Source organism: Lithobates pipiens, unplaced genomic scaffold (genome assembly GCF_037356315.1).
Source record: "Lithobates pipiens isolate NorthernLeopardFrog02 unplaced genomic scaffold, aLitPip1_a1.2 Scaffold_28, whole genome shotgun sequence".
NCBI classification, from domain to species: Eukaryota; Metazoa; Chordata; class Amphibia; order Anura; family Ranidae; genus Lithobates; species Lithobates pipiens.
Genome location: NW_027507789.1, coordinates 33,683,711 through 33,789,533, shown reverse-complemented (window position 1 = coordinate 33,789,533; position 105,823 = coordinate 33,683,711). Strand labels below are relative to the sequence as shown.

The 105,823-nt window shown below is 44.4% G+C and overlaps 1 protein-coding gene across 1 annotated transcript; it reads right to left on the bottom strand.

Annotated features, from left to right (window-relative positions):
* Nucleotides 1–2,816: 2,816 nt before the first annotated feature.
* LOC143935298 (bactericidal permeability-increasing protein-like) lies at nt 2,817–70,339 on the bottom strand. The gene is made up of 15 exons (XM_077459051.1): nt 70,125–70,339; nt 64,804–64,915; nt 60,703–60,834; nt 58,555–58,710; nt 56,716–56,779; nt 46,695–46,758; nt 43,892–43,983; nt 42,044–42,220; nt 30,842–30,901; nt 28,589–28,756; nt 24,786–24,853; nt 18,245–18,287; nt 13,677–13,740; nt 12,087–12,163; nt 2,817–4,046 (listed from the first exon to the last, which is right to left on the bottom strand). Exons 1-15 carry the CDS (start codon nt 70,237–70,239, stop codon nt 3,975–3,977), a joined length of 1,464 nt encoding a protein of 487 aa, XP_077315177.1. The 5' UTR covers nt 70,240–70,339; the 3' UTR covers nt 2,817–3,974.
* Nucleotides 70,340–105,823: the final 35,484 nt, after the last annotated feature.

Here is a 105,823-nt window from a genome sequence, read left to right as displayed (position 1 = left end):
CCTGTAATTCTTAGAAATAACTCACTTAAATCCATCCAAACAAGAGTCTAATACCCGATTATGATAAAACTTGAAATATGAAATTATAATAGAATATATATTATACAAATAATGATAATAAAAATTATTCAATAATGTAATCAAATCAAAAACACTGAAATTTGCTCAGTTGCAGAATTGTCGCTGTCATTACTTTTAGTGTTTGATGACGAATTTCCCCACAAATTACTATCGCTCAATTCTGCGAGTGATTCTAATTTATTATCGCTGTTTTCTAGCTGGTCTATAACCACTTTTGATGTAAACTGACATTTTTTGGTTGCTATGGACAATCTCCAGTTTCCTGGCATGAAGAACAGTATTTATAATATAAAACTGCATGCTGGACACTGGACAGACCTCTAGGGACAAAAGGGATATGTAATTATTTAATACAGTACTGTAATCTGTAAGATTACAGTATACTGTGTTTTTTACTTTTTGAATTTGGCGCCGAACTCCATCCCCGTGCGTCGCAACGCTCGCAGGGAACGAAGCTCGGCACTGTCACAGACAGAGCGAGACACTGCGGCTTGCAGGTCACAGTGCGGGGAGACATCGCTGGATCCAGGGGACAGTGTAAGTAACCCCCTCCACCCAGTCTGGCTCGGGGGTTACCGCTTATGGTAATGAAATCTTACCCTGAGCCAGACTCGGGAATACCGCCAGGGAGGCTACAGACGTGGTTGGATGGGTTTGGTGTGGAGGAACTGGAATGGCCCTGACCTCAACCCTACTGAACACATTTGGGATGAACTGGTGAGCCAGGTCTTCATGCAACATCAGTACCTGACCTCATGAACAATCTTTATGGCTGAATAGGCATACACCCTGAGATCTTGTGGAAAGATGTCCCAAAAGAGTGGCGTCAGATAGGTGTGATGTTCTGGTGTTAACCAACATTGGGGAGTATAGTGTAAATGAATATACATTTTGTTTTTGCTAACTAGTCTTGAGGTCCTTCACTTTAGTTAGCCTTAGGGCAGCTAAATCAGAAATCAAGCTAGTCTCATCTGACTAATGAAATGTGTTCCATTTTGATGCAGCTGATGTACCCATAATATGGAGAAAAAAGCTCTTGTAGTTCTGAAAAGTAAGCTACTGTCATTTTAAAGTGGCATTAAAGCGGGAGTCCGCCGTTTTTTTCTTTTTTTTTTTTTAAAAGCCAGCAGCTACAAATACTGCAGCTGCTGACTTTTAAAATGACACTTACCCGCCCAGCGCGCCCGCGATGTCGGCACCCGAAGCCGATCTCTCATTCGTCTCTCGGGTGCTGCCGCCGCCATCTTGGGTATGGGAATCAGGAAGTGGAGCCTTGCGGTTCCCTACTGCGCATGCGCGAGTCGCGCTGCACAATAAGGATGGTCCCCGCTGTCTCTGGGATCCGTGTGCTTCCCAGGAGACAGCGGGGGACCTTCGGAAAGGGGCGTAGATTCTGCAGAATCTACGCCGGAAGTGGGTGCAGATACCTGTACTGTACAGGTACCTGCACCCCCCTCCCCCCTGAAAGGTGCAAATTGTGGCGCCGGAGGGGAGGAGGGTTCCAATGAGCGGAAGTTCCACTTTAGGGTGGAGCTCCGCTTTAAAGAGGAAGTAACTTTTACTTCCTCTTTCATTCCCTGCAAAGGCAAAAGCATAATGGACTACTATGCATCGCATAGTAGTCCATTATGTGTCACTTACCTGACACAGAAGCCAGCGAAGTCACAGCTGTCCCCTGTAGTTCGGCGCATCCATCTTCTCGGTGGGGTCTCGCAGCTCCGCCGCTGTCATTCGGCGAAGCCGCAATGACGTCACTCCCGCACATGCGCACGGGAGCCGAGACGCGCGGCATCTTCGTCATGCCACGCTCAGTGCGCCTGCGCGCCGCTGTCTACAGCGCATGCGCCGTAGACAGCGGTGCCCGTCTTCGGGCAAATATCTCCTAAACCATATAGGTTTGGGAGATATTTCTTGGACCTACAGGTAAGCCTTAATCTAGGCTTACCTGTAGGTCAAAGTGGTTTGTAAGGGTTTACAACCACTTTAAACTGTATCCGTATTCTCCAAAAATAATCCATGTACATCTACTGCTTAATGGCCTTATAAACTTCAATTCATGAAATTGTTGCATACTGTGAAACGTCCTCCACGAGCTAACACACCTCTCCTTTTTGTTTCACAATGCTCTATGCACACTTGAAATTCCATAGTCCATAGCTCCTAGTCCCTCCTAGGAGTGAGCAAGAGTGGCTACATTCCTACATACAGCCTGAGCATTGAGAATGAATGTAGCCACCCTTCCTAACAATAGGAACTAGAAAAATACGTTTGGAGGAGACCACACCAGTGGGGCTTTGAAATCACGCTACTTCACAGCAATTTCAAAGCTGTAGATCAGTGCGATTAGGAACGCTGATTTCACTGTGACTTGCAACTTTGTTTAACAGAGGTCAATGCAAGTTGCAATGAAATCACAAATTTGTGTGGGCAATGGGGTGCGACTTTGAACTGTTAAATCACATGACAAATCGCACTGGTGTAAACCAGGGCTTAGAAGGCACATTTTTGAGTTAGAAGTTCTTTTTAAAACCAAATTTTAGGTCTCTTAACTTGGCTGACAATAGCAGATATTAGTAATAAATGTTACACTGTGGCCAGCATGTCCTTATGTTTCGTATACTAAAGGGGAAGGATATTTATCTGGGACGCGCTGAGATCCAACCTGTACACATCATAACCACCAGGCACTTCAGTGGTATCTTTTAAATTGATTTTAATGACACAAAACAAGAAAAGACATTTATTATTTGTTTTATTAAAAGACATTCAGGTTTCTCATGTATTTTTGTGATTTATGACTTTATTTTTGTGAACAAAATTTTAACGTAAGAATAGGAGATTTAGGTTGGAAAACTGCATTAGCCCACTCCCATACACCTCACTGTTTATAACTGAGGCTTTATATTACAGTTAGAGAACAATGGTGTTCGGAGAGAATAAGGAGGGTGTGAGGTTGGTATTTGTATAATTGGTTGCTCTGGGTTTTGCCACTAAAGGGGAGACTTAAGAAAAAAAAATCTGCTTAATAAAAGTCAATATAAGCTGTTACTGCAATGTAGCAAACACTGCAACTGTGGCTGAAGGTGCACTTGTTTGCCCTTGATTGGTATTAAGTACAGTATAATCCACAGTTGTCAAAACCTTAACACTTCATAGGCACTACACTGGGAATGTACTTCCAGAAGCCAGTGCTGTATAACTTCCCTTTTGTTTCTTTTATCAACATGACTGGTACCTCTTGGAATTTTTTTTTTTTTTTTTTTTTTTTACATAAGGCTTTCTGTATGTGAGAAATAGCATGGCGCCTGCAGAGGTGTTTTGGAAATGGGCATTTCACACTGCCTTTCTCAACTTTTTTTTTACCCCGGAGGAACTCCTAAAAGAACTTTCTGTTCTTGGAGAACCCTTACTAAAACCAAATCAACGGCCGTCATTGAGAAAAATGCCCCTTTATATGGTTGTCAGTAAGAAAAATGCTCCTTATCGTGGTTGTTAGATTTCCACCATTACAGACAGCTAAAAAGATACTTGGCGTCATGCTAACTTTGCCAAACTGGTGTTTTGTCCTGGAACTATGCAGGCACCATGAAATGGGAGGTCAATCAGCCAAAGCTCAAGGAACCCTTGGCACCCTCAGGAGGAACCCTGGTTGAGAATGGCCAAACTTGCATGACGAGCCAGGGTTCTCAAACCACCCAGAAAACTATTTAGGGTTATTGGGTGCAGTACAGCAATGCCTGGAAGATAATGTGAAGTTATTGGTGCTCCCTGTATACCTCTCAAGATTTAATATTTTTTGACCAGAGTGTAGCTTTACGTCCTGCTACAAGATTGACTTTTAGGTAATCACAGATTCACTTGGATGCAATGCAATCCTGATGCATCCTTCTCTATCAGTATAATTCAGCAATCCAGTTGTTCTCTATTTGTCCATAGTGAACATCAGCTCCGAAGAGAAGGAAATTCTGAAAATAAAATAAAAATATCATTGAGATGCAACACCAAAATGTATAATCTGTTCTTCTGTAATGTGAATGTATTAGAGCCCCTCACATTGGGCTGTTCAGCTGCAGTGTGTCCCTCGCGGAGCTTTAGTGCACCGGGGAAGGAAAGGTGTAGCATCTAGACCTTCTGCAGGTAGCGGCTGGACTGGGCTGAATGCTGTACAGAGTAGTGCCAGCACTTAGGGCCCTGCCCATTCAGGGATGAGTTTCCTGGAATGCAGGTACAGCATTCAGCCCTGTCCAGACACAGTCTGCCATAGACTTTGACATGCCGCCTGCAGTAGGGCTGGACGCTGCAAATGTGGGCACATGAAAGTGCTGGGAGTTAAATAGCCCCATGTGCAGGAGGCCTAATAATGATTTACTATTATATGTTCATGAAGTACAACATTTTTAAAATGGCAGAGAAACAAAAATTGTGAAAATTCTGAAGGATATAAAACTACACATTTCTGCATACCACATGAAATTTGCAAAATTAGATTATCTGGCTGCTGAAAACAGAGACAGGGAGTATGAGAGAGTACTTATTAAAGTATACCTGTACTGATAAAATACCCAGGATTCCACTGCTTAAACAAGCATGGGATTCCTGAAAAAACAGAAGCTACTCGGTTTGGTGCTGTATCTGTCCCCCACTGGCTCTTGTGCAATCAAACACCGCTGATCGATCAGCTCTCGATCTTCAGGTTGAAGAGAGCCGGGGATTGTCAGTTACCGGCTCTCTGCTCTGCCCCTCCAGTGCTCACTGGAGCGCTGGTCTTTGCGGGGATTGGGAGCGGCTGACTCAGGCTCTCGGCGGCTTGCTTAGAATATGAGCCAGCTGCCGGTTCAGGCATCTGAATAGATCCCAACCATATGGTCAAGATATTTTCAGAGCCTGGACTGACTCTGTGATGTCAGCCAACAGTGGTTTTTAGCCCGTTGTCAGCTGAAACCAGGTCACAGAAGTGCGGGACAAACCATAGAAGTTCAGCCAAAAAAAGCTTTGGCTATACTTCTCCTTTAAAGGGGTTGTAAACCCTCGTGTTTTTTCACCTTAATGCATCCTATCACTGCCCCCCCCAGCCCCCTATTTTACTTACCTGAGACCAGGCACGAACTGACAACTCATGGGGCCTCCAGGTAATAGGAGTTTATGAGGCCCCCAGGCAATCAGAGATTATGGGGCCGCACAGTAGACACAAACACACACACACACACACAGTATACAATCACACAGTATACACAGACATGTTTCTATTGGCTGAGAAGGTACCGGAGAGGTGGGGCAGATATAACCTCAGGATTTTTAGACGAAAAGCATGTCGGTAAGGGACATTTCAGAGACAGATGTAAAAGAAAAAAAACACAAATTTTTACATACTGTCACTGGTTTTACTGAGGCTGGCAACCCTGATGGGGCCCCCTAGTGGCATGGGGCCCTCGGGCAGTGCCCGAGTGGCCCAATGCTCAGTCCACCCCTACCTGAGACCCTTCATCTCCTTGGCAGGGATGCATCGACCCTCTCTCCAGGGGATCTCAGCTCTTGATTGGATAGATTGATAGCAGTGCAGCCATTGACTCCTGCTGCTGTCAATAAAATCCAATGACGTGGGCACCGGGGGGGCGGAGCCGAGTTCGGCATTCATGTCTGTGGACGGGAGAGCACTTCTTTTAGGGGGTTATCTGATGCGGGGAGGAGCTGCGAGAGCCGCCGGGGGACCCCAGAAGAAGATGTTCGGGGCCACTCTGTGCAAAACAAGCTGCACAGTGGAGGTAAGTATGATTGTAAAGGATATGTTTGTTATTTAAAAAAAAAAAAAAAAAAAAAAAAAAGGTTAAAGTGATTGTTATTTAAAAAAAAAAAAAAAAAAACAATCACTTTAACCTTTTTTTTTTTTTTTTTTTTTTTTTTAAGATAAAGCCTCCCTATTTCTTAGTACAGGTTTCCTCTGAACCTGAGTTCCAAGCAAAGAGATAAAGACACAGATGAAATGCAAAAAAAGGGAGCTGCTTTGTCTGCCAAAGGATTTGCATCTCTGTCAATCCGGTCCTGAGCTTTATACAGTTCTTCCATGTAGCATAGTCCTGCCCGGCAGGGCAGGGAGCCTTATTTTTGTCTGCTGCAGTTAAAGTATATACAGTTGTGCTCAAAAGTTTGCATACCTTGGCAGAAATTGTGAAATATTTGCAAAAATATTGAAAATATGACTGATCATGCTAAAAAACTGTCTTTTATTTAAGGATAGCAATCACATGAAGCCATTTAATTATCACATAGTTTTTGGATTCTTTTTAAATCATAATGATAATAGAAATAACCCAAATGGCCCTGATAAAAAGTTTACATACCCTGGAATGTTAGGCCTTGGTACAGACACAGGAGGTGGCACACACAGGTTAAAATGGCAATTAAAGGTTAATTTCCCACATTTGGGGCTTTTTAAATCACAATTAGTGTCCATGTATAAATAGTCAGTTTGTTAGCTCTCACATGGATGCACAAAGCAGGCTAGACACTGAGCCATGAGGAGGTAGAAAAGAACAGTCAAAAGACCTGCATAACAAGGTATATCGCGGGCGCACTGGGCGGGTAAGTGTCATTATTTTAAAAGTCAGCCGCTGCAGTATTTGTAGCTGCTGGCTTTAAAAAAAAAAAAAAATGGCGGACTCCCACTTTAAAGTAGTTGTAAACCCTTACAGACCACTTTTTGCTACAGGTAAGCCTATAATAAGGCTTACCTGTAGCTACCCAAGATATCTCCTAAACCTGCACAGTTTAGGAGATATCCCCTGAATATGCATGTGCCGACGTCATTGGCATATGCGCACTGACAGAAACTGAGGGAATGGCACTTGTGAGTGTGCTGTTACTGCGTGTATGCGCGGGAGTGACATCATTGCGGCTCCGGCCAATCACAGCACCGGAGCCGCGATACCTGGAAGTAACCCCCGGGAGTGACTTCACCGCTCGGTGCTGTGTAGGGCTTAATCTCAGGTGAGTATTACATAATGAGCTAGTATGCTATGCATACTAGCTCATTAGGTCTTTGTCTTGCAGGTGTTGGTTTTTTTTTTTTGTTTTGTTTACAACCATTTTAATACCATAAATAATAACATGATAGTAGTTTTTTTACTCCGGGAGTATATAATGAGTTTGGAAATTCTAGAGAAATGTTTAAATATTGCAACAATATAACTAAACCCATTACCCAAAACCCAAATGTACTGGAGATTTTATTTGACTAAAATATGACTAAAACAATTCAGATGACTAAATACGACTCACACTATTGTTACATGCGGTTTACAACAGGGGTCCGATTCATCACAGTTTCAGGTCTGATTTCAGCTCAAATTTTTGGGCTGAAGTCGGACCTGAAATGGACCAAAAGACACAGGACTCCTGTGCAGACCTCAGACCTTAATATCATGCCTTATGAATCTGCTTTTCTCTTCTTGTATTCAATCTTTCCAAAACCAAGCTTATAATATTTCCTCCCCCTCGTGCCCCTTCCCTGACTTCTCTGTCAAGATCAATCAACTATCAGTCCGTCCCCACATGCCAGGGTGCTAGGGGTAACCCTGGAGTCTGAACTGTCCTTTCAGGCCCATATCTAATCCCTGTCCAAATCATGCCGCCTCAACCTCCACAACATCTCCAGAATACGCCCCTTTTTCACTAATGACACCACAAAGCTTCTAATTCACTCCCTGGTCATCTCTCGCTTCAACTAATGCAACTCCCTCCTCGTTGGATCACCTTTACGTAGGCCATCTCCCCTTCAGTCCATAATCAATGCTACTGCCAGACTCATCCACCTTACCAGCCATTCAGTGCCCTCTCTGCCAATCCCTCCATTGGCTGACACTCACCCAACAAACAATAATTTACAAAGCCATCCACAACTCTGCCCACAGCTACATCACAAACCTAGACTCAAAATATCAATCAAACCGCTCTCTTTGGTCCTCCACAGACCTCCTACTTTCTAGCTCCCTTGTCACCTCCTCCCATGCTCACCTCCAGGACTTCATTTAAGCTTCTCCCATCATTTGGAACTCCCTACCCTAATCTGTCTATCTCCTAATCTATCCATCTGTAGATGATCCCTGAAACCCTTCTCTTTAACCACCTTCAGACCGGACCATTTTGCTGGTAAATGACCAGAGGTCCTTTTACAATTTGGCACTGCGCTGCTTTAACTGGTAATTGCGCGGTCATGCAATGTTGTACCCAAACAAAATTTGCGTCCTTTTCTTCCCACAAATAGCGCTTTCTTTTGATGGTATTTGATTGCCTCTGCGATTTTTATTTTTTGCGATATAAACGTAAAAAGACCGCAAATTTTGAAAAAAAATGATATTTTCTACTTTTTGTTATTAGAAAAATCCAATAAACTCAATTTTAGTCATACATTTAGGCCAAAATGTATTCAGCCACATGTCTTTGGTAAAAAAAAAGTCAATAACTGTATATTTATTGGTTTGCGCAAAAGTTGTCACATCTACAAACTAAGGTACGTTTTCTGGAATTTACGCAGCTTTTAGTTTACGACTGCCTATCTCATTTCTTGAGGTGCTAAAATGGCAGGGCAGTACAAAACCCCCCCAAATGACCCCATTTTGGAAAGTAGACACCCTAAGGAAATTGATAAGTGGCAATGTTGAGCCCATTGAATATTTTATTTTTTTGCCTCAAGCGATTGAATAATGACAAAAAATAATTTTTTTTTTTTTTTTACACAAAGTTGTCACTAAATGATATATTGCTCACACATGCTATGGGCATATGTGAAATGACACCCCAAAATAAATTCTGCTGCTTCTCCTGAGTACGGGGATACCACATATGTGGGACTTTTTGGGAGCCTAGCCGCGTACGGGGCCCCGAAAACCAAGCACCGCCTTCAGGCTTTCTAAGGGCGTAAATTTTTGATTTCACTTCTCACTACCTATTACAGTTTTGAAGGCCATAAAATGCCAAGATGGCACAAAACCCCCACAAATGACCCCATTTTAGAAAGTAGACACCCCAAGCTATTTGCTGAGAGGCATTTTGAGTCCATGGAATATTTTATATTTTGCCACAAGTTGCGGGAAAATTACAAACTTTAATTTTTTTTTATTTTTTTTTCACAAAGTTGTCACTAAATGATATATTGCTCACACATGCTATGGGCATATGTGAAATGACACCCCAAAATAAATTCTGCTGCTTCTCCTGAGTACGGGGATACCACATATGTGGGACTTTTTGGGAGCCTAGCCACGTACGGGGCCCCGAAAACCAAGAACCGCCTTCAGGTTTTCTAAGGGCGTAAATATTTGACTTCACTCCTCACTACCTATTACAGTTTTGAAGGCCATAAAATGCCAAGATGGCACAAAACCCCCACAAATGACCCCATTTTAGAAAGTAGACACCCCAAGCTATTTGCTGAGAGGCATGTTGAGTCCATGGAATATTTTATATTTTGCCACAAGTTGCGGGAAAATTACAAACTTTTTTTTTTTTTTTTCACAAAGTTGTCACTAAATGATATATTGCTCATGCATGCCATGGGCATATGTGAAATGACACCCCAAAATAAATTCTGCTGCTTCTTCTGAGTACGGGGATACCACATATGTGGGACTTTTTGGGAGCCTAGCCGCGTACGGGGCCCCGAAAACCAAGCACCGCCTTCAGGCTTTCTAAGGGCGTTACAGTTTTGAAGGCCATAAAATGCCAAGATGGCACAAACCCCCCCCAAATGACCCCATTTTGGAAAGTAGACACCCCTAAATTTAGGGGTACACTAGTGAGACTAGGTAATAAATGGCTGGTGCCCTGAAACTATAAAAAAAATAACTAACCAACCAGCGTCACCTGTAACAGTTATATGGTGATCACTGGTGAAAGGGTTAACTAGGGGGCAATCAGGGGGCTTTATGCGGTAGTATATGGGGGTCCCTGGCGCTATAAAAAGCTGCGGCGAACCTAAATGCCTACCTGCCTAACTAGCGTCACCTGTGACACTAATACAGTGATCAGAAAAACGATCGCTTATTAGGCTGGGTTCACACTGGAGCGATGTGGGAACGCCACGAATGCGCGGCGGGTTCCCGCATCACATGCCTCCCGGCGGCAGTTCACACTGCCCTATGCGAACTGCTGGGAGTGTCAGTGAAATGTTAATGACACCCCCAGATCAGTTCGCATATCGCAGTGCGATCTGCAAACTCGGATCGCATGGTGTGAACACCCATGCGATCCGATTCTGCGGCGGACCAAAAAAAGGGTCCCGTGCGAGTTTGCGGCGGGTGCGACACGAATTCAGCCATACTATCTGTATGGCTGAACTCGAATCGCACAGAGATCGGATGTGATTTGCACTGCAGTGCGGTGCGAATCACATCCGTTCTCATAAACCGCTGCAATGTGAACCCAGCCTTAGTGACACTGGCGACGGGGGTGATCACGGGGTTAAACCTTTATTGGGGGGGTTAGGGGGGTACCTTAGAACTAAAGGGGGCTAACCCTAACTGCCCTAACAGTTATTACAGTCACAAATGACACCCGCCGGGTGATCAGGGGGTTAAACCTTTATTAGGTAATAAATGGCGGGTGCCCTGAAACTATAAAAAAATAACTAACCAACCAGCGTCACCTGTAACAGTTATATGGTGATCACTGGTGAAAGGGTTAACTAGGGGGCAATCAGGGGGCTTTATGCGGTAGTATATGGGGGTCCCTGGCGCTATAAAAAGCTGCGGCGAACCTAAATACCTACCTGCCTAACTAGCGTCACCTGTGACACTAATACAGCGATCAGAAAAATGATCGCTTATTAGGCTGGGTTCACACTGGAGCGATGCGGGAACGCCATGAATCCGCGGCGGGTTCCCGCATCACATGCCTCCCGGCGGCAGTTCACACTGCCCTATGCGAACTGCTGGGAGTGTCAGTGAAATGTTAATGACACCCCCAGATCAGTTCGCATATCGCAGTGCGATCTGCAAACTCGGATCGCATGGTGTGAACACCCATGCGATCCGATTCTGCTGCGGGCCAAAAAAAGGGTCCCGTGCGAATGTGAACCCAGCCTTAGTGACACTGGCGAGGGGGGGTGATCACGGGGTTAAACCTTTATTGGGGGGGTTAGGGGGGCACATTAGAACTAAAGGGGGCTAACCCTAACTGCCCTAACAGTTATTACAGTCACAAATGACACCAATGCAATAAAAATAAAAAAATAAAAATGCAATTGGTGTCACTGTGACTGGGGGGGGGGCAGGGGTAATTGGGGGGTGATCGGGGGGTAAAGGGGGGGTGTGAGTGTGCCTGGCATGTTCTACTGTGTAGTGTAGTGCTTGTGCAACTCACCGATGCCCTCTCCTCGGTGCCGGAACGAAAAATACCGACACGGAGGAGAGAATACATCACTTCCTCTCCTGTGTTTACATTACAGGAGAGGAAGTGATGTCACGGGACATTTTCATTCGTCGGGAGCGATCGCGAGGGGGTGGCCATGAATGAATGGCCGTCCCCTCGTCCGGGATCGCTCCCGAACGAATACCGACCGCCGCAGGCACCGGGCGGGGGCCCGATCGGGCCCCCGACCCGCGGGCAGGCAAGGACGTACATGTAAGCCCTTATGCCTGCCCGTGCCATTCTGTCGACGTACATCGTCGTGCGGCGGTCAGCAAGTGGTTAAAGAAACTTATCCTGCTTCTAACTAATACACTGTGTTTTTATGTTCACCATCAGCCCATCCCCTACAGTTATTACCTTTTTGTATCACTTGACCCTCCCTTCTAGATTGTAAGCTCTAACGAGCAGGGTCCTCTGATTCCTCATGTACCCAATTCTGTTGTAACTGTACCACCTGCCTTAACTTTGTAAAGCACTGCACAAACTGTTGGCACCATCCTGTATAATAATAATAGTTGTATACTGTACCCTGGGAGGAAAAAGGGCGTTAACAGAAGTGTCTCTATACAATTCTTAGAAAAGGGATATTAAATGGTACAAACCTCTCGTGGCTCTATGACAACATCTGTGAGCTGAATATGGTCCAGCAGTGGCAGGGGGTAACCCTTGTGCAGGATGTCTGTATAAGTTGGAGATAGAGAGTCATTATTCTGTGTTACTGACTGTATATCCCTCGCTGGTTGTTCCCATACAAGCCAAATAATACATACAGTATGTATTTCTGTTACATGGGCTAAATGAACAAGTTTTCTAAAACGCAGCATAGGAATACATTCTTCAAAAATATCACACTATCCTAAAATAAGGGGATATCAATAATTACGTGCCATAGCTGTACAGTTCATCTTTTATATAACATTAGCTTACCTCTACAGCCCAGCAGATATTGTGCTAATGTAGGGTAACTTTTTTTTGCATCTGTTATAACATTTCTAGGGCTGTTACTGATTAAAATTTTCATGTTCGATTAATCGATTTTGTATTTTTTTTAAAATCGATTAATCGACTAATTTCGGTTAATTATAACGCACATACAGATCCAACTACTTTTAACTGCACCCCTTGCATTGAAACTCTGCATTAGTCAGTGGTAAATGTGGTATACACTATATACAATCACCCGACACTAGTTAGTTTCCACAATCCATGACGTAACTTCACAGTTCACACAAATACGTTTTAAATTCAAACTGTGGCACTGAGGTAATTTATTTTATTTTTTTTCCACAGTAGCGTGACAATCCCTCCACCTCCAGTTTAATCATTCTCACCTTATGGCATGGACCTCTGTGCAAACAGGTGGTCATGCAAGCGGGTATCAAAAGAGTTAACACAGACCATCTCAGCAAGGATGCCAGGTCATGGGTAGAAAGAAAAAGTGCTCACCGCTTAAGTATAAGATTTAAATTTTGTGTTCAAACACAAACTACTCACATAAAGATGATAAAAACACAGCATGTAAAGCCGACAATCGTGTTAGTTCCGTAGGGCAGCAGCAGGTGACGTCATGCGTAGCGCCTCCCCTGTACGCGTTACAATCAGAACTTTGACGACGCCGGACTCCTCCCCCCTTCCCTTCATTAGCAGGCGGAGGCACATGGGGAAAGGGGGATGTCCGTGAAGTCACCGGATCTCAGACGCAACTCCCTGAAGACCCGGAAGCCGGCGGAGAGATTGAGTACCGATCAAAAGAATTTAATTGATTAATCGACTAATTATTCTTTACTTTCCACAGCCCTAAAAATTTCAGTATATTTGGGAAGAGTTCTTGCTGGTTGTGCCAATGACAAGGTGACGACTTACTATGCTAGTTAGTGACTCATAGTGGAAACTTAAATTCAAATTCTGTATAGAAGAAGATAAGAGTGCCGAATGGTTATAACATGGACTCGGCCCACAAACAATGGTACTTTCAGGCCAACTCCGCTTTGAATAAAAGAAGATTTGAAAGCTTGGAATCAGAAAAGAAGAAGAAAAGCTTCTACATTTCCAAGAAAATTAAACAGCCTAGAGAAAGCCGATGATTCCAGACAATGATGCTTCTAATCCGAAGACACCCAAGTCTGTTATATATATATATATATATATACACATATATGTAAAATTCAGAGCGGTCTGTTCAGTCTACATACCATTAACCTGGGGAAGCAGTATGTGCGACATATAATAGTTTACAGCAGCATTTAATATCATCACCTGCAATAAAGAAAAAAGGAGGAATTGATATCAGTGTGGCCTTTTTACATTTACAGTTTGTCATATCTGCATAGTTATTGTTTACTGCTATGACTACGGCAATAGTGTGTCCCTAATGTGTGCAGTGAACATGGGTCCCAACCAGGAGGAGGATATGTGTATTTGATTCAGGAAGTGCTCCTTGCCACAATGCCATCCTGTAAGCTGCAGCTACGCCTGCCACTGGGAGCTGCAAAGGGGCAGGTGCAGTACAGTCAAGTACACTTAATTGTCAAAAGTATTGGGACACCCGCCTTTACACGCATGTGAACTTTGTTGGCATCCCAGTCTTGGTCCGTAAGGTTCAATATTAAGTTGGCGCACCCTTTGCAGCTTTAACAGCTTCAACTCTTCTGGGAAGGCTGTCCGCAAGGTTTAGGAGTGTGTCTATGGGAATGTTTGACTGTTTATCCAGAATCCAGAGAAGCGCTTTTGTGAGGTCAGGCACTGATGTTGGACAAGAAAGCCTGGCTCGCAGTCTCCGCTCTACTTCATCCCAAAGGGGTTCTATCGGGTTGAGGTCAAGACTCTGTGCAGGCCAGTTAAGTTCCTCCACCCCCGTTTTTCAAGGGTTGGTCTTGGCCCCTAATTTCCAGTGAAAAGAACTCAGCGTCAGCATACCAAGACATTTTGGGCAATTTCATGCTCCCAACTTTGTGGGAACAGTTTGGGGATGGCCCCTTCCTGTTCCAACATGACTGCACACCAGTACACAAAGCAAGGTCCATAAAGACATGAATGAGTGAGTTTGGGGTGGATGAACTTGACTGGCCTGCACAGAGTCCTGACCTCAACCTGATAGAACACTTTAGGAATGAATTAGAGCGCAGACTGCGAGCCAGGCCTTCTCACCCTGACCACACAAATGCGCTTCTGGAAGAATGGTCAAACATTCCCATAGACACACTCCTACACCTTGTAGACAACCTTTCCAGAAGAGTTGAAGCTGTTATAGCTGCAACGGGTGGGCCAACTCAATAATAAACCCTACTGAGTAAGACTGGGGTGCCATTAAAGTTCATGTGCATGCAAAAGCAGACATCCCAACACTTTTGACAATCATGTTGTAAAGCGCTGAGCAAACTGTTGGCGCTATATAAAACCTGTATAATAATAATATAGTGCAGGGATATGCAATTAGCGGACCTCCAACTGTTGCAAAACTACAAGTCCCATCATGCTTTGGCCTCTGGGCGTCATGCTTGTGGCTGTCAGAGTCTTGCTATGCCTCATGGGACTTGTAGTTCTGCAACAGCTGGAGGTCCGCTAATTGCATATCCCTGGTATAGTGTATAATAAGTACGTATGCATGTTTTGACTGACCTCACATCTGAACTATTTCCCTAACAGTCCAAAAACATACAAATGTTTTCAATAAAAAGTATTTATAAAATTGGTTATAACCAAGTAATAGTCTAAAGATCTGTGGATGATGCTTGACTGAAGTGGAACTGATTGCATGTACCCCTTCACCTTAACAATTACATTCAATCAGCACCTCTTTTCAAATCCTAGACAGAAATACTTACAAGTCCAACGTTATCGGATGCAAAGCATCTAGTTTGGGCCCACATGAAAATTCAGTTTCCAATTAGATCAGGGGTCTCCAAACTTTATAAACAAAGGGCCGGCTTACTGTCCTTCATGCTTTAGAGGGGCCAGTGTGAGTAGAAAATGTTGCGGTATCATGGGGTCTGTTATCACTAATCTCTCCTATATAAGGGAACAGGTACCATAGGTATGTTCGATACAAACCTCGCTCAGTGGGTGGCCCTGTTGGCCGCCTCCTGCCAATCTTTGGTTGAAACATCAAGGAACCGGATACTATACGAATACTATAGGCAGAGCTGGAGATTTGTCCACGCTATGTAGCATCAATGAAGGAATCTTGCACCTTTATATGCTTTAGACCAGGGATCTGCAATTAGCAGACCTCCAGCTGTTGCAGAACTACAAATCCCATGAGGCATAGCAAGACTAGACTGCCACAAGCATGACACCCAGAGGCAAAGGCATGATGGGACTTAGTTTTGCAACAGCTGGAGGTCCACTAATTGCAGATCCCTGCTTTAGACTGACTACTGTAATTACGTAAACAAAGGGATAATGGCGCTATTCCCAAAAATAATAATAATACATGCGCTGTGTGCAAACAAAAAATGTATCCTACCCACACCTCTAGATAAAAGGTGTGTGTAAAAAATTCTCTATAAATAAAGTGCTAGCGCATAGTAGTAATGAATATGAATAAATAAATATGAAAATGAATATGTAAAAATTAAAAAGTGTAAAAAGGCAAATAAAGTAAAAAAAAAAAAATGCAGAAAAAAAAACGTACCAGTGGTGTACAAATGACAATAAATATAACAAATTAATACTTTATAAATTAATGCGTGTGTATCTTCCTAAAGCATTCCTAAATGCACTTAGATAAAGTGCATAGAAACTACTGTAAACTTATATACATAAATATAATTATAAAATGCAAAAAAATATAAAAAATATGAATAAAAACTGTCAAGTTAATAAAGTGTCCAAAAAATGTGAATCTCCAGATAGTGATAATTAAAGAAGAAAATGAAAATAAAAATCTTTAAACCACAGTCCACAGGTGAAAAAGATGTGTAAAAACAGCCAGGGGAAAAAAAAACAAAAAGGTGACTTTTCAGTGCTCCCCTCCTTCTTCGACTCCCCCCTCTTGCATATGCACTCACCAGAGCGCCTCAACCCAGATTGGGTAACAGGCAGGGCCGAACTTACCATTGGGCTTGACTGGGCTCAAGCCCATGGGCCCCACCCAATTGGGGGCCCCACGGGCCCCGCCAAGATACATAGCCGTGTCTACTCGGCTTGGCTCCGCTCACAGTCATGCCCAGTCCCACCCTATGATGGACATAACACAGGGACTGGGCGTGACTATGAGCTGAGCCGAGTACACTCAGATACTCTCAGCTCCACTCGGGACTGCCAGAGGACCGATTTTTAAACTTCAAGACTGCAATGCCAAGGCTGCAAATGACACTGACAAGGCTGCAAATGACACTGACAAGGCTGCAAATGACACTGACAAGGCTGCAATGACACTGACAAGGCTGCAATGACACTGACAAGGCTGCAATGACACTGACAAGGCTGCAATGACACTGACAAGGCTGCAATGACACTGGACAAGGCTGCAATGACACTGGACAAGGCTGCAAATGACACTGGACAAGGCTGCAAATGACACTGGACAAGGCTGCAAATGACACTGGACAAGGCTGCAAATGACACTGGACAAGGCTGCAAATGACACTGGACAAGGCTGCAAATGACACTGGACAAGGCTGCAAATGACACTGGGCAAGGCTGAAGATGGATGGGCAAGGCTGAAGATGGATGGGCAAGGCTGAAGATGGATGGGCAAGGCTGAAGATGGATGAGCAAGGCTGCAGATGGACATTGATAAGGCTGCATTGATGGGCATTTAAATGTATTTTTTTTTCCTTAAATTTCCCTCCTAAACTTGGGGCGCATGTTATACGCTGATAAATACGGTAATGTATAGACGGTAGGGCCCAAAATTGACTCAAGCCCAGGGGCCCCCACTGCCCTAAGTCCTGCCCTGGTAACAGGCGTATACAATCTTTATTCCGTAGCTGGTATCCCCTCGATCTGTATATCTATAGGGTCAGGCGTTTATAAGACCTTCAATGGCTATTTCTCTCCACAAAAAAGCGTCAGCAGCAAGTGATCCTTCCACACATTGAAATGTCAGCAGCTGGCAATCCACTAAAAGCTGGAGATTCGCATTTTTTGGACACTTTGTTAACTTTGGACAGTATTTATTCATATTTTTAATATTTTTTGCACTTTATAATTATATTTATGTATAGAAGTTTACAGTATTTTCTACGCACTTTATCTAAACTTTGTGAATTATGTTTTGCACTTTAGGAAGATACACACGCATTAATTTATAGAGTATTATATTTTTATATTTATTGTCATTTGTACACCACTGGTACAGTGCATGTATTATTTTTGGGAACAGCGCCATTATCCCTTTGTTTATGTAAGTACAGTAGTCAGTCTAAAGCATATAAAGGTGCAAGATTCCTTCATTGATGCTACATAACGCGGACAAATCTCCAGCTCTACCTATAGTTTTCGTATAGTATCCGCTTCCTTGATGTTTCAACCTAAGATTGGCAGGCAGGAGGTGGCCAACAGGGCCACCCACTGAGCGAGGTTTGTATCGAACATACCTATGGTACCTGTTCCCTTATATAGGAGAGATTAGTGATAACAGACCCCATGATACACACAGTGCATATATTATTATTTTTGGGAACAGCGCCATTATCCCTTTGTTTACGTATTATACTTCTAGCTTCACTTTGGTGGGGTTCTATAGGGAGGCTGCAGTGCACTCTCCTAAGCGCAGATATTTTTGAGTATTTGATTTTGCCTTCCCAATACTTACGGAAAAAGGACCCACATCAGAGTGTTTAAGGTCCATTTGTATCCTATAAACAACATAAAGACATAAAAGTCAAACACAGAATTTGCTGGTAGCTGCCATCTCTGCTGTCAACCGAAGTTAGATGGGTTCTGTTATGTGAAGCGTATATATGTCCAACACATCTAGACCCCTTTCACACTGGGGAGTTTTTCGGGCATTTTTCAGGCGCTTCAGCGTTAAAAAAAGCACCTGTAAAGCGCTTGAAAGAAGCTGCAACTGCAAACCCAATGTAAAAGCCCGAGTGCTTTCACACTGAGATCCCTTTCACACTGGGGCGTTTTTCAGACGCTTTAGCGTTAAAAAAAAGCGCCTGAAAGAAGCCACAACTGCCATCCCAATGTAAAAGCCCGAGTGCTTTCACACTGAGGCGCTGTGCTGGCAGGGCATCAAAAAAAGTCCTGCAAGCAGCTTCTTTGCAGCGCTTTTGGAGCGGTGAATACAACACTCCTAAAGCGCTCCTTCCCATTGAAATCAATGGGAAGGGCCTGAAAAACGCATGAAAAGCGCCTGAAAAAATGCTTTTGGCAGCAGCGTTTTTTGTGGGCACTTTTAACCCTTTATTTGGCCACTAGCAGGGGTTAAAAGTGCCCCAATAGCGCTCGAAAAACGCTGGTAAAGCGCTGCTAGTTTAAGTGGGCGCTGACATTGTGAAAGGGCTCTTAAAGCACTTGGGCTTTCACATTGGGATTGCAGATGAGGCTTCTTTCAAGCGCTTCACAGGCGCTTTTTTTTTTTTTTTTTTACTTCAAAATGCGGCTTTATTGAGCATAAAAGACAAGTTAATAACAGCATCGCCTGGCGCAACAGGCGCCACAAACACAAAAAAGTGCATTTCACATACAAGGGTTGAAAACATTTGGGCAGTTGCAAGATTAATACATGAGACACGGGGCAATGAGGTAACTGTACAATAAAAGTTGGCATGAAGGAGAGAGATATCGACCCCACGGGAGATCCGCTGACGCAGCAAGAGAGGAGCACCTAGTCCTCGACACTACAAGTGGCTGGGTCTTCCAGCCACCCATCCCAAATTTTATTAAATTTATAGGGGCACCCTCTATGAGAGTATAGCAGTTTCTTATGGGGGAGAGTAGCATTAATCGCTCTTATCCATTGTTGTAGAGTAGGGGGGTTGCCCCTTAACCATGTTCTGGCTATCTGCAGTCTGGCCTGAAATAAGGTTTCTTGTAGAAAGATGTTAAGGTATTTATCGCTTTCAGATAGAGAGAGGAGCCCCAGAAGGCATTGTCTAGGGCATAACGACAGCGGGGAGCCCATGCGATCATGAAGGAACTGGACAACTTGTGCCCAGTATCCCTGTATGATCGGGCATGCCCAAATTAGGTGGTAGAAGGAGGCGTCTGAAGAAGTACAGCGGGGACAACGGGGATCATAATCAGGCCTGTACTTGGCTATACGATGGGGCGTGAGGTAGGACCTGTGTAGGACATATAGGTGGGTGAGGCGGTCCGAGAGCCTAGGCGACACCATTTTGTGGTTCGCCAAAGCCTCGTCCCAATCCTCGGTCGACACTGCTCCAAGATCACCCTCCCACCGAGAACGGACCTGAGAGGCAACAGTCAAGGCAGTGGGAGTCAGCAGATAAGTATACAACCGTGAAATCAACTGTGCGTGCTCCAGACCCAATACTGTATCAACCAAAACCGGAGTTCCAAGTCTCGGAACGTGATTGGCGAACTGGGTGTGGAGCGCGTGTCTGAGCTGGAGATAACGGAATAACATATAATTGGGGAGATCAAATTCGTCTTTAAGGGCCTGGAACAATTTAACCATCCCATTGGACACCACCTGATGGAGATAGATGACCCCCCTGCTTGCCCACAGCCCAGAATCCGGGATGAGGGCAAGTTCTGACATATCAGGATTATCCCATAGGGGAGTGTGAGAGTGGAGGGATGGGGCCTGGCTCAACTGTGTGGCAAGGTGCCAGACCTTGCGGTGGTGCGAAAGCATAGAGTGCCCGTGTCCTGAAGTGAGGGGGTGGGGGGGGGCCACAAAATAAAAGTTGAAAAGGGTGGGTCAGCGGGCCAGGTACCTGTGAACATACCAGGGCGGTGTATCGGGGCCTGTCAGTGTGATGAAAGTGAAAAAAGTGGGAGAGCTGTGATGCAAGGTAATAAAGGAACAGGTCCGGAAGGGCAGTCCCGCCAGAGTCTGGGGGGCATTTCAAAACCCGCCATGGCAGTTTGTGTCGGGACGAGCCCCAGACGAACGTGTTGAGGATCGATTCTAGGGATTTAAATATACGGGGAGGGATGCGTAGTGGTGCCTGCCAGAAAACGTATAAAAGCTTGGGGAGGAGTATCATCTTAACTAAATTTATTCGGCCCATCACCCCCAGGGGAAGACGGGACCACACCTGCGTTTTGGATTTTAGAGTATCAAATAGGGGCTCAACATTAAGGACGAGGAAATCTGAGAGGGACCTGGAGACGTGCACTCCAAGATATTTGATGGTGCTTGTCCTAGCAAGCGGGAAGGCCGCCTGCTCGGCGGTGGGAGGCCCCAGGTCAAGTGGCAAAATTTGGGATTTGGTCCAATTGATCTGGAGCCCAGAAAAGGCTCCAAAGGCCGTGATGGTTCGCAATGCAGCCTGCAATGAGGGGCCAGCGTCCGCTAAATAAAGGAGCATATCGTCCGCGTATAGGCTGACCACCTCATGCAGGCCGCCACAGCGAAGCCCACGGATGTCAGGGTGAGACCTGAGGGCCGTGGCCAGGGGCTCCACCGCCAGAGCATATAGGAGCGGTGAGATGGGGCAGCCCTGACGAGTCCCCCTGGAGAGCGAGAAGGGAGGGGAGATCCTGCCGTTTACCAGAATACGTGCCATGGGAGCATAATAAAGCAGTTGGAGCCATTTAACAAAATTGGGACCTATACCAAATCTGCGCAAGCATTCCCACAGATAACCCCACTCGACAGTATCAAACGCCTTGGCGGCGTCCAGGCTGACAACCACCCTTGAACCAATTTCAGAGTGTTGGGCTTGTATATTCATGTGAAGCCTCCGAAGATTAAATGCTGTGTTTCTCTGGGGCATGAACCCGGTCTGATCAGGGTGTATCAAGGAGTTAATGACTTTGTTCAGGCGTAGGGCAAGAATTTTGGCCAGGATCTTGACATCTAGTTGGAGCAGGGAAATGGGTCGGTAAGACTCAGGAAGTAGCGGGTCCTTGCCTGGTTTGGGGATAAGGACTATTAGGGCCTCTCCCATGGACTTAGGAAGGGTGGCGGAGTCGAATATATGTGAATATAGTTTAGTCAATTGGGGGATCAGAGTCTCGCCGAACTGGGCATAGAACTCCAGGGGTAGGCCGTCAGACCCCGGGGCCTTAGAGGTGGGAAGCGATGACATGGCCTCTGCCACACAGTCGGATGTGATGGGCGCTTCAAGTTGTAATCTCTGCTCAGGCGTGAGGGTCGGGAAGGGAACAGTGTTGAGGAACGCTTCGAGCTCAACCTGGGTATACTGAGCAGTGGAGGAGTACAGGCCCGAATAAAAGGATCCAAACTCCTCCGCCACCAAGTCGGGATCAGTAATAATTCTCCCACCAGTGTCCCTAAGGGACACCACTACCGGGGGCCTATGGTCCAGGTGGGCCATATATGCGAGTAATTTGCCAGCGCGCTCCCCGAATTCAAACAGGCGCTGTTTAGCGTAGAAGATGCCCTTCCTGGCCTTTTCATGATGGAGTTGGTCTGTGACCCTAGTTTGTAGCTTCAGCAGGGAGGCATTAGCCTCCGACGGGTCAGCCCGAAAGGCCCGCTCAAGTGCATGCAGACTGTCCTCCGCTTGCTCAAGAAGGCGCTTGGAGGAAGCCTTGTGTCTGGAGATGCGTGAGGAGAGGATCATACGAGCATGCACCTTAAAGGCCTCCCAGACGGAGCCGTACGAGGCGGAGCCCTCGTTGGTGTGGAAAAACGTGTCCCATTCACGCTGGACTGAGTTCAGGTCCGGCAGAACGGATAGCCAGAAAGGATTAAGTTTCCAGCCACGGGGTCCAGGGGGACCCGGCAGACGCAGCCGGACCCAGTAAGGGGAGTGATCAGAGAGCACCCGGGCCCCAAACCCCGCGTCAAGGAGGTGGGGAAGGAGGGGGGGCGAGATAAGAATCAGGTCTATACGGGACATGGCCGAACGGGATGGAGTAAAGCAGGAGTAGTGTGCTAGTGAAGGATGTCTGTGTCTCCATGTGTCCGTAAGGGCGAATTCCCCCAGGAACCTCCCAAACCTAGTAACAGCCTGGGACGGAGGTGACGAGGCCAGCGGGCTCAGTCTATCAAGCAGGGGGTTTATAACCATATTGAAATCACCTGCCCAAACAGCGGGCACCTGGGGGTGCTGGGCCATAAATGTAACACCCTGCTGCAACGCAGCAAAAGTGAATGGTGGGGGAATGTAAAAAGCAAGGATAAGGAGTTCCAAGCCACCGATAGTGGCATGGAGAAATAGAAAGCGGCCCTGAGGGTCCGATTGCAAGCTATGTAGCTGAAACTGAGCTGTTTTTGCAATCAGAACCGCCACACCCCTGGAATTCGAGGTGTGGGGGGCCTGATAGAGCCAGCCCACCCAGGGTTTCTTGAGGCATAACTGTGTCTGGCCTACCAGGTGAGTTTCCACCAGGATCGTAACCTCCGCCCGCTGTGACTTAACATGTGACAGAACCGCAGCCCGCTTAGCCCGATCACCCAAGCCCCTCACATTCCATGTCAAGATCTTAAGGGAGGCCATGTGACATGCAATAAGTGTATAGTCCCGCAAATTTTCCCGCCTCCAATAGCAGTTGTAAACACATTAATAGTCCCAAAAAGAAATGCATAGTGGATAATATTGCATAAGTCCCCTTGCAGTAGAAATAAAAATACTGTAAAATGCACATAACATAAAAAAGGTAACCAAAGTACTGCTTTAGCGCTGGACCGACTAAGCAGGTTCAACTCTCCTGCCACCTCCGGAGGCGGAGGGGTGGAGGCCGGCCAGGGAAACATAGGCTTGTGAGCAGCTGTAACGAGCTGCAGAAATAACAATGTCACTGAGTAAGCCACGGTGGGGGGGCGAACAAACTGCAGAGCGCACATCAGTTGCTGAGGAAGTTCAAAATCAGTACCCAAACAGGACGGGTCAGCAAGGGCCGCCCGAGACTAAGTGGCATAGATACGGGCGTGTGATGCAGGATGTGGGCACGCCGTGCCAGGGTCCGGGGATGGCGTGTTACCCGCAGGGGGGACCAGGGAGAGAAGGGGAGATGGCATGGGGGGGGGCCCCGATAAAGACTCACATGTCCAGAGTTGCGCTTTGTCCGTGGGCCGGGTGCGTGGCGTCCATCACGGGATCCGGACCTTAAGGATCTGGGCGGCCGGCTTCTCCACGGCGCTCCAGCCAAGCAAAAACGGCCTGTGGATCCTCAAAGAAGTGTGACCTGCCATCTCTGGTCACTCGGAGGCGAGCAGGGAAGAGCATCGCGTAGGGCAAGTGGAGTACACGTAGCTGGCGCTTCGCCTCAGCAAACTTGGCTCTCTTCTTCTGTACCTCCGAGGAGAAGTCCGGGTACACTGCGACAGTGACGTTGTCAAACGGTATATTGCCTCGCTCCCGCGTGAGTCTAAGGATGGTGTCGCGGTCGCGAAAATTGAGGAACTTGGCGATGAGGGTTCTCGGCGGGGCCCCCGCCGGGGGCGGCTTTGCAGCAAGGCGATGGGCGCGTTCCACCACGAAGGTCGTGGAGAACGCCTCGCGGCCATAGGTGGTGACCAGCAAGTTCTCCAAGAACGTGGGGGGGTCAGCTCCTTCGCTACGCTCAGGTAGACCCACAAACCGGAGGTTACACCTCCGGAGACGGTTCTCCATATCGTCTTGCTTGGAGAGGATGGAGGTCAGCTGGAATTGCATCTGTTCAGTAACAACTTGAAGGGGATGCAGGCCGTCCTCCACGTGGCCGACCCGGCGCTCGGCCTCTGTTACCCGCTCCCGGAGTCTGTGGATATCCTGCCGGATTAAGGATATGTCCACCTTCACCTCTTCAATCCTGGAGGTGAGGGTCGATTGGCAGAGTGCTATGGCCTCGAGCACGCGGGCAGTGTCGTTGGCGGGCTGTGTGCTGCACTCGGAGGGCTGAGCGGCGCCATCTTCCTCGGCAGGGTCGCGGTCCTCCCGACGGAATTTGTCGAGCTTGGAAGCCGTACCGGAGCGTTTAGGGGGAGACATCTCAAGCGGGGGAGTCCCAGGGGCCGGCAGCGCGAGGATTTCCGAAAGAAAAGGCCCAAAGGATCAGTATAAGGATATGTCTCGAGCGGAGCTCCTACACCGCACGTCCTATTCCATGTAGCTCCAGACCACGCCCAGGCGCTTTTTTTTTAACGCTAAAGCGCTTGAAAAATGCCTGAAAAACGCCCCAGTGTGAAAGGGGTCTTATAACAAAAAAAGTAAATATTGGTTTTTGAAAAAGCAGATTTCATAGAATTAAAATTTGCTTGTGCTTACCTACTCAGTTCCAGATTACCCACAATCCTTCCTGAACTTATAGCTACCTTCACTAGAGCGCTGGTTGTCTGCAGGGACGAGGACAAGAAAAGATATGTACAACTTACATATTATATTGTTTCACGCATTATATCACCTACATTTTAAAAAAAGATGACCACTGGATTTTTTATTTTTTTCTGGATAACACTTTATTATTTAATACATCAGCTCGAGCTGAGCTAACAGATGATATAGTACTCTGCGCACACAGGAACACTAGGGAGGAACTAAAGCATTATGGACCCCGATATCAAAATCCCCTCCATATGGCAATAGCAGAAGCCCTGGAAAGTTGTAGGATACATCCATGGTCTGTTCAAGCAGACACAACAGATGGGGCTGTGCTTATTGACCATGATTCTTGCTTCTTTCTACATCAGTGAGTGAAGTGTGTTCAGTTTCCTTCTGTGAAAAGATGTCTGGATGCATAATTAAACACTTCAAAAATTCACCAGAGCACGTTTGCATTCACACTGAGCAAACATAGGAAAGTAATAAAAGCTGAGTAAGCATGTCTATAAATTTAAGGGTCACTCCACTAAAAATATATATATTTTTTTATGGATGGAGCCTTGTGTGCTGAGTTGGCTTCTTTAATGTTATGGATACTACAAAAGCAACATTATCCTACCGTAATTCCACCATGGAGTTTGACGTTTTGTCAACTGCCTTTGCATGTACCAGATACACCGTAATATGACATAAATATTCCCCCCTGCCCTTGCCCTCCTTCCTGGCTCTTCCATCAATATCTGTAATACAACTATCAGTCCCTCCCCTCATGCTAAGGCACTAGTTGTAATCACAGACTTTGACTTGTCCTTTCAACCCCAAATCCAGTCACTTTCCAAAGCTTGTAGACTTCACCTCCGAAACATCTCCAAAATGGATGGAGCCTTGTGTGCCGAGTTGGCCCCTGGCTTCTTTAATGCGATGGATACTACAAAAGCAACATTATCCTACCATAATTCCACCATGGAGTTTGACATTTTGCCAACTGCCTTTGCATGCACCAGCTACACCGTAATATGACAAATATTCCCCCCTGCCCTTGCTCTCCTTCCTGGCTCTTCCATCAATATCTGTAATACAACTATCAGTCCCTCCCCTCATGCTAAGGCACTAGTTGTAATCAGTGCTGGGACAAGGTCATCCAGTGCCCAGGGCAAAGATGCCAAACTGCACCCCCCTTTCCCTTAGGGTTAGGGTCAGGGTGCCCCCCTACCCCTGCAATAAACCATTGCGCCAAGGGCAGCCGTCCCTCCTGCCCACCCCTTGTCCCGGCCCTGGTTGTAATCACAGACTTTGACTTTGTCCTTTCAACCCCAAATCCAGTCAATTTCCAAAGCTTTTAGACTTTGCCTCCGGAACATCTCCAACATACGCCTCTTTTTACGACTCTTCACCCCTCACAGTTTTACCTATTGTACCACTTGCCCTCTCTATTAGATTATAAGCCGTCAGGAGCAGGGCTATCCTAAGCCTCTTATATTGAATTGTATTGTAACTGTACTGTCTACCTTTATTAAGTAAAGTGCTATGAACTGTTGGTATTATATAAATCATGTATAATATTAAAAAAATCCACAGAACTCCCCTAAACTTCTAGACTGACTGATCTTTACAAGCAAAACAAACACCTTCCCTCAAGGTGGGGGTTTCCGGCAATGGAGGACCTTAGGTCTTCGACAACCTGAAGCCAGGCAAGACTTTGCAGCCTGCTGAGGATTGGGGAAGCCCAAAAAGCACACTGGAAAAACAAAAAGGCTCACCAGCTTTGTGGATTACCTTAAAAACTCTTTTTACTGAAGTAGTGAAACAGTGTGGTGTGTACTCAAACACATGATATCAAGCTCATCAATATCCACAGTGACATGCACACTCTAGTCCACTGTGCCAATACCAGCTTGGGGGAGGGCTCTTCCAATGGCTGGCGTGTTTTTAGGGCAGGTAACCTCTTCTTCCCTATACTGAGATTGGTGCATTGGACCAGAATGTGGGGGTCACTGTCAATATTGATGAGCTTTATATGATGTGCTATTTGTGAATACACATCTTTTTCATTTCTTCACTAAAAAGAGTTTTTAAGGTAATGCACAAGGCTGGTGCACCCCATTTTGTTTTTCCAGTGTACTCCCTGATCTATACCCAGTTAGATCCCCACCCCCCCACCATCACCACCCTGCTGCTTGCAGCTAAGACCCCTTTCACACTGGGGCGTTTTTCAGGCGCTTTAGCGTAAAAAAAAAAAAAAAAAAAAGCACCCGTGTGCTTTCACACTGAGATCCCTTTCACACTGGGGCATTTTTCAGGCGCTTTAGCTTAAAAAAAAAAAAAAAAAGGGCCTGTAAAGTGCCTGAAAGAAGCCGCATCTGCAATCCCAATGTAAAAGCCAGAGTGCTTTCACACTGAGGCGCTGCGCTGGCAGGGCGTCAAAGTCCTGCAAGCAGCTTCTTTGCATCGTTTTTGGAGCGGTGAATACACCGCTCCTAAAGCGCCCCCTTCCCATTGAAATCAATGGGAAGCGCCTGAAAAGCGGCTGCAAAGCGGTTTTGGCATCAGCACTTTGTGGGCGCTTTTCACCCTTTATTTGGCCACTAGCAGGGGTTAAAAGCGCCCCACTAGCGCTTGAAAAACGCTAGTTTAAGATGCGCTTTACAAGCTTTTTGCGGGCGCTGGCAGTGTGAAAGGGCTCTTAAAGCACTTGGGCTTTCACGTTGGGTTTGCAGATGAGGCTTCTTTCAAGCGCTTCACAGGCACTTTTTTTTAACGCTAAAGCGCCTGAAAAACGCCCCAGTGTGAAAAGGGTCTAACTGTACCCGATATCCAAAAAATGCTAATCCCCTCGTTTTTTGCTTGTTCTCTCTTCTTTCTATCCTCCTCTTTGCACTTACCTCCCACTCCTTCATCTATCTCCTCTAACCTTCCTAGTCTCCACCATATTGCTCTCTTGTATGCAAAATGAAAAAACTCATACTCAACCCATTTGATTGCAAAAACACACACACACACACGTGCAAACACTTAGTGCAATACCACCATACAACTTTAATACTAAAAGACAATTGCATACTTACAAACATAAGCAACAGGTGAATGACATAAAATCTCCAGCTGTAGGCAAAGTCATCTAGCTATGTAGTGCACGGTTGGAAGGCTGACATGTTTTGGGGGACATACTCCCTTCTTCAGAGCTAAAACAGATGTATGGTGGTAATGCACTAGGCATTTGCACCCTTGAGTGTGTTTTTGCAGTTGCTTGAAGATCTGAGAAACACTGCATCGGATGGAGCATTATATTTGAATACCATTAGGAGTACTTCTACTTGAGTGCGTTTTTGAGACTTTGGTGCAGTGATCAATCCACTTAATAACTTTTGTGTGAATTGAACAGATGACCAGTTTTTTTATATCTCTTTGGAATATGCGGGCCATTTTCATTTCTGGATTTCACAATCATCCATTTGTTTTACATTATAGAAAGCCTAGAGGGTTGGCTTATAGAATTGTAAGGAGTCAGATACAACGGGACAATATACTGTATATCTTGTACATTAAAAAACCTACCTCTTTTGGCTTCATAATGGCCATGGTTGGAGTTGGATCATAAACCGTGCTAATTATAACTTGCAACTAGAAACTATACTAATAATATTAACTACTAATAGTAACCCAAAACTACATCTAATCAGTTCCTGGTGGACCTAACCTCTATTTATGAAACATTCTAAAATCTATTGAGATATAAAAGTGTAACTTACCACATTTAATAGGAAAGCTGGAGCCAGAGTGGCATTGGGTAGGATCACATAAGCTTGAATGTCCATTTTTGGGGAAATAGTCAAATTTCCTGGTTTGATGTCTAGAAATGGAGCTGAGGTAGATGAGACCTTGAGTTTCATAAGCATATCTGGGTACATCTTGGATAACTGTAACAAAACCAGACAAGAACATTGGATGGTGGTACAAATCAGTGTTGGCATCACACTAGTCACGCATAAAGGACACCAGCATTTTCACAATGCAGATGTTATTTAGCTGTCAGAAGAGAAATAAAGGAAAATACTATTTGTTTCTTTAGTATTTTAATAGTGGACTGCATTGACTGAAGTGGACAGTTAAGAGCAGTGGTACTTTCAGATGATGATGGTGTGCCAGCAGATGCCCGATTAGAGCCAGGGCCAGATTTAGACCTTGGAGGGCTCAGGGCACTTCAGATTCAGGGGTCCCTCATACACAGCGTTGGTTTACATTCTCAACGACAGTCACTCAATTTCAAAATGCATGATAAAACATTATTCTAAGGTCAATTGTGCATACACACACGTGGTCATTGCCTACTTTCCTCAGGAGTGCTGTATGTGCAGTTCGTTTCCAAAATTTGTTATTAAAAATTATACAATATACCAGTCCAGAGTAAAACCTTTTACAGAGGATGGCAGGAAATGTATTTCTTCCCAAGATACATGAAAAAAGGATATTTTTTTTATTATTATATAGTTATATTATTACTATTTTTTTAAATTATTTTATATAATTGTTTATATTTTTTTATATTGTTTTATATTATTTACATATCAAGAGAAGCTCCTTCTCTCAGGGAGCCCAGGGAAGTTGCCCCTTTTGCCCCCTTATAAATTAGGCTGATTAGATACTGATACTGATTAGAGCCTCAAATAATATTAACCAGTTCCCGACCGACGTACGACGATGTACGTCGGCAGAATGGCACGGCCAGAGAAACGGGCGTACAGGTACGTCCAGTTGAAATTGCCACCCTGCCATCGTGTGCGCTGGCGAGTTCGGTCGCGGGTCCTGTGGACTCGATCACTGCGGGCTTACCCACGATCGTCTCACGGGGAGGCTGAATGGGGAGATTCTGATGTAAACAGCATCTCCCCATTCTGCCTAGCAAGAAGTGACACTGATCTCTGCTCCCTGTGATTGCAGAGATCAGTGTTCACTAGCACACAGCCCAGCCCCCCATAGTTAGTAACACGCCCCTAGGACACACTTAACCCCTACACTGCCACCCCCTGGTTAACCCCTTCACTGCCAGTGTCATTTACACAGGAATCGGTGCATTTGTATAGCACCGATTGCTGTATAAATGACAATGGTTCCAAAAATGTGTCAAAAATGTCCGATGTGTCCGCCATAATGTCACAGTCACAATAAAAATCGCTGATCACCACCATTACTAATAAAAATTATTAATAAAAATATCATAACACTATCCCCTATTTTGTAGACGCTATAAATTTTGCACAAACCAATCAATAATCGCTTTTTACCAAAAATATGTAGAATACATATCAGCCTAAACTGAGGAAAAAAAATGTTTTTTTATATATTTTTGGGGGATATTTATTATAGCAAAAAGTAAAAAATAACGTGTTTTTTTTTCAAAATTGTCTCTCTTTTTTTTGTTTATAGCGCAAAAAATAAAAACCGCAGAGGTGATCAAATACCACCAAAAGAAAGCTATTTTTGTGGGAAAAAAAAAAAAGGACGTCAATTTTGTTTTGGGAGCCACGTCGCTAGACCACGTAATTGTCAGTTAAACCGACACAGTGCCGAAAAAGTGGTCTGGTCTTAAACCAGCAAAATGGTCCGGTCTGAAAGTGGTTAAAGCCCAACTCCAGTCAGTAACTCCTTAGACTTTCCTTCCCACTCCATGCAATACAAAAATAAAATAAAAATTAAAAACTCTTTTTTCTGCTTTATTGTTCTTTGAGCCCTGGACGATGTAGTAACGTGGGTTTGACCAGGGTGGCCTTGGCTCACAGGAAGAAGGGTGAATAATTATGGGCATCTGTCAACCCAGTAGAACAGCAGTAGTAAAGATATGAGAGTCTTTGGGGGGCAGCGCAGAAGAATTGCAGTGAAGACGGTTTCATTTTATTTTTTTAGGACACATTGGGCATTTTATTTTTAATTTAGGTTCAAGCAGGATAAAGGGCCATATGTTGCATGGCTTCTGGTACTAAATAGAAGCACAGTTTGTTTCTTACCTGAGGTATTAGCGCGCCAAATGAAGAGGTGTTTAACCGAATGCTAAAGTCTTTAGGAATCTAAAAATGAACATAATTACATTTATTTGTATGCAATAGCAGCAAGCATATTTTATTGAATGCGTTACATGATATTCCACATAAAGTGTATATTACAACTCAATCTCTGTGATTTGATGTTTCATTATATTTGATATAATGTTGTCGGGACCCTTTCTCAGAATAAATAAAAAATAAAAAAAAGTGTATATTACATTTTTAGGATGTAAAGAACGCTTTATATACCATCTTTCCTCGGTGGCCAGGAGTACAGAGTTTGCCACATGAAAATCAAGAAAAGTTCAGCAAATCCTCAACAATAGTAGCCAAATCCAACAAGGACCCCTTTTTCGAGTAATTACCTGAATCCTTCCTCTCAGGGCAGTTACAACAGTAATTGTGTGTACACACGATCGGAATTATGGTCGGCAAAGGGTCTGATGGTTTTCGAGCTGTCTTGCCTACACATGGTCATACCAATTTCCGACCGCCAAGAATGCGGTGACGTACAACACATATGACGGGACTAGAAAAAGGAAGTTCATTAGCCAGTAGCCAATAGCTTCCGTCTCGTAGTTGAATCTGAGCATGCGCAAGTTTTTTCTTGTCGGAATTGCATACACATGATCGGAATTTCCGATAGAAAGTTTTTCCGTCGGGAAAATTGAGAACATGCTCTATAATTTTTGCTGGTGGGAATTCGGCCAGCTAAATTCCGATGGAGCATTCACACGGTCGCATTTTACGAAATGGCCGAAATTCCAATCGTGTGTACGCGGCATAAAAGATGGTAGCTGGATACTATAGGTTTTTTGCACCTTAAACTTCACCTTTTCAGAAAAAAATTACCCAACACCATACACCCCCCTCACCCCTCCGGCAGGTGGCACTCTCCACTGTTGTTGGAGAGGAAGTTAGAAGGAACTAGGTTCCTCTCTGTTTTCCTGGGTCACTGGGGAAGCAATTCCATTGGATGCTGCCACGCTATGTGACTCAAGCAGCCATCATGGATCAACCAGAGACTATTTAAGGCCCTGGCATTCAGAGAACACTTCTCTGTTTGGACGAGGTGGAGATTGTGATGTCACTGCCCATCCTCTCCACCTTGTTTAATCAGAGAATGATTTGCATTCACTGAGAAAATCACAAGATGTTCTCCAAATGGTGACCAGAAGCAGATGGAGTAATGTGCATATCATAGTAGAAGCTCGGGTTAGTATAGCCATTTAAAACTTTAGAGGCTGTTTAAGTAGCCCAATGTAAGTATGCAAAATAGATTATCCCTGAAGTTCAGCTTTAAATGTGGAGGCTGCATTAGTTTACTTTTTCTCAGGCTAACTATATTGTTGCGAGTACAGAAATACATTGGGTGAAATAAGTATTGAACACGTCACCATTTTTTTTTTAAGTAAACATATTTCTAAAGGTGCTATTGATATGAAATTTTCACCACATGTCAGTAACAACCCATGTAATCCATACATACAAAGAAACTAGTCGCATGCGTTGCTCAGGTGTGATTTTGGCCCATTCTTGAATGTTGAAGGTTCCGTAGGCCTCTTCTATGAAATCTGATCTTTTGTTCTTTCCATAAATTTTCGTTGGGATTCAAGTCAGGCGATTGTCTAGGCCATTCTAGCAGCTTTATTTTCTTTTTTTGAAACCAATTGAGAGTTTCCTTGGCTTTGTGTTTGTGATCATTGTCTTGCTGAAATGTCCACCTTCATTTTATCTTCATCATCCTGGTAGATGGCAGCCGATTTTTGTTAAGAATGTCTTGGTACATTTTTTCCACTCATCCTTCCTTAAATGATATGAAGTTTGTCAGTACCATATGCTGAAAAACGGGGTGTTTTTGGGGTGATGTTCGGTGCCATTTGACCTCCAAATGTGGTGTGTATTATGCATCCAATTTTGGTCTTGTATGTCCAGACTATATTCCCCCAGTATTTCACAGGCTTGTTTAAATTTTGTGCAGCCTACTTTAACCACTTTCAGACCGGACCATTTTGCTGGTAAATGACCAGAGGTCTTTTTACACTTTGGCACTGCGCTGCTTTAACTGGTAATTGCGCGGTCATGCAATGTTGTACCCAAACAAAATTTGCGTCCTTTTCTTCCCACAAATAGAGCTTTCTTTTGATGGTATTTGATTGCCTCTGCGATTTTTATTTTTTGCGATATAAACGTAAAAAGACCGCAAATTTTGAAAAAAAATGATATTTTCTACTTTTTGTTATTAGAAAAATCCAATAAACTCAATTTTAGTCATACATTTAGGCCAAAATGTATTCAGCCACATGTCTTTGGTAAAAAAAAAGTCAATAATTGTATATTTATTGGTTTGCGCAAAAGTTGTCACATCTACAAACTAAGGTACGTTTTCTGGAATTTACGCAGCTTTTAGTTTACGACTGCCTATCTCATTTCTTGAGGTGCTAAAATGGCAGGGCAGTACAAAACCCCCCCAAATGACCCCATTTTGGAAAGTAGACCCCCTAAGGAAATTGATAAGAGGCATGTTGAGCCCATTGAATATTTTATTTTTTTGCCTCAAGCGATTGAATAATGACAAAAAAAAATTTTTTTTTTTTTTTTACACAAAGTTGTCACTAAATGATATATTGCTCACACATGCTATGGGCGTATGTGAAATGACACCCCAAAATAAATTCTGCTGCTTCTCCTGAGTATGGGGATACCACATATGTGGGACTTTTTGGGAGCCTAGCCGCGTACGGGGCCCCGAAAACCAAGCACCGCCTTCAGGCTTTCTAAGGGCGTAAATTTTTGAGTTCACTTCTCACTACCTATTACAGTTTTGAAGGCCATAAAATGCCAAGATGGCACAAAACCCCCACAAATGACCCCATTTTAGAAAGTAGACACCCCAAGCTATTTGCTGAGAGGCATGTTGAGTTCATGGAATATTTTATATTTTGCCACAAGTTGCGGGAAAATTACAAACTTTTTTTTTTTTTTTTCCACAAAGTTGTCACTAAATGATATATTGCTCACGCATGCCATGGGCATATGTGAAATGACACCCCAAAATAAATTCTGCTGCTTCTCCTGAGTACGGGGATACCACATATGTGGGACTTTTTGGGAGCCTAGCCGCGTACGGGGCCCCGAAAACCAAGCACCGCCTTCAGGCTTTCTAAGGGCGTTACAGTTTTGAAGGCCATAAAATGCCAAGATGGCACAAACCCCCCCCAAATGACCCCATTTTGGAAAGTAGACACCCCTAAATGTAGGGGTACACTAGTGAGACTAGGTAATAAATGGCGGGTGCCCTGAAACTATAAAAAAATAACTAACCAACCAGCGTCACCTGTAACAGTTATATGGTGATCACTGGTGAAAGGGTTAACTAGGGGGCAATTAGGGGGCTTTATGCGGTAGTATATGGGGGTCCCTGGCGCTATAAAAAGCTGCAGCGAACCTAAATACCTACCTGCCTAACTAGCGTCACCTGTGACACTAATACAGCGATCAGAAAAACGATCGCTTATTAGGCTGGGTTCACACTGGAGCGATGCGGGAACGCCACGAATGCGCAGCGGGTTCCCGCATCGCATGCCTCCCGGCGGCAGTTCACACTGCCCTATGCGAACTGCTGGGAGTGTCAGTGAAATGTTACTGACACCCCCAGATCAGTTCGCATATCGCAGTGCGATCTGCAAACTCGGATCGCATGGTGTGAACACCCATGCGATCCGATTCTGCTGCGGGCCAAAAAAAGGGTCCCGTGCGAATTTGCGGCGGGTGCGGCGGGTGCGGCGAATGGCTGAACTCGAATCGCACAGAGATCGGATGTGATTTGCACTGCAGTGCGGTGCGAATCACATCCGTTCTCATAAACCGCTGCAATGTGAACCCAGCCTTAGTGACACTGGCGACGGGGGGTGATCACGGGGTTAAACCTTTATTGGGGGGGTTAGGGGGGTACCTTAGAACTAAAGGGGGCTAACCCTAACTGCCCTAACAGTTATTAGTCACAAATGACACCCGCCGGGTGATCAGGGGGTTAAACCTTTATTAGGTAATAAATGGCGGGTGCCCTGAAACTATAAAAAAATAACTAACCAACCAGCGTCACCTGTAACAGTTATATGGTGATCACTGGTGAAAGGGTTAACTAGGGGGAAATCAGGGGGCTTTATGCGGTAGTATATGGGGGTCCCTGGCGCTATAAAAAGCTGCGGCGAACCTAAATACCTACCTGCCTAACTAGCGTCACCTGTGACACTAATACAGCGATCAGAAAAATGATCGCTTATTAGGCTGGGTTCACACTGGAGCGATGCGGGAACGCCATGAATCCGCGGCGGGTTCCCGCATCACATGCCTCCCGGCGGCAGTTCACACTGCCCTATGCGAACTGCTGGGAGTGTCAGTGAAATGTTAATGACACCCCCAGATCAGTTCGCATATCGCAGTGCGATCTGCAAACTCGGATCGCATGGTGTGAACACCCATGCGATCCGATTCTGCTGCGGGCCAAAAAAAGGGTCCCGTGCGAATTTGCGGCGGGTGCGGCGGGTGTGGCGGGTGCGGCGAATGGCTGAACTCGAATCGCACAGAGATCGGATGTGATTTGCACTGCAGTGCGGTGCGAATCACATTCGTTCTCATAAACCGCTGCAATGTGAACCCAACCTTAGTGACACTGGCGACGGGGGGTGATCACGGGGTTAAACCTTTATTGGGGGGGTTAGGGGGGTACATTAGAACTAAAGGGGGCTAACTCTAACTGCCCTAACAGTTATTACAGTCACAAATGACACCATGCGATCCGATTCTGCTGCGGGCCAAAAAAAGGGTCCCGTGCGAATTTGCGGCGGGTGCGGCGGGTGTGGCGGGTGCGGCGAATGGCTGAACTCGAATCGCACAGAGATCGGATGTGATTTGCACTGCAGTGCGGTGCGAATCACATTCGTTCTCATAAACCGCTGCAATGTGAACCCAGCCTTAGTGACACTGGCGACGGGGGGTGATCACGGGGTTAAACCTTTATTGGGGGGGTTAGGGGGGTACATTAGAACTAAAGGGGGCTAACTCTAACTGCCCTAACAGTTATTACAGTCACAAATGACACCAATGCAAAAAAAAAATAAAAATGACATTGGTGTCACTGTGACTGGGGGGCAGGGGTAATTGGGGGGGTGATCGGGGGGTAAAGGGGGGGTGTGAGTGTGCCTGGCATGTTCTACTGTGTGTGTAGAGTGTTGGAACGAAAAATACCGACACGGAGGAGAGAATACATCACTTCCTCTCCTGTGTTTACATTACAGGAGAGGAAGTGATGTCACCGGGGATTTCTATTCGTCGGGAGCGATCGCGAGGGGGTGGCCATGAATGAATGGCCGCCCCCTCGTCCCGGATCGCTCCCGGACGAAAACCGACCGCCGCAGGCACCGGGCGGGGGCCCGATCGGGCCCCCGACCCGCGGGAGGCAAGGGACGTACATGTATGTCCTTATGCCTGCCCGTGCCATTCTACCGACGTACATCGGCGTGCGGCGGTCGGCAACTGGTTAAAGGAGCTTCATCTTTTCTTCAGCAATGAAGTCTTGTGCGGGGAGCGTGCATACAGGCCATAGCGGTTGAGTGCATTACATATTGATTTCTTTGAAATAATTGTACCTGCTAATTCCAGTTCTTTCTGAAGCACTCCACAAGTGGTCCATGGCTCTTGGACAACTCTTATGATAAATCTTTTCACTCCTCTGTCAGAAATCTTGCGAGGAGCACCTGGTTGTGGCCGGTTTATAGTAAAATGATGTTCATTACACTTCCGGAATATGACCCCAACAGTGCTCACTGGAACATTCAGAAGTTTAGAAATCCTATTGTAACCAATGGTATCAGTAGCTTTTGCAACAATAAGGTTGCAAGGGTCTTGAGAGAGCTCTTTGCTTTTACCCATCATGAGATGTTTCTTGTGTGACACCTTGGTAATGAGACATCTTTTTATAGGCCATCAGCTGAGACTGAACCAACTGATATTTATTTGCACTGACAAGGGGCAGGATTGCTCTATAATTACTGATAGATTTCAGCTGGTGTCTTGGCTTTCCATGTTTTTTTTTTTCCTTTTTTTTTCCTTTTTTTAACCTCCCTTTCTTGATGTGTTCAATACTTTTTCCCTGTGTCATTCCATTTTATTACACATAACTTAATTTCTGAAGATATTTGTTTTGGTTCGTTGTATGGATTGCATGGGTTGTTACTGACGTGGGGGAAAATTTCATGTCAATAGCACAGTTAGAAATATATTTACCTAGAAAAATAGTGACAATTAGGGATGAGCCGAACACCCCCGGTTCGGTTCGCATCAGAACTTTCGAACGGACCCCAAATTCGTACGAACTTTAGAACCCCATTGAAGTCTATGGGACTCGAACGTTCGAAATTAAAAGTGCTAATTTTAATGGCTAATATGCAAGATACTGTCCTAAAAAGGGTTTGGGGACCTGGCTCCTGCCCCAGGGGACATGGGTCAATGCCTAAATTGTTTTTAAAAATGGCCGTTTTGGCGGGAGCACTGATTTTAATGATGATTAAAGTGAAAAAAAAGTGAAATATTCCTTTAAATATGGTGCCTGGGGGGTGTCTGTAGTATGCCTGTGAAGTGCCATGTGTTTCCCGTGTTTAGAACAGTCCTTGCACAAAATGACATTAAACGGAAATAACATCATTTAAAACTGCTTGCGGTTTTAATGTTATATCCGGTTCCTGCAATATGGTTGAAAATCATTGAGAACAATGGCATGGGTAGCCCTCCCTGCCCATTACCAGCCCCTTTGGGTCTTGTATGCATATTAAGGGGAACCCCGTACCCATATTAAAAAAAGGAAATGCGTGTGGCCCCCAGGCCCTATATACTCAGAACAGCAGTATACAGGCGGTGCAAACAAGACAGGGACTGTGTAGGTTTGTTGTGTTAAGTAGAATCTGTTTGTAATTTTCAACTGGTACATTTTTAAAGTGTAGCTCCAGTTAAAAAAACTATTTTTAAGCATTTTGGAAAACATAGGGAAGGGTTATCACCCCTGTATAATTTGTTTTGTTGTACATCTTTTTTCATCTCACTTGCTGTTGTCTCCTTCCGTTTGCAAGTAGGAGATGTTTGTAAGTTGGATGTTTGAAAGTAGGGGCCTGCCCTATATGCTCTGCAGAAATGGCGGAACAAGGTGTTGGTTTTGCCACAATATTGTAAGCCCTCAAAGTGACTCTTGGTGGGCGCTGGAGCGCCCTGCTGTGAACGATTATATCAAGAATTGTAATTACATGCCATTGTTGAACAGTGGTAGAAAAATTGACCTTTGGTGGTTGTGGTGCTGGTGCCACAACACTATAAGTCCTCACAGTTACTGTGGGTGGGCACAGGAACGGGCCTTCCTGTGAAATATTATATCAAGAATTGTAATTACATGTCCCTGTTAAACAGGGGCAGAAAAATTGGGCCTTAGGCACTGGTGCTGGTGCCACGACACTGCAACCTCTCCCATATACTCTAGTTTTATTGCAGGAATTAGCCCTGCTGCAAAGCATTGCATCAAAAATTGTACTTAAACGCCCCTGTTAAACAGGGGCAGAAAAATTGGGCTGATGGCATCACCCAGAACCAGAAATGTTCTTCCAACATATCAGCGGAGGAGGAAGAGGATAGATAATCAACATAACAGGACAGTCACTCAGCATCAGCATAGGCAGTCTTGAAGGGATGTGATATTTTAAAAAAAAATATTCGGTTACATCAGCTTCAGGTGCTTGGTAGCTGTGGGTGATCCAAGACTGATTCATCTTGATGAAGGTCAGTCGATCAACTGATTCGGTGGACAGGCGCACCCTGTGATCGGTAACAAAGCCACCAGCAGCACTGAAGGTGCGTTCCGAAAGAACGCTGGATGCAGGACAGGCCAGTAGCTCAATTGCATACTGTGCAAGCTCTGGCCAGTGATTCATCCTCAAGACCCAGTAAGCCAGAGGATTTTCGGTGGGAAAGGTGTCCAAGTCTGACCTTGCCTCTAGGTATTCCTGCACCATGTAAATCAGACGCTGGCGATGGTTGCTGGAACCGATCATACCTTGGGGCTGCGGGCTAAAAAATTGTCTGAAAGCATCAGACGGCCACCTTCTCCACCACTCCTTCTGACCGATGCCTCAGCAACACGTTGTCCAGGACCAGGAGTTTGTAACCTCCCAGTCTCTGGGAACGCGTTGCATAGACCATTCTGCAAGGCCTCCCAGAGATGTCTCATCCTCTGCTCCCTCTGCGATGGCAAGATAAGGTCGGCAACCTTACCCTTGTACCATGGATCAAGGAGAGTGGCCAGCCAGTAATGGTCCCTCTCCTTGATCCGAAGAATACGAGGATCCTTCCGCAGGCTTTGCAGGATCAGGGAGGCAATGCAGCGTAGGTTAGCTGAGGCATTCGGTCCGGAGTCCTCTGGGTCACTAAGGACAACATGATCCGCAGCTACCTCCTCCCAGCCACGTACAAGTCCACGTGTTTCTTGGGACTGTAAATCATCCCTACAAGACTGCTGCTGCTGATTCTGAGTGCCAGCCTCCACCTCCATTCTGACACAATCATCCTCCTCCTCCTCCTCTTCCTCCTCCTCTTCCTGTGTGATGGGTGGCACAGCAGGAACACTGTCTGAATAAAGGGGGCCTTGAGAGGCAAGGAAGTCCTCCTCTTCCTGCCTCTGTTCTGCCTCAAGTGCCCTGTCCATTATTGCACGCAGCGTATGCTCCAAGAGGTGGACAAGAGGTACAGTGTCACTGATGCATGCACTGTCACTGCTCACCATCCTTGTGGCCTCCTCAAACAGTGACAGGACAGTGCATGCATCCCTGATCATGCCCCACTGGCGTGGTGAGAAAAAACTGAGCTCCCCTGACCCTGTCCTGGTGCCGCAGTCGCACAGGTACTCATTGATGGCCCTCTGCTGCGTGTGCAGCCGCTGCAGCATGGCCAACGTTGAGTTCCACCTGGTGGGCATGTCACATATAAGGCGGTTCTTGGGCAGGTTCAACTCCTTTTGGAGCTCAGCCAGCCGAGCACAGGCATTAAATGATCGGCGGAAATGCACACAGACTTTCCTGGCCTGCTTCAGGACATCCTGTAAGCCGGGGTATCTGCCCAAGAACCGCTGCACCACCAGGTTAAGGACGTGAGCTACACAGGGCACATGGGTCAGTTGTCTCTGTCAGAGGGTGGAGAGGAGGTTGGTGCAATTGTCGCAAACCACCATTCCTGGCTTAAGCTGGTGTGGCGTCAACCACCTCTCGGCCTGCCCCTGCAGAGCTGACAAAACATCCGCTCCAGTGTGGCTCCTGTCCCCCAAACAAACCAGCGCAAGCACGGCATGGCATCGTTTTGCCTGCGTACTTGCGTAGCCCCTGGAACGCCTACAGAGCACCGCTGGTTCTGAGGACAGAGCACTGGAAGAGGCCATGGAGGAAGAAGAAGAGGAGGGGGTGGAGGAGAGAGGTGTGTCACAACCAATAGTAGCATTTTGGAGGTGTGGTGGCGGAACAACCTCCAACACTACTGTACCTTGTCCTGCATCCTTCCCAGCTGCCAGAAGAGTGACCCAATGGGCCGTGAAAGACAGGTAACGTCCCTGTCCATGCCTGCTGGACCATGAGTCAGCGGTAATATGCACCTTACCTCTGACCGCCCTGTCCAGCGAGGCAAGGACATTGCCTTCCACATGCCGGTAGAGAGCCGGAATCGCCTTCCGTGAGAAAAAGTGGCGTTTGGGGACCTGCCACTGAGGAACCGCACATTGTACAAACTCACGGAAGGGGGCCGAGTCTAATAACTGAAAAGGCAGCAGTTGAAGTGCTAGCAATTTAGCCAAGCTAGCATTCAACCGCTGGGCATGTGGATGGCTGGGAGTGAACTTCTTTTGCCGGTCCAGCAGCTGGGGCAGGGACATTTGCCTGCTATAATCGGACATGGGTGTACTGCTAGCAGAGTGCCCGGAAGCACTTGGCTGTGACACACCTAATTCTACACCTTCATTCCTCTCAGAGCAGGTTTCAGAGAGGACTGAAGGTCTAGTGGGGTTGGAGATGCCAGCTGATGAGGAGCAAGGAGAGGTCCGCTTTGTTGTAGACACCCTACTAAAATACAACCCTTATGCCGCGTACACACGGTCGGAATTTCCGACAGAAAAAGTCAGACTGGAGCTTTTCATTGTATATTAAGACCGTGTGTATGCCCCATCGGACTTTTTATGTCGCAAAGAGAACATTTTCTATATTTTTCCCGACGGAACAAATTCCCATTGGGAAAAGCGCTCGTCTGTACGCTGTTCCGGCGTACCAAAAATTACGCATGCTCTGAAGCCAGTACGAGACAGAAGCTATTGGCTACTGGCTATTGAACTTCCTTTTTTCGTCATACATGTTGTATTTCACCGCGTTCTTGACGGTCAGAATTTGGTGTGATCGTGTGTGCGCAAGATGGCTTCAGTGGAATTCCGTCGGAAAAACCTTCAAAGTTTATTCCGATGGGAAAACCGGTTGTGTGTACAGGGTTGTAATGGAAATTTGTAGGTTCTGTATATAATTGTATTCTATTTTATATGTATTGCACAATGCCCTCACTGTGCACACAATTGAAAACATTATTAGTGCCTAATGTTTTCAGTACATGTTTTGCATTCTTTCGAGTCTTGATTAGAATTAGCCTGCCTATGTAACGCCCCTTGTTACCATAAACGTACAATTGTAATTTTAATGTGATACCTACATAATCTTGTGTATAAAAACCTTCAAATGCATCATAATAAAGGAGAACAGTTATTTGGAAAGATGCTGAGTATCTTTTGTGTCTGTTCCCTACTGTAGTAGTTATTAATTTGGAACCACTAATCAATATGAGGATAGGAGTTGCCTATCTATAAAATATCAATTTCAGGGCATAAGACCCATTAGAAGGGAATGTGAAAAGTCCAAGGACCTGAGTGCCATTGCTCCATTCCACAAGTCATTCTTTAGCCAGTGCCAGAGCTGGACCTTACCAGGACACCAAACCCAGTAACAGTCTTACCGCTCCCCAGAGCACCCTGTACGTTACAGAAACCACCACTCCTCATATACGGTATACTATCCAGAACACCTAGTTTAGTATTCAGCATACCATGTCATCAGTGACATTAAAGACGAGTTTCCCAGCTGAATGGTAGACAAAGCCAGCGGTGTTAAACAAGTAATCGGAGACTCCGAAGTAAATCATGAGGTTGTGGTCAGCTGGTAAGGATAGCGTTGGCGGTGAGAAAGGAGGAGGAGTCCGATGGGACAATTCAAAAAATTCTCCCTGTGGAAAACACAATAAATGAATATCGTTACAGAGTCGTGTTGTGTACAGTACATTTATGAATGCAGATACTGTGCTAACGTGACTACTTTGTGAGTTACAGAAGTTGTCAGAGGGTTGTATGGAATAGAGGAAATGGGCACCTAAACATAAATGCAGCCCACCAGAGAAAATGCCCCTACTGTCCCTCAAACTTCTCTGCCCAGTTCTAAAACTATCTGCGTGGCATAAGATGCACCTGGGCCAACGATACTGCATGTTTACTTGCAGCGTGGTTGCTTAAGGTGGAATTTCTTACAAAAGGTGACGTACCACTCATTCTCTCCCTCTACCCAATTGCAGGTTTTGTGGGATGGGGAGGGATTCAGTGAGTACCATTTTTTTTTTTGCCAGTATCCGCTCAGACTTCCTCATTCTCTGCCTAGGTAAGGATAACGTCACGTATCCCACCCACAGCCTCCTTAGATACATCACAGGTCCCAGGAGGCAGCAGAACCAGTCTCCGTGCACCGCGCAATCTTGCGTGTGAGCAGTGGGAAGCCTGCTTTGGTTAATCAGGAACATATAGCTGGCTCCCAAATCCAAAATGGCAACACTGGGTATCCACACTATTAAGAAGGATCAGCTGTGGTAAGACAGTGCTGGAATCTATGGATTGAATCCAAGTACCTGATTTTTAAAAGTCAGCAGCCGAAGTACTTATTTAAACACCAAAAAAATGTTACCTAATTCCGAGCCATGCTCTGTGCAAAAAAATGCAAGCATGAAAGTAGCAGTCTGGGTTGGTGGTCAAAAAACGAAAAAAAAACGAACAGATAACGGAATCCTATAAAAAGCTCTGGCACTTCCTGGTAATGTCCAAGCTTGCCCCTCCCATCCTGCCGTACCTACATCCCTGTTGGCCAGTAAGGCAGCCCAATAAAGGGCGGGACAAACAAGCTTTTGACATTACCAGAAAGTGTGGGAGCTTTTGCCAAATGAGAATGGGTGGGATATTCTGGTCTGGCAGAGGCATCAACCTCTTTATTTTAACTTGACAAAGTAATTTCAAGCACCAAAAATATGGTGCCAGTGCTGATAATAGGGCAAATTGGGACATTTTTCATCTCAGCCAATCATACTAATTGACTGTGTATTTGAAGTGTGATTTAAGCCCCGTACACACAATCTGAAAATTGTATGAAAAATGCCGCATTTGGATCGATCGTACGATAATCAGATTGTTCGTACAGAGCTTTCGAGAGCCAATCAGGACGGTTCATCCAATATTCTATCGCACATGCACGGAATTTTTTTTCATATGATGCCAGATCGTACAATTTTAGTTTTAATTAGTACAGCTATCGTTCAAAAATGCAATACAAATGCATTACAACACATGACGGCACTTCTGAATTTTTTTTTCTGTCATGCAGGAATTTTCGTGACTTTACTAAACTCAGATTTGACGTGAGATTAGCATGCAAAAAAAAAAAAAAGGGCGATCATTCATCCGATAATCGGATCGTGTGTACGAAGCATTACTCATATGTCAAGAAGGAATCATTTTTTTTAGAATCCGTTTTTCCATTGAAGCAATTAAAACCGTTTCCCTTACATTTTAGTAAATGTGGTTTTATAACGGAGGGCAGTGAAATAATTAACTAGCACAAGAAATAATAACAGACTCACCTTCAGTGCAACATCCACAGTTGCTGCAGTCACAGGTGGAGGACCGGTGAGAGAATAATCAATGGCAGCTACTTTGTCAATCTTTGCTGTCACTGAGAGAGAAAAAACATGATATAAAGAATGTTATTTGTCCAGATTGGTATTCCTTGATCACTACTAACACGTCTATGCAAAACTGTCCCTTTTCTGCCATAAGGGATCAGATTCCATACTTCCTAATAGGCACACTATTCAAACAGATGGGTTGGAATGCTGTCGAGTTCTTGGGCATGTAGCGCCCTATAGTGCTAAATTTGTGTAAATAGGTTTGTTAGTGTAGGTAAATTGTTAGCATGGCTTACAGCCAGGCTGGGTTGATTCTGGGTCGGGGTGAATGACTCAGGGAAGCTGGATGACTCACCCGGCAGCACCTCTGGTACCTCTCCCTACTTTCTGGAACCTTAGAGAAGATTCCAAAAGAATGGGTGTGAGGTTAAATCGGACCTTCAGTAATTTTTTTCAACTTTCCATATATTAAATCTTCTGCCCTTGCTGTTTTAACTTTGGAGAGTAAAAATGTTTTTTTCTTCCAGTAAATACCTTATACAGCCCACTTCTTGTTTCTTGTCTAGTAAAAAGCCTATGCTTATGCCATCATGCACAGCTCTCTCTCTCTCTCTCTCTTGTGAGAGTTTGCCAGGAAGGGGGGGGGAGGCCAGGAGAGTGGAGAAGGGATGAGTCATAGGAGAGCCAATCGGAGCTGCAGGGCTGAAGAGCTGGAGGTGTGCTTCAGATCAACACAGTTAAAATGGCTGCAGCCAGACTCAGTGGAGGGAGATTTCTGCAGCATATTTGGCAAGTACAGAATCGCAGTACATATATATATAAAAATAATATGCAAAGTGCTTGGAAGGAAGGCAAAGATGTTTTTATTACAAATTATGTGAGCAGACTGCAGTTCCTCTTTAAGTGGAGCTGCCTAGAGTATTAAAGAGGGCCAAAGCCAATCCCCAGCAAGAGGGCTGGCAGGGGGTGGGCGCCTCAAATACCCTGGGTCATGCCAGCAAGAGGGGGGGAGTGAGTGTCAGGTGGAAGATTGGAGATAGAGTGCTAAGGAGACTGTCAGAGGCCTTTGAGGGAGCCCCCTAGTCTCGGGGAGAGGGAGGGTGACCTTAGGCCTGGGGCTTGGGTACTGGAGGGACCCTCTACAATACACAGAGGACATCCATCCTGGAGACACAGGATCAAGGAAAGGACAGCAGGAGCAGGTCGGCACTTTTGGGAGATCTCTTGAGTGGCAGCTTGGGAGGACTGAGATACAGCCTGGGAGGATTAAGTGACAGTCTAGGATGTCTGGGAACGTCAGTCTGGGATGACTGTGGAAAAATAGCCAGGAGGGCTAAAGAAAGGGGGTGCTGTAGCCAGGTGGGCTGCCAGAGCCTGAAGAGGTGGTGCTGGGACCAGTGACCACGGGAGGAAGTTGGTGATTTGTGCTAGTGGTGTCACTCCAACCTTTTAAAGTTTAGGGGCCCACAGTCCCTGCCTGTAATGGGCCTTTGCTATTGACTTTTTAAGGGTGACATCACTGAGGATCTGCAATCAAGTGAGTGCCGGCGGAAAAGGCGTGTATATACATTATATTACCAAAAGTATTGGGATGCCTGCCTTTAAACGCATGTGAAATTTAATGACATCCCAGTCTTAGTCCATAGGGTTCATTATTGAGTTGGCCCACCCTTTGCAGCTTTCAACTCTTCTGGGAAGACTTTCCATAAGGTTTAGGTATGTGTCTATGGGAATGTTTCACCATTCTTCCAGAAGTGGATTTGTGAGATCAGGCCCTGAAGTTGGACGAGAAGGCCTGACTTGCAGTCTCCACTCCCAATGGCATCCCAAAGGGGTACTGTTGGGTTGAGGAGCAGACCAGTCAAGTTCCTCCACCCCAAACTCGCTCATCCATGTCTTTATGGACCTTGCTTTGTGCACTGGTGCGCAGTCATGTTGGAACGCGAAGGGGCCATCTCCAAACCATTCCCATAAAGTTGGGAGCATGAAATTGTCTAAAAGGTCTTGGTATGCTGACGCCTTAAGAATTTCCTTCACTGGAACTAAGGGGGCAAGCCCAACCCCTGAAAGTGAACCCCACATCATAATTGCCCCCTGTCCACCAAATGATTTGGACCATTGCACAAAGCAAGGTCCATAAAGACATGGATAAGCAAGTTCAGGGTGGAGGAACTTAACTGGCCAGCACCTCAACCCGATAGAACATCTTTGGGGTGAATTATAATGGAGACTGCGAGCCAGGCCTTCTTGTCCATATCAGTGCCTGACCTCATAAATGCGCTTCTGGAAGAATGGCCAAATATTCCCACACTCCTAAACCTTGTGGACAGCCTTCCCAGAAGAGTTGAAGCTGTTATAGCTGCAAAGGGTGGGCCAACTCAATATGGAACCCTATGGACCAAGACTGGGATGCCATTAAACTTCATGTGCATGTAAAGGCAGGCATCATAATACTTTTGGTAATATAGGGTATACGGTAAGTAGTATTGTGCATACACCCTGCAACGAGAAAGATCCACAGAGAAAGCCAACTTAGGAACCACAAAAAGGAGTTGGAGGTTGACTGCACCCCTCTGATTCAGTTTACTTTGGGGGAACCAGAGGGAAATAGATAATGAAGTAGTAATTTGGTTTTAGGAGAGTTATTAGTGAGATGAGGGCCAAGCCATGGGGTTAAGTAGGCTGACTCGAGTGATTCCTAATTGACCCTTGAAATTTAACATAAGCCAATGGAATTTTTTATTTTTTTGCTGCTGACCTGGAAGGGTTTGAAGAAGTGGTTCCAGTTTAGTGACAATGGCATTCTGAACCAATGGACAGATCTGTGGGGAAGAAAATGCACAGTTAACCAAGAAATTACACAATTTAAATGCTGATATGGTATATGGTGACCTATGTACTGTATGCATGTACGTGCAAAGACTGGATAAGGGTATGATTATCATTAAAGTGATATTAAACCCAAAACTAAAAATGGAATAGATTTCCACTTACAGATCATGAGAAGTGGCGGCTGCATTCGTTTTTTTTTTTTTTTGGCTTTTTCACTTCTGTTTTCACCTGGTGATCTGGCCAGTAACATACCTTGTATTTTAGAGTGCATCCACTCTGGATGGAGCACTGCGTTCATTCAGAATGGTGAGACCACCTTGTAGCCTTATGAGTTTATGTGAAATCTCCATTAATACCTGTACAATATTGTAATTAGAAATATATTTCCATTAGATTTATATATATATGTAAAGTATTGAGTGTTGTATTGAGTGTTACTGTAATTGGTTCAACTTCAAAGCTTGGCCTTTTGTTTTCCCTGATAACATCTCACCTGGGAAGTAAACAACAGCTTTCGTTGACTCATCCAATCAGGCTGTTCCCAATATACATTGACTAGGTACAGTGACCAATTAGGGAGAATGTATTAGCCACACTACAGAAAGTAGGGGGGGGGGGATATAATGCTTTGTGAGCAAGCCAAGACACACTGGTGTGGGAGCACACGGCAGTCACCATGGGCTGACCTGAAGTTAACAGGTAACCTAACTCTGAACTTGCACCTTATATTGTATTGTAAATACGATTCTGTGAGTAATTTGTAAATATCATGTAAGCCAGGGGACCTACACTGTATATTGTGATGTACATACTGTCTGGTGTGTAATTTGTATATATTATGTAACCCTATAAATGAATGTGTATTGCTGATTGAACTATCTCTTTTGTACAAGATCTCTCAGATCTAGATATGTATATGTCCATACTACTACAATGATTGAGGGGTATGTACATAATCATAAATACTAGTCAACAAATGGCGACCGACGAAGGGACAGGAAAAATTGGTGGTCTCTTTCAGCAATATCTCAAGGGGTTGCAATATCTACAAAAGGCACACTATGAAAGGGTTTTTCATCTGAATGCTAAAAAGTAACATTGGGTGATCTAGGTGCTCAATATAGAAATGGGCTATAAAAAAATAGCTGTGTTGTACAGTGTGTAATCATTAGGAAGCCTACTGTTAGTATACTAAGGAACACATCATTTATGCTAAAAGCTAAATATATTATAGAATTTGTACATGAAGAGTCCAGATACATTAGAAGGAGATGAAAAGAGCTGTTGCCCAATGTTTATATGCATGAAGATTCAGTCTATTTAAAAAAAAAAAAAAAAGGTTTGAAAGATGATTCCTGCAGTGGATGAAGTGCATGTAACAGGAATTGAGAGTACAGCACAAAAGATGGATAGGGAGGACAGACAGTCTTTAGAAAATGTGCTACTTGTAGCTAACAATATTGGCAAACTATTGCCAGGAGTGCACATAACATTTCATGCAGATAATGTCTTGCAACGATGTAAATTGCTGGGAGTTGCCAACTCCAGAGATCAGGTTAAAGTTTTACTATTAACAGTTAAATTAGACACATGGTCTTCCTTACCAGACCATGTTAAAGAAGGAAGAGCAGATTACAATGAAACTGTAGATGAACTGCTAAAAATATTATATCCCTTTGACCTAGGCTTAATAGCAGCGTTTAGAACAAAACAGGAAAATAATGAGAATCCACTTCTTTATGCAAACAGGCTATGGTCAGCTTACTATGTAGGCAAACGGAGAAATGTAAACAGAGAGGACCCAGAGTACAAAACCCTCCTAATATCTAATGCCCATCCAAAATTTAAAAGTCAATGTGGATTTTTTATAAATCCTCTTAAAGATTCATATCAAAGTATCATGGATTGTATGCACAATTATTTTCATGTAGCCAGAAGGTCTAATTCTGTGAAATCAAAGATTTATCACCAGCCTACAAACAAAAATACCTATTTAGCAAGCCACACTACAGGAGAATTGGCCACCTTTTCAAACAGAAAGAGACATCATTACAATTACAATGCCTCCAAAGATAAGATCTATAGGCATGGCTCCACAGTTACTAGTCAAAGGCAAATAGCCTCATGCTCCCCTTTGAATGTAAATACCATGGAAAGCGATCTCAGATTACAGCACAGGAGATCAGTTCTGAAAGAACTTAAGTTAATAACCACAATTACGTCTCTTGAAAATGAGATTAAGCTACTGAAGGCACATATTCATAATTGGGAAAATACCAATAAAATAATGGAAACATCACAACATGTTCTTAAGGAAAAATATGAAGCATGCCATGCAGATGTGGTACAGTGTAATAAAGAACTAAAAGAAATAAAACAATCTTTTGATCAAATTGTTAAGACCCCACAGAAAACCGTCTATTCCATTCAAACAGAAAATACAGGAGGGAGGCCCAATCTATCTATATTATCTGCTAGGACTTCCCCTTACGGGGAACAAAACTTAAATATAAGCAATGTAGAAACAGTGAAAGAAGTACCAGATCTAATGTGTCATTCAGATGTCTATGATCTGAGTAATTTATTTTCACCAGATCCAAGTGCGGATGTCAGTGAACATATAACAATGTAAATATGTAAATGTAACAATGTGGTAGTGTTTGCTTTCTTTGTGCCAACGAAAGGGAAAAGGGTAATAACTTTTGTATAAGTTATATTTTCCAGGTGCAGGGAGCTCATGAAAAAGTATTTACATGTTAAGCAGGTGTATCAATATAGATGTATATACATAAATACATACACCTAAGGTAATGTATATTAGGCTAGGTATTCAAACATGGTTATTTGTAATATAGGTGTTTATCTTCCCCAAAGGATCAGAAGACTGCCATAAATATTCAAAGGTATAGGGTACAAGTGTTGCTTAGTACAGAATCTTACTCTTGCTTCAGTTTATTTTTATTTTTTGTTCTTGGTTGTTGTTTTTTTTTTTTTTTTTCTCTCTCTCCCGTTTGCAGAAACACATAACAATTAATTTGCAATTACCAAGGTGCTATCCAGGATGTATGGGATGCAATCGAAATGAATGTGTATGTTTGAGTGATGGAATGCATGGGTATGAACTGTCCATGTGTAAACAAAGATATTTTTCTTTTTTGTACTTAACATTGCTTTATGGCCATAAATAAGTGTGATCACACTAATGCGCATGCGTTGTACTGTTTATAATTTTTTTTTTTCATTGGAAAGGAGCTCAATACTGGTACCAGTTTAAATTTATAATTTTTTTTTACAAGTTTAAATGTACTTGCGAATAAATAACCTGTGCAAAAATATGAAATTTCAATCCCTATAACTATGAGGAACTGTAGGGATGTTGTGTAGATCTTGGTTTTCTCCTTTCCTGTGGTTTAGAGTGAAGGTTCTTTCACTCTGACACTCGGAAACTACCACGATACATTACTTTGCACCTTGTGGCATCTTATGGATTCAGTAGGTCTTGTGTTTTGTTTTGTTTTTCCTTCCAAATTAACTCATGTGATGCTAATATGTGTGAAGGTTATAGATCTACATGTTGTCGTTTAGAATTTAAGTATTTACAAACCCTCCCAGTTTTTCCATAATTTTTGGTCTGTCCGAGTATAGATATGGGGGTGGGTCCTGGACATTATTGACTGTACTTACGGTTAATGGACCCATTACCTTGGCTGGAAGTCTGTTCCAAGCATCCACTACTATTGTAGACCATTATGAACCTCTCAGAGAGGTACAGTGAGGTGTTATTAATGATTTTTAAGTTTTGTATTTTAGGGTAATTGCCCAAACAAGGATGGATGATCGGACGCAGATGGGGCAAAGTATTGTGAAACACAGATGAGGACCTTAAAACAATTTTATGTTGGTTTTAAGGAGAAGCCTTGAATGGAATTAATTACAGTCAGGCCTTACTAAATTCTAACTTCTTTAGGGCGGTCTGTTTCAATAAACAGAGGTCCTGCTCTCTCTAATACAAATTTTTGTGGCCTGCTTGACTTGCAAGTTGTTTTGCACTAAGAGTCAATTAATATGTTAATCACCACCGAGAGAGGGTGTTGCGCAATGTTTGAAAGCAGATTCAATCATTTTGTTTAACACAATTACAGATTCAAGGCTCTTTAACAAATTAAAGGTTGAGGCAGCATTCAATCTGAATAGTTTTTTTTCTTTATTGTTTTTTTTTCTCCTTCAACTTTTTCTCTTAAAGAAAACTATTTTTTTTTTCTTTACTGCCTATATCACCTTATTTTAATTTTTTTGGTGATTCTTCAGTTTGGCTTGCCTATGGTGAAATAAAAAAAAAAAAAGAGGGGAGTATGGGGAACATTATATGGAGAACATTTAAAGCAATTACAAATGTTGATATAGAATATTAAAAGCTTCACTTTAGCATTTTGGGGATGGGTCGAGTATCCAACAGTTTTTGTTTTTCTCTTATGACATTGGATAATTGTTTTATATAATTTTAGGTCATTGTAGCTATTATCATGACAATAGTAACATAAGGCTTTAGCAACAGCCATGTGACTATTTTCTGTGTATATGTGACATACAATCCTCTCTACAGTTCTAATGTTGGGCAGTCATCAGATGTGGTCATTGATATATATTTTTCTTTTTCATTTCTTTCTTTTTGTGCCATAATAAGTTCAAAGAGCATTGCGTCAATATCATATAGATATACTGGGACTGGTGAGACTCATAGTGATTGGCAAATAGCAGGGAGTATAGTACATTTGTACTTAAGAGTATTTTATTTAGATTTTTCCAGAAGCCACTAGTGACTGGTGACATCACACCTATCTGTATTCTGAAATCCAGTCATGTTTGTCTGCGTAGGCGACACTGCCTAATCTGCAATGAGAACTCTTAAAGTGATGACCTCTTCCGTAGCCTGCTAAAGGCAGGGCTCGTGCAGTAGCTACACATGGTAGCCAAGGACGGTGCCCAAGGTTTGGGACCAGCACTGAACATAGCTTCAGTAACAGGAGTTAGTGGTGAGTTGCGATGGCAACAAGAACCCCCTGCACACTTGAAGGGTCATACACAGACACACAGTGGTATACGGCAGAAGTTACTTGCAGGCATATGACCATGGAGGAAGAAAGATGGGGGGTGGAAATCAGACACCTGGCTGAAGGGCGTAACCAAATTGTTACACGTCATTGAGAAAGGGGTCTTATTAATATGTCGCAGTATATCTATGGTAATTCTAATAAAAGGTCCTAACTGCTCAGACTTACCAGACAAGCATTAATTTGAATGCATGTGTCTCAAATGTACTTGTGGTGTTCTTTCTCTACCTCTGTCCACATTAACAAAGTATAATCTTAGCCGGGAAAGCTGATCCAAAGGCCATTACTGTACGCGGTATCCAACGGGAATCACCATGGAAGGCTGTCCCAGAAGCAAGGGCAACATGACCAGATTGACATTATTGACTTTCGCACTAACATTATTGGACGGTTGAGAACAAGGATCCTCATGTTTTTTTTTTTTATCCCTCTTGTTTTTTTTATTGTATTTTGTATCCTATGATTTTTATTATGGACTTATTACATTCAGAACAAGTGAGGACTACCGATACTGGGATCCAGAAATGTGAACTGTAGAGATGGGGATTTTAAAAGTTTTTTTTTTCTTCTCAAAGAGTTTTATTTCATTTCAGAGGGCAAAGCCAAACGTTCAAAATATTAAAGAAGATTGCACATAAACCATTATTCTATGTGTGGCCGAGTCTCATATTCTCAACTGGCCACAAGGGGCCATCTGTAGCCTTATGAGTTTATGTGAAATCTCCATTAATACCTGTACAATATTGTAATTAGAAATATATTTCCATTAGATTTATATATATATGTAAAGTATTGAGTGTTGTATTGAGTGTTACTGTAATTGGTTCAACTTCAAAGCTTGGCCTTTTGTTTTCCCTGATAACATCTCACCTGGGAAGTAAACAACAGCTTTCGTTGACTCATCCAATCAGGCTGTTCCCAATATACATTGACTAGGTACAGTGACCAATTAGGGAGAATGTATTAGCCACACTACAGAAAGTAGGGGGGGGGGGATATAATGCTTTGTGAGCAAGCCAAGACACACTGGTGTGGGAGCACACGGCAGTCACCATGGGCTGACCTGAAGTTAACAGGTAACCTAACTCTGAACTTGCACCTTATATTGTATTGTAAATACGATTCTGTGAGTAATTTGTAAATATCATGTAAGCCAGGGGACCTACACTGTATATTGTGATGTACATACTGTCTGGTGTGTAATTTGTATATATTATGTAACCCTATAAATGAATGTGTATTGCTGATTGAACTATCTCTTTTGTACAAGATCTCTCAGATCTAGATATGTATATGTCCATACTACTACAATGATTGAGGGGTATGTACATAATCATAAATACTAGTCAACAACCTGCTCACCATCCTGAAATAACTCTCCTGTGTGCCCTCAGTAGCAGGAGAGGAGGGAAAACAGCAGCACTGTGGGCGAAAGGGGCACACATGGGTCCCAGACAGCAGGGGAGAGGGGGTACAGATACTAGAACCGATCCCCCTGCAGTAGGGTTGCCACCTGTCCTGGATTTACCCGGACAGTTGGGGTTTGGAATCATGCATCCGGGTTTCAGACTGCCTGATAGGGTTGCCACCTGTCCGTGATTCACCCATATAGTTTGGGTTTTGAATCATGTGTCCGGGTTTCAGTCCACCTGAAACCCGGACACAATATTCAGACAGGAATGTAGCTCAGAACAGTGCCTGATAGCAGGGTGAGGGGGCACTATGCACGCCGCATTACTATTCTCTTTTGTGCGCCCAAAGGTGGCCTAGGTCTTTTACAATCCTATAGAGTATGCTATAGTGTTTGGGTTTGGCTTGAAGAAAAAGTGCCAACCCTATTGCCTGAAACCCGGACACATGATTCAGACTGGACTATGGCTTCCCAGCAGGGTTGCTGGCTGCAGTTGTCTAAGCCGAGAGTGTCGTGTCTGTTACATTCTCTTTCACGCTGCCCAAAGCCAACACTAACAATCCCCCCAAAAGCACACACACAGATGGGAGAGCAGATAGGGCTTGATCTTGGTCACCAATGTCAGCAATAAGGCTCTCCTGCTCGGCAGGTGCCCAGCCGGGCCCCTTTTTGAACTGATGGGGCCCGGGCCCAGTACAGGAGGGCTGGCTGTACTGCCTTATCAGTGGCCCTGAGCTACAATATAATAAATGTTTACTTTTGGATATAAATACAACATTGATGGAGTTTTATTAAATCTGTTCAATAAGTGCAAAAAATTAACTGTTGATTCGGCCAGAATTTTGTTTTTTTGCGCTTTATGCCTCTACTGATTTTTATCAGTTAGCTCTTATTGTTCTCAGCTCTCTGTGGACTACAGAACACCTCACCCTAGGGGCAGATTTTAACCTTGGGGGTATAGGCCACTTTCGGTTCAGTGAGCCCCTCATACACAAGAATTTAAACACACAGCAAATGACCAAATTAGATGAAATCACTAATGTATCTTATTTAAATGCATGCCAACAAAACTCCAAATCGATTTTAAGGTAAGACAGATTACACAGCGCATAGCTATGCTGCCATGTACTCTTTAGTTTTTATAGATAGCAATAGCTGACTCAACAATTTACACGTAATTTCCTCAGTAATCAACTTTTCTCACTAACAAATCGTTACCCATGGAGTTGGTGTAGACTACCTTCCCTAAGGGGTTAAGTGCTCTAAGCGCTTCGCTTGAGCCACCACAATTTGTTAAAAATGAATACATTATATTTAGTCCAGACTAAAATCTTTTACTGATGATTGAAGGCAAAATATTGGTTCCTACGATAAATGAAAAAAAAAGAAAAAAATTTTTTTCCTTATATTTCTGTATGGGAATCCCTTCTGGCAGTGTGCCTGGGGCAATTGTCCAATTAGACACCTTATAAATTTGACACGGCCTCCTGCTTATGTCCTGGAGGAGAGAAATGCGGTGGTGTTCTATAGTCCCGTCTTAGGGTGACAACACTGCTCCTCCATGGACGCAGTATGATGAGTGAGTGGTGTCACCTTAGGAAAGAAAGTGTGTTACTGTCAGATCACCAGGTGAAAAAAAAGGGAAAAATAACCTAGAAAAAGAAAACTAATGTGCAGCCACCACATCTGAGAGTTGGTAACCTGCATTTTGTTCTTTGGGTTGAGATACCTGTGACAGACCTAACAGGGACAGGGACTTTTGGAGGGGACTGCAGGGTAGACTCTTGCCTACTGAGGGCCCTGGCATTTGAAGGGGCTCTATACTTTGAGAGGTGTGTGCCTGGGGGCCCTGTGGCGTAGTGTTACTTTGGATTCAAGTCCATGTCTCCCCGAAACACACAGACTCTGATAACTGGAGGACCCTGACACAGATTTGGGGCCTTTATGCTCAATCCCGCATTGACTGTGGGCTCCTTGAGGGTAAGGATCAATGAGAGTGTGCAATGTACAGGGATAGGGACAATTGTAGACACTCACTCAGGTTGAACTGGATGGACTGGTGTCTATTCAACCTTACTATGACTGCTTTAACCCCTCCTAGATGTTAATATAATCAACTCAAAACAACCTGATGCTGGGGTCTCCTGCTATAATCTTCTTATTAAGGTGTTGTGTGTTTGTTTTTAAGTGTGTGTCTCCCATTATGCGCCTCCTAGGTGTGAATTCCCATTGCTAATTGAGTTGAGTCACCTATTGTTTCTGTCTGTTGGATAATCCTCTCGGAGGTTTCTACATGATAGTATTAGTCTTGTGTCCTCATTAACCATTGTGTGATGTTTTGGGTAATATCTATTTTTCATGTGGTGACCACCCTACTTTTGAAGTGTATAAAAACCTTTATTTCAGTTCAATAAACTGTCATTCCTTTAGTTTTACCTCAACATCTTATCTGTGTACGATGCTTGGGTTAAAAGGGCTGGTATTGGCTCTCAGTCTGCTGGAAGGGTTTGGAGGGCAGGAGGCACTGTTTGGCAGAAGCACCCAAGCGGGCTGCTAAACGGTCCATCAAAATACCCTTTACGCTCACTTTCACTGGCTATAATCAAAACATGGGCGATATGTGCCCCTTTGTTTTGGTTGTGGTCCCTTTAAGGGGATGACAGGTAGCAGGATGAAGCACTCAGGATGCCTCACCTATGCAGGGTGAGGGGGTTATGGGGTGATCCGTTAATAGGGGAAAAATTTATGGCATTTACCCCAGGTCCTTTCAGAATATGGAGCCTGGAATTCAGAAGCTCCGAGACCTCTTGGGTGGGAAAGAGCTTCCAACCATGACTACGGGTACTGTGGTCCTCTCCTTTGGAGAGGGCTGAAAGGGCCAGAAATCACTCAGCAGGTGTCTATGAGGTATAGTGTTGAGATAGCGCTGTAGGCTGCTGATCAGCTGAGATCTTGCTGGGCTATTGTGACCTTTCCAGACCTCTGGGACAGGTGGGGACTTTAAAACCCTGTTGAGGGACAAGTGTTACTGGTGAGCTCTAGTTTTGTTTTTGTATACCAGAATCTCTGGGGCATTTTATGTTGTTTATGCTGACAAGAAGCTATTTTGTTTTGTCTGTTTTTGAAAATAAAGACAGTTCCCCGATATCACAATAGACAGTAAATATAAGTATATAACCTTTTTTTGGTGTTCAGGAAAAAAAAGTAAATTTTGAAATGATTTTTGCTTTTCATTTTTGTTAGATAAATAATACCAATTACATATGAATATTTTATTAATACTACTGCTGCCAGCAGATGGTACATTGCCTTACATTTATGCTTAGTCGCTTTGCTCCTATGCTGTGAACAGCCTAGTGTAAGGCTGTAGTTAGACAGAGACTAAATATAAACACATTCATAGTAACCTGAATATTCATAGTTACCTTACTCTCTATAGACTCTCTTAATGCTTTTTCAACATTGTGTTTGAAAAGATCGACCAGCCAGCTGCAATAGAGAAAACAGAAAAGTACGTTATGCCTGTTCACTTTCTCCCACTTACCAGTAAAGGATTTCAACAAGCTTTAAAGTGTGTGTCAAGGGAAAGATTAAAAAAAAAAAAAAAATCACATCCAGTACATCCTTGCAATAAATGCACATATTCTTCATGTTTTGTCTGTTTAAAAACACTGCTAGAAAAATGCACATTGATCCTTTTAGAAATCCAGTGAGCGCCTAACTGTGATGGCCCATTAGGGGCGTCGCCAGGGGCGTAACTATAGGGGGTGCAGCAGTTGCGACTGCAACCGGGCCCTGTGATGCAGGGGGCCCATGCAGCCCCCTCTACATATGGCTGCTCTTTAGTTGTACATTCCCCGCATGACCTGTGTCCTCAGCCAGCTCCTCAGAGTACCCCTCTCCTGCTCCATGCATTGCCGCTCAGTCCGATGTCTGTTCTCCCCAGCCAGAGTCCGGCCCACATTGCACTGCATACTTCTCCCTGGTAAACAAACTTTAAGCACACAGATGCAGTGCAGCCCTATGAGAGCCGGCTCCCCGGAGGACACAGCAGGCTTGTCTGCCAGCCCCCCCTCCTCCTCCATCATACACAGATGATGAAAGGTCTTTCTGGGAGATATGCTGATCGCCCGTCCAGCACACTGGATGGAGCCCAGGCCAACATAGATGAGTGCGCGGCCTACAGCTTGGTCATGGTGAGTGAGAGGACCCCATCCCCCACACACCATTACATACCCCTCCATCTCTCCCTGGGGACAGGGACCCCCACCTCCCCTGGGGACAGGGACCCTTTCTCACCTGGGGGCAGTAACTTCATATGCCCTGAAGAAAAGGACCTCATCTCTTCTTGGGACAGGGACCCCATCCTGCCTAGGGACAGTCCCCCAATGGGGCACCTAAAAATAAAAAAAAATAATAAAAAAATACTGATACCAGTAGGAGGGAAGGGCCCTGGCTGGGGTTCAGGGGGGCCCTTCGTGGTTTCTTGCATCGGGGCCCGGAAGGTTCTAGTTACGCCACTGGGCGTCGCCCCCCTAATCCATGCGCTGGGCCCCTGATCTACATGCAGGGCGCCGGACATATTGATTTCAAAAGGGGTTTTTATTTTTGTTGAAGCACATGATTAGAGCCTGAGGCTCTAATTGGCTTCAAAAGGGGGTGGGCCCGGGGCGCAGAGCACTGTGCCCTGAGCCCACCAAGTTGTGTGACATTAGCGAACTATCATTCGCTAATGTCTACCTGCTTCTCCTTCCGGCCAATCAAGAAGCAGGTCCTGTGACATAATTGGCCAGTCTTAGGACTCCCAGCCAATTGGGTCTCAGGACCCGTTTCCTGTTTGGCTGGGAGGATAAGCAATAGCCCCAGCTCTGCCCTTGCCAAGCTGGCGCGAGGAGCAGAACAAGCCTCCTAAAGTAAGGCTATTGTTCACTGCCGTCTGTCACCCATGGGTGGGGAGGGGCACTGATTGCCACCATCCATCACCATCCATGGGGGGTAAAGGTTTGTTTACCGCCCCCCCCCCCCCCCCCCCCCCTCCAAAAAAAATATTGAGCACCAGCTTCCACTGCCTCCTAATTTCCTGTATGAGGCGACAATGCAGCCACTGCTTAATAAACTTCCAAGCTGTGCTTTCATCCCTGTATGAGTATTTTCTGGCTGGACTACAGAATGCTACATATCTCTCTCTTCTTCTCCATTTTAAATAAACCCATACACCTTTCTGTGCATATCAATAATTATAATAAATATAATGAACCACTTACCCAAACTTCCCTGATACATGGACATTGACATTCGAGATATGGCAGCTGCAATCAGAGGAAGCTATCGTTGGTCTGCCCGCTCCATCACTGCCCAGCTTTAGTCCTACAGATATACTGAGTCCTTCCACCTTCACATCAAATCCACCGTTAAATGATCTAAACAAGGAATCAAATATCTAGTAAAAGTACCCAATCGGATCAGTTAAAAAAAAAAACATGAGCATGGGTCAATTTTTTTTTTTTTCATTTACATTTCAGCCTCTCAAAAAGACATACAGTATATTGCCAAAAGTATTGGGACACCTGCCTTTACATGCACATGAACTTTAATGGCATCCCAGTCTGTAGGGTTCAATGTTGAGTTGGATCACCCTTTGCAGCTGTAACAGCTTCAACTCTTCTGGGAAAGCTGTCTACAAGGTTTAGGAGTTTGTCTATGGCAATGTCCTAAACCTTGTGGACGGCCTTCCCAGAAGAGTTGAAGCTGTTATAGCTGCAAATGGTGGGCCAACTCAATATTGAATCCAATGGACTAAGACTGGGATGCCATTAAAGTTCATGTGCATGTAAATGAAGGCATCAGAATACTTTTGGTAGTATAGTATATATGGGAACTAAAAGCACCAAAGGACAGAGGCTCACAATGACAAGCAGCTAGGTTTTTCAGAAGAGGTCATGAATGGCAGCCTATGACCGCTTTACCTTCAGTACAATGTTTATTAGTATTGGCATTTTATATTGTAGTCCTGTAATTCTTAGGAATAACTCACTTAAATATGTCCAAACCAGAGTCTAGCAGACATCCCGGGTATAATAAAATGTAAAAAACAAAATCATAAATGTAAAATATAATAAATAACTATACATAATTATACTAGATAATAATATAATAATAATAAAAATTATTCAATAATGTAATCAAATCAAAAACACTGAAATTTGCTCAGTTGCAGAATTGTCACTGTCATTACTTTTCAGTATTTGATGACGGATCTCCCAGCAAATTGCTATCGCTCAATTCTGCAAGTGATTCTAATTAATTATCGCTGTTTTCTAGCTGGTCTAAAACCACTTTTGATGCAAAGGGACAGTTTTGGTTGCTATGGACAATCTTCAGTTTCCAGGCAGAAAGAACAGTTTTTATAAATAAAACTACATGCAGGACACTGGGCAGAACACTAGGGACAAAGGGGATGTGAAATAATTACATACAGCAATGTAATCTGTAAGATTACATTATACTGTATGTAATGTGTGTGTTTCACTTTTTGAATTTGGCGCCGTTCTCCGTCCCCATGCGTTGCAACGCTTGCAGGGAATGGAGCTCAACTCCGTGATACATCGAGCCGCTCACACATCGCTGGATCCAGGGGATAAGGTAAGCACACTCTTCCTGGATCCTGCGATGTGATCCCGAGTCTGGCTCGGGGTTAAACGCTTTTGGTTCTGAAATTCCACCCCGAGCCAGATTTGGAAATACCGCTAGGGAGGTTAACTCTGCCCTCAGCTACATCATTAACCTAGTCTCAAAATACCAACCAAATCGTTCTCTCCGCTCCTCCCAAGAACTCCTGCTTTCTAACTCCCTTGTACCCTCCTCCCATGCTCACCTCCAGGACTTCTCCAGAGCCTCTCCCATCCTCTGGAACTCCCTGCCCCAATCTTTCCGACTATCTCCTTCTCTATTCACTTCTAGGCAATCCCTGAAAACCTCTCTCTTTAGAGAAGCCTATCCTGCCTCCACATAACTGTACTTTTATTTTCTACATAAGCTCATCCCCCACAATTATCACCTTTTGTATCACTTGACCCTCCCTCCTAGATTGTAAGCTCTAACGACCAGGACCCACTGATTCCCTCTATATTGAATTGTATTGTAACTGTACTGTCTATCCTCATTTTGTAAAGTGTTGCGTAAACGATTGGTGCTATATAAATCCTGTATAATAATAATGATAATATAGTGACAACAGCCTGCAATCAGATGACATAGACAATAGCATATACAGTAGCTGTGATTGTCAGTGTTTTACAGGCAGTGGTCAACTAAGGGCAATTATGTAATTAACAATGGGCAGTTTTTATTGCCTAATAATGCCCCAGTATTTTTCCAAAATAACCAGGAACAATTCCTGTAAGATGTCTTACACGCCAATCTTTGTCTTGAATTTCCACTTCCCAGTAATCTCAATGAAGGCTCCAGAAATTGACAACTTCAAACCAACGTTAGGCACAGGACTGATCTGTGAGCTGGGTAACTGGAAGTTACGGATTGCCAAACTAGACAAGAATAAGACGCCATGTTAATAATAAATGACCGATTATGCCTGTTCATGTAATAAGCACACAAGGAATACAATACAACAAATATAATATATTGTGCTGAAGAAGGCATACTTTAAAGTCAACCCATCATGGCCTAAAAATGCAAAAATACTGCTGAAGTGCAAACACCTTGTATTACCCGAAGGAACTTGTGTTAGTTCATTTCTGTGTCCCTAAGATGTTTTGATATAGATAGATAGAAAAAGTATTTTTTAACCACTTCAGCTCCGGTAGGTTTACTCCCCTTCATGACCAGGCAATTTTGTGCGATACGACACTACGTTACTTTACAGTTGCGTGGTCGTGCAACGCTGTACAAATTAAAATTGATGTCCTCTCCCTCCATAGAGCTTTCTTTTGTTGGTATTCGATCACCTCTGCGTTTTTTATTTTGAAACCAATATTTTTTTAACTTATGCTATAAAATATATCCAATATAAAAAAAAAATTCTTCATCTATTTAGGCCAATATGTATTCTGCTACATGTTTTTGGTTAAAAAAAAAACAAAAAAAACCGAACAATAAGCTTATATTGCACAAAAGTTAGTGTCTACTGGCGGCGATTAGCCATCTTTAGTGGGACTGCGACATTGCGGCGGACATATCGGACACCTAACTGACACTTTTGACATTTTTGGGGACCAGTGACATTATAATAGTGATCAGTGCTAAATATTATGCACTGTAACTGTACTAATGACACTGGCAGGGAAGGGGGTAAACATTAGGGGTGATCAAAGGGTTACGTGTGCCCCAAGGAGTGCTTTCCAACTGTGGGGGGAATGCTGTGACTGGAGGAAAACAGCGGTCCATGTTTCTGCTTTCTTTCTCACAGAATGGTGGTCTGCCTTGTTTACATTGGCAGACCGCCGTCCTGCCACTACTGTGAACGATTGCGGCCGCCGGACCCACTGATTGGCTCCCACTGTGTTCAATCACAGTGGAAGTGGGTCACCAGCTGCACTGGCATAAAATCACGCAGGAAAGAAGGGTTATTATGGTACATGGAAAAAATAGAGGAGGGATCACTACGGTACATGAAAGGCAGGAAGGAAGGATCACTATGGCACATGGAAGACAGGAAGGATCATTGACACCTGGAAGGCAGGAATAATCACTATGGCACATAGAAGGCAGGAGGAATCACTATGACGCCTGGAAGGCAGGATGGATCACTATTGTACATGGGAGGCAGGAAGGAAGGATCACTATAACACATGGAAGGCAGGAAGGATCACTGTGGCACCTGTAAGGCAGGATGGATCACTATCGCACATGGAAGACAGGAAGGATCACTTTGGGACATGGAAGGCAGGAAGATTATGGCACATGGAAGGAAGAAAGAGGGTAGAGTTCACTCAAACAAGGACTGTCTTCTTCAGAGGCTCAGGGAGACATTAGGATAGGAGCACTGGCTGCTTTGAAATCTTTGGCCCACACTCCCTTCCCGGGCACAGACTGACTGCATGTGGGAGTTGCGGGTGTCCACAAGGGGACATGGGGTGGAGGTGGGACAGACCTAGCCCACCTCCTCCTCCTCCTCCTCCTCCCTCCTTGTACGGGATGCACAGCGGGCGGGGGGGTTGGGCTGCTGACCGCTACAGCATGTCACGGCTGTGCTGCGTGCACCAGACAGGGGGATTGGTGGAGTCCAGTGCCGAAACGTGGTCCAGCAATGGGCTCCAGTGTGGATTCGTGGGACACTGAGATTTACTTGAAATCCTAGGACTGTCCCAGCAAATCCGGGATGGTTGGGAGGTAAGCTTACAACTCTTGGTCTGTGGAAAAAATACCCTTCCTAGCAAATTCATATATGTGTGTTATGTTCTGGCAGGTGCGCTATGGTCCTGTTAATTTTTAATGACAGCCCAAATGCACCAGCACTATGCACGAGAACTTAATCGCACCACAATGCATAGTAACTTACTGTCATGTGTTGTACAACGATTAACAATAAAGGTGCCCACACTTCTTTTGGGCAATTGTTATGCATAAGGCAGTCCATTGGAATGAAAAGGCTGCCTTAACCACTTGACCTCCAGAAGGTTTTACCCCATTCACAACCGGGGCATTTTTTGCTATTTGTTACTGCGCTACTTTAACTGGCAGTTGTTCGGTTGTGCTGCACTGTACACAAATGAAATTTATATAATTTTTTTCAAATAAATAGAGATTTCTTTTGGTGCCATTTGATCACCAGTGAAAAAAGACCAACGATTTTGAAAACAAAAAAACAAAACCCTTCTTCTACTGTTATAAAACATATCCAATGACAAGAAAACTAAAATAGAAATAACAATACATGTATATTAATTTGCTTGTGTTATAGCATCTACAAACTATGGTGTATATATACTGGAATTTACACACCTATAGATACTATACTGGTAATGGCATTTTGACGGGCAATTTGGCACCAAATGACACTGACTCTGAGGGACACTCACTGACCTACTGGCACTGATGATGTCGCTAGTGACACTAATACAGTGATCAGTGATAATATTGTACACGGACCTGAAAGTTGTAATAATGACGGGTTGGGAAGGGGGTAACATTAAGGGACAATCAAGAGATTAAATGTGTGCCTAGCAATGTGTAATGTGTGCCTAGCAATGTGTAATGTGTGCTGCTTTTACTTACAGATCTGGCTGTTTTTCCTCCTGGCTTTTCAGAGAGAAGAAACTGCCAGATCGCTGTTCTGTGTATACAGAGTTATATGTGTTTGTAAACAGAGAACTCTGTGCTGTGATTGGACACAGCTGAGCAGCAGGTTTCAGCAGAAATCATTGGTTAAAACCCACTGACAAACTCGTGCCGTGTTCAATCACAGCACAGGTCAGCAGGGGGCGCATGCGGCCCAAACCCTGAAGAAAGCTGGCAACATACATGTGCGTTGCTGTTCCTGCACCTGCTGCCTGCACAAAATATATTTACTGTGAGTGGGTTGGGTAAGTGGTTAAACACATGGCACCTAAATATAAAAAAAACATGCATGCACTGCCACACCTGCATCAGTGGGAACGGAGCCTTACAGAAAGTTAAAAAGAGAATTGGTGTCTGTTGTTACTTATCTGAAAGGCAGAAATTGCTTAAGGAACCCCTAGCAACCACTGGAGGAACCCTAAAGGCTCGTACACATGATCGGATTGTTGGCCAACAGAGCATCAGACTTTTGTGCGAAGGGCGTGTGCCGTGAACTTGTCTTGCATATTAATGGCACACAATTGTCAGCCAACAAATACGAACGTAGTGAAGTACTACTTGTAATTTCAGGTCTTGAGCGCCACCTTTTGGGCACCTTCTGCTAATGTCGTGTTTGGTGAGCATTGATTCCGACCATGCGTGTTTGTACTTTGGACTTTTGTGTGACGGACTTGTGTACAGACGATATGAAAATCTGACAACAGACCGGTGTCCGCCGAAAATTTGCTACCATCCAACATTTGTTGGCCGAAAGTTGGACAGCAATTGTCTGAAGGAGCGTACTTACGATCGGATTTTAGCACAACAGTCTATCAACACACAATTCCCTGCCAACAATCCGGTCGTGTGTACAAGGCTTAAGACCCTGATTGAGAAAGGCTGGTGTACAGTTTAGACCAGGGATATGCAATTAGCGGACCTCCAGCTGTTGCAGAACTACAACTCCCATGAGGCATTGCAAGACTGACAGCCACAGGCATGTCACCCAGAGGCATGATGGGATTTGTAGTTTTGCAACAGCTGGAGGTCCGCTAATTGCATATCCCTGGTTTAGACAATCCCCTGCAATCTCCTTGCTTTTGCTTAGAACTGCAGTGGAGTAAAAAGCTTCAGCTTTGATCTGTAATGGGGCTATTGACCTCTAGAGGGCAGTATACTCCCAGCATTTTATATTACTGCAGACTAACAAGGCATGTAGCAACCTTTTTACTTCTCACCCATAGAAATTGTACTTGATTTTCCCCACGGGACTGTGCGTTGATCCTGAAAAATCCGGAATTTGGACCTTTGCAAGCTCTTTCTGCAGAACGCTCATTCCCTCCTGGCGTGCTGTCATTGAGAAAATAAGATAGCTCTGAATTCAAAATAGCTGCAAAACTCTTCTGCAAAATACAATCCCCCTCCAGCAATGATAGATTAGTAGAAGTATTTCATTCTGAACAGGTGAAGCAATGACAGTTATGTACATATATATTTAAAAAAAGAAAAATGTCACCTATTCTAACCAATGAGCTGTAGTCCTAAAAGGGAAATTGTACTAGATTTGGTCAACTAGGTTTCAAATCTTCCTTTAAAGGGTAATTCCACTTTCACGGGGGAAAATAAAATAGCAAATAGAGAAAAAAATAATATAGCGTGTACAACTGCGATACAAGTCATATTATATTTGAATGTTATTAACCACTTGCTTACAGGGCACTTAAACACCTTCCTGCCCAGACCAATTTTCAGCTTTCGGTGCTCTCACAATTTGAATGACAATTACTCAGTCATGCAACACTGTACCCAAATGAATTTTTTGTCCTTTTTTTCCCACAAATAGAGCTTTCTTTTGGTGGTATTTGATCACCTCTGGGGTTTTTATTTTTTGCGCTATAAATGAAAAAAGACCGAAAATTTTGAAAAAAAACGCATATTTCTTTGTTTCTGTGACAGAATTATGCAAATTATTAATTTTTCTTCATAAATTTTGGTCACAATTTATACTGCTACATGTCTTTGGTAAAAATAACCCAAATTAGTGGATATTATTTGGTCTTTGTGAAAGTTAGAGAGTCTACAAGCTGTGGTGCGAATCGCACAAAATTGATCACATCTGATGTACTGGTGGCCTATCTCGCTTCTTGTGACCCGAACAAGCCAGGAAAGTACAAATACCCCCCAAATGACCCCTTTTTGGAAAGTAGACATTCCAAGGTATTTAGTAAGAGGTATAGTGAGCTTTTTGATGTTGTCATTTTTTTCCCACAATTCTTTGCAAAATTAAGATTTTTCATTTTTTTTTTTCTCCACAAAATTGTCATTGTAATAGGTTATTTCTCTCACGTGGCATGTGTATACCACAAATGACACCCCCCAAAAAATTCTGCTACTCCTCCTGAGTATTACAATACCACATGTGTGGGACTTTTTCACAGCCTGGCCACATAGAGAGGCCCAACATGCAGGTAGCGCCATCATGTGTTCTAGGAACATAAGTTACACATCTAACTTGTTGACTATTTATTACACTTTTGAAGCACCAGGACAATGACACGTGACACTGATGACAGATGGCACTGATACGTGGCAATGATGACAGGTGGCACTGATGACAGATGGCACTAATATGTGGCACTGATGACAGATGGCACTAATATGTGGCACTGATGACGCGTGGCACTTATACGTGGCACTGATGACACGTGGCACTAATACGTGGCACTGATGACACGTGGCACTGAAACGTGGCACCGATGACAGATGGCACTAATACGTGGCACTAATATGTGCCACCGATGACAGATGGCACTAATACATGGCACCGATGACGCGTGACACTGATGACAGATGGCACTGATAAGTGGCATTGATGACACGTGACACTGACAACAGATGGCACGTGACACTGACAGGTGGCACTGATGACAAATGGCACTGATACGTGGCACTGATGACAGATGGCACTATGTGGCACTGATGACACGTGGCACTGACGGCAGGCGGCACTGACGGCAGGTGGCACTGGGGGCAGGTGGCACTGGGGGCAGGTGGCACTGACGGCGGATGGCACTGGGGGCAGGTAGCACTGGGGTGGATGGCACTGGGGGCAGGTAGCACTGGGGTGGATGGCACTAGGGGCAGGTAGCACTGGGGTGGATGGCACTAGGGGCAGGTAGCACTGGGGTGGATGGCACTAGGGGCAGGTAGCACTGGGGTGGATGGCACTGGGGGCAGGTAGCACTGGGGTGGATGGCACTGGGGGCAGGTAGCACTGGGGTGGATGGAACTGGGGCAGATGGCACTGCTGGGGGCGGATGGCACTGCTGGGGGCGGATGGCACTGCTGGGGGCGGATGGCACTTTATTTCATTTTTTTAATTTATCTTTTTTCCACAATCAGAACGGCTGCCGCTGCAGCCGTTCATCTCTCCCCTCTCGCACTGTCTGTGCGAGGAAGGAGAGCGGCGCTGTGAGATGATCTCATATGTTTACATATGAGATCATCTCCCATTGGACACGCCGATCACACTGTAAACGGCCGCTGTGATTGGCCGTTTACAGCGATCTGTGTTTGCCTGTCCCCGGGGGACACGGCGAACACAGAACTTCCGCGATGCGCGCCCGCGGCGGCGCGCATTGCGGAAGTAAACATCAGGCCGTCCAGGGACGACCGCCCGAACGAACGCGCCTGCTCTACGGCCGTCATTCGGCTATAGGGCGGGCGCGAGGAGGTTAAAAATGACCTTTCCTTTTCAATCTGCAGCCGCTGTAATTTTCTATAAATGCGAAGCAAGATGGCTACCTGGAGATGTTCTGTACACAGAATGTATACTGACCACTCCCCAGAAACATCATTTCCTGCCTGTGTGATTGGCTCACCAGTTTTCCCAGAAGTCTGCCTAAGATACACACATACACATACAAAGGTTGTTATAATCCATGCAGTGTACATAGATCACCCAGAGGGGAATGTTTTTTTTCTTAACAAAAGTGGAGTTGCGATTTAAAGTTTACATTTTCATGTTTCATAGATAATCTGTGCATTTCACCTCTTTTGGTCCATTTGGGTGTTTGGTCACTCACTCAACAGGCATTGTTGCTCCAATCGCCAGAACTAAATGCTGTCACATGGAGGGATGCTAAAGAGTCTGTAGTCCTGTGTAAACTCCGAAGAGAGCAGCTTCCCCATGGTGGAAGGAAACAGAATTGCCTAATCTATGGCTTGCTTTACTTTCCACGGTGCCCACCAACCCGACAGGCTGGTTGTACTGAAGTTGATTGATAGACCGACTTCAGTACAACCAGCCTGCCAATAGATGGATCAAAATTCGTCCAGTTGCTTCTGAACTGGCCAAATTTCAATATATGGCCGGCCTAATACCACGTACACACGACCTGACTTTTTGACAGCAAAGGTCCGAAGGAACGAGTCCGTCGGACAATTCAATCTTGTGTGGGCTCCATCGGACCCTTGCTTGCCAAAAATCCGGTGGACTATAGAAATAAAACATGTTTTGAATTTTTCCACCGGAACTCCGTCGGACCGAGAAATACGTTCGTGTGCATGCTAGTCCGACAGACAAAAAACTACGCTAGGGCAGCTATTGGCTACTGGCTGTGAACTTCCTTATTCTAGTCCAGTCGTATGTCATCACGTTCTAATCCGTCGGACTTTGATGTGATTGTGTGTGGCCAAGTCCGTTCATTCGGAAAGTCCATTGGAACTCCGCCGAAAGTCCATTGCAAAAGAACGTCGGACCTAGTCCCTCAAAGTCCGGTCATGTGTACGCGGCATTAGAGTACTGTAATTTGCCAGTATATGTGATCACAAGAGCCAAACTGAGGGAAAATTGAGTTCCGCTTCAAAGCTTCCAAACTGATATTTCAGGTTTACATGATTGATGATAAACCAACAGAACAAGCTGAAGATAACCCATTCTACTACTTGGAAATTCCAAAGATAAGAGTTCCTCTCTACAATGCCAAGTTCCGCTCAACTGCTGCCACTATTAAAAAGACAAATAATGTCATCGAGCTCTTCTAAAGGACAAACTTCATAATAGATAAATAGCTGGGCAGTCCACCATATGTTGAATAATACCTTAGTTATGACCTCAAGGAAGAAGTTGAGAGACAGGCTACTATGGGGCAAGCTCTGTTGCTACCGTTTACCTTGCTTCTTCCAGGTCCTGCAGTGCTTCATATCGGCCATTGAGCACCACAAAACCAAAAATGATATTTAAATAATTTTTTAATATTCAAACAACCCCCCCCCCCCCCCCCAATCCACCCATGTCTCCATGCTTTATTTTACTGGGAAATCACTTTAAAAAACACCCCCTAGAATTTCTGGTTGTGGCCATCTTGAGTAAGATCAGATGATTCATGTAGCATTTACTTCCTGGAATTCATCTACCCTTAGCTCAGGCATGCAGGCAGGAGGGTGTGCTTAGCTGAGAAAGCCCCCTCCTCCTCTCCTGAAGACTACTGGGATGTATGACATTATTTGCCTTGGCAAGAAACCAGGAAGTAACTAAAGAAATGTAAAAAATGTTTTTAATACAAGCAAATATAATATACCTTCCTATCTAATTACTAATGCTAGCCAGGGCCGTCTTTAAGGCAGGGCAAAAGGGCCCTGCAATTGTTGTGGGGCCCAAAGCAGCTGCCTCATACTTGGCAGCTATCCCAGTTTAAATTCCCTTGTCCATTGAAGTGTTAGTCCTCTGCTATGTCCCGATATCTCAGTGTGAAGTGCTGGTACTAATGCTGCCCAGCTCTGCCCTATTGTTGTGTACAGATGACTCACCTGCAGACCTTGTGTTTACATATAAATAACCGGCAGTTCATATGTAAATAGTAGCGGCCGGTGGCATTGATATGTAAATAAAGGCAGCATTCGTATGTATATCATGCTCCCTTGCACTGAGGAGATGATGTACTGTAACCTCTAGCAACTAATCAGTGAGCCGTAATGTGTGCTGTAACCTCTAGCAACCAGTCAGTAAGCAGTAATGATATGCTGTAACTGCTGGCAACCAATCACAATTTCTGCCTGATCTGATTTTAAGTCTAGCTGCTATTTATTGTATGCCTCAGAGCAGGTGGAGAGTGAAATTGCATGGGGGGGTCCAATCATTATTAGAGATGGCCCTGATGCTAGCAGTGTAAGGATTAAACATGGTCAATGTAGCTTGAGAGAGTGAAGTTCCGCTTTAATATTTTACGAGTTGCCACATTGACGATTATGATATTACTAGACAGTCCACAGAATTATAGGAAATATACTACCCAGTATGCAAAGAACAACCAAGGTTTGCTGGCGCTGTCAGTCTTGACAGTGAAAAGGTTGGCGTATTATGCTTCATTTGAAGCTAGTCAGTTAATAATATCCGTCATAGACAGCAAAATTGAAATGTGTAAAGAAACATTACAGCTCAGAAAAAGAAATGCTTGAAATGCCTAATGAAATGTTGAAGCTTGCAAAAGTGTTCTTAAAGTGTTGAAGCATTTTAGTTTATGCAAAAGTTCTGCCGCATCATTGCATTACAACTTACCATAATCCAGTCCTTTCTGAGTGAGTCTCACCACAAATCCAGGGTTCCCAGCACCAGCCAGACTCAGACACATGGCCAGGGACAAGGTCACAGGTAGGACATGGGAAAATGCCATCGCTATGGTCTACCCTACTACCTGTCCGTGGCTTCACTAGCACTGTGGTTAAGTTGCAATCATTGCATTTATATGTTACTGAAAATGAAACCTCAACAATGAGGAAGTGTCAGACTAATAGGGGACGTCCCTCCTATGCTGTGTTATGATTGTGCAAGGAGGCTGAAACGATTGTTTCTAAGGATGTGTGTACGGTACAACTCTCCTCTTAATATTATTTTACACCCATAGCTCCCAATTGTCCCTGACGTGGAACAAAGTCCCTCATTCCTCATTTGTCCCTCATTTGGTCTGATCTATATAGTTGTATATAAAACACACTTTTTATCGTTCAAAAAGTGTTTTCCCAGTGCTAAGAATTTCCTCCAATTTCTAAATTGCTGCATTTAGGGCTGGTGCATGGATTTTTGACACCCTAGATGAGACCTCCTTTTTCTGCCCCCCCCAGCTCCATCCCTGACTCCACCCCCTTTGCCCTGCCCATGTATAGCCCACCTTTTTAATGAAGCGCCCCGTCAAATGCAGCCCCACCAGTGCCCGTCAAATGCAGCCCCGCCAAGCGCCCGTCAAATGCAGCCCCACCAGCGCCCGTCAAATGCAGCCCCACCAGCGCCCGTCAAATGCAGCCCCACCAGCGCCCGTCATATGCAGCCCCACCAGCGCCCGTCATATGCAGCCTCACCAGCGCCCGTCATATGCAGCCTCACCAGCGCCCGTCATATGCAGCCTCACCAGCGCCCGTCATATGCAGCCTCACCAGCGCTCGTCAAATTGCAGCCTCACCAGCGCCCGTCACATGCAGCCTCACCAGCGCCCATCACATGCAGCCAGACCAGCGCCCATCAAATTGCAGCCTCACCAGCGCCAATCAAATGCAGCCAGACCAGCGCCCATCACATGCAGCCAGACCAGCGCCCATCAAATCCAGCCTCACCAGCGCCCATCAAATCCAGCCTCACCAGCGCCCATCAAATCCAGCCTCACCAGTGCCCATCAAATCCAGCCTCACCAGTGCCCATCAAATGCAGCCTCACCAGCGCCCATTTCAGCTGAGCGAGTGGGTGCATAGAGTGGGGATTGCACAGACTGCAGGCAGAATTTGGACCCGTGGATGATGAGTTCGCAGACTAGTCGTCCCACAGCAGCTCGGAGGAGGAGTGGGGACCCACTCAGGAGCAGGAGAAGGTGCTGTCCAAGCTGAAAGATAAACCAGGATCATCTGATGGGACCGAAAGATCTGTGCAGATCCCAGTCAGTGTGAGGCAGAAATTCTTTAACCACTTCAGCCCCGGGCCATTTGGCTGCCCAAAGACCAGAGCCCTTTTTGCGATTCTGCATTGCGTCATTTTAACTGACAATTGCACGGTTGTGCGACGTGGCTCCCAAACAAAATTGATGTCCTTTTTTTCCCACAAATAGAGCTTTCTTTTGGTGGTATTTGATTGCCTCTGCGGTTTTATTTTTTGTGCTATAAACAAAAAAAGAGCGACAATTTTGAAATAAAAAGCAATATTTTTTACTTTTTGCTATAATATCCCCCAAAAATATATAAAAAATAACGATTTTTTTCCTCAGTTTAGGCCAATATGTATTCTTCTACATATTTTTGGCAAAAAAAAAACAAAAAAACGCAATAAGTGTATGTTGATTGGTTTGCGCAAAAGTTATAGCGTCTACAAAATAGGGGATGGTTTATGGCTTTATTTTTTTTACTAGTAATGGCGGCGATCTGCGATTTTTATCAGGACTGCGACATTATGGCGGACACGTCGGGCAATTTTGACATTTTTTTGTGTGAGACCTTGATAATGAGACACCGTTTTACAGGCCATCGGTTGAGACTGAACCAGCTGATATTAATTTGCACTGACAAGGGACAGGATTGCTTTCTAATTACGTACTGATAGATTTCAGCTGGCTTTCCATGTCTTTTTGCGCCTCTCTTTGTTCACGTGTTCAATACTTTTTCCCTGTGTCATTCCATCTTATTACACGTAACTTAATTTCTTAACTTATTTTTTCTGGTATCTTTGTATGCATATATTGCATGGGTTGTTACCGACATGTGGTGAAATTTTCATGTCAATAGCACCTTTAGAAATATACTTACCTAGAAAAATGGTGACCTGTTTAACACTTATTTTACCCGCTTGTGATCTACATAAGTGTTATTTGAACAGAAAATATCTATTTTTGATATATTATAATTTATTTGTGCCATAGCCCTATCCAAAAGTTGCTTCCACTTTTCCCCTCCCACTGTATTTTTATGGGATTCCTTTGCCATTTTTGTTTTTTTCCCAGCTGTGGGAACAGGCTGTTTAGGAGGTGGGGAGTGATTGTACCCTCTAAAGTGTGCTAGTGTGTATAGTTTGTAGTGTAGGAAATTTTTACCTGGCTAAGAGCCAGGTCTGGGTTGAATCTGGGTCAGGGCTGAGTGACTCAGGGAGGCTAGACGACTCCACAAGCAGCACCTCTGGTAACACCCCCTGCTCTCTGGAACCTTGGAGAAGCTTTCATAAATAGAGGATAAAATCTTGGAGTATTGATGAGGGCCCCAGTCAATCCCCAGCAAAGTGGGCTGGCAGGCACCTCATACATACTCATGGGTCATGCCAGCAGGGGCAGTCAGGTGGAATATGGAGATGGAGTGCTGAGGAGGCTGTCGTCGGCCCTTGAGGGTGCCCCCTAGTCAAGGGTGGGGGTGACCTTTGGCCTGGGTCTTGGATGCTAAAGCGACCCTCTACAACACACAGAGGAATCCTTCCTGGAGGCATAGCAGCAAGGAGTGAGTCAGCACATCTGGGAGATCTCCTGAGGAGTCAGCTGGGTGGGCTAGTGAGTGAACAGTCTTGGAGGACTGTGTTGGTAGAGAGAATGTCAGTCTGGGAGGACTGTGGAGAATAAGCCAGGAGGGCTAGTGAAAGGGGCAGCTGCAGTCAGGCAGCCACAAACATAAAACAGTCAGTGAATTTAGTTTTTTTATGTGTTTATTGAGGGTTGTAACTTGGATGAGGATGGTAGCTATGGGATGCCCAGCTTTGAGCAATAGAAACAGCAATTGGTTTTGGGACAACTATGTACACTCCCTCCCCTCAGTAGTACATACTCCGTCAGGTTCCTCCTGCACAAACTTACTTGAAGCTCATCACTCCTCACTCCACCAGCACATCACTTGCTGCAAACTGGTAATTCTAGTCACCTCCAGCACATCACTCTGCATTCCCCAGAAAGAGGTAGCAATATTTGTTGGTTAGGCCTGACAATGACTCAGCCAAGCCTTAGCAAATGCTCTTTGGAGGCTAGGGCCGTGGGCCCCAATGGTGTAGCAGAAAAGACCTAGTGCTAGCTGCCCTAACTATGGCTACTGATCCCAGCTAGCCTTCTTCAGGACCTGCCAGCCCTCCTTCCTGCAGTTTCCTCCTTCCACTGCCCCTTCCACCAGAGTCCACTCTTCTGGTTCTGCATCCATCTCAGACTGCAGGCTCCCAGTTCTCTCAGGCGTGCTTCCCCAGTCCTTCTGACTATGCCTCACTCCCTAGCCCTCCTGGCTGCGACCAGTTGTCCTCCCTGGAGTCTGTTAGCAGTGCTCTCTCCCGCTGTCCTCTCCTTGCTCTCTCTTGTGCCTCCAGTCCAGGACCTCTTCATGTATTCCTGAAAGTGGTCCCAACTGCACCTGAGCTCAGGCACAATGTTACCCCCCTCCCCCCCGTCAGACTGGGGAACTCCTCCAAAGGCCCCCCCCCCCCGACAGCCTCTGCACCCTCTCACTCAAGCTCCTCCACCCGACAACTCCTCTCCAGCTGGGCTGACCTTGGGTATTTAAGGAGGCGTGCCCCCTGCCAATACAGATTGGGGATTGGTCAAGGCTCTTCAAACACCCCAGGTGACTCCACCTCCCCCCCCCCCACCACTCTTTCCAGAAAGCACCAAAAGCTTCTGAAAAGAAATGTGAGGTCTTGATGACACCACCTGTGAGTCATCCAGCCCTACCAGGAGCCACTCCCAGTCCAGAATGAAAACAAACAGACCTAGCAACCAGCCAGACCTGCTTAAATGTACCTATCCTCTTTAGCACACTACTAGAGGGTGCTACACTCGTGTGCCTGTGAATATTCTGTGTGCCTGGCTGTGCAGGTTGGGGAATCCCATTTCACTTGAAGCTTCTTATGGGGTGTGCTACATATGCAGTTGCAGCAGCATACTAATATGTCAGGAAGCACACTGTTACCTTTTTTTTTTACTTTATCTCTTTATTGAATTTTCTTTACCATTTTAAACATACCATACAGCATTAGCATATAAAGTATATAAAACAAAGGTTCCATACAAATTTCATATAGCCCTTTTACGTCCTTCCATTCCCGACATTCGTCTCGTTCCCTCACTCACTCAAACCCACTCCTCACACTATTTCTTGACTAACAGCTCTTGTCCTGTTAAATATCCACACCTATATTCATTTTCTCATACCACAACTTCCATATCCTATCAAATTTTTTGATACCACCCTGTCTTATATATGCTACCCTTTCTTTAAGAATAACCCTATTCATATTCTGTAGCCACTCTCCACTAGTAGGGGATGTTGAGGACTGCCATTTCTGGGCTATAAGTTTCCTGGCTTGGAAGAGACACTTTAATTTAGCTAATTCACTGTTTTTGGGGTCCCCACCCCCCTTGATCCATCCCAGTACGCACCCCATAGGTTCCACTTCTACTGCCATCTCAAATACTTGATTGATTATCCTCACTACCTCACTCCAATACCGATGTAGCTTGGGGCATCTCCAGAACATGTGAATCATATCGCCCTCTGTCCTTCCACACCTAGGACACGCCGCATCCCGCCTTCTACCAAACTGAAAAAGCCTCTTGGGAGTGTAGTATGCTCTGTACAGCAGATATAAGTGAGAAAGCTTTTGAGGAGGAGAGATGGACACCCAGGGTGCCAGCTCAAGAATCCTCTCCCATTGAACTTCCGAGATGTTTCCCACATCTACTTCCCATTTGTTCCTATTCATTTGCTCCTGTGTTCTTACTTGAGTCTTCTTACACAGATTTATATAAATTTTAGATATTAGCCCTTTCCCTGATTTAACTGGTAGTATATCCTTCATTACTGGGATCTCACACCATTCTATTGCCTCCGCCCCAAACTGTTTTTCCAAGGCGTGTCTAACTTGCAAATATCTAAAGAAAGACTTCTTCGGGATTGCAAACTGGTCTCTTAGCTCTTGAAATTGTTTCAAATTGCCGTTATGATAAATCTGGTGGATAAACTTTATACCGCATCTTTCCCATTCCCTTATTAGTCCTATTTTTTGTATCTCATTCAACTTATTATTGTCCCAAAGGGGGGAGTACTCCGTAAATCCCCTATATCCCAATATACTTTTAGCTACCTCCTATACCTTTGTCATCAACCCCAGAGTAGGAATATCTCTCTCAGAGATCCCTGACTCCAGTGTCACTACCAATGTTCTGCCAAAAAGTTGTTCTAAAGGGGTTTTCTTCTTCCGACCTCCATCCTCTAGGCCCTCTCCCGCCAGATGTTGCAGCTGGGCCGCTAAGAAATAGTTGAATGGATGCGGGAGTGCCACTCCCCCTCCATTACTTGGGAGTTGCAAAGTTTTTAAACTGATACGCGCTTGACCCCCTTTCCAAATCAATTCTCTAAATATGGAGTCCACCTTATAGAACCATTTTTTGTATATCCATACTGGAGAATTGTGTAGGACATATAAAAGTTGTGGTAATACTATCATTTTAATTAAGTTACATCGACCTGCTGTTGACAAGGGTAATTTCTTCCAGAAATTAATTTTATGTTTAAGTTTAGATAACAATGGGACCAGATTATTCGCTATATACTGTTTGGGGTCTTTAGTAATGCAAATGCCTAAGTATTTTATTTGAGTCACAATCTGGATATGTGCCGCTTCACAAGGTAAGGGGCTATCTAGGGGGTCAATAGGCAATATACAGGATTTCTCCCAATTTATCTTTAATCCCGCCAGGTGTCCAAAATCTTTAATTCTAAACATTACTTCCCTTATAGAATTTTGCAAGAAGTAGGAGCAGATCATCTGCAAATAATACTATTTTTTCTTCCTCATTTCCTCTCCTAAATCCCTTTATCCCCGTATTTAATCTAAGGAACGCTGCCAAGGGTTCAATTGCCATGGCGAACAGCAGGGGGGACAAGGGACACCCCTGCCTCGTTCCTCTCTTCAATCGAATCCCGGCCGAGCTATCAGCATTTATCCTTATCCTCGCTTCTGGGGATCTATATAGCATTTTCACCCATTTTATAAATACCAGACCCACATGAAATTCCCTCAAAACCCTCCACAAATAGCTCCACTCTATAGTATCGAAGGCCTTGGCGGCATCTAAGGATAGGACAGCTCTCTGGCCATCCCCATCCGCTGGTATTTGAAGATTTAAAAAGACCCGCCTTATATTTATACTTGTAGATCTACCAGGAATAAAACCTGATTGATCGGGATGGATGAGCTTCTCTATTACTCTGTTTAACCTAGCCGCCAAAACCTTTGCTAGGATCTTTACATCTAGATTCAATAAATAGATGGGTCTATATGACGAGGGGTCGAGGGGATCCTTATTTTCTTTCGGTATCACTATTTTAGTTGATTCCATCATTGAAGACGGGAGCTCTCCCGTGTCCAATGACCAACTCAAAACTTTTAACAGTTCAGGCATTAACACCTCACCAAAATGGCGGTAAACCTCCACCGGGAGGCCGTCTGGGCCTGGGGCTTTTTGTCCTGCCATTTCCTGCACCATACACCGAATCTCTTCTATTGTTATAGGGCCATCAAGGGTGTCACTATCTTCCTTAGAGAGAGAGATGAGGCATTGTCAACTCACTGAAAAATGTATCCATTTCTTCCTCTTTCTCAGCCTGGTTAGAATGGTATAGACCCTCATAATAAGCTCTGAATCTCTCTAATATGTCTAACCCATTTGTGGATATCCCACCCTCTACCATACTAATCCTTGTTACCATAGAGGGTGTGGAGTTTGTTTTCACTAAATGCGCTAGCATTCGACCAACCCTTTCACCTTCCCCGAATACTTGTTGTTTCTGGAATACATATTTGTTTTCTGCTTTCTCTAGCATTATCTGACGGTATTCCTGTTGCGCTTTCAACCATTGTCTCTGGTTATCAAACGTTGGGGCATTTATATACTGTGTTTCTAATTTTTCCACTCTCTTCGAGGCAACTTCCTCTCTTTCCCCGGTTCGTTTTTTTATTTTAGAGATCTGTTGTATCAGAAGACCCCGAAGATAGGCTTTTAATGTATCCCAAACGATCCCCGGCGAAGCCGTGCCTGTATTCAGGTCAACATATTCCCTTAATGCATCAAGTAATTCTTTGGGTTCTCCCATAAGCTCCAGCCATGGGGGGCTAAATCTCCACCCTCGTTGCTGATTTCCCTTCCCTATCTCCAAAGAGGCCATTATTGCCGAGTGGTCAGATAAGTTCCTTGGCATATATTTTATTTTACTTACTAATCCCACTGCCTCATCATTCCCCAAAATCATGTCTATCCTTGACAAGGTTGAATGTGTCGTAGATAGACACGAAAAAGCCCGGGATTTTGGGTTCTGAATTCTCCAAATGTCCTTCAGTCCCATTTCTCCCATAAACTGTAAAAAACGGCCTTCTGTTATACCTCCTTGTTGTATCCTCCCTTTAGGGAACCTGTCCATTGTTTTATCAGTAACCATATTAAAGTCCCCCACAATTATCAGTGGGGTTCCCGGCCTATCCAACACAAACTCTACCAATGCATATAAGACATCCATGGAAGGGGGTGGCGGTGTATAAATATTGGCCAAAATCAGAGTTTTTCCCTCTATCATACCATGTAAAAAAACATACCTCCCCTGATCATCAATCTTAGCCTGAAAGCAACTAAAGGGTGTCCCTGCTTTAATCAGGGTACTGACTCCCCTAGAAAAGGAGGTGTTTACTGAATGATATTGAGTAGGGTACTCCCCCCAACCTAACTGTGAACTAGAAGTATTTGTAAAGTGTGTCTCCTGCAAGCAAAGGAATGTTACTCCATGTGACCTAGCCATTGACTTAACCGCCATCCTCTTCCTCGGGTCTCCCAAACCTCTAACATTCCAAGAGTATAAGGTGAAACTTTTCTCTTTTAACCTTGTGAATTCACTCATTAATAATTATATAGTGTCCATCCTTATTATAAAATTTGTGTAATCCCCCTTTGTCATTTAGTTCAACGTGGTGGTCTCTTACCCATTGTTTCGTTGTGGTAAAATATTTTTTGTACAGTGCTCTTCTATTTAGAATATATTTCTCCCCCCCTTTTCTACAACCTATATACCAAACACTCCTTATACCCCATCCCCCCCCCATCTCTCCAATCACACCTATCACCCACCTCACACACTTCTCCCATTACCTCACTGGGCACCTCCTGGGGCCTTCTAATGTGACCTTCCCATACAAAAACATCCCACCCCATTTTCCCGTGGGTTAATCCCTCCCCTCCCCCCCTCCCCAGAAACCCACCAAACACAAAATGTGTCCCATACATCAAGCATAGGCGGAGAGCAGCTCGTTAACCCCCCCCCCTACAAAGGGGTGTCATACGTGTCGCTCCCCTCCTTCTCCATCTCTCCCTCCCCTCTCTTCTCCACCAGTAGTGAAAACAGCTTTTTACCAATTATCCCCCCCCCCCTCCCACCCCCCCCCCCCCCACAACACAGATACACCTGTATTTTCTCCCCTCCCCCCCCCCGAAACAGGGAGAGGGGAGGGAGGGGGGAAGAACCAAGGAAGAAAACAGACATAACAGTCATTGCTATAGTCTCTGGGATTGGGACTCCAACCACTCCTCAACACTTCTAGGGTTATCGAATATCCTTACCCCTTCAGGGGCGTTTAAGCGTAGTCTTGCTGGATATAATAAAGCATAGGTCACATTTATCTGGCGAAGTTTACGTTTTACTTCCCCAAATTTAGCTCTCCTCCTTTGGAGATCTGGCAAAAAGTCCGGGAAAATCGATACTCGGGAGCCATTATATACAATCTTGCCCATCTCTCTAGCTTTCCGTGTAATAGTCTCTTTATCTTTATAGAACAATAATTTGGCCAGGAGGGGTCTTGGGGGAGCACCAGTTTGTGGGGGTCTTGCGGGGACTCTATGTGCCCTTTCGATAGCCAAAAATGGTGAAAAAATATCTTGACCAAACATTTCTCCAAACCATTTAACCAAAAAAGCTATGGGGTCTGATCCTTCGCATTGTTCTGGCAAACCTACTATCCGGATATTTTTCCTCCTCATCTTATTCTCCATTTCGTCTAATTTACTTTCCTGCTTGGTCAGCAGATCTCGCATGGACCTGACTTCTCGTATCAAGGGGGCTAGGTCGTCTTCAACCCGACTTACTCGACCCTCTAAGGCTGTAGTCCTTTCCTGGATTTTTTGGATGTCCTGTCTAGCATAGGATAATTCCTCCTGGATGGTGATAAGTTAAGCACTCATTCCTCCCAGGGATTCTCTACATAAGTTTACTGCCGCCAGGACCTCTTTTAACGTTGGTTCAGATTCAGGTTCCAATACCGCCCGGAGCCCCTCCTCACGTGGGCCAAGTGCCCCTTCCGAGCCCACAGCAGTAGTCTGGCCCTGAGTGGCCTCCATATCCTCACCTTCCTCCAATGCCATCTCAGGGTGATTTAACCCATGACTTTTTCTAGTGCCCTTGGCCCCTGATAGCCTATTAGTTTGATTTTGTTGACCCTGTTGGGTACCTTTCAAGGGGGTCTGGCTAAGCCCCTGACCAGGATTATGGGCATATTTTTCTAATTTTGCGGCCGCGGCTGCTTGGCTTGCTTTCGTCGCACGATGCGATGGCATAGTAACTTTTACCGTTTGTATAAGACTAGTATACAAAAATAGGAGCACTTAGTATCCTTCTCAACCCCAAATCCAATCAAGTAGAATGTCAAAAAAAATATAAAAGGGGGAGAGGAGAGTATAACCCGGAAAGTCAGTAATCCTTCCTTCACCTTTGTCTTCTCTCAAAGCAATTGGTGATTTATCTATATAGACTCATTTCACGCAGTATCCTATGATAGCTTAACAGCCTTGAGTGTCACCCCAGAGTAAATCAGAACCCTGGGGAAGGATACTGCCTCTACTATCGGTACTATACAACCCGGCTATCCCTTGAAAAGAAGATAAGGGCTCTTCCAGAAGATACAGTTCTTTGTATTGTACTCTTGGGCCGAATTCTCAGTTATCATAGCTAAGGCAGGGAAAAAAAAAAAGAAAAAAAGAAAGGGGCCAAGCAAGCAGGTATATAAAACAGGATTGCGACAAGTATAGAGGTCAATTCGGGTTCAGTTTACCCACTGTCCCATAGTAGCTTTCATAGCCTGGTGTACTACCCCAGAGTTGATCAACCCCTGGGGGAGGACAGTGCCTCAATAAGACAGCATAAGTCTGCTAGAAGCAGCTCCACTCAATATTTAGCAACACTGACAGGCTTTTAAAGATAAATTGATAACTCCTCCAAAAGAAACAGTTCCTTATATTATCTCTTCAGCAAGCTGCTTAATCGTCAAAGCTGAGGCAGAGGGAACACCAGACAAGCCAATGTATAGGGTGGGAGTTTAAGGATCTATTCAGCGTCCTTTCAAATCATATGGAATCTTTATCACAGTTCATAGTTCAGTTCAAAAAAGCTCCCTGGATGATACACACTCACCACCCTGTTTCACCGCTGTTTCTCACCCCTCTCTCCTGAGATCGCCTGCCTGCTTCACATGTCCTGCTTCACTGGCTGTGGGGATGTTGAGAAGACCTGCTCCTTGTTTCTGCAGTCTCCACACCCCAGTCCCGAGCCGGTCACCAGATCCGGTCGCTCCACGGAAGACAGGGAGAGAGCCGACCCGTCCAGTGCTCCACCCGCCGCCGCCGAACCACAACCTCCGCCGCACGGCGGAATGACAAGCGGAGGGAGGTAAGGATGTCTATTCGGCGTGGGGTTCGTTCGGGCTGGTATCCATCTGCGTGTGGGCGGGGATGACGAGGGAGGACGCCACTCAGCATGGAGGCATGGAGGGGAGAGCGAGACGCCGACTCACTCACACACGCACAGCCTCCTCCTGCATCCGGTCACGCCCCTGTCCACACTGTTACCTTTAATGAAGGAATTGCAAAATGCTTTTTTTTTCCCTCGCCACTGCTTCCTCACAATTTCCCCTTTTTAGATATTCCACAAATAACAGCAAATCTTCAGGTCCACTTTAATGGCTTACATCTGGCTTGTATAAAGATGTTCCTAAATGTTTTCACTTTGCCAAGCAGCTTTTGCTATTAAAGGTCTGAACAGCTGTGAAAATGATATTTGACAGGGCTGGCCCAACTCAATAAGACCCCTTTCACACTGGGGCGTTTTTCAGGCGCTTTAGCGTTAAAAAAACGACTGTAAAGAAGCTTGAAAGAAGCCTCATCTGCAAGCCCAATGTGAAAGCCCGAGTGCTTAAAGAGCCCTTTCACAATGTCAGAGCCCGAAAAACGCTTGTAAAGCGCCGCTTAAACTAGCAGCACTTTACCAGTGTTTTTTAAGCGTTATTTGGGCACTTTTAACCCCTGCTAGTGGCCAAATAAAGGGTTAAAAGCACCCACAAAGCGCTGCTGCCAAAAGCGTTTTTCAGGCGCTTCCCATTGATTTCAATGGGAAGGGGCACTTTAGAAGCGGTGTATTCACTGCTCCAAAAGCGCTGTAAAGAAGCCGCTTGCAGGACTTTTTTTGACGCCCTGCCAGCGCAGCGCCTCAGTAAGAAAGCACTCGGGCTTTCACATTGGGATTGCAGATGAGGCTTCTTTCAATCGCTTTACAGGCGCTTTTTTTAATGCTAAAGCGCCTGAAAAAAACCTGAAAAACACCCCAGTGTGAAAGGGGTCCAAGAGCACACATCAGAGGAGAACCATCTACTGACCTAGATAGCTGTACAGCAGAAGGCCGAAAGACTAAGTTAGAAGTCGTCTCTAGGATAACAGTGAAGTATTAAAACTACTTTTATTTGGTATGGAAAAGTGAATGCTTGCAGGTTTCATGTTCACCTCAGCCAGTGGCAGCTGGTGAAGTTTTAGGTTGCCAGACCCCACCCTTCCTTTTTAACCCCTCCCACTTGGTGAAAATGGGCGTGGTTTCAGTTAAATAGTGGGCCTGGCTCTAAGGTGGTGTGGTTAGTGTCTGAGATGAACGAGGGATGGAGGGAGAGAGGGACGGAGGGACAGCAGGTCCAGATCCTACACAACAATAGAAATATGTATATTCTAGAAAGTTTAACAATCAGCAGATAAATATACTCCAAACACCTGGTGTTAGCACTTCAATTATCCCGGCACCATGGTTGTTATGGTGTCAGGATGATTGAAGCGCAATATTTCTATTACATTGTAATCTAAAATTAAATAATTCAACTCACCATAATGCAGAATCAGTGGGAGCCCTGAGTGTGTCACTAGCCACATCGCCTCCCACCAGATGCCATCAGGTGTCCCCAGTAGAGTCCGTCCTTACATCAAGTGCCCCTAGCGAGTCCCTCCATACATGCAGCCTGCGTCACAGCAACTGCAGCCTGCGTCACATCAACTGCAGCCTGCGTCCCATCAACTGCAGCCTGCGTCCCATCAACTGCAGCCTGCGTCACATTAAGTGCAGCCCGTGTCCCGCCAAGAGCAGCCCGTGTCTCGCCAAGAGCAGCCTGTGTCCCGCCAAGAGCAGCCCGTGTCCCGCCAAGAGCAGCCTGCGGTGTCTCCTTCCACAGGCAGTGGCGATGGAGAAGTCCGCTCCTCATACGTCCGGTTTTCTCTCTCTCTTGGGCGCAATGGGAGGGAGAAAACAGGAAGTGACATCTAACTTAGATGTCAATCAAACCACCCGGCCGTAGTAATAGATACTGCGATCTCGTGATTGCGTCCCGCCAAGAGCAGCCCGTGTCCCGCCAAGAGCAGCCCGTGTCCCGCCAAGAGCAGCCCGTGTCCCGCCAAGAGCAGCCCGTGTCCCGCCAAGAGCAGCATGCAGTGTCTCCTTCCACAGGCAGTGGCGATGGAGAAGTCCGCTCCTCATACGTCCGGTTTTCTCTCTCTCTTGGGCGCAATGGGAGGGAGAAAACAGGAAGTGACATCTAACTTAGATGTCAATCAAACCACCCGGCCGTAGTAATAGATACTGCGATCTCGTGATTGCATAAACATGGAGCTTCAAATACTGCACTGTCCGGCATCCAAACACAGTACACTAAGGCTGGGTTCACACCAGAGCCCTGCGTTTTCCCGCATCGCATGCCTCCCGCCGGCAGTTCAAACTGCCCTATGCGGACAGCTGGGAGTGTCAGTGAAATGTTAATGACACCCCCAGATCAGTTCGCATATCGCAGTGTGATCTGCAAACTCGGACAGGAATCGGATCGCATGGTGTGAACACCCATGCGATCCGATTCTGCTGCGGACCAAAAAAAGGGTCCCGTGCGAGTTTGCGGCGGGTGCGATGCAAATTCAGCCATACTATCTGTATGGCTGAACTCACATCGCACAGAGATCGGATGTGATTTGCACTGCAGTGCGAATCACATCCGGTTCTCGCTGCCGCAGCGGTGTGAACCCAGCCTTAAAGCGGAGGTCCACCCTAAAGTGGACCTTCCGCTCATCGGAACCCTCCCCCCCTCCGGTGCCACAATCGGCACCTTTCAGGGGGGAGGGGGGTGCAGTTACCTGGATAATCCAGGTAACTGCACCCACTTTTCGGGATAGCTCTCTGCGGAAAGGGGCGTAACTTACGCCCCTTTCCGCAAGTGCCCGCCCCTTCCCGCAAGTGCCCCGCTGCCTGCTGGGAAACACACAGATCCCAGAGGCAGCGGGGACCGTCCTTATTGCGCAGCGCGATTCGCGCATGCGCAGTAGGGAACCGGGAAATGAAGCCGAAAGGCTCCATTTCCTGATTCCCATACCCAAGATGGCGGCGGCAGGACCCGACAGACGACCTAGAGATCGGCTTCGGGTGCCGACATCGCGGGCGCGCTGGACAGGTAAGTGTCACTATTTTAAAAGTCAGCAGCTGCAGTATTTGTAGCTGCTGGCTTTAAAAAAAAAAAAAAAAAAAAACGCGGAGTCCTGGTGGACTCCCGCTTTAAGGAACTTTTTTAGGATTTTTTTTTTAAAGGGCCAGTTAAAAAAAATATATATATATTTTTATATATATATATATATATATATATATATATATATATATATATATATATATATATATATATATATATATATATATATATATATTGTGGCTGCCTGTGGGGGGGGGGGTGCTGCGGCATGAAGCACAATCTGAGGAATTCAGTCAAGTGTTTGTTTCAACTTTCCTAGTGATAGTTCCCTTTAAAACTACCTTTGCCTAATTCAGGCATGCATTTGCACCAGTGTCGACCAATTTGGGTAGTTCTTACTCCTGCCACTTTCAGACAATTAGGGAAACCTGCAGTTCATAAATTAGGAAATTAGGCAAAATTTAAGACCATGAGCTGTCATACAGAGATACGGCAGTGTTCAGAATCGGGCATGTCTGTGCTGGGAAGCAGGGGGGTCTCAAAATCATTTGGTGGAGGAAGCATTATGGTGTGGGGTTGTACTTCAGGAGTTGGGTTTGGCATCAGCATACCGAGACATTTTGGACAATTTCATGCTCCCAAATTTGTGAGAACAGTTTGGGGATGGACCTTTCCTGTTCTAAGACATGGATGAGCGAGTTTGGGGTGGAGGAGCTTGACTGGCCTGCAGAGTCCTGACCTCAACCTGATAGAACGCCTTTGGGATGAATTTGAGCGGATAATGCGAGCCAGGCCTTCTCATTCACATCAGTGCCTGACCTCACAAATGGGCTTCTGGATAGACACACTCCTAAACCTTGTGGACAGCCTTCCCAGAAGAGTTGAAGATGTTATATCTGCAAAGGATGGGTCAACTCAATATTGGACCCTACGGACTGGGATGCTATTAATAAGGCAGGCGTTCCAATACTTCTAAAATAGTTATACAAGCAAAGCCGCGCTTATGGAATGGGTCTTGATCAGCGGGAATATGTGTAGGTATTAGTCTATGCCTAGAGCCTTGTACTCTATGTAGTTTTTTATTGGTTTAAGTTCTTTTACCTATTTTTAACCCTATTAATTTGGAAGGTTTTATAAAAGTTCTCTTAGTTTTATGAGGTTGCTGCCTTCCTAAAGTGCACAGGCTGCATTAAACAACCTGCGTTAATGGAATGGATCTTGATTATAGGTTATTGGCGCTACCTCCGACTATTTATTTTCAAAAAAGATATATTTTAAAACTTTATATCAATCACCTAAGCCTGTCCCCAAGGACTACGTGAATTAAACCCGTGTTCAGTGTTATATCTCAGCTACACCCTATTTATCCAACACCTTAACCTCAACCAAAGGTGATTGTGCACCACTTTATATCACCTATCATAGGTGAACTAGCAACACTTATTTTTTGTTTTACATAAAGTTTCATTAATAGCCAAAAAATCCTGATCAAAAAAATAATAATAAATAAAACCTCTAACACCAAAAACAAGAAGCCAAAAAAACAAAAAAGCAAAAAACCAAAAGCAGAAGACCAACAGACCTCCGTGATACCTTAAACCAATTCACAGTGTTAAGGCCTCCCCCTAAATTGGGAAAAAAACCTGCCTCCAATTTACATACAAATCACTTGTGCTAGTTATTAAATACACTAAAATCCCCCTACGTTAATTTTTGTGAAAGGAATATATAAAAAGTTTCCTCATGCAATTATATCCAATATAGGAATTGAAACTGTGCAAAATTCAAAAAACAAAAGAATGTGAAAAATACAATTACATCCAATGATATATGCACCGATCCAAAAAAATAAAAAATGTGAAAGAGTCAATGAAAACAATATATATAAAAAATATCAAAAATGAAAAAAATATATATATCATAAAAATATTTTAGTCCACAGTGAATCTTCTATCAAATATCCCAATGTGCAATTGTGCCACTTCAAGATACAGGAAAGGTGACTTTCGTGAGAGAGTGCCTGCGCTTTATTGGGGACTTTTGTGCTTGTTCCCCCTCGAGGGTCCCCACTCACCAGATCCATTCACCCCCTAAGGGGTTATACGCCTATAATCTGTATCCCGTTTGTTCGGAGATTCCACCATCCAATTGGGTCTTCAGCGGGTCCTCCTCAGGATTTTTTTTAGGAGATGCAAGTAAGTCCTTATATCCGCTAATGGTTCCCTCAAAGGAAAGAAAATTCCCTCATGGTGTAGTATTTTTGATTATAATTGGGGGAGAGGGGGGAGCAGTCTGATATTCTTCTTTAATAAAAAGGTATTTTTAGTTGTGTAGAAATAGTAGGAGACTAATAGCCACTTAAAAATACTTTATTACAAAAAAACTTTCTATAAAAACTTTTTTACAACGCTCTGTGCAGAAAAGGTTTTTTTATGAAAAAATGCAGTCTGAAAAACCATGCATCAACATATAACACCGATTACAAAAAAATATATAAAATAAAATATATATGTACCAAAAAAACACAAATTATAAAAATAAAAATAAAAATCAAAATCAAAAATCACCTACAGCCTTTTCCATAAATGCGCAGGAGACTGCACTCAGTCCTAAAAAGCCCTATTCCCCCAGTCCTACAATCCCCTTTCTGCAGTGGGGATAGGTGGTGGTTTAGGACTGAGTGCAGTCTCCTGCGCATTTATGGAAAAGGCTGTAGGTGATTTTTGATTTTGATTTTGATTTTTATTTTTATAATTTGTGGTTTTTTGGTACATATATATTTTATTTTATATATTTTTTTGTAATCGGTGTTATATGTTGATGCATGGTTTTTCAGACTGCATTTTTTCATAAAAAAACCTTTTCTGCACAGAGCGTTGTAAAAAAGTTTTTATAGAAAAAGTTTTTTTGTAATAAAGTATTTTTAAGTGGCTATTAGTCTCCTACTATTTCTACACAACTAAAAATACCTTTTTATTAAAGAAGAATATCAGACTGCTCCCCCCTCTCCCCCAATTATAATCAAAAATACTACACCATGAGGGAATTTTCTTTCCTTTGAGGAACCATTAGCGGATATAAGGACTTACTTGCATCTCCTAAAAAAATCCTGAGGAGGACCCGCTGAAGACACAATTGGATGGTGGAATCTCCGAACAAACGGGATACAGATTATAGGCGTATAACCCCTTAGGGGGTGAATGGATCTGGTGAGTGGGGACCCTTGAGGGGGAACAAGCACAAAAGTCACCAATAAAGCGCAGGCACTCTCACGAAAGTCACCTTTCCTGTATCTTGAAGTGGCACAATTGCACATTGGGATATTTGATAGAAGATTCACTGTGGACTAAAATATTTTTATGATATATATTTTTTTTCATTTTTGATATTTTTTATATATATTGTTTTCATTGACTCTTTCACATTTTTTATTTTTTTGGATCGGTGCATATATCATTGGATGTAATTGTATTTTTCACATTTTGTTTTTTGAATTTTGCTCACAGTTTCAATTCCTATATTGGATATAATTGCATGAGGAAACTTTTTATATATTCCTTTCACAAAAATTAACGTAGGGGGATTTTAGTGTATTTAATAACTAGCACAAGTGATTTGTATGTAAATTGGAGGCAGGTTTTTTTCCCAATTTAGGGGGAGGCCTTAACACTGTGAATTGGTTTAAGGTATCACGGAGGTCTGTTGGTCTTCTGCTTTTGGTTTTTTGCTTTTTTGTTTTTTTGGCTTCTTGTTTTTGGTGTTAGAGGTTTTATTTATTATTATTTTTTTGATCAGGATTTTTTGGCTATTAATGAAACTTTATGTAAAACCAAAAATAAGTGTTGCTAGTTCACCTATGATAGGGGATATAAAGTGGTGCACAATCACCTTTGGTTGAGGTTAAGGTGTTGGATAAATAGGGTGTAGCTGAGATATAACACTGAACACGGGTTTAATTCACGTAGTCCTTGGGGACAGGCTTAGGTGATTGATATAAAGTTTTAAAATATATCTTTTTTGAAAATAAATAGTCGGAGGTAGCGCCAATAACCTATAATCAAGATCCGTTCCAATACTTCTGTTAATATAGTGTGTGTGTGCGCGCATATATATATATATATATATATATATATATATATATATATATATATATATATATATATATCACAAAAGTGAGTACACCCCTCGCATTTTTGTAAATATTTTATTATATCTTTTCATGTGACAACACTGAAAAAATGACACTATGCTACAATGTAAAGTAGTGAGTGTACAGCCTGTTTAACAGTGTAAATTTGCTGTCCCCTCAAAATAACTCAACAGCCTTAATTGTCTAAACCACTAGCAAAAAAAGTGATTACAGCCCTAGTTTACCAGGACAGGTTTTCCACTCAGAACAGGCCTCACCATGGTCGACCACAGAAGTTGAGTGCATGTGCTCAGCATCATATCCAAAGGTTGTCTTTGGGAAATAGACATATGAGTGCTGCCAGCATTGCTGCAGAGGTTGAAGGGGTGGGGGGGTCAGCCTGTCAGTGCTCAGACCATACGCAGCACACTGCATAAAATTGGTCAGCATGGCTGTCATCCCAGAAGGAAGCCTCTTCTAAAGATGATGCACAAGAAAGCCAAACAGTTTGCTGAAGACAAGCAGACTAAGGACATGGATTACTGGAACCATGTCCTGTGGTCTGATGAGACAAAGATAAACTTATTTGGTTCAGATGGTGTGAAGCGTGTGTGGCGGCAACCAGGTGAGGAGTACAAAGACAAGTGTGTCTTGCCTACAGTTAAGCATAGAAGCTTGTCTGCTTAACAGAAGAGCTTTAATTATTTAGTGAAGGTATCCTGTGTGACTCATAATGCTGCTGTAATTGGCTCCTTTGTATCCAGGCAGGCTTGAAAGGTTCTGGGTGAACAGGCGTGACCCGTGCAGATCAGAAACATGAATATGAATGCCCTCAAAGCCATTTACAGGGAGTGGTGCCCCTGAGCATGCTGGGTGCTGGTATTTATATTTAGTGAGCACATGTGATCTGGATCTTTTTCCTTAAAGAGGGGGTTCCAGTTGGGGAGGGGGACTGTCACCTCTCCCCAGCGCAGGCTGCCATGTGGCCTCAGGTGGGTGATTTAAGGGCCTGAACAGTGAATGCTGAAGCCCAGGGTCCTCTTGAGAGCTGACTGAGGGAGGATGTCCGTGGATCCTGTCTGGTATCACGGAGGAAGATGACCAGGGCCTTGTGAGTACAGACCCCCTAAAGGGATCCTAGAAACTGGTGTGTTGCTGAATCCCCCTCTGGGTGCTAGAAGTCACTTGCTGGGTGTAGGCTTAAGGGGATTCCGGCTGGTGTCTTAAAGAGGAACTGCAGTCTGCTCACATAATTTGTAATAAAAACATCTTTGCCATTCTGAAGCCCCCCCCCCCCCAACCACTTTGCATATTATTTTATATATACTGTGATTCTGTACTTGCCAAATATGCTGCAGAAATCTCCCTCCACTAATTCTGGCTGCATCCATTTTAACTGTGGGCAGCTTAAGCTGCTGCCTGTTCACTTCCTGGATTTATACAGACACACAGAGGCATGCCTCCAGCTCTGCAGCTCTCATTGGCCCTCTTATGATTTATCCCTCCTCCCTTCCTGGCAAACTCTCACAAGCGTGAGAAAGAGAGCTATGCATGATGTCATACGCCTAGGCTAATGACCAGACAAACAGGAAGTAGGCTGTATAAGGTATTTACTGGCAGAATTTTTAATTCTAATTCTAAATTTAATTCTAATTTTAATTCTAAAGTTAAAACAAGGGAAGACGATTTAATAGATGTAAAGATGAAAAAAAAATGACTGAAGGTCCGCTTTAAAGAGCAGGGCCCACTCAATTCCTACTTGAAAAAAAATAAAACGGAGCCATCTTTGATATTTTTCAGTATGGATGTTAAGGTTGGAGGTATCGACATTGTCAATGGATTGTAATGTTGGCTGGAGATAGGAAATGAAATATAAAAACCAACTCTGAGATACTTCATAGAAGCAATGCAAGTATGAAAGCACCCAGGGGGCAAAAAAGTTTGCAAACCTTTGCAAATTGAATTATCCCAGCCTGGGTTAAACTAGGAAAATCAACCTGTTATATAAATACACTGAGCAAATCTATAGACGCAAAACTTTTGTGTTTGCCCCTATTTAAAAAGCTAACACTTTTTCTAAGTACACAAAAGGCCTATTTCTCTCAAATATTGTTCCCAAATCTTTCTAAATCTGTGTTGGTGAGCACTTCTCCTTTGCCAAGATAATCCATCCACCTCACAGGTGTGGCATATCCAGATTTTACTGTATTGGGGATCCCGAAAACCAGTCAGTATCTGGTGTGACCACCATTGGCCTCACACATTGTAGCACATCTCCTTCACATAGAGTTAGGGCCGGTTCACACTGCGACGCGAGGCGACACAGCTCGCCTCGCCTCGCTCCCGCAAGTCGCCCCCATTCAGTGCTATGGAACCGTTCTGAGAGGAGCGACTCGAGTCGCTCCGACTCAGAAAAAAGGTTCCTGTACTACTTCGGGGCGACTTCGGGGGCGACTTGCATTGACTTCTATGCAGAAGTCCTCTGCAAGTCGCCGCTGAGGTCCGTGCAGGTCGCGGCGAGGCAAGTCGGAGACGCCTCGCCGCGCATCGCTGTGTGAACCGGCCCTTAATCAGGTTGTTGATTGTGGCCTGTGGAATGTTGGTCCATTCCTCTTCAATGGCTGTGCGAAGTTTCTGGATATTGGCAGGAACACAATGTTGTATACATCGATCCAGAGCATCCCATGTACAGATCCTTGTAACATGGAGCCATGCCTTATTCTGCAACATGAGGTGGTGGTCGTGGATGAATGGCACAACTATGGGCCTCAGGATCTTGTCACGGCATCTCTGTGCATTCAAAATGCCATCAATATAATGCACCTGTGTTCATTGTCCATAGCATACGCCTGCCCATACCATAACCCCAGTGCCACCATGGGCCACTCCATCCACAACATTGACAACATCAGCAAACTGCTCACCCACACAATGCCATACACATGGTCTGCCATCTGCCTTGTTCAGTGAAAACCGTGATTCATCCGCAAAGAGAGCACCTCTCCAAAGTGCTGGATGCCATAAAATGTGAGCATTTGCCCACTCAAGTCGGTTACGACGACGAACTGCAGTCAGGGCGAGACCCCAGTGAGGACGACGAGCATGCAGGTGAGCTTCCCTGAGGCGGTTTCTGACAGTTGGTGCAGAAATTCTTTGGTTATGCAAACCGGTTGTTGCAACAGTTGTCCAGGTGGCTGGTCTCAGATCTTGGAGGTGAAGATGCTGGATGTGAAGGTCCTGGGCTGGTGTGGTAACACGTCGTCTGTGGTTGTGAGGCCAGTTGGACGTACTGCCAATTTCTCAGGTGTTATATGCCACACCTCTGAGGTCAATGGATTATCTCAGCAAAGGAGAAGTGTTCAGTAACACAGATTTAGACAGATTTGTGAATATTTGAGAGAAATAGTCCTTTTGCGTACATAGAAAAAGTTGTAGATCTTGGAGTTCAGCTCATGATAAATCAGGGCAACGCACAAAAGTGTTGCGTTTATAATTTTGCTCAGTGTATATATGCAACCGCTTTATTTTCAGGTTTAAAACCATGCAAGTGAAAGTCTAGGCACATTTCATTGTAAAAGCTCATACAGTAGGTGCTGATGCTAGAAATCAGTGGTACAAATGCTCAGATGGGATGAGCCTGAGTTAAAACCAAACAGCAACAAAACCACATTATCGACCATCTGTGCCAGCCCCAAGGAGCATCTCTGTAGTGATTGAGGATAACTAGTAGAAAAGCAGATTGGAATAAAGATTTGCCCTGGGAGAAGCTCTAAAACTTCACACCATATGCACGGTTTGTCAGTGCTCATTCTTGTTTTATGATCCTCAACTCACATACAGTACTTAAAAGAGGTGTGTGAATATAAAATAATAAACCTATATACACTATATTACCAAAAGTTTGGGGACATCTGTCTTTACAAGCACATGAACTTTAGTGGCATCCTTGTCTAAAGGCGAACGATCTGACAATTTTCGGATCGTTACTATGGTGCTTTTGACAGCTGATTCCATTTTTTCATCCGACAAAAGCTGGATGTACAGACGATAAAATTATTGGTGTTTGTGAACTCAAATTCCAATTTTCATTTAATTAATACGGTTTTCGCCCCAAAAAAATCGTAAGTGCAAGACTGCGCATTCTCAGAAACGAAAGAATACATACAAAACTATTCAACACATTACGCCACTTCTGAAGTTGTATTCTGTAGTGTGAGAATTTTCATATGGTGGGTAACCTCATCACTTTCCACATGAGACTAGCATGCAACAAAAAAACAGATGAATGGTCACCCGAAAATCTGATCGTGTGTACGAGGCTTTAGTCCGTAGGATTCAATATTGAGTTGGCCCACTCTTTGCTGCTATAACAGCTTCAACTCTTCTGGGAAGGCTGTACACAAGGTTTAGGAGTTTGTCTATGGGAATGTTTGATCATTCTTTCACAAGCGCATTTGTTGAGGTTAGTCACTGATGTTAGAGAAGGCCTGGTTCACAGTCTCCGCTCCAATTCATCCCAAATGTTGAGGTAAGGACTCTGCAGGCCAGTAGAGGTTCTTCCACCCCAAACTCCCTCATCCATATCTTTATGGACCTTGTTTTGTGCACTGGTGTTCAGTCATGTTGGAACAGGAAGGGGCCATCCCCAAACTGTTCCCACAAAGTTGGGAGCATAAAATTGTCTAAAATGTCTTGGTATGCTGACACCTTAAGAATTCTCTTCACTGGAACTAATTGACCAAGCCCAGCCCCTGAAAAAACAACCCCACACCCTAATCCCCCTCCACCAAATGATTTGGACTGCATATGCAAATTGGACACAGCTCGCTCTACTCTATGGGCCCTCTGATCCACCCAGATGGAAGGGGACGGATCCCCTTCTGTTTTTTCAGTGGCTTGGTTTGGAGGTAGGCAGGTGTAAACCGTCTGTTTATATCTGCCACTCCATAGGAGGTGAATAGTGGGGCAGATTTGGTCGGAGTGATCTTTTGAAAGGGGTCTAGGGCTGCTTTCACACTGATGCTCTGTGGGCAGTGCACCTGTGGATTTCCTGCAGGTTAGTTGCACTTTGCCATAGATTTCTAATATATCCTGCAGATGTAGTGCACTTTCTAAAAGCACACCAAACCCACAGGTAAAAACAGGTGTCTATGGCTCAATGTAGGTAATCCGCAGGTGCACTGCGCTATACCTGGGGAACAGATATGGCCATATATACTGTGATTTTAGTAATAAACTGACCTTTAATAACAGTCTTCCATTGAGGTATCGCCGGCGGTTGCTGTCTCAGGTGGAGTGCATTTGATATCACTCTACCTATGACAGGAGCTGGCGCTATACAGGAAGCATTGGCTTATGTGGCTCTGCTCGGCAGCCACTTGCTTCCTCTACCAGCAGCTTCATTCACAACACTGATGCTCTGGGATGGCGGGTTGGAAAACGACGATCTGGGCTTGACAACCCACTTGTCATGTAACTGGTGTGACCAGAGCTGTGTGGACAGCAACAGAGGAACAAATGCAGATAAGGTGAAAATATATAATTTATTAAGATAAGCGAATAAACACAACCGCTTCCAATATACTACAATGTGCAACCAAACAATCACCAACAGAAACTCACAAATAGTAACAGACAAATATATACAAGTAAAGAGGAATACCGGAATCATAAACAGGGCCAGGCCAGGGTCGACAACGGGGGTTCAGCAGCTGGGGATGGAAGAGAAACAGGACAAGGAGAGAATGGATGGGTCAAGGAGGGACAGATCCGGTACAAGGCTCAGAGTCCAGGGTTCAGGAAACGATCAGGTTCACAGGTTCAGAGCGCAAGGAAGATACCAAGGCAAGGCATCAGTGTGTCTGCCGGGTACTTATACTCACCTCCTGCAAATACTCAGGTGATACCTAATTGCAGGAGATGTCGGCCCCACACTGCCAGGAACCACCCGCTGGTGGACACCAGTACTGCGGCCCAAGGATCATATGATACTATCAACAGGGGAAGGCTCCCCAGGCAGTTCCAGACTGCCAGGAGACACCTGCTGGTGGACCACAGTACTGCACTCCAAGTGTCAGACAGTATCATCAGCGGGTGGAACCTTTCCTGACACCACTATCCCAGAGCAGGAGGTCACGGGCCACATCAGAGGGCTCCGGGGGCCACTGGTTGGGCACCACTGTCCTAGGGGATCAGGAAGGATATTTCCCCACTGGGGCAAATTGGATCATGTTTCACAGGGTTTTTCTACCTTCCCCTGGCTCAACTGTGGGATTGCGTATAAACGGGTTTTCTATTCATTTACAGTATTTTTTCTATTGGTTGAACTAGATGGACTTGTGTCTTTTTTCAACCTATGTAACTACTGTATGTATGTAATTATTTAACCAAGAATTCACACTGTTGATATACAGTTATGAGGCTGAAAGCACGGAACTGCGTAGGCACACTTACAAGGAAGTGCACTGCTATTTTTTAGAAAGAAAAAAATTTAAATTTTCAGCTTACAATTAACATCTCCCTATAACAGCGATGGCGAACCTTGGCACCCCAGATGTTTTGGAACTACATTTCCCATGATGCTCAACTACACTGAAGAGTGCATGAGCATCATGGGAAATGTAGTTCCAAAACATCTGGAGTGCCAAGGTTCGCCATCACTTCCCTATAACATAGCAATTTCAGTTCTTTAGGTTTTTAGTCTCACTTCAACTGGATGAATCTAAGAGGTCATAAACATCAAGCCAACATGCGTTTAGTCTGCCTAAAATATACTGTATGTCTCTAGGAAGTTAGATTTGACACGCACGTCCGACCACCCTTGTATACTTAATACAGTGCCTTGCGAAAGTATTCGGCCCCCTTGAACTTTTCAACCTTTTGCCACATTTCAGGCTTCAAACAAAGATATAAAATTTTATTTTTTTTGTGACGAATCACCAACAAGTGGGACACAATTGTGAAGTGGAACAAAATCTATTGGATAATTTAAACTTTTTTAGCAAATAAAAAACTGAAAAGTGGTGCGTGCAAAATTATTCGGCCCCTTTACTTTCAGTGCAGCAAACTGACTCCAGAAGTTCAGCGAGGATCTCTGAATGATCCAATGTTGTCCTAAATGACTGATGGTGATAAATAGAATCCACCTGTGTGTAATCAAGTCTCTGTATAAATGCACCTGCTCGGTGATAGTCTCAGGGTTCTGTTGAAAGCGCAGAGAGCATCATGAAGACCAAGGAACACACTAGGCAGGTCTGTAATTCTGTTGTGGAGAAGTTTAAAGACGGATTTGGATACAAAAAGATTCCCCAAGCTTTAAACATCCCAAGGAGCACTGTGCAAGCGATCATTTTGAAATGGAAGGAGTATTCGACCACTGAAAATCTACCAAGACCTGGCCGTCCCTCTAAACTTTCACCTCAGACAAGGAGAAGACTGATCAGAGATGCAGCCAAGAGGCCCATGATCACTCTGGATGAACTGCAGAGAACTACAGCTGAGGTGGGAGAGTCTGTCCATAGGACAACAATCAGTCGTACACTGCACAAATCTGGCCTTTATGGAAGAGTGGCAAGAAGAAAGCCATTTCTTAAAGATATCCATAAAAAATCTCGTATAAAGTTTGCCACAAGCCACCTGGGAGACGCACCAAACATGTGGAAGAAGGTGCTCTGGTCAGATGAAACCAAAATCGAACTTTTTGCCCACAATGCAAAACGATATGTTTAGCGTAAAAGCAACACAGCTCATCACCCTCAACACACCATCCCCACTGTCAAACATGGTGGTGGCAGCATCATGGTTTGGGCCTGCTTTTCTTCAGCAGGGACAGGGAAGATGGTTAAAATTGAGGGGAAGATGGATGCAGCCAAATACAGGACCATTCTGGATGAAAACCTGTTGGAGTCTGCAAAAGACCTGAAACTGGGACGGAGATTTATCTTCCAACAAGACAATGATCCCAAACATACAGCAAAATCTACAAAGGAATGGTTCACAAATAAACGTATCCAGGTGTTAGAATGGCCAAGTCAAAGTCCAGACCTGAATCCAATCGAGAATCTGTGGAAAGAGCTGAAAACTGCTGTTCACAAACGCTCTCCATCCAACCTCACTGAGCTCGAGCTGTTTTGCAAGGAAGAATGGGCAAGAATTTCAGTCTCTCGATGTGCAAAACTGATAGAGACATACCCCAAGCGACTTGCATTAACGCAAGGGGGCCGAATCATTTTGCACGCCCCACTTTTCATTTTTTTATTAGTTAAAAAAGTTTCAAAAATCCAATAGATTTCGTTCCACTTCACAATTGTGTCCCACTTGTTGGTGATTCTTCACAAAAAATAAAATTTTTGTATCTTTATGTTTGAAGCCTGAAATGTGGCAAAAGGTTGAAAAGTTCAAGGGGGCCGAATACTTTTGCAAGGCACTGTATATAGTAAAAATGTCATGGGGCTGGAAGTTTCACTGACCACATGCAGAATGAAATAGAGAAGCAGAAACAGAATTCTGCTGAAATAGCAGATTTAGATTCACAACAAAAAAAAATATCCTTTATGTAGCTACAGATTTAAACTCAACCTTATCACTGTATAATTCATATGATGCAGTGCAGTGCACAGATCTACTACAGAACACATCCAGTATTAAATACACTACCATTGCAAGCACTTATTTAGAGACTTAGCCATATAGTGATACAGTATTTATACGTATAGAAAGGGAGGTTTGGGACTTTAAATGAAGCACTTGGATAGTGGAGGTGAGTTTTAACCATAATTGGATGTTTATTGATTGTTCAATGGAAAACCATAAATTCTAATAATAGAACAAATTCATAATATATATAGGCATCAATACATTAAAACACAATATATAGTATCCACATAACAGTACTTGACAATGGTAATTACATTAAATAAATGAAGTGGCATAGTGATGCCTATGACAGCAAGCCCGGCATCGATAGGTGTACCCACATGGTAATTAAGCATCCACTAAGAATAATTGATATATAGTTAAGTTCATCAATTCATAACACATAAAACATGATTCCATATAAAATATAACTGGGACATCTAATCAATAAAGCTCGACGCGTTTCGTGGGTGTCTCCCCACTCATCAGGAGCTGATGTTATTACAGAGTTCCTGTGGAGTAAGATAAAAAAATATAAAAATAATGTACCAACCATAATAATGAGGATTTGATACACGTAGATGGTTTGGCCAAAGCAAACTCACCAGTCCAGACGGCAAGCGCTGTGTGTGCCGGTGGATGTTGGGTGGGCTAGGCACATACTCCCTCCCTGGGAACTGAGGCGGCTGAAAGATGGATGCGACTTCAGGCAAAGCAAGGAAAGCACCAGCATAAAAGAGTGTGTCTAATATACCTATATCCCACACCTTGTCCCTAGATTTATTGGGTTCAACTATTATTACACTTTTTATTTTTAGACACACTCTTTTATGCTGGTGCTTTCCTTGCTTTGCCCGAAGTCGCATCCATCTTTCAGCCGCCTCAGTTCCCAGGGAGGGAGTATGTGCCTAGCCCACCCAACATCCACCGGCACACACAGCGCTTGCCGTCTGGACTGGTGAGTTTGCTTTGGCCAAACCATCTACGTGTATCAAATCCTCATTATTATGGTTGGTACATTATTTTTATATTTTTTTATCTTACTCCACAGGAACTCTGTAATAACATCAGCTCCTGATGAGTGGGGAGACACCCACGAAACGCGTCGAGCTTTATTGATTAGATGTCCCAGTTATATTTTATATGGAATCATGTTTATTGTGTTATGAATTGATGAACTTAAAGCGGGAGTCCACCGGGACTCCGCGTTTTTTTTTTTTTTTTTTAAAAGCCAGCAGCTACAAATACTGCAGCTGCTGACTTTTAAAATAGTGACACTTACCTGTCCAGCTCGCCCGCGATGTCGGCACCCGAAGCCGATCTCTAGGTCGCCTGTCGGGTCCTGCCGCCGCCATCTTGGGTATGGGAATCAGGAAATGGAGCCTTTCGGCTTCATTTCCCGGTTCCCTACTGCGCATGCGCGAATCGCGCTGCGCAATAAGGACGCTCCCCGCTGCCTCTGGGATCTGTGTGTTTCCCAGCAGGCAGCGGGGCACTTGCGGAAAGGGGCGTAAGTTACGCCCCTTTCCGCAGAGAGCTATCCCGGAAGTGGGTGCAGTTACCTGGATTATCCAGGTAACTGCACCCCCCTCCCCCCTGAAAGGTGCTGATTGTGGGACCGGAGGGGGGGAGGGTTCCAATGAGCGGAAGGTCCACTTTAGGGTGGACCTCCGCTTTAACTATATATCAATTATTCTTAGTGGATGCTTAATTACCATGTGGGTACACCTATCGATGCCGGGCTTGCTGTCATAGGCATCACTATGCCACTTCATTTATTTAATGTAATTACCATTGTCAAGTACTGTTATGTGGATACTATATATTGTGTTTTAATGTATTGATGCCTATATATATTATGAATTTGTTCTATTATTAGAATTTATGGTTTTCCATTGAACAATCAATAAACATCCAATTATGGTTAAAACTCAACTCCACTATCCAAGTGCTTCATTTAAAGTCCCAAACCTCCCTTTCTATACGTATCAAATTACTGGGATGGAGGCGTGTATCCAGGCCTCATTTAAAGTCCCAAAAAACTCCCCCCCTTACTTGCAGTGATACAGTATTGTCACATTATAAATTTATTATTTCTAGATAATATCGACTCCATTGGTAAAAGCAATCTTTAAAATAAGACTCCCTGCAATGAAGACGTGGTATAGTAAACTCCTCTGCTGCCCATCTCTGCTGTAGTGAAGAGAAAGTGCCAGATGTCAAATTTTGCAGAATCGGACACATATGGAGGTGTCATGTTCCATTTCCCCCCACTGTATTTAGCTGTTTGACTTGCTGTTCCCTACGTCCATATAGTATCCTGCAGTGACCTAAAGGCAGGAAGTTGACATTCCTGGAAGTGTCGGATTCTGCAGGATCTTAAGCCTTGTAAACACGGTGCGATTGTTGGCCGACCGAGCGTCTGATGTTTGTCGAAAGGGTGTGTGCCAGGACCTTGTCTTGCATATTAAACGGTACACAATTGTCGGCCAACAAACACGAACGTAGTGGCGTACTAGATGTACTACAAGACTATAAAGAGGAAGTTAATTTCTCAAGCATTACCCTTTGGGCTCCTTGTGCTAATTTCTTGTTAGAAGTTTGGTGAGTGGGAGGCATGGCCGGATGTGATCGAGGCAGCACACATCTCTCTGAAGCTCTGTTCTCCTGAAAGAATCTGCGGTTTTAGAGCAAACTTACCCATCTTCTAACACCATCACTGGCTGGGGGAAGGTATAGGGACCAAAACAATGCACTCCTCTGCTTCCAAAAAGAACCAGAAGGCTCTTAAAGACCAGTGGCAGACTCGCTCCACTAAGGATGCTGACCAAGACTCTGCCCCCGCCATCTTGTCTTTCCAGAGGCCGGATCAACTTGCCAAAACGAAAGCTGGAAAAATGGTGCCAACAGGAGAGGCAGCGGAGCTGATGCTGAACCGCCAGAGGACCAGCTACTTGCTGTGGACACAGAGGCGATCATCAGACCGATCCTGGATGCCATCAATTTCAGTAAGTCTGACTTAATGGGGTGCATAGATCACCTCTCTTTGGAATGCACTCTGATCAGACACGATTTGGACAACATCTGGGGCAGGCTCACCACAGTGGAGGACACCTCTCACACAGGGCACTCAGTTATCAGAGCTTCATGACCTGGTAAGATCTCTGCAACGCTGGGTGGATGACGCTGAGGACAGACAGAGGAGGAACAATATCTGAGTGGGAGCTGAGGGGGACAAGCCGGTTCAGTTTGCTCAAGCCCTGTTCAAACAATTGCCATCGCTGAAAGATTTACCCCCCCCCCCACACATATCTTGTGGAAAGAGCACACAGGGTCCCCACAGGCAAAAGACCCCCAGGAGCTTTTCCCAGACCCTTCCTGGTTAGGTTCCTGAACTACAGGGATAGAGACATGATACTGGCCCAATCAAGGAAAATACAAGAGCTCAAGTATGAGAATGCCAGGGTGATGCTTTTCCCTGATTTCTCAGCAGCCACCCAACAAAAAACATTGCACCTTCAATGATGTTCACAAGAGGCTGAGGAAAAAGAGATCCAATATAGTATGCTGTACCCAAGTAAACTATGAGTTCAATACAGAGGCAATGTGAAGTTCTTTGAGAACCCTGCGGAAGCATGCGATTGGCTAGATAAACTTTCACAGTTGTTGAACTCCTGGCTAAACCTTATTTGAATACTGGGACAAGGATGCACTAAATTCAGCAGCACCTTTTGTACATCGCTATCTGAACTCCCATTACTGTCGCAGACAAATGCACGTTGCATGAATGTCTGGATTGATGGTCATATCTGATCGTTACAAACCACCAGGGGGGGAGCATACCCTTCGCAATGGATCTACATGGCAACACTTCCCACGTATCAACCTGAGGTGACCGATCACAGTATATGGAGAAATGTGGGACTCGTACACCTTGGCTCCTCAGTGAGTTTCCCTTGCTGCATCTACCCACTCTATTGCTTGTACATTTTTTTTTTTCCTTTTAATCCCTTTTGTTTGGTTTATTTGGGCCACAAGTTTTTTTCCTTCCTCCAGTGGGGGGGGGAGTGGGGCGTTGATTATTCATGTTACATATACTTCGAGGCTCCATGTCCTTGTAATATGGAGTACAAGAGGATGTGCCAAACTAACAAGAACTGTCGAACATTTGACAGATGCAGCCGGAACTCACCACAAGTTTTTTTGATTGGTTTTTGGGATGAAGCTACATTTCGGAACTTCTTGTGTTTTTTTTAAGTTTGGTTTCGGATATAATAGCAGGGGGGAAGTTTTACTTGTCACAGCTCATACATTTGTACTCAATATATGTTCTTAGTTCCTGGGGCAGAATCCTGTAGCAGGTATAGCCGTTGAGCGGGAGGGGGAGGTTCTCCGTATACCCTGTAGAGAGACCTATATTAACAAGTATGACATGGCCAATAAGATCAATGTTGTGTCATGGAATGTCAGGGGCCTCAAACACAAATTCAAAAACGCCTCCATATTCCAATATCTGAAGCATACTAAACCACATATTTTCAGGAAACCCATCTATATGGCAACAGGGTAGTAGCACTACGTAAGCAGTAGATTCAGAGAGCCATGCATTCAATTTTCTCTACTTTTGCTAGAGGGGTTACAGTGCTAATTAGTACAACTGTCCCCTGCATCCTCCATCAGGTAATTACAGATCCGGGGGGTAGATATGTGGCGGTTGTAATGGATATGTACTACTGCAAAATGTTGTTGGTGAATGAATACATAACTTCTCCCTTCCAGGTCCAATTACTGTATGACATGCTAGCTCGGCTGGCTCAATATGTGCATCTGCCCTTGTTTCTGATGGGAGACTTCAACGCCGTCCTTGATGCGGCGTTGGACTCTTCTAATCCAAATAGGGGGAGCTCTGCTGACTTGAATGGTTGGGCTTCCGCAGCGGGTTTGCTGGAGTTATGGCAATGGAAGCACCCCACAGATCGCTGTTTCTCTCACATATCAATGGCACACAGCTCCTTGGCCAGGATTGATGTGGCCTTTCGTAATGATCTCCTGCTGCCATGTGTGGAGAGCATTGAATACCTGGCAGGAGGTCTGAAGGACCATAATCCTCTCTCCCTTACCCTGGCCTCCCCAGCTGGAGGGGAGGATGGCGTTTATCACCCAGCTGGTTACAGCACGAGCAGGTTGCTGCCCAATTGGAGGAAGCAATTAAGGCGTATTGGTCCAGGAATATTCACACAGCAGAGCCCCGGTGGTCTGGGATGCATTTAAGACAGTGGCTAGAGGGAATGCATACCAATACTTTTGGTAATATCGTGCATCTTAAAATAGTTTTTGTACTTCCATAGCTATCAGAATTGAACCTTCCTCTTTCCTGACACTCTCTTACAATGGCAAAAATCCAGGACTGCTATCAGGACAATAAAAGGATTACTCTTGTAGGGAACCTGGACATATATCTGCTGGGTAAGGGCCAAGGCCATCCAGAATTTGTTACCTGTCATGCAAAAAAAATCAATACTAAGAGAGGTCGTTTTCAGATATAAAATAAAATAAATGGCAGACTGATTGAAACAATACTTTATCTGTTTGCAATCTGCATGGAAAGTAAGCCAAGCATACATTTTGATGCTACACTGAAAATGGTCAAATTCAAGGTTACATTCTTCATAGTTTCATAGTTAGTAAGGTTGAATAAAGACACCAGTCCATCCAGTTCAACCTGAGTGAGTGTCTACCCCTATCCCTGTACATTGCACACTCACATTGGTCCCTACCCTCAAGGAGCCCACAATCTAAGGTCCCCATTCATATACTAAGGCCAATTTTGGTCAGAAGCCAATTAACCTACCTGCATGTCTTTGGAGTGTGGGAGGAAACCGGAGTACCCGGAGGAAACCCATGCAGGCACAGGGAGAACATGCAAACTCCAGGCAGGTAGTGTCGTGGTTGGGATTTGAACCAGCGACCCTTTTACTGCTAGGTGAGAGTGCTAACCACTACACCACTGTGCCGCCCTATAGCTATGCAATACGTTGGAACGTATACAAGCATAATCCATTCCAGGAGAATGCTTGTGATCCAAAGCACTCGCATATCAAAGCAGGTTTCCTATAGAAGTCAATGGAAACAAAGATAATTTGTTCTGCATTGACTTCTATTAGATGCAATATTGCATGTGGCCAGATGTGGGAGGAGGGCGCCAGAGAGCCTCAGAAATACTCTGGGACAGCTTGGAGAGCCTCGGGAACAGTATTTCCGAGTGTTACCAAGTATTTCCAAGTCATTCCGAGTATTTCTGAACGGCTCTGAGTGTCCCTGGCACCTCTGGCCAGATGCGGTACTGCACCGCCTATTAAATTGAATTCTGCTAGTTTTGCGGGACAACACATTCGGAAACCAAGTCAGAATAAAAAAAAAAAAAAAAAAAAAGGTTGCTTGCCTTTCAAAACGCTTGTTAACCGCGTTACTCGTAAACCAAGGTTCCACTGTACTGTACACTGCTGGCGTTGTATTTTTTGTTTTTTTCCCCCTCATATGCAAAGCATGTAAAGAATGTTATCTGGTTGCAAGGTAACCCAGCAGAATAGGACTCAATATACACAGACTATTAATAGTTTGACCCCCCATTTAGCATAATAGTTAAAGCGGAACTACGGCACAAAGATAAACGCACAGTTTTTAAATGCATGTGTGTTTTCTGTTTTACCTGCCAGAGGATTTGTACTAGGTGACATCCATTCTTGTGACGCATATACTTCTGTCAATTCAGATGTCCTCACTGATTTGTATTTTCAGGATCAGTATGTATTTTTTTTGTTTTTATAGTAAGGTGAATATGAGCTATTGCAATAAGTTACTTACAGAGCTCAATAGCTCAAGTGTACACACTTTGCGAGTCAGAGAAGTGACACTTTCTAATTTCTAGTTAGATGGATACCATAAGGAGTTTCAATCAGAAAGAGGATGATTACAGGCAAGCAGCTTCTGTTGTGCTCTTATCATGCTGACAGACATCAGTGCCAAGGATGCATCTCACCCTCTACCACTGCCAAAGAATCTTCTGCATGTGATACTCCTATGTGGGTTTCTGATTCTTAGTTCTCCGCTGTACTCTGTGGTTCCTTTGATAGCTCCTACATCACTACTATATGCTATAGTGATATGGGGTTCTGTGTGATTTAATCACAGAATGCAGAGTGGGAACTGAATAGACCTGAAAGGCAAAGCATTTGTGTACAGATACAAAAAAACATTATGAATACCTTTTTTTCCCTTTTTTTTTTTTTTTTTTAAGTGGTTACATTCTCTTTTATTCTCAACTGGTATAGTTGGCACATATCGGGAATATGAAATGTTGGGTTTACATATTGTTTAACTGTTATTTTACATGTACAGGTATGTTTAGATTGTCTTATCCTGTCAACTGTGTAAGGTTCGGTTCACACAGGGGCGACTCAGATCCGACTTCAGGTCGCCCCTAGTCGCCTCAGGTCGGACAACATTTAAAAATCAATGTAAGTGAATGAGAGCCGTCTTAATGCACGCTACTGAAGTCGCTCCGGCTTCAAAAAGAAGTTCCTGTACTACTTCAATCCGACTTGTAGGCGACTGGTACCCATTGATTTCAATGGAGGTCGCCTCCAAGTCGGATCTCTGTATGTACAGAGGCAACTTTGACAGAATTATTAGCTCTGAAGGGGGGGGGGGGGGCGGCCGCTCGTCCCCACCCCCTTTCCTGGCCGGCCGGGTAGCGTGCTCGGATAAGGGTCTGGTATGGATCTGGGGGGGACCCTCATGCCGTTTTTTCGGCGTAGGGGGTTCCCCTTGGAATCCATACCAGACCTAAGGGCCTGGTATGCTCTCGGAGGGGGAACCCACGCCAAAAAATTTTTCAGAAATTTGGCATGGAGTTCCCCCTTCAGAGCTCATTCTCTGCCTGATTGGCCACGGCCTGGGGCGACTTGTAAGTCGCCCCAGGCCATGGCCAATCTCGCCGTGGGTCGTAAGTCGACTTGTAAGTCGCCCCAGGTCGTGTCTAAAAGTCGTGTTTAAGTCATCTCCAAGTTGCCTCACAAAGTCGTCCTGAAGTCGTGTCGCCCCTGTGTGAACCGAGCCTTAGTGTAATAATTAAACTTGGATTGTTTCAGACAGTCCAGATAACAGCTGATTCAAGCCACTTAAAGCTCCCCTAAGATCATAGGCGTGTGCCAGGTGTGCCTGGGCACACCCTAATCACCCTGTGCCGAGTAGATTTCCCCTGCTGCTTGACTGCAGAGAAAGGGACTGGGGAATGTCTGTTCTTAGTCCCTTGATTGTTTCAGGCAGTCCAGATAAAGGCCGATTCAAGCCACTTAAATCTCCCCTAAGATCATAGGCGTGCGCACAGGGTGTGCCAGGTGTGCCTGGGCACACCCTAATCACACTGTGCTGGGTAGATTTCCCCTGCTTCAGAGAAAGGGACTGAGGAATGTCTGTCCTTGGTCCCGTTCTCTGTCTCAAAAGTCAGACATCAGGGGTCTGTTTAGACTCATGATATTTCACTAAAGCCCCCAATGGGGCTCCTAAAATAAAATTGTAAAAAAAAAGTAATAAAAATAATTGTAAAAAAATTTTTGTAAAAAAATAATAACATTTAAAAAAAAGTAATAATAAAAAATAAACTACTGACATCAATCTTTGCCATTCTGACACTGTCCATTGCCCT

Coding starts and splice junctions, on each gene's coding strand:
- LOC143935298 (XM_077459051.1), bottom strand. CDS start 70,239: ATGGCATTTTCCCATGTCCTACCTGTGACCTTGTCCCTGGCCATGTGT. Junction 43,984..46,694: donor ACTTCTTCAAACCCTTCCAG/GTCAGCAGCAAA, acceptor TTTCTCTCTCAG/TGACAGCAAAGATTGACAAA. Junction 24,854..28,588: donor CAGCTTTCCTATTAAATGTG/GTAAGTTACACT, acceptor TCGTCCCTGCAG/ACAACCAGCGCTCTAGTGAA.